At 57.2% G+C, this 137662-nt stretch overlaps 4 protein-coding genes across 7 annotated transcripts; 2 read left to right on the forward strand and 2 right to left on the reverse strand.

Annotated features, from left to right (window-relative positions):
• Window positions 1–16285: 16285 nt before the first annotated feature.
• Window positions 16286–67731, forward strand: LAMA5 (laminin subunit alpha 5). The gene is made up of 80 exons (XM_027976973.3): window positions 16286–16609; window positions 21030–21182; window positions 29743–29860; window positions 30649–30767; window positions 30853–31023; window positions 31190–31287; window positions 35594–35709; window positions 36034–36152; window positions 36260–36350; window positions 36569–36703; window positions 36886–36948; window positions 42880–43020; window positions 43102–43239; window positions 43325–43459; window positions 43543–43677; window positions 43769–43906; window positions 44338–44390; window positions 44590–44695; window positions 44838–44890; window positions 44980–45085; window positions 45495–45594; window positions 45716–45872; window positions 46000–46138; window positions 46326–46468; window positions 46543–46649; window positions 46744–46897; window positions 47420–47580; window positions 47652–47760; window positions 49502–49599; window positions 49680–49881; window positions 49962–50088; window positions 50657–50796; window positions 51273–51388; window positions 51472–51683; window positions 51991–52195; window positions 52421–52565; window positions 52766–52906; window positions 52990–53148; window positions 53360–53461; window positions 53565–53648; window positions 54140–54370; window positions 54910–55023; window positions 55227–55354; window positions 55594–55674; window positions 55778–55992; window positions 56413–56513; window positions 56737–56917; window positions 57013–57162; window positions 57525–57676; window positions 57779–57889; window positions 58111–58222; window positions 58819–58989; window positions 59144–59340; window positions 59452–59568; window positions 59684–59838; window positions 60113–60254; window positions 60367–60469; window positions 61075–61185; window positions 61931–62110; window positions 62205–62353; window positions 62431–62601; window positions 62698–62834; window positions 62918–63071; window positions 63190–63323; window positions 63398–63560; window positions 63699–63824; window positions 63917–64065; window positions 64153–64285; window positions 64366–64512; window positions 64611–64741; window positions 64853–65017; window positions 65123–65261; window positions 65352–65497; window positions 65587–65779; window positions 65867–66031; window positions 66135–66297; window positions 66416–66549; window positions 66624–66717; window positions 66931–67050; window positions 67192–67731. Exons 1-80 carry the CDS (start codon window positions 16331–16333, stop codon window positions 67317–67319), a joined length of 11061 nt encoding a protein of 3686 aa, XP_027832774.1. The 5' UTR covers window positions 16286–16330; the 3' UTR covers window positions 67320–67731.
• Window positions 67732–67888: 157 nt separating this feature from the next.
• ADRM1 (ADRM1 26S proteasome ubiquitin receptor) lies at window positions 67889–73550 on the reverse strand. The gene is made up of 10 exons (XM_015099788.3): window positions 73478–73550; window positions 72547–72760; window positions 71783–71899; window positions 70409–70532; window positions 69983–70069; window positions 69341–69422; window positions 68881–69113; window positions 68573–68730; window positions 68324–68426; window positions 67889–68120 (listed from the first exon to the last, which is right to left on the reverse strand). Exons 2-10 carry the CDS (start codon window positions 72757–72759, stop codon window positions 68014–68016), a joined length of 1224 nt encoding a protein of 407 aa, XP_014955274.2. The 5' UTR covers window position 72760; window positions 73478–73550; the 3' UTR covers window positions 67889–68013.
• A 7799-nt stretch (window positions 73551–81349) lies between these two features.
• On the reverse strand, window positions 81350–117266 carry OSBPL2 (oxysterol binding protein like 2). 4 transcript variants are annotated; one of them, XM_027976975.3, is made up of 14 exons: window positions 117188–117266; window positions 98942–99112; window positions 95600–95744; window positions 93538–93613; window positions 93265–93399; window positions 92620–92717; window positions 90149–90331; window positions 88538–88645; window positions 87687–87776; window positions 86202–86325; window positions 84814–84942; window positions 83467–83590; window positions 82816–82906; window positions 81350–82576 (listed from the first exon to the last, which is right to left on the reverse strand). In XM_027976975.3, exons 2-14 carry the CDS (start codon window positions 98976–98978, stop codon window positions 82474–82476), a joined length of 1443 nt encoding a protein of 480 aa, XP_027832776.1. In that variant the 5' UTR covers window positions 98979–99112; window positions 117188–117266; the 3' UTR covers window positions 81350–82473. The 4 variants fall into 4 exon arrangements, with proteins under 4 accessions (XP_027832776.1, XP_060252923.1, XP_027832775.1 ...); XM_060396940.1 differs by lacking the exon at window positions 117188–117266 and adding an exon at window positions 100279–100376; XM_027976974.3 differs by lacking the exons at window positions 81350–82576; window positions 82816–82906 and having other exon boundaries at window positions 83262–83590.
• Window positions 117267–133110: 15844 nt separating this feature from the next.
• Window positions 133111–137631, forward strand: HRH3 (histamine receptor H3). The gene is made up of 3 exons (XM_027976436.1): window positions 133111–133366; window positions 134417–134583; window positions 135583–137631. Exons 1-3 carry the CDS (start codon window positions 133111–133113, stop codon window positions 136510–136512), a joined length of 1353 nt encoding a protein of 450 aa, XP_027832237.1. The 3' UTR covers window positions 136513–137631.
• Window positions 137632–137662: the final 31 nt, after the last annotated feature.

Consider the following 137662-nt stretch of genomic DNA (forward strand, 5'->3'; position numbering starts at 1 on the left):
GTGGGAGGGCGGGAGCGCTGGCACGAGCCGGGTTGTCAGCACGTGGGAGCTACAGACCGCTCCGGGGGTCTTAGACCAGAGCCAAGCACCTCGAAGATGGACACAGAACGGGCGCCGCTGGTTATAAGAGCAAGAGCGAGCCCTGCGGTCCTGAGGGAGGAGTGGCAGGGCTGCGGTGACGGGCTCCTCCCAAAAGTGGAACTTAACTGCCCCAGAAACCGGGGCCTGAGCTAGAAAGGAGCTCGGCCACGCCTCGTGGCTGAGCCAGGTCAAACCCGCACGGCGGGTGCTCAGCACTATCGGCCCTGCTCAAGACCCTTCCGCCACATGAGTCCCGCTCCATCCTCCCCAGAGCAGTCTATGCCAGGCCCGCCCCTGGTGCGAGGGTCTGTTAATGAAGAAAAAAGAAAAACTCCAGGCTGCAGAGATAATTCCAGAGCCCTCCGTCCCGCAATCCTGTGATTGTGCCCCGCCGTCTCAGTTGAAACACCCCCTTGGGACTTCATCTTTCAGATGAGAGAGAGGGCCCCTCGGGGGTCGACTCCCAGAGCTTATACACCCCGCCGCCCCTGCTGGCCAGGGCCGAGCCCAGCAGTGGAGCCTCCGAAATCCCGATACCTCTTACTCGGCAAACCCTCCCGGTCCTCCAAGATAGGGTCCCACCTCACTTCCCCAACTCAAGTCTCTGTGAGGTCGCACAGGTGAGGGCTCTTCCAAGGCTGTGTCTGCTCACCTTGTGGCGACTGCGAATGATCCTGGTCGGCCTGTCCTCACGGCGCCCCATTTGAGTCACAGCCAACTTCTGTACAGGTCCGGGAGAATTTAATGTCTGGGCCTGGTCACAGCTGAGGCTACTCATACCTGAAAACCAGTGTTCGAGTGGGCAGTGTGTTTGCTGTTGCTTCCACTGGGCTCTGGCAGCTGGGCCTCAGGTCACTGAGGCCAGTGCCCTGTAGGAAGGTCATCATTCCCTGTTGGTGCCAGCTGGAGAGATGTGTGCCCTTTCCAGGACCCCCAGCACGTGCAGGGACACGTGCAGCACGTGTTTATGTCTGTGGTTGTATTATGGACCAGGGTTCTTGTCCTCCCTGCATGCATGTGTACTAAATTGCTTCAGACTCTGCGACCACATGGACTGTAGGCCTCCAGGCTCCTCTATCCATGGAATTCTCCAGGCAAGAATACTGGAATGGGCTGCCATGCCCTCCAGGGAATCTTCCCAACTCAGGGGTCAAACCTGGATCTCCTGCACTGGCAGGTGGATTCTTTACCACTAGTACCACCTGGGAAGCCTTTCTTGTCCTCCCTATTCAATAGAAATTGATATGAGATGAGATAAGAAATTCAGGCAAGGCTTTATCAGGGTTCCTGCTGCAGTAGGAAGGAGTGAAAACAAGTAATAGGTTCCCTTGTTCGCTCCATTGTATGGTGTGAAGGTAGGAGTGGGTCCAGGGATTGGGCTGGAGGGGAGCTTAGGTGGTTTGCCCATCTCTTTGGTAGTGTTAAGTGCAAGGGGCATGCGCTGGTACCGTGCTTTTGCTCCCAGCTGTTTAGAAGGGGCGGTTGGATTTTTAATCTGTGCCTTGTCCATAGTTTGCTTCACTTGCACGTGTAACAAAATCCACTCACACCCATTAGAATGACTACAGTGACTTTGAAAGTGGTGTCTTGAAGAGATCTGTACAGCCACATTCACAGCAGCATTATTCACAGTAGTCTATGATGGAAGCAACCCACGTGTTTGGGTGGGTGAAGGGATAAGCGGGATATCGTCTATGCACACAGTGGAATGTTGTTCATCTTTAAAAAGGAGGGGAATTGTGACAAGCATATGGATGAAACTTGAGAAATTGTGCTAAGTAAAACAAGCCAGTCACAAACAAGTACAGTGTAATTCCAGATACACAAGGTGCCTAGAGGAGTCGAATAACAGCGGCTGTGGCTGGGGTGGGGGTTAGTGTCTAATGGGCATAGAGCTCCTCTCTACAAGGTGAGGAAGTTGTAGAGATGGATGGTGGTGATATCTGCACAACATTATGAATGTATTTAATACCACTGAACTGCACACTTAATGGTCAAGGTGTTAAGTTTTGTTTATATGTATATTATCACACACACACACAAAAACATTTTAAATACTATAGGACACGCATGGACACACAGAAGACAACACATTCTCTCCCCAGTGGGGCCAGAGTTCCTCAGGCCAAGTTCTTCAAAAGGAAGCTCTGTGACCCCACCCTCTGGCAGTGAAATCTGTATGAATGAGCCCCTCTTTAAGAAACTACTTTGTCTGTTTAAATAAATTAAAAAAATAAGAAACCCTGCTGTCCCAGGTCCCACAGACAGAGGAGCAAGCAGTCCCTGAAGGGAGCCAGCTGGGCCTTCCATCAGCAGTTCCCCTCTCATCAAGTTGGGCGTGGGGTGGGGGGCAGCTGCTCAGGCTGCAGGCTGTGGGGGTTCAGAACTGAGGAGAGGTGTCCCTGCCTGTACTCTGCCCAGCAGCCACTATGGGGCCCCCAAGAGCTGTGCCTGGCCCTGCAGGCACCCGTGGGCGGGGCTCAAGGACAGAGGCTCATCAGTCGCTTTCCTGCTGGTTGTAGGGGGCTGGCCACCTCCCTCAGGCCTCTGGCCCCCAGCCAAGGGATGACTTGTTTACTGAGCTTCTTATGGGGTCTCCAGGTTGGGAAAGGGCCAGAGGCTGGGCGGGATGAAGGGGTTGGGGGCGGGAAGATATTGTCCTTCTGAGGCAGCCCCCAGGGGGCTCAGAGCAGCGGCTGTTGAGCAGGGTGGTCCCCATCAGGATGCTTGAGCACCTCCAGGCCTGCAGAACTTACACCTCTTCCTGCCCCCTGCACCCCCAAGATCACCCCACCTTGCCTCTTAGCTGTGTGGCCAGTCCCTTAGCTGTATGGCCAGTCCCTTAGCTGTCTCTCCTCCCGGCTGTAAAGTGGGGACAGTGGTAAGAGCACCACCCCGGAGGGTTAACACATCTGGGGAGCTCAGAGTGGATGTGGCAGTCAGGGTCCTCAGCACCCCACTGTCACCACCAGCATCACTGTTACCCTCATCACCACTGCCACCGTCATTTGGGTGGTTATGCTGTGACCCCAGGTCTACACAGCTGTAGAGCGGACTCCTGGGTTGACTTGAAGCCGCACTTGATGCCCACCCGCATATCACACAGGACCCCATTCAGGCTGCCCAGGAGGGTGCCGGTGGCCAGAGGTGTTGGCCGGCGTCTGCGTCCAGCATCCACTGCCCATTCACCTGCACTCTGCTGGGGCCTAGCCCATGGCAGGTAAGCAGGGCTCAGATGCATGGGACACAGCCTTCCTGGGCAGGGGGCTGAGGGGCACCTCCTGGCTCCTCCCAGAGCAGCTGTCTGGGCTGGGTGGGGCCTGGGCAGCCTGACACGCATTGTGTGTGGAGGGGAACCAGCCCCGAAACCAGGAAACCCTCCTTCCGGGCCTGGGCGGGGGCCCAGGGTGAGCCACGGGTCAGGGCCAAGGGACAGGATTCTCCCCATGCAAACCTAGCCAGGAGCTGCAGCTACCACCCCATCCTGCCTGCTCTGGTTCCCTGGGAGAAGGTCCAGCTCTGGACACAGACCTGCCTCAGAGGGACTCCAGCAGGCCCTGGTGCCACCTCCCCCAGCCACAACTCCAAACCGTCCTCCGGCCTCAAGGGGACAGGCAGTTCCATCTGACTCAGTCTCCTTGGTCTCTGTGAGTTTAAGGGAGGCCCCAGCAGGTGTGCAGCCCCAGCATGTAGGTCTGACCTCAGTGACCTGGGGTGTGGGGCCTTGGGCACCGGTGCTCACAGGCCGTCAGGGCCAGGAGCCTGACAGCATCCAGCCGGTCACCCTTTCTGCTCTATTTTATTTTGTCATTCTATTTTATTTGTTGTTGTTCAGTCGCTTAGTCCTGTCTGACTCTGCGAGTCCATGGACCATAGCATGCCAGGCTTCCCTGTCTTTTACTGTCTTCCAGTGTGTGTGTGTGGAGAAGGCAATGGCACCCCACTCCAGTACTCTTGCCTGGAAAATCCCATGGATGGAGGAGCCGGGTGGGCTGCAGTCCATGGGGTCGCTAAGAGTTGCACACAACTGAGCAACTTCACTTTACTTTTCACTTTCATGCACTGGAGAAGGAAATGGCAACCCACTCCAGTGTTCTTGCCTGGAGAATCCCAGGGACAGGGGAGCCTGGTGGGCTGCTGTCTATGGGGTGACACATAGTCGGACGTGACTGCAGTGACTTAGCAGTAGCAGCAGTGTGTGTGTGTGTGTGAGCCGCTCAGAGCGTCTGACTCTTTGCAACCCCAGGAACTGTAGCCCACCAGTCTCTAGGCAAGAATACTGGAGTGAGTTGCCATTTCTTTCTCCAGGGGATCTTCCCAACCCGGGGATCAAACCTGGGTCTCCTGCATTGCAGATGGATTCTTTATCCTCTGAGCCACCAGGGAAGCCCAGAGTTTGCTCAAACTATTCTACTGTGTTAGACTTTTTCACTGAGATATAACCCACACATGGTGATTAGGAACACAGACCTTAAGTGCCCCCCACCCCCCTGGTTTTGACATCTGCGTCCACCCACACAGGCAGAGTGTGCTGCACACTGTGCTGGCATTGGGGCAGCATCTGGATGGGCCTCTCCCCTCCCCACCTGGCTCCCAGGAGGCCTTCATGGACCTCTTTCTCAGTTGCATGTACAGACATTCTGGAGGTGGGGTGGGGGCCTAAGCTGGGCACCTGGAGCCCCACTGACACCCAACAGAGGGCACTATGAGGTCAGAGACACCCAGGAATGTCTAGTCTTCTGGCCCCACCCCTCCCTCCAGGCCAGGCCACAAGGGCTGAGCCAAGGGACAGGAATGGAGGCACTTCCACCCCAGGCATGCACACAGCAGCCAACTGGCTCATCCCAGTGGACATGCCACAGGCTCACCACGCTGGCCAGAGGCCAAGACATTCCAGCCAAACTGGGTGGAGTTTCAGGTTCAAAGCAAGAAGGCTGCATGGCCGATCTTTCTCCCGGGCCAGGCCCGCCAGGGAGACACCAGGTTCTATCCCCAAGCTGACCTCTGACCCCACCCAGGTGGCCCCATGGCCACCCTGAGAGGATGTGCAATTATGAGCCCACTGTACAGAGCAGGAAACTGAGGCCAAGGGAGAGGAAGTGGCTTCCCCAGAGTTACAGAGCCAGGGCACAGGGCAGGGCTTGACCCAGCCTAGAGCTCTGGAGGTGGGGGGATGGGATGTAGTGCAGCCAGAACAGGGCCTTGGACAGGAAGAGAGGAACCCCCCAACACTGCCCCACGCCCTAGCCCAAAGCTGAGCCCTAAGAAGGGTTAACTCCGAAGCAAGGGTGTGGGGGTCCCTCATCTGCCCACTGGGAACACCCAGCTGGGAACCTGGAATGGACTAGAGAGGAAGGCCCTCCCTTGGGCCCCTGGTGGTGATAATCTGCCCGCAGGGCCCAGCCTCTGAGCACCAGGCAGTGAGTGTGTCAGCAGCTGCTGGAACATGCCCAGAGGCAGAGGTTTGCTGGGCCTGGAGAGCGCAGGTGGAGGGTGAGGGGACCCAAATTCCTGCCCTGGTGAGGAGCCTAGCCCAGACTTGTCTCGCTCTGCCCGTCCCCAGCTCTCCCCTCCCTGCCCAGCTCCGCAAGTCCTCTGAGGCCCCAGGATGTCCAGCAGGGCCCAGCCAGGAGGTGCCTCTGTCCCCCACCCACTATGACTTCATGCAGGTGACTGAGGGCAGGTGGCTGTCCTGTGGCCCCAGGCGAGTCCTGGGCCCTGCAGCGTTCAGGACAGGTGACCCCCGTCCCCAGGGAGCTCCTGTCCCTGTTGTCGTTCAGTCACTAAGTCGTGTTTGACCCTTTGCCACCCCAGGGACTGCAGCACTCCAGCTTCCCGGTCCTTCACTATCTCCCAGAGCTTGCTCAAACTCATGTCCATTGAGTCAGTGATGCCATCCAACCATCTCATCCTCTGTCATCCCCTTCTCCTCCTGCCTTCAATCTTTCCCAGCATGAGGGTCTTTTCCAGTGAGTCGTCTCTTCACGTCATTGCATCAAATGACCAAAGTACTGGAGCTTCAGCTTCAGCATCTGTCCTTCGTGAATATTCGCGGGTGATTTCCTTTAGGACTGACTGGTTTGATCTTGCTGTTCAGGGGATTCTCAAGGGTCTTCTCCAGCACCACAGTTTGAAATCATCAGTTCTCCTGGAGAAGATGACAGTAAGCATCTCATCTCAGGAAAGTCTGGGCCAGTGGGTCTCATCTGGGGATGTTCCTTCCTGACCCTGCCCAGGATACACAGCAGTATGCTGTCCTGACTGGGGGAGGGGAGGTTGCTGTGGCCACAATTGGGTGGAGACCAGGGATGCTGCTCGAAACCCCACAGCGCTCAGGATGGCCCACAGGGAGGCGTCCAGCCCAGAATGCCAGTGGGGCCTGGTCTAGGGCTTTGAAGGGCAATGGCCTCTCCAAAGGGGCCATAGGTTGGGTGGTCAGGGAAGGCCTCTCTGAGGAGGGGACATTGTAAGGGAAGGACCAGCCATGGAAGGTGCCACCCCTTCCCACTGGTCACCCTAGTGCCCAGCAGCCTGTGGAGAGGAGAGCCAGGGGCTCATTCGGTGGTGGGGGTGGGGAGAAGCAGGCCAGGATCTGGTGCCAGGCCTGGGGAATTCCAGAAGGCGGAGGGAAGCCTCTTACCACCCCTCCTCCCGGGCTCCTGGCTCCCAGTAGCCCAGGCTACATTCCTCCCCCAGGGTGGGCAGGTAATGGAAGCTCCGAGCGAGCATTCCAGTGGAGATGCTGGAGGCCTGAAGGCTGCTGGCACCCGCCTCCCGTGGGGCCCAGGTAACTTCTTGAGGCTCTGCCCCACTCGGCTTCCTGGGGCTGGGGCCAGAGGGCCTCACTGAGGACGCTTGGGGTCAGGCGTCCCAGAGAAATGTGGACACAGGTCCAGCCAGGAGCAAGCCTGCAGGATAGGGACTGAGCACCTTGCAGATAAGGGCAGGATTTACCAGCCCGGCAGCCTCCTGACTCCTGAACAAAAGGCCGGTTTGCACAGAGCCTTAGAATCATGGTGCTAGCAACAGACAGAGTCCACAGAACCCTTTGATGCCCTGTCTCCTGTCTGTAAGACAGACTTTTGTGACCATCAGACCATGGCATCAGCACACGGCACAGAAAGGGCTGCTCCCTAAAGCCCCACTAGGTGAGTGGTGCTGAGGGGCTGGGGCCAAAGATGAGGCGAGAAAACAGAATCAGTCCCATTGGTTCGGTGGGCCCAGAGAGGTCATGCCTCTGACCTGAGGTCACACAGCAAGCCTCAGATGGAGCATGGAGACCACAGGAGACCAGGCTCCAAAGGAAGGATAACTCTCAATTCCCACCCACTGAGGAGGCCAGGAACGGACTCCCAGGACCACCCTCTACCCCGAGATGAAGACCAGCTCCCAGGAGACCCACCAGCACCGTGCCCGCACAAGCCTTCCAAGTCTCGAATGTTTACATTCCTGTAGGAAATACCTCCCCAGAAGAGCTCAGGACGAATGTTCTGTAAATGTTGAAACTTGAGGCAAACAGAGGCCTGAGCTGAGCCCACCCACCACCCTACCTCTCCATGCAGCAGAGGCCCCGCGGGGGTCCTGGAGGGGGCCTCCTGAGCTGCCGGCGGGACAGAGCCCTGGGCGGGCAGATGGGGGTCCAACTGCGGGTTCCCCTACGCCCCCCACCCCTTCCATGGTCTCAAGCCCTCCTTTTATGAAGTTGGGGTGATAGGAGATGGGCTTGGTTGGGGGGTCACTTGCACTTGAAGCTCTGGTGGCCCTGAGGGAGCCCCAGTACTTGGAGGGTTTTGCAGTCAGGCCCTGAGGCGCAAGCCCACAGGCTGACCTGCGTGTGCTCGAGGAAGACAGGGTGAGTCAGTCAGGGTGAGTCAGTCTGCTGTTTAGGGTTGAGTGTCTTGGTTCCCCACAGGCCTAAACACAAACCTGTGCCTCTCCCATGCTCACGGGACGCACGGGACCAGCTGGCGAGCATGGGGGCTGTGTGGCTGTGGGTGGTCCAGCACCTGGAAGTGACTCAACCTCCGCCATCTCTACCTTTCAACATACACTAAGCCACGCTTCCCTGTCCACACCTGGGAGAGGCCAGTGGCCCAGGTGCGCCCCAGCTGCCAGCCCCTGGTTCCAGCAGCTTCTTCAAAGAGCCTGCCTCCCAGGCTCGGTGTGGTGGCAGGTGTGAAGGTGCCCCGACCACCTCCCTCCTGCTCACCCACTGATGGCATCTAGGCTGGTTCCCCCTTTCAACTGTTACAGAAAGTGCTGCCACAAACATTCGTGGAGGGGATTCACATGCACCCATCCCCAGGAGTGGAGGTATGGTTTCACCTTTCAGGAAGCACAAGACCGTTCCACACCCGCACCATCTGCATCCCCACCAGCAGTGTGGGTGCCCCGACTCCCCAAATCTTTGCCCACACTTGTTGCTGTCGGTGTTTTTACTATGCACTGTGGCCGCTGCACGAGAGGAACAGGGGCCTGGGCGCCAAGCCCTCTCCCCTCTGACCTGCCAGTCCCTATCCCAGGCCTCCAGGCCAACGTGAAGGCAATGGGGCACAGGTGTCCCAGCATCCAGCCGTGACTGCCCAGCACTTGCTCAGCACAGGACTCAGGACACTAAATAACAAACTGAGGTGAAAAGTAATAAATCAAAATACTACATGGTTGTTGGAGGAAGAAAGGGGGCATGTACTCTGGAGCTGGGGTCTGTAGGGTGGGCCGAGAGCTGGGTGGGAGATTTCTGGTGGAAGGTGTGGTTTGTGCAAAGGTCCTGTGGTGCAAGGGAGCACTTAGCATTTGTATGGAGGCCAGTGAGGCTGGAGCGCTGCAGGCTCTGAGTGGGTGAGGGGCTGCTCAAGGACCTTGGAGGCTGGGGTGGGGGCGGGGGAGGGGGGTCTGAAGACAGGAACGACAGGGCAACCTGCCTCTTAAAAGCCACCTGAGGTTACAGACAGAGGAGGGACCCCTAGTTACAGTCACAGCCGGGGGCCTCAGGGTCAGTGGGTTGCAGCCCCTGGGCAGCAACCAAGTCAGGGCTCCCAACGGCTGTGCCCAGCCCCTCCTGGGAGGAGATGTCATGGGTTTCTGCCAGGCCAGGGCACGTGCCCATTTGGACTGCAGAGGATGGACTGGCTAAGTGCTGCCCCAGGCCTCCTCCCCTTCCTTGGCCTGGGAAGCCAGGCAGCCCTTGTCCAGAGCGTATCCTGGACGGACAGACAGCTGTCGACCTCTCAACGTGTTGTCTCGGGCCCCCTTCCTGGGTCACAGCACTGCCTGAGACTTAGCTTTCCCCAAGAGCCTGCAGGCAAGATGCAGGCCCGTGGCAGGGGCTGGCCCCCACACCATCCTCTTTCTTTTGTATCGGGAGACACAGGGGGTGATCTGGGCCAGCCCTGCCCCCTCTGCTCACCTGGTCAGCAGGGTGACAAGAGTCCCTGCCTCCCCCACTGGCCCAGGAATGGCTGCGCTGAGCACAGTGTGGGCCCTGTCACCACTTGTCCCTCCCTGCCCGTGGTCTGGGGCCTCTCCTGGCCGCAGCCCCGACATGCAGGCAGTGGACTCTGGTGCCCCCTGGAAAGGTGGACTCCACCTCTACTTGCTGTGTCCCAGGGCCATGTGACAGCTCAGGGGCCCAGGGGAGCTGCGTCCTCTTCAGCTGGCCCACGCCCCAGCCTTGCTGGCAAGGGCCACCAGGTCCCCAGGGCCAGAGCTTCCAGGTGGCAGACAGGCCAGTGGAAAGGAGGAGCCTGTCACTGCTGCTGCTGCCGATCTTTGGAGGAGCAGCTAGGGCTGCCCAAAGTAGTGGAGCTCAGCAGATGGAGGGCAGCAGGTGGGAGGAAGAGGGACACCAAGAGACAGAGCAAAGGAGAGACAGACAGAGGCAGGGAGGCAGAGGCAGAGAGAGAGGGTAGCCAGAGTGAGAAACCCAGAGAAGGAGAGAGTCGGGAGAGAGAGAGGTGGGGGTGATGGAGGGAGGGATGATGGGCTGGGAGGGAGGTGGAGAGGTTGGGCGGGGGGGGGGTTGAATCCCAGCAGGTGTCCAGATGTGGTGTGGGGACCCCAGTGCCACTCTGAGGAGGGCACTGATGCCAGGCTGGGCCTGCCCGGGGAAGGAGGCAACTTGCTGAGGGCCAGTGACCTAGCCAGTCAAGGCCAGAGCCAGGCTACAGGCCCCAGACCCTCGCAGGCTGTACCTGGTATGGTTTGGGTGGTACTGTGGGGGTGCGGCGGCTGGCCTTGAATCTTGTAGCTCTTGCCAGGATGGCAGACCCCCAGGATTCGTCATAGGGCCCCCAACCAGACGTCCCAAAGTTGGCAAGGGGGTCGGGCTTATCTGGCTGCTTTTAGGGGGCTGTGGGCCAGAAGACTAGCGCCATTCAAACCACTCCCCTTGGCCCGGCCTAGGGCTCAGCCCCACATCCCTGCCCTTCCCATGGGATCAGATTCCTCCTGGGCAGCAAGGCCTTCTGGCCATATAAGGCCGCCTGTGGGCACCTCCTGGAGGAGCTGCAGAGCCCTCATCCTGCAGGAAGCGGAGCTTGGCCAGGCCCCCAGGGACCTGGGGGGAAGGGCCTGCTGCAGGTCAGTCCTGAGAGGGAGGGGGGGCAGGGACAACCCGGGTCCCTAGGTGCCACCCCCTCCTTCTGTGCTGGGGACCCTCTGCCCCTCACCTGCTTCCCGGAGGGCTGCCCAGTCCACAGTACAGAGCAGGGAGGTGGTGAGCATGGGCGTGGGGGAGTCCTAGGAGCCAAAGGTCAAATGGGGTAAATAATAACACTGCAGACAGGTTGGCCCCACAGGTGTCCGATGTGGATGCTGCCATCCTGTGTGGGGGATACAGGGATTGATGTAAGCCTTCTGGGGTCAGCCCCTGCTCCCCACAGATCTGGGAGCAGGAGTCCTGGACCCCCAACTTTACACCCCAGGAAGGTGCTGGGAGGTGCCCCATTGAGGACGGTACCTGGGCCTGGGATCCGCAGAGCAAACTCACTTCTGAACCAGCCCCTCCCTTTGCCCTCTGGATATGATTGGCTCTCCATGGAGGTCTGGGCCCTCTCCTAGGGCCGCCCCCAACTCAGCCCACCGCTCCCCTAGGGCTGGAGTGGGAGATTTGTGGCTGAGGGTTGCTCCTCAAGCCCAGGGCTGGGTCAGGGGGGTATCTGGTGAGCCATGGTGGGAGAGATACGATGCAAGGATGTCAACACGGGGGCTATCTCAGACAGCAGCTCCTTCCTCTCAGCAGGCCCGCCTCTCCTTCCAGCTCACAGACCCTGGGCTGGAGGGGTCTCTGGAGCACAGCAGTGGGCGTCTTCTGGGGAACCAGAGGCCCAATTCGTAGGGCCTTGCACAGCCTGGAACCACCTGTGACAGGATAAACCCAAGAAGCTGCACTTCATGTGGTGGGTACTCCCTGAGCACCTCCTCTTCACCAGGCCCGGGGACATGGCAAGAAGGACAGGCAAGACACAGGTGTGATTAAACTGAATCTGAGAAAGAAGGGCAGGTGCATACCTGTCTGACCCACTAGGGGCCCAGGAGAGCAGACAAAGGGACGGCGGCTCCACTGTGTCCTGGGTGGAGGGAATAAGGCCAAAGTTCATGAGATAGAGGGGGAGGGAAGGCTGGAGGCTCAGCCTGACTGCCCAGACAGGCAGTGCATAGCTGGGAGGCTCCTTGGGGCCTGGGGGCTGCAGTGAGGGGTCTGGCTTTTATCCTAAGATAAGCAAAAGCCAGTTTGGCTTGGGAGGAGGGAGACAGGATGAGGCGCGGGTGCCAGCCAGGGGCCCAGCCCAGGAGGCAGCCAGCACCTATAGCTATTATCATAAAGGTTCCGGTCCGTAAAGTGACTGGTCCGATTCCTCCAGCTTGTGGCATCCTTCACAAAGCCTGGTGCCCCTATGTCAGCAGGGTGGGGGCTCCCCTACACTGAGACACTGAGGCCGCAGGAGGGGATATACAAGCCAAACCCCAGACTCTGGACTCCTGCCTCATCCAGGCTCTCTGCTCACAGACAGCACACTGTCCAGCCTATGGGGGGGTCACAAAGCCTCACATTTCTGAGCATCCTGGATGTGTGTGCCTTCTAGAGAGACAGGCCTGGCCATCTAGGACACCAGTCCGGAAGGAGGTGAGCCGAGTGGGAGAAAGGAGCTTTGGGGAACTTCTGTGTAGAGCCCTGGACCTGGGGGCTGGCCAGCCCAGCCCATGGCACTGGGCACACGTAAGCGTGTCTGGACCCCCTCCAAGGTACAAACTGCCCACCAGGATGCTCAAGGGTCCGGCCTTCAGTGGGCACCCTGGAGACTGTGGCCTGTAGGCTGGGCACAGAGCAGGCAGAGGTGGACCCTCCAGAGCTCCAGGGACAGAATGCTCCTGGAGGAAGGCCCTTGGCTGGGCAGCACGGGGGTCAAAACCATCTGCTCCTCATTGGGGTCAACCCAAAGCCTGGTAGCCTCAGAGGTTTCCCAGAGCCCACGCCCTGGAGGCCTGGGGGAGCCCAAAGGTGGCCAGGCTGGGGTCACAGGCAGGAGACACCAGTCTGTCAGGGGCATCCAGGAACCTGTCCCCGGACCCTCCTCATCCGGGAATGAGGGGACTCCAGCCTGGCCCCACCCTTCTGGTGCCCTTTCAGGTCATCTGGCCTGTCCTCTGCCCTCCCAATGGACTGTGCCAGCCCACAGCCAGGGGAGGGCTCTGGACTGAGCAATGGCCCAGAGGCCAGGGAGCTCTCTCAGCCCCAGACCTGCTGGCTTTATAACCCTTTACAACCTCCTAATGAGGCCTCCCCTCAGCTGGTCTGGGTCCTACCCCGCAGGCCTGGGCTGGACCAGGGCTGCCAGCAGCAGCCAGCAGCAGCCAGCAGCCACCTTGTCGTCTGCCCCACAGCCAGCCTGGATGGACAGGGTACATGTTTTGGCCAGCTGGGCTCTCCAGAAGGCATCAGGGCAGCCCTGAGGCAGGGAATATTCCAAACCACAGCCTAGCTTCTCCTGAAACCTCTTTCTGCCAAAGGGAGACAAACACTCCCAGCAAGGAGCAGAGAGCTCAGCTTCCTCCTCCCCACGGGACATTGCAGTTTCTCCTCCCCCCCAGAGAAGCGGCGTCGGGGTGAGAGCTGGGATCCAGGACAGCGGTCAAGGTCAGGCACAGTCATCTGTTACCGACTATGATGTGATGATGCGGCTGAGTGTAATGAGGGGTGCCCCTCGCAGCTGCTCCTGGGGAGTTATAGTCATGGTTAGGACTCAGCTTGGGGTACGGCGGGTGTGCCCATGTGGCCTGGACTGTGGGCCCCACAGCTTCCCTGCAGATGGGGCTGAGCAGGGTTCCTGGGCATGACATCAAGGTGGGGGGAGCGCAGTCTTGAGGGTGGGCTCCCCTGGCCCAGGCCCCACTGCAGGGGTCTTATCCCAGGGCTTGGTGTGGGGGGGATCGGCTGGACCCCCTACCTGGGTTCAGAAGCACCTCTTTCCCACTTGTGTCCGACCTCCCACAGGTCCCGGGGCTCCAGTTACTATGGGGCTGGGTGGAGGAACTCTGCGTGTGGGGTCCTCCTGTGGGACATGGTCAGAGCCCAGCAGGACAGAGGGGGTCAGGTTGCCTCCACACCCCTTCCCGTGAGCTGCCTCCACACACCACCCACCTCCCAGGACTTGGTGTCCCTCTCCTGTGAACTTGGGACAGAAGGCTAAAGCAGCCTGTTTGGGGTGGGGGGAACTGCATTACGGACCTGTACCCAAAGGTGCCCAATACATCTGGGAGGAGAAAATGAATGCCAGTCCATCTTCTTCTCTCCCTTGCTAACCACATGCTCCTGACTGACCCCTGGGCCTTGGAAACTGACCCTCAGTTTTCCAATTCCTAAGTAGGAAAGGTGGCTGGGTGGCCCAGGAGTCAGAGCAAGACTGAACACCCTCGCTGGGCCAGCTGAAAATGACTTGCTGGAAATGTGCCTCGGGCATCAGGCATGAAGGTGGGCAGAGACGGGCCTCTCTCCCCTGCCCTGCTCCAGCTGGGACACCTAAGTGGGCACAGGGTGGGGGCCAAGTGGGCACCTCACTCAGCTCCTTCCACCACATTGCCCTCTGCCCACTTCACCAGGCAACGTGCCTCCCCCCTCACCCCCAAGCCCAGGCCACCAGTTGCTCAGGGCAGCTGTCTCCCGGAAGCCGCTAGCCCACGATTAACCCTCCGCATGCTGGCCCGGCTGACTCAGCGCATTCTCAGGCGGCGGCCCCTCCCTCCCGGCTGCTCTGTGCCCTCTGGACAGCGGTGGCCTGGTTGCTGGGAGGTTCAGAGGGCTCCTGCCTCTCACCTCTGTCCCCGGGCCCCTCCATGGGTGTTGAGAAGCTGACATGGGGGGTGGCCTGGCTGGAGGGTTCCCAGCCCCAACCCCCAGGATGCCAGGCCACCAGAGCTAAGGGGGTGCTGGTGCCAGGGCCAGAGCGCACTGCTGTGATGTGTGTTACAGGGGCACCTCTGGGCAGTAGGGAGGGCGGGGCAAGGACAGGTCAAATCCCCCATCTGGAAACCCTGCTACTTCCCAGAGGCAGCGCTTCTCTCAAGGGGTCATAAATTAGCTGGTGAGCTGGCCTGTCAAGGCACTGGGGACTCTGGATTCCTTCCGGTCCACCTGCCCCTCCTCCATCTAGGCCAGGCCCTCTCCAACTCAGAGGGTCTCTGGGGAGGAACCACCTCTTCTCCCCCTCCCCCAGGTGGGGTTATAGAATAGCCTGGGAGCAGAGGGAGATGAGAGAGAAGGGAAAGGAGAGGGAGGGGAGGAGGGAGCCAGCCCACACTGCCTGCCTGTCTCAACTCTGCAGAGAAGCTGCCGTCCAGCCCCTGGGATTCAGGATTTGCAGGAGGCCAGGGACAGCCAGAAAGATGTGACCAGTGGTGTGACCTTCCGGGAACAACTACTGGGGCAGGACCCGCCAGAACCAGCTGGCTGCCACCCCACGCACTTACTCGACTCCCCAGGACTGTCCAAGGGGTCCCACGTGGGACAGACACCCAGCTGGCCTGGCTCATAGACTGGGGACCCTGCCAGCCCAGCAGCTGCGCCAGCCCCATCAGGGCTTCCCTTGAGGCGGATGTGGGCCAGGAGCTGAAGGAGGGGAGGAGACCCACTGGCCGAAGCCACCCGAGCGCAGAAACAGCTGGGACACGATCCTGAGACACAATCCTAAGCTCGGCCTCTCTTCCAGCCCCGTTTCCCCAGTGTCCTTGAGCACCTGCCCTGAGCCTGAAGGTTCCACTAGCAGACAGAGATGGTGGGGTCCACAGTGCCTCGCAGCAAGGAACCCCAGGCACCAGGGTGGGCTCACACTTGGTTCCTCCCTTCACACAGCAGGTGCTCAATGGATGCCCTCCTTTGCAGCCAGTCTTCCCGGCGCCTACGGGGCTCTGAGTATCCTCCCCTCACTGCAGAGGGCCCCACTTCCCCGTTCTAGAGAATTTTTAAACCATAACCTGCGCAGGCAGGAGTCAGATGGGCTTGAATCTGACCTGGCCCCTCGCCAGGGAGCACGGAGTCTCCCTCTGCAGATCGGATTGTCTCCGGGGCCACTGCCCACCGCTCACAGCCCTCAGAGCACCTTCCTGCACACCTGCTGGACGAGTCAGAATGGGGGCCAGCACCGTGCGCAAAACACCGAAAACCCGCCGGCGAGAGGCGGCCAGGATGCGTTGCGCTCCGCGCTTCACATCTCAATCCCAGGGACTCAGCGTTTGGGCTCCCGGGCTGCGGTCACTCGGCTCGCTCTGCCGGTTCTGGGGTCGCGGGTGGGGACGGGCTGGGCCCGGACTGGACCCGAGGCGAGCGGCGCCGAACCCGGGACCCCCGGGGACCCTCGGCCGCCTAGAGGTGCTCGAAGTTAGGGAAACAAAGAGCGGATCCGCTGGACCGAGAGGAGCGGGCCGGCGCGTCCCGGGCCGCGGTGCTGGAGGGCGCAGGGGGCCGCCAGGAACCAGGAGCCACGCCCCGGGGCCGCCTCGGCGTCGCGTTCCCACGGCCAGGCCGAGGTCAGCAGGTGTCTCCCTTCCAGGAGGCCGGCCGGGCCGGGGTCCCAAGGGTTAAGGCGGCCGGCCGCCCCTCCCCCCGGCCTCCCCCGCCCCCTCCCCGGGGCGCGGGGCCGAAGCTCCCGGGCGGGCCGGGGCGGGGCCTGACGTCCGCGGGCGGAGCGAGCCGAGCCCGGCCAGGCGCCGCAGACCCGCCGGGCTCCCGCCTCGCCCGCAGTCCCCGAGCTGGAAGATGGCGAAGCCCGGCGCGCGGCCCCGCGATTCCCGGAGCCCCGCGCCGCTGCTGCTGGCCGGACTGGCGTTGCTGGGCGCGACGCAGGCGCGGGCGCCGGGCGGTGGCTTCAGCCTGCACCCGCCCTACTTCAACCTGGCTGAGGGCGCTCGCATCGCCGCCTCGGCCACCTGCGGCGAGGAGGCCCCTGCGCGCGGTGCCCCGCGCCCCACCGAGGACCTCTACTGCAAGTTGGTGGGGGGCCCCGTGGCCGGCGGGGACCCCAACCAGACCATCCAGGTGAGCGAGGACCTGAGTTCGGGCGGGGGTGGTGGGGACGCCGGCTCGGGGCGAGCACCGGGCTCAGACTCCGAAATTCCAGCCCGACTAGCCGAAGAGCCCAGATACGCACCGTGGCTGCCGCCGCCCGTCCCAACGCCCCAATTCTGCATATCGGGGGATGGAAGGAACCCCAACTCGGCCCTGCGGGTTCAGCCAGAGAAGTGCGCTTCCCGCTGGGAAGGCGGCACGCAACCGTCCCGGGCACGGCCAGCACCGGTCGAGTTCGGCAGCAGTGACGAGCTGGACGGGAGGGGCTGGTGCCTGGTCCCCGGAGGCCCCTAGTCCCGGGATCCCGGCGAGGGCGGGACTTGGCCTCCGTGGCCGGCTGCCTGTGGGGAGTGGGCCGACCGCGCCGCCTTCCTCTGGGACAGGCTGGAACCTGCTGGTGACGGGATGGGCCAGGGATGGGGGCGAGGGGGCCAGACACAAGGAGTGCTAACTCCGGCTGGAGGGTTGAAGCTCTCCCCCCGGGGTTTCTAGGGAGTCGGTAGGACCCTCGAGGTTGGAGGGGGACAGACCGGGGGGTTTTTAACTGGGGATGAGAGCTCGGAGCTGAGATCAGGGGCACCTCTCTGCCTGGGGGCGGGGTAGGGCCAGCTCCGGAGGTTCCCTGACATTCCATGCTGGGCCCTTCCTCCCATCCCTGCCCTACCTTAGGGAGAGTCTGGGGGCCCCAAGGCTGTTGTAACCTGAGCCTCAGCCTCCAGGGACTTGCTGCCACCTTCCTGGTAGGAGAGACTGGGGGAGGGGAGGAGCCGTGATGGGGGTGATGAATGAGGGAGGTATTGCTGGGGCCCCTTTATAGGGCCTGCCTGCCCATTCCCCTTGCCCCCCCAATCCCATGGGGGTGGGTAGAAGTGAGAGGGGGGTCCTGGTGGGGCAGTGTTGTCTGGGACAGAGTGTCATCTCCCTTGGGCTCCTGAACACACCTTTCTGGACTCATGCTCTCCTGAAAGCCCTGCCCAGCTGAGGGTGGGGGGGGGTCTCAAGCCCACGTTTCAGGTGGGGAAACTGAGGCCTGTAAAGCCCCAAAGCAGACCAGGATCTGGCTAGGGTGAGCGGGGCCACCTGGACCCCTACCCTGGGCCCTTAGGGTCTTTGGGTGACATCAGAGGGGCCAGGTCAAGAGGAGGAGCTTGTGGGGGACTCCAAAGCTGCCCAGAGGGCCTGGCTAAGTGCCCGCCCCCAGATGCTCAGCTGGGATTCCACAGCTAATCAGCTCAGGCTCCAGGCCACCTCCCCCTGCCCACCTGTGCTGCCTGCCCAGGCCATTGAGGGAGGGCTGCTTATTACCTCCTCACAGTGTTTAAAGGAGCAGCCCAGGAGCTGGTAGCCTATGGCCCAAGGCCCTTTCCTTAGCTGTGTGGCTTCCCCCTATCCCAGTCTTAGGCTTCTCATCTATAAAATGGGTACATCACAAGGGCTGCCTCACCTGAAGCTATGAGCTTGGCCTGCCTGAGGGGCCTGGGAGGCGGTCTGTCACACAGTGACCGCTTGGCAAGTGGCTATGGCCGTGGCGTTGCAGGCAAGGGCCCTGAGCAAAACTTGAGTCCTGCGCTCCCAGTCTAGCAGGTTGGGGCTGAAGCCTCACTTTAAAAGTCTGCAGCGCTCAGCCATGGCAGCCCTGTTTGGAGGCTGCCAGCAAGGCCGGAAACACCAGTGAGCAGCCTCGGTCGAGTCACCGGACCTGCTTCCCCGTCCTCTTAGGGGACGAGGTCTGCTCACCACCCTGGCCTCTTGCTGGGTTGGTGAAGGGCCTTGTCTCCAAGCACCTTCTGGAGCTGAGTGATCAGGCCCACCTCTCCATCCCAAGAGCCCAGTTTTGTGGGTGGGTCAGGAGGGTTGTGTGGTCCACAGCTGCAAGCCAGCAGTTCCTCGGGTCCCCTGGGGGGAATGGGGCAGAAGCTGGCTGGGGGCATGCCACCCAGGGCACAGGATGAGCCCTGCTGTACATCGGGGCGAGGCAGTCCCTGTGGGCAGCTGGGGCAGGCAGAGGGTAACTTGGGGATCTGGCCCTGTGACTTCAGGTGGGCACGTGAGAAATTCTGGGCTGGCCCCAGCACTGCAGGGGAAGTCGGGGGCTCAGCTGCCAGCATGGTGACTCACTGGGAGGGGAAGTCCTTATCACTGCTCCTTGCTTCCTCGTTCCGTTCCCAGCAGGACCCTCTGCAGCGGAGGGGCGGAGGGAATCTTGTTTCCCCACCCCTCCACCCCCGGCTCCATCCACTGTGCGCCCACGTCAGGCAGCCCTGCTGTGGCCTCAACTCTCTGGGTGGACCTGAGCAGACATTTCCATTGTCTCCCTTGACCAAGGCAGTCTTCTTTGGAAGGCCCACCACCCCAGCCAGACGGCCCTACCCACCTCCTCTGAGAGCCCCACCAGGCCCCAGACAGCTTGCACACATGTGCTCGGTGTTTCCCATGATCCTCTCTGAGCCCACCCTCTGGGAGCTCTCACAGTCTGGGACCCGGAGCCTGGGTTCCTCCATCTGAGCTGGTGGTACAGCTTGTACAGATGGTGCCCCTCTTTTGGGGGCACCATTGCTCCTGCCCCTCTGTGTGGCAGCTCTGGGTCATGACCTCGGGGATGCAGTTAAGAGCAAGGCAGGGAGACTTTCCTCATGGTCCAGTGGCTAAAACTTTGTGCTCCCAATGTAGGGAGCTTGGGTTCAATCCCTGATCAGGGAACTGGATCCCACATGCTGCAACAAAAAGATCCAGTGTGCCACAAGTAAGACCTGGTGCAGCCAGATAAATAAATAAAATAAATAGAAAAACAAGGCAGGTGCACCCCACCCCCTCGCCCCCTCTGCCCAGGGAGGCAGTAAATGAAGAATCGCCAACAGCCTCATGCAACAGAATAAATAAAGCAGAGTGGTGGGGGGTGGCAGGTGTCAGGTCAGCTTCTTGGGTGGTCCTACACAATGGGGCCCTGCTAAGGAGTGACAGCTGATCTGGAGATCAGGGTTCCAGGGCCATAGGGAGAGGGTAGAGGGGGTCTCCCCAAGCACCCAACACAGGGGGTCCTGCTGCTTGGCGGCTTGGCGCCTGGGCTGCCGCCTCTTGGTCTCACTGTCCTGGGTACACGGTGGAAGCTGTGAACCTGTGTGTCCAGGGGCGGCAGGGGCGCACCTTGCGTGGGTGGAGGCTGGGAGCTCTCAGGCTGCCAGGCCTGGGAGTGGGGACAGGGCATCTCCCACGCTCCCAACTCCTAGGAGGAGGTCTGGCCCCCTGGGAGGCTGGGAGGGGTGGAGTGGCCACATTTCCCAGACGCGGCCTCTCTGGGCCTCAATCAGTGCCAAGTCTCCGAGGGCCGCCTTTGTGTGCGAAGGGAGAGCAGGTCTGGTTTCCTCTGGGCTGGGGGGTTGGGCCTCCGCTGGGCCAGCAGCCAGGGCCCAGCGCTGCCCCCTACCCTAGCCTGGGCTTCCAGCACCTGCTCCTACCCCATGGGGACAGCAGGCCGGGATGGCGCTGGGAGCCCCTGTGTCCCCCGCCAGAGGACAGGGCCCCGGCAGGTGGCTGGACCGTGACAGAAGCAGCTGCCAGGGCCCGCGTGGGATCCATTAATCCTGCAGTGGCTGCAGCAGGTGCCAGCATTACGCCCACTCTTCAGACAGGGCAGTGAGGCTCAGCCGCTGCTAGGATCTGGCCGGGTCCCAGAGCTCGGAAATGGCAGAGCCAGCAGGTCCTGGCCTCGTCTGCCGGCTGCCCACGTGCCTGCCCTCTGGGGCCTCCCCACAGGCTGCCTCCCTGGAGACCCTGCTCCATGGCTTTGGGTGAGAGCCTGGCAGGGAGGTTTGAGGCATGGGCTGGTAGAGGTGGGGAGGGGCACACACTGGGCCTGGGCCTTCTGACTGTAGCCCCACCTTCCTCCCTCTTTAGGTTTCCACTGGGCCCCATCCTGTGCCAGCCCTTCTAAAGCCCCCTGCAGTGGCCAGTTTTGTGGGGGGGAATGACATGTGACTTGCCCCTTAGCCAGCCCTTTGCCCTTCAGCTCGAGTTACACTGGCCTTCTTGCTGTTTGCTCCTAGTTTGCTCTTCCTGCCCCAGGGCCTTTGCACAGCCAGCCCTTCTGCCTGGAGCATACCCTCTCCTATGGTGTAGGACTTGGATGCCACCTCCTCAGGGAGGCCTACCATGATTTCCCCACCTGCACTGGGTGCCCCTCCCCGACCTGCTCTCCTGTTTCCTCTATGGCAGGTGTGATCGTCTCTCACATGAGCTGTGTTGGCACCCAGTGTGTGTTTGCCAAGTGAAAGAGTGAAAGGCAGACAAGGCTCTGCAGGCTTGGGGTGGGCCCCATGGGCAGGGGTGGGAGTGACCAGAGAGGCAAAAGGTCACAGCACTCCTTGGCCATCTGACCACCTCTCCCCCACAGGGCCAGTACTGCGACATCTGCACGGCTGCCAGCAGCAACAGGGCTCACCCCGTGAGCAATGCCATTGATGGCACGGAGCGCTGGTGGCAGAGCCCACCATTGTCCCGGGGCCTGGAGTACAACGAGGTCAACGTCACCCTGGACCTGGGCCAGGTACAGTCCCTGTTGCATCTGCCGCAGCCCCACCCTGTGTCTCTGGCCGAAGGGCTCCCCTTGGGGCATGGACTGGAAGGCGGGGCCTCCACCTAGAGTGGGCTGGGAGGCTGAGCTGGACTGGGCACGGATGGACTGCTTGTAGCAAGCTCAGCACGGACACAGGCGTGGCAGTGGGCACCTTCTGTTGTTCTCTCAGCATCCTCATGGTTCACAGCAAGGCAGGAGGCCAGATGGGGGGGCTTCCCAGAGGTCACATGGAGAATTAGGGTGAGGGGCACTGGGGGGCTGACACGGAGGTGGGGCTGAAGGCTGTGGGCCCTGTATCCCTGGCCAAGCGCCCTGGTGTTTACTCAGAGGAATTCCTCCACAGGGAGCCAGGCCTGCTGGGGAGTGGGAGGGGCTGCAGGAATGCACAGGCCAGCGGAAGTGGACATTCCTAGGATACCTGTGCTTCGGGGGCCACCCAAGGGTTAGGTCTCCCCCACTCCCAGCCAGGCGGGCAGGAGGGTATCAGGCATTTCCCCCTTTGGTGGATCTGGGCTGGTTCAGGCTCACAGGCTGTGTCCCGCTCTCCACATGACATTGTTAGGTGTCTGGCCTTGGAATCCTGGCTTGGGAAATGGGCCAGCAGTCCCATTGCCTCCTTGGGTGGAGTGGGGCAGGGGTGGCAGGTCGATGAGGCTGAGCCCAGAAACAGCCAGCTCTGGGCCTGCCTGGGCATCAGGCTCAGGGTTGATCCTGCTTGACCCCACGCTCACCCCTTCCCTGGTCACAGGGACTGGGGAAGGAGCACTGGACCATGAGGCCAGGGGCCTGAGTCCAGGCCGGCTTAGCCAGCATCCTGGTGCGTGACCTGGTGGGTCTCTGCTCCTCACTGGGGCTCCTTCCTGCTGTCACCTTGAGGGCATCCCAGGAGAGGCGGGGACACATCTCCTGGAAGCCTGTCTGGGTGGGAGGCAGGCCCTGCAGGCGGGTTTAGTGGGCAGTGTTGGTTGCCTCCTGCCCTCACCTGGAGGCCTGGTGGGCAGGGGGTAGTGAGGGGAATGGGTTTGAGTCCCAGGAAGTGGCTTGGGAGTTCCAGGGGAATGGAGGGGTGGGGTTAGCTGTTAGGCCCTGGAAGGGGCTCCCTTCCCAGGCCCTGCAGGAGGCCCCTGGGCTGCCAGTGCTGTCTGGCCCAGGTCTGGGGGGCGCCAGGCACACTGCTTTTCAGCTCACTGGGCCTTCACACCTGTGCTCTCATCCCTTCCGCCGGGAGCATGAGAGGGACCTCAGCGACCCTGTGTGCCCCAGGGTGCCCCTGTCTCTGGCACTGCCCTAGAGGGGGTGCCAGGGAGGGAGAGGGGTACATGGACTCTGCCCCTGCCCCGGGGTCAGCAGGGGAGCTTGTGCTGAGCCGCTGGGTCCTTCTTGCCCCTCCTCCTCTGTGGACAAGCCTGGCCAGGCTGGGGCAGGGCAGGGGTGCTCTCTGGGCACACAGTGATCTGGCCTCCCGAAGCAGGTGGGCACAGTGCCCTCCCGAGGTGTGGTGGGTGGGGGCAAGGGGGAGCTCGGACAGTGCTCACACCACCCAACCCCCGCCCCGTCTTTGTGGCCCCCTGAGCCTCAGTGTCTATCTATGTGAGACAGGGATGCAGAGGCAGGCGGGACATTTGCCCTGCAGACTGGGCCTGCGCTGGGCCAGGGTTTCATTCTGTGTGTGTCTTGCCCACCAAGACTCGGTTTCCCCAAATGTTAAAATGACACAAATGGAAAAGTGACCGTTTCCAGCCCTGCTTGGGGGGAGATCGACTCTCCCACCCGCCCACTGCTCTTCCCCTCTCTCTCCCCTATTCCCTCTTTTTGCCACTCTCCCACCCATCCATCTACCCACCCACCCACCAGCCCATCCACCTAACATCCATCTACCCGCCAACCCTTTGCTCTTCTCATGTCCCCACTCCTCCCTTCTTCCTTCTCCTTTTTATGACTTATGGAAGCCCCCATCTTGGTTAAGGGGATGCCAGCCTTGGTTGGGGCGGGGGCAGGGGAGCCTAGGACGTGCCCAGTTGTGTGCTTTGGAGTTGGGTGGAGTGGAAGCACCCAGTGTCCAGCTCCGTGACGAGAGAAAACCCTTTCCTGGGCATGTTCCTGAGCCACGGTGGAGTTCCAGAGATGACTGCCGCATTCACCATCTTCCCTTTAGGAAAAGGAGCTTGTTGCCTCTTCCTCCCCAATTCATTGCGTGATGACTGGGTCCCTTCGGCATGCCCTGCTCGTGGGGGTTGGGGACAGAGACCAGGCTCCTCATGGGCAGAGGTGCCCACGGGGGTAGGAAATGGGGGCTCTGGAGGATGGAGGGGGCACAGGCTGGAGTGCTGGGGGAAGGCGTTTTGGAGGCGCCCTCACAGCGACCCTGGGATCTACCTCCCCAAGTGCCCCCAGTGTGGTCACGGGAGCAGCTGGCCTGCAGCCAGACTGAGGGTGTCTCGGGCAGGACCCTCCAAGCATACTGGCTGTGCAGGGGGAGAGAGGCCAGTGGGAGGGGCCTGGGGGTTCCCTGGCTTGGGGACTGGGCCTTCCTTTGGGGCGCAGGTCCCCCTGGGGTGGGGCTGGGTCTTCTGTCGGAAGGCAGTGAATGGGCAGTGAGGTTGGGCCCTCCCCCTGTGGCGGCTGCCAGGGGCCTTTGTTCTGGGATGTGAAGCGGATGCCCCAGGAAAGCAGGTGGGGGCAGGGCAGCTGGCCCTGGGCATCAGGAGGACTTCCTGCCCTGGGAGGCCAGGGAGGACCGCTGGCAGCTCCTCTTCCTCCTCACCCCGGGGGTGGGGCTGCGGCTGGTGAGGCCTGGTCCCTGTAGCGTCCGTCTGTCCTGGGGCCTCGAGGAGTCTTCTCCCTGTCCCCTCATCGCCTCTGACCTTCCCCAGGATGGGGCAGGGGTTACTGCACTCTATTCCCCCCATTTTGCAGATGGAGAAAAGGCCCCAGGAGTGAGGGCCTGGCCAAGAAGGGCGTGGAGAGGTCCAGGCCTCCACTCCTGCCCTGCTGACCTTGGCCAGGACCCCAGATCTGAGAGGACAGTCTGTGGGGCTGAGCCTGTGAGATGCAAGCCTGAGAGGGTCTCTGTGGCTGGAGACCGAGGGGCCACTGTCCTGAGTCCCAGTAGTGGCCTGCCTGGGGGTCCTCCAGGGGCCAACGGGTTCTTGCTGTCTCCTTTCTCCCCCTCTTGCCTGCCTCAGGCTCCCTGTTCTGAGCCTCACCTCTGTGTTCCCAGGGGGTCTTAGGGAGCTGGGCAGGGTGAGTAAGGGCTGGTTCTGGGGGGAGTCCCCTCCCTCTCCAGACGCCCCCTGGTGGCCCAGCCGTTGGGGAGGGCCTCTCCCCAGCAACCCCCACCTGTGGGCTCAGCCCTCACTCCTCAGATGCAGAGGCAGGCGAGGAATAGAGGTCCCCTTCCAGCTGTGGGCTCTGTTCTCTGCTTGCGCCCTGGGTGGGATGGCCCTTTGTCCCAGCCCTGAAAGGCCAGGCCTGGAGGGGAGGAGACTGGAGACCAGGTGGACGGGTATAATGGAGGGAGGTCTGGGCTGGCAGTTGGGTGTAGGCTGGGGGGTTGGGTGGGAGGCCAAAAGTGTTGGTTGGGGGACTGACTGTTGGTGAGGGGTCTGCCCTCCCTGAGGAACAGTGGGGAGGCAAGGAGGGCACCAGCTGCCCCCCTACCCCTACCACAGCGGGGTTGGAGCACCAGTGTGGAGGAAAGGCTGGGCCGACTGCCTCGGGCCCTCCTCTGGACGTGGGCTGTGAGCACGTGCCTGGGCCTTGCTGCTCATGAGGGCCCCAGACGTGCTGGCTGCTTTGTGGTCAGGACACCCCATGCAGCTCTACCCTGCCCACCCTGGTCCCGGGCTGTACCCCTCTGAGCTGGTCAGTCCAGGGCTCCCTAGGCAGGCAGCCTGGCCTGCTGGGTTATGAGGTCATGGTCACTGGCCTGGCTGGCCAAGCCCAGCTGGGCTCTCAGCCATGTGGGCAGCGCCCCAGGAGGGTCAGCGGGGTTGCTCAAGGGAAGTGACCGGACGTGTGGCTGAGACCGGCCAGCCTCTGGTTACAGGTGCGGGGGGGTCTGGATCAGACATAGCCCCTTGGGATGGGCTCCCTGGGCGGGGTGAGAGCGTGGGGGTCTGGGACAGCCTCCCCACGGTGAGTCGTCAGGCCAGCAGGGGTCCCTTCTCTCCTTGTGGGAACTGGGAGACCCTGCTCAGCTTGTCCCTTGGCTTGAAGGACGCAGGGCCAGAGGGGCTGCCAGGGGCTGGGACTGGGGGCCATTTGTCCTCCGCCCCTGCTGCCAGTCTCCCCAGCCATCATGGCACGCAGCAACACTCCGGCCTCCTCATACTGAGCTCCCTAGGCTCTTTTCTTCTGTCTGTTTTTAAACAAACGCTGTGGCATTGGCGTTCAGCAACACAGCTCACACTGAAGTCTATAAACTGTTTGGGTGTTGGGGTCCTCTTGGGATAAACTCCACTTCCTATGGCCTGAGGCTGGCCATCTGGCCTGACCTGGGCCAGGCTGCGGGGGGGTGTGGGACAGAGACAGGAGCTCTGGTGGGGGTGGGGTGGGCCTGAAACCCCTCCCTTCAAGGCAGGGGTCCCAAGATAGCATATGGGTTGGGGGGTGGTGTCTGAACTCCCTCCCAAGCCCAGCTGCATTGAGGTGTTTGCCCTTCATCTGGCTGGTGAGCTCCTATAGAGCTGTCAGATTGCCCAATTGCTGAAAATCCCCCTACTTGCTCCACTCTACACACCGGTGTGTTGGGTACCTGGCCCCACAGAGTCAGGGCTCCTGGGGCCTCTGCCTGCCCACTCTATATTTCCAGGTTTTATTTTTCTTTCCAGCACTGGCTTTTCCACTTCTGGAGTGGCAGCCATGTGTGGCCTGTTTTCAGCTCCCCATTGTGTGTTGTGTGGATGGCCATTCTTATTTACCCAGCTGGGGGCCTGAGTTGACATTCCCACTAGGCTACCCCACTCCCCACCTCCCGCTGTGGCGTTTATGTTTATCAAGGTTTCCAGATGGGGTCTCCGGGGAGAGGGCAAACCCGGGGTGCTAGCTCAACTAGATTCAGCACACAGGGCCCTGAGGCCAGTCCAACAGTCTGGGGTGGTGGTCCAGGAGGTCTGGGTGCCCCTGGGAACAAAGTGGGGGCTGGTCCGGACGCCTGGTCTAGGAGGGGCTTCCTGCCCCACCCGGCCCGGCTGGGACCCTGGCCCATCCCTGGGAATCAGCATGGGGCCCTGCTTCCTGTGGGGTCAGGCTGAGTCACAGGCTGCCTGGTGATTCATGCTGGTGGCCCAGCGGGTGGGGGCAGGGTGCTCCCTACCCAGGACAGGGGCACAGGGCCTGGCTTGGGGCAAAGGTGGAGTATGCTGGCCCTGATGACCTTGTGCTTCCAGAGGCTCCAGCATCAGCCCTGTCCTTGGTACATGGGTGCCTGAGCCCAGGAGGCTTCCTGCCTGCTGTCCCCTCCTGCACCCCTGTCCCTCCTGGGGGTCTGCAGCAGCAGCTTCCTCTCTAGCCCTCCCTGTGTCTTCTGACTCCAGCCCATCCCTTGTTTGCCCTCCCCACCCCCCAATCTCTGCCTCTGGTGTGGCTCTGGGTGACCTCTGCTTGCCTGCAGGAACAGGTGGCCTCTTCTCTTTGGAGACTCTCCGAGCCTTCACAACCTTTCTTCAGGTCTTGCACCCTGACCCCTGGCCTCTGACCTCTGCTGTGTTTGTCCCACTACTCCCTGCCCACCCTGGACCATCTAGCCACTGAGGCTTGGGATGCACCCAGGCTCTCCAGGCTCCGCCACCCTCTCTAGGCAGCAGTCACAGGGCAGACCCCCTCCTGGCAAGCCTGGCCCTCCGAGGTCAGGCTGGGTGGGGGGGGCTGTGGCCAAGAGGCGGGTCCGGCTGCTGTCCTGGAGACGTGCCTGCCCCAGAATAGCCAGATTTTTAAAAATAACTCAGGAGGCTTTTGTTTGGCTTTTGCTTTAAAAGACTTTTTTCCTTTTGCGCAGAGCTCTGTAGCAGCAGGAAAGGTCAGGGGAGCTGGCAACTGAGCAGAGTGGAGCGGGTGGGGACAGCATGGGGAGGGCTGTGTCCAGGGAGGCCAGGGGTCTACACTCGCTCCAGGTCATGCCTGGGGCGGCTGTGCGGCTCCCCGAACCAGACTGGGGACAGATGGGCAAGCTGAACATATGCCGTCCCGTCCCTCCAGCCTGCTGTGACAGTGAGACAACCAGGTGGACAGATGGACAGAAGGCAGGGGTCTTCCTTGGAGCGCACCCAGAGGGCTGGGCCTTGCACGGGGTCGGGGGGGTGGTTAGTTTTCATGCTGCCCCTGTCCTGCCTGATTAGCATCTTCGAGTCAATATTTGTGCAAGTGCTCTCAGCTGGGAAAAATGTGTGCAGCCCGCCGACCTGGGGGAGGGACCAAGCTGGCCACGGAGGGTGCAGCCTGGTGGCCTCGCTCAGGGAAAGGCGGGGGTGGGCCCCACGGGGCTCGGAGCAAGGCTTTAATCTCTCTGGGGGCTTTCTGTGGCAGCCATGCTGCCGCCCCCAAAACAGCCTATGTCCAAGTCCAGTGCACACTGAGACCCCCACTCTTGCCGTGTCCCCCTTCCTCACGAAGATCCCTCCTGGCACAGGGGCCGTTTGCGGTCCCCAGGGCTTCCTGGAATGCCTGAGGGGTTGGCCAAGGTGCCTGCCAAGTGTAGGGTCTGTACCCCTAGAGGCTTGAGCCCTTCCCCTGACTGGGCAGGCCCAAGTGGAAGATGACCTCAAGGCCTGGCAATGGGTGAATAGGCCCTCACCCCCCTACACAAGCCCGGGGAAAGGCCTCTCCCTGCAAAAGCCAGGCCTTCCCGGAAGGGCAGGGTTAGGAATGGGCGTGTCTCAGGGTCCTGGGACCTCACAACCCAGGTCCCCTGCCCCACCCCCCACGCCTGGATTCTAGGTGCCTGGTCTCCTGTGGGCTGGGCCCTGAGGGGTCCGTGGTCCCCTCACTGTCCAAGGGGTTACCACAGCAGCTTCAGGCTGATCAGGGGAGGGGGTGACTGTGGGCATTGGGCAGCCCTGGAGGGGACCCCTGCTCTGTCCCTAGGTTTGGGGCCTGGCTGACTGACAGACCAGCTGGTTCCAGAGCAGTGGACACAGGAAGGGGCCTGTTCCCCTGGGCTGGGCAGGGCCTCACTGAGGGGACAGTGAGTGGCCTGAGGTGCGATGTTGCCCTTGAGGCTGGTGAGCAGTTCAGAGCCCACCTGTGAGCAGGTCTGGCATGGGGGTGTGACGGAGGGCCCCGAGGGGTGGGGAGGGCATCGTCCATGGGTGGGGTGCTCACTAGCTGTGTCTCTGCCCTTCATCTAGGGCCTCAGCTCTCCTCGTGTACAGACTGGGCACCGGGCTCTCCACTGGCCCTACCCAGGTCTCCTTGGAGCCCAGACTTTGCCCATAGAGAGCAGCTCAGAAAATGGCGCCTCATCTTTGGCTTTGGGGCAGAGGTGGGGGAGGAGGAGGGGTCATTGGCCCTCTAAGCTGAGGTCTGGGGCATGGGACTGGAGGATATCCAGGCATGCTGACCTCTGGCCCAGAGGAGAGAGAGAGAGGAGTGAGATCAGATCGAGACCCAGGGACGGAACAGTAGAGGTCAGCCTGGGTCACCTGGCGGGACCTTGGGGGGTTCTGGGTGCCTCTGGATGAACAGCCTCCCCTGTCCCCCTGGCCAGGTGCTGCCCTAACAGCTTGGCCCAGCAGAGCTCCAACTGCTGACTCCTGGGTTGGCAGGGTCTCCCTGGCCCAGCTTTGGGAGGGCCTGTTTGTCTGTCTCTCCTCTGAGGCTGCACACAAGCCTGTGCCAGTGGCCTTGTGTCAGTGACAGGCAGAGGCTGGGCCCTGGTGGATCCTCGCTGCCTGCCCCTGTGGCCGGTCAGTGGGTGAGATGGGCAGGTCCTGAGTTGGCTCTGAGGATGATGGGGTCACCAGGATGACTGTGACAGGGGCCCCCATCCTGGGGAGGGGTTCATCGGCCTGTTGTACAAGGAGGCCAGGCTCCTGGGAGCTTGGGACATCACCTGGCCACCTTCCCAGGCCAGCCACCAGAGCTCTGGGGACAGTGGGATGAGCTTCTGCCATCACTTTGCCCAGCCCCACTGCCTGGGCCCTGTAGACAGGCTGCCTGCATGTGGGCCCTGTCTGACTTCAGCCCCCATCAGGCTTGTGTGCAGCCTCAGCTGGGGTGGGACTGGGGAGGGGGTGCGTCTGAGCCCTAAGTCACCCTCAGGCCCAAGAGGGGAGCCCTCCAGAAATGCTGGGTTCTGCTGGTCATCTCTATGTCCCTGGTGCAGGTCTCAGTGGCTCTGGGCTGGCCTGTAAGCCGAGGGGCTGCTCCCTGAGCCAGCGGGCCCTCTTACCTGGGTGTGTCTGGCCCCTGAGGGCAAGCCCACAGATATCCCTGGAACCTCACCTCACAGGGTGGGGGCGGCCCTCCAGGTGTTTGGGGGCCCCACATGGCATGGAAGGGGTCTCAGGGGTGTTCACCCACCATCCGGCAGGTTTTCCATGTGGCCTACGTGCTCATCAAGTTTGCCAATTCCCCTCGGCCAGACCTCTGGGTGCTGGAGCGGTCCACAGACTTTGGCCACACCTACCAGCCCTGGCAGTACTTTGCATGTGAGTCTCCCGGAATGAGGGGCGGCAAGGGGGGATACCCTGGGTGAGTGGGCTGCCAGTATTGTGCTCTTAAGGCCTCTGGATACCAGGCCTGCCCTCACGCCCGGCTTCTAGGTGGGCCAGGCTGTGGGGTGCATATTCCTAAAGGCAGGTGGGGGTTCAGTGCCTTGCGTCCCTGACATGGCACTGCTGGGTCCATCTCCTAGTTCGCTGTGGACTGGCCTTATGCTCCAGCAACTCCGGAGGTGGCAAAGGCCACCAACTTAGCAGCCCCATCAGGAGAGCACGGGAGCCCTGCGCCCCTGCTCACTGGTTGGCCCTGCCGCTTGCCACCCTGACCAGTCATGTCCATGCAGCTCCAATTGGGTGGTCCTGGAACTTGTGTCCCTTTCAAGCTCCAAAGCCCAAGAGTGAGTGCAGGGCAGCCCTGGGAGGGACAGTCAGGATGGGTGCCCCAAGGGTGGGATTGGGGAGGGACACACAAGGGGACACTCTGCAGAGAGAAAGGCAAAGGCCTGGACGGTCAGCTCCTCAAGGTTGGGCAAGTTCAGAGCCTCCGGGCAGGGGCACCCTGGGTCCTGACGCGCCCTCTGGAGGAAGCTGCGATGTGCTCCACGCTCTGTTCAACGAAACCCCGAGGGTGGGCCGCCATCCTGCATTCCGGTTGATGCTTCCTCCTGGCTGAGGCCATGGGGCTCCGGGAAGACAGGGCGCTCAGGGCAGCAGGGCACTGCCTTCTCCCAGGACTTCCCCAGGGCACCGAGCGCTCACTCTAGGCATTCCCGCAGCCTCCAAGAGGGACTGCCTGGAACGGTTCGGGCCAAGGACGCTGGAGCGCATCACGCAGGACGACGATGTCATCTGCAGCACGGAGTACTCGCGGATCGTGCCTCTGGAGAACGGCGAGGTGGGCCGAGCGAGACGGCGCGGGGCATGCGGCCTGGTGGTCAGTGCCGGCACCATGCCCCCGCCTGATCTGCGTCCATCTTCAGATCGTGGTGTCCCTGGTGAACGGCCGCCCAGGTGCTATGAACTTCTCCTACTCACCGCTGCTGCGTGACTTCACCAAAGCCACCAACATCCGCCTGCGCTTCCTGCGCACCAACACGCTGCTGGGCCACCTCATGGGCAAGGCGCTGCGGGACCCCACGGTCACCCGCCGGGTGAGCGGTTGGGCAGGCGGGGCTGCGGGGTTAGGTGTGGGCGGGGCCCCGTGGGGCTGGGGCTGCTGTGGGCGGGGCCACGGGGGCTGGGGCTGCTGTGGGCGGGGCCACGGGGGCTCGGGGCAGGAGTGGGAAGCCTCGCGCTTACGTTGCGGGCCCTGCACAGTACTATTACAGTATCAAGGACATCAGCATCGGCGGCCGCTGTGTCTGCCACGGGCATGCGGATGTCTGTGATGCCAAAGATCCCACAGACCCCTTCAGGTGAGACCTGCAGCTCCCTGCTCATCCCCCCATCTTGTGCTCAACCTGAGGGAGAGGAGGCCTGGTTTCATCGCCCCTACACTGGCCCCTCGCCCCGCCTTTCCCCATGGCCTCAGTTTCCCTATGTGCACAGTGAGGTAGAAGGGCAGGGCTTAGTGTCTGGCTTGGGCCTCTCTGCCCTGCTGCCCACAGAGGTGGAGCCTTACCTGGACCTGTGACCCAGCTGCCCCTCTGGTAGAAACCCCAGGGGAGTCTGAGGGAGGTAATTGCCTGAGGCTGCATGTTCCTGCCCTCTGGGGTGGGAGGAGCTCTCCCACCTTCCTTGAGGACACAGATTATACACTCCCTGCCGCCCCACCCTGACCTCCATCCTCGACACATGCAGGGGCAGAGGCAAAGCCCAGAGACCCCACTCTGACACGCTCAGCAGAGGCTCTGAGCTCAGCCAGTAAGGCAGGGCTCAGGAACCTGCGTCTTTAACAAGCTGCCACTGGTGCTGTGTGCCTAAGTGGCTCCAGCGCCGTGAATTCATCAGTGAGCGCTCAGCTAAATTATCAGCTGGAGCCTGGCACTAGGCCAGCTCTCCTCCGGGCTCGGCAGTGGATTCATCCGTGTGTTCACGCCTCCCTCCCTCCTTTTCCCTTCTCTCTTACCTCCCACCCTCCCTCTCTCCCATCCATCAGCAGCTGTGTGTGGAGTTAACACATGCTAGGCTGTGTTCCTGCTCCAGAGGCACAGGTGGGCTTCCCGCCCCACCCCAGCAGCCCCAGTTCTGGGCAGGCAGGAAATGGGAGGCCTGTGCCCAGCACAGGGGTCCTGGCAGGGCTGAGGGCTCTGGGATGTAAAGCAGGTCCAGGGCTGGACAGGCGGTGCTGGAAGAGGCAGCAGAGCCTGCCAAGGGAGCCTGAGGCCAGGCTCCTGCAGCCCCCACCCCCTGCCAGCCACCTCCTCCTGCTGCTTCCCTTGCCTTGACATCGTGCAGCCCCCTCAGTTCTGGGGTTTATCACTGTGTCCACATCCTAGTTGATAGGGAAGTGGATGAAGCCCAGACAGTGCAAAAGCTCACCCCTGTTCTCATAGTCAAAAAACACCAAGAGGTGAACCCTAGACCTCCTCAGGCATGGCTGATGGGTCTGCAGGGGGAGGGGTACAATCAGACTGGTGCAGGCCCCCAGGACCTGTGTGGCCCATGCAGCCTCAGTGTGGCCCTGGGCGAGGATTCCTGCCCACAGCTTCAGGTGCTGAACCCAGACGCAGTTGGTTGCTTTGGGAAATTAAGTGCCAAGTGGGACTCGTGATGGCTGGTTAGGGCGCCAGCTGGGCGGCCAGATCAGCCCCGGAGGAGGCAGGCCTGCCCATGCCTGCCGGGAGGGCGTTGGCATCCGCCCTGACTCACCTGCACCTGGGCATAAACAGAGCTCTGCTCACCCTGCAGAGCGTGTGGGGTGTCTCTCCCAGAACCGCAAGTGCCAACACCCCTTGCTCACCCATGCCCCGCAGCGTCAGCCTGTTGTGTCCTTCCTGCGTTGTGTCTGCTGCCTCTTCCACGAGGGCTCTGCCCTACCAGCTGCTTGTCTCTGCCCCTCAGCCTCTACCACCATCACCTCCACCCCCACCTGCTTCCTCTCTGCCCTCTCTACCACCATCATTCTGAGTGCCGACTACCTGCCCAGTCTGTGCCCAGCCCTCAGTCACTCTTCTCCACCCCTCGGTTTGGAAGTCACGTGTTTTGTTTCTGTTGTGTCTTAGTCTATTCAGGCTGACAGAATGCCAGAGGCTGGGTGGCTTATAAACCATGGAGACTTATTCCTTACAGTTCTGGAGGGAGCTGAGGCCCCCTCCCTAGTTCATAGGTAACTGTCTTCCGGCTGTGTCCTTGTAATGTGGGAGGAGCAAGGGAGCTCTCTGGGGTCCTTTTATTTTTATTATTTTTTTAAGATTCCTTTTTGTTTTAAAGCATTTTATTTTTGGCCGCGCTGGGTCTTTGTAGTTTCTTGGGAGCTCTCTCTAGTTGCAGAAAGCGGGGTCTGTTCTTACTTGTGCTACTTGGGCTTCTCATTGTGGTGGCTTCTCTTGTTCCAGACCACAGGCTCTACGGCACACGGGCGCAGCAGTTGCTGTGCTGGCTGAGTTGCCCCACAGCATGTGTCCTTCCGGAACAGGGATTGAACCCGTGTCCCCTGCTTTGGCAGGCGGGCTGCCAACCATTGGCTCTCCAGGGAGGCGATAGTCATAGTTTAGCTGGCTGTAGAATTCCTGGTTGATGGCTATCTCTTTCAACACTTGAGAAATGTCATTTCACTGTCTTCTGGGTTATAATCTTTAAACACTCTCTTTTTATGGTTTCAACCTGATTGCTCCATGAAGTGAAGTTCCTGGGTTACAGCCCTGCTGTTGGTTGTATTGACTGACCCCACTGGGTTGTTGCTGTGCAGGTTTTCAATAGGGCTTCACCCGTGTGGTGACCATGTGCCCTAGATTGGGAAGAATCCCTCCAGCGTGGTTTTCCAAGGGCTTTTGACAGATGCCCTAATCTTTGTGTTAATTTCCTGGTTAAGGGGTACACTGACAGTGTTCAGTTCAGTTCAGTTGCTCAGTCATGTCCAGCTCTTTGCAACCCCATGAACCGCAGCATGCTAGGCCTCCCTGTCCATCACCAACTCCTGGAGTCCACCCAAAACCATGTCCATTGAGTCAGTGATGCCATCCAACCATCTCATCCTCTGTTGTCCCCTTCTCCTCCTGCCCTCAATCTTTCCCAGCATCAGGGTCTTTTCAAATGAGTTAGCTCTTCACATGAGGTGGCCAAAGTATTGGAGTTTCAGCTTTAACATTAGTCCTTCCAATGAACACCCAGGACTGATCTCCTTTAGGATGGACTGGTTGGATCTCCTTGTAGTCCAAGGGACTCTCAAGAGTCTTCTCCAACACCACAGTTCAAAAGCATCAATTCTTCAGCACTCAGCTTTCTTTATAGTCCAACTCTCACATCCATACATAACTACTGGAAAAACCATAGCCTTAACTAGACGGACCTTTGTTGACAAAGTAATGTCTCTGCTTTTTAATATGCTGCCTAGGTTGGTCATAACTTTTCTTCCAAGGAGTAAGCGTCTTTTAATTTCATGGCTCCAGTCACCATCTGCAGTGATTTTGGAGCCCAGAAAAATAAAGTCAGCCACTGTTTCCACTGTTTCCCCATCTATTTGCCATGAAGTGATGGGACTGGATGCCATGATCTTAGTTTTCTGAATGTTGAGCTTTAAGCCAACTTTTTCACTCTCCTCTTTCACTTTCATCAAGAGGCTCTTTAGTTCTTCACTTTCTGCCATAGGGTGGTATCATCTGCATATCTGAGATTATTGATATTTCTCCTGGCAATCTTGATTACAGCTTGTGTTTCTTCCAGTCCAGCGTTTCTGATGATGTGCTCTGCATGTAAGTTAAATAAGCAGGGTGACCATATACAGCCTTGACGTACTCCTTTTCCTCTTTGGAACCAGTCTGTTGTTCCATGTCCAGTTCTAACTGTTGCTTCCTGACCTGCGTATAGGTTTCTCAAGTGTAGATTCTTGAAAAATCAAACACCAGCCACAGGGCCTTGGTTGCGGATCCTCAGTGCTGCCTCTCCAGGCTCTGTGTGCAGCCCCTGTGCAGGAAGGGAGGGGCTCAAGTGGATTTGGAGCTCTCAGTCTCTTCTTCTTGCACTGGCTCCTGCGGCTGGCTCAGGACTTGCAAGCACTGTGGTACTGGGCTAGGACTGAGGAGCACGCGGCCCTGGAGTGGGGCTGTGCTTCCCCTTTGACTGAGTTGTGGAGGTGTGTGCTGAGGGGAAGGGTGGTTCTGTGCTCAGTCCTCAGCTGCAGCCAGCTGTCCCCCTGCCCACTGAACCAGCAGGAGCTGCTCTCCAGGACAGTAGGCTGGATTCCAGCCCTCTGACTGGAGTCCACCCTCAGCTGGAAGAGGAAGCAGTTCTTGGCCACTTGCCCCTGGGGAGGAGCCCTGGGTAATAGGGGTGTCTGGCTGAGCCCAGGGCTGCCTGCTGAGCAAGACCCAGACCTCAGAGTTGGCCCAGGAAAGCTGCAGACTTGGCCTGGGTCCTGGCTATGATAGGGAGGGTGTAGCTGGAACCTGAGGGGCCCAGGACTCAGGCTCACCTGTGGTCAGGGGCCACACGCACTGACCATGCCATGCTCTGCCCCAGCTTCCATCCTCCATGAAGTCCCAACACAGCCACTGCCTTTCTCCGGTCCCTCTGGGTCCCTGGTGAGTCTGAGCCCTTCCTGTGCCCATGTGTCCCCTACAGGCTTCAGTGCGCCTGTCAACACAACACATGTGGGGGCTCCTGTGACCGCTGCTGCCCCGGCTTCAACCAGCAGCCATGGAGGCCAGCAACCACAGACAGTGCCAACGAATGCCAGTGTGAGTGCCCCTCCACACGCCCGCACAGTGCTCACACGTGCTCAGATGTACTCAGATCCACACAGTGTACTCTTGTACTCACATCACATTCTTAATACTCATGTACACACATGTTTGCACACGTGCTCACACAGTGCATACAGCATTCATACATGTTCACACATGCTTATACACGCTCAGAAGAGTGCTGTTGGCACATTCAGGCAACATGGCACACTCCATCAGCTGAGTCTGGGATCACCTGCGGTTTATGGGATGTGCCTGGGGGTCCCAGTCAGGTGGGGTCACAGAGGCCTGCCCACAGCTGAGCCCCTTGTTCTCCAGCCTGCAACTGCTATGGCCACGCCCACGACTGCTACTATGACCCGGAGGTGGATAGGCGCAACGCCAGCCAGAATCAGGACCAGGTCTACCAGGGCGGGGGCGTGTGCATCGATTGCCAGGTGGGTGGGGCTGTCGCCAGGTCTGTGGTGCGGGTCTCGGGTGGGCAGGGTCCGCACAAGGCTGGGGGCAGTGGGTTCCTGGACTCAGCGGCCCTGTCCTGTCACAGCATCACACCACGGGCATCAACTGTGAGCAGTGTCTGCCTGGCTTCTACCGTTCCCCAGACCACCCACTCGACTCACCCCATGCCTGCCGCCGTAAGTGGGGGTGACCAGGTATGGTCAGGGCGGGGGTGTCCCAAGGGTGTCCAGGAGCGGGGTGTGCCCAGATGGGAGCTCCTGGGGCCTTTGCAGCTATCTGGAAGGCTGTGGCTCTCATCCCACATCCCAGGTCTGAGGGGAGGGCAGATGCTGACCCTCCTTGGAGGCCTGAGAGCTTTGAGCTTGGGGTCCCCTGACTTGCCACGCCCATTTAGGCTGCAACTGTGAGTCAGACTTCACAGACGGGACGTGTGAGGACCTGACCGGCCGCTGCTACTGCCGACCAAACTTCACGGGGGCGCGATGCGACGCGTGTGCTGAAGGCTTCACTGACTTCCCACACTGCTACCGTGAGGGCGTAGCTGGGGTGGGGGGAGTGGGCAGGCACCTGAGTATCCCCCCGATACTGGGCTGGAGCCAGTGGGGAGGGGTGGGAACCCTTTCATCCTGCCTGTACCACTGGTGATGTGGGGAGACCCTGGCAGCCAGGTGCTTACCCCACCTCGCTGATACATGCTGTGTCCTCTCACAGCGGTGCCTTCCTCCTCCCACAATGACACCGGGGAGCAGGTGTTGCCTGCCGGACATATCGTGAGTAAGTGTCCCTCAAGATCCCCATCTTGCCTGGGTGGGCCACACCCAGGCCCGCAGAGACGGGGGTGCAAAAGTAATTGTGGTTTTGCACTGTTGACCTTTGCTGTTTGATATTGGAATACATTTTTAAATGTAGTTATGCAGTGCGTCTTTTAATGCACATTTCTTACTTCATATTCTTTTTGCTAATGACTTATTGAAAGTTGAAAGTGTTAGTCGCTCAGTCACGTCTGACTCTTTGTGACCCCCATGGACTGTAGCCCACCATGTTTCTCTGTCCATGGGATTTTTCCAGGCAAGAATACTGGAGTGGGCTGCCATTTCCTTCTCCAGGGAATCCTCTTGACCCAGGGATTGAATTTGGGTCTCCTGCATTGCAGGCGGTTTCTTTACTGTCCCCAGGGAAGCCCTAATGAGTTATTACTTGCTGTTTGTGAAAGTGAACATTGCTAAGTCATGTCCGACTCTTTGCAACCCCAGTTTATTTTATATTTATTTTCGATTAGGGAAATGATATTAGGCAAAAATCAAATTTCAGCGATTTTCTTATTCGAGTTCAAAATGGGTTGTAAAGCAGTGGAGACAACCTGCAACATCAATACCACATTGGCCCAGGAGCTGCTAATGAACATACAGTGTGGTGGTGGTTCAAGAGGTTTTGCAAAGGAGACAAGAGCCTTGAAGATGAGTACAGTGACCAGCCATCGGAGGTTAACAACAACCAAGAGAATCATCGAAGCTGATCCTCTTACAACTACATGAGAAGTTGCCAGCTAACTCAGTGCTGACCATTCTACAACTGTTCAGCATTTGAAGCAAATTGGAAATGTGAAAAAGCTCAGTAAGACAGTGCCTAATGAGCTGACTACAAATAAAAAAAAATCTTTAAGTATTGTCTTCTCTTGGTCTGTGCAACAACAGCAAACCATTTCTTCATCGGAATGTGATGTAAGACCAAATGTGGATTGTATATGACAGCCAGTGACAGCTAGTTCAGTGGTTGGACCCAGAAGAAGCTCCAGAGCCAAACTTGCACCCAAAAAGGTCATGGTCGCTGTCTGGTGGTCTTCTGCCAATCTGATCCACTCTAGTTTTCTTTGAATCCCAGCAGAACCATTACATCTGAGAAGTTTGCTCAACAAATCGATGAGATGCACCGAAAACTGCAATGCCTGCAGCCGGCATTGGTCAACAGAGAGGGTCCAATTCCTCTCCACGTCACACAACCAACACTTCAGAAATTGAATGAATTGGACTGAAGAGTTTTGTCTCACCTGCCATATTCACCTGATTTCTTGCTAATCAACTACCACTTTTTCAAGCATCTTGACAACTTTTTTCAGGGAAAAACGCTTCCAACAACCAGCAGGAGGCAAAAAATGCTTTTCAAGTGTTCATCAAATCCTGAAGCACAGATCTTTATGCTATCAGTTCAGTTCAGTTGCTCAGTCGTGTCCAACTCTTTGCAACCCAATGAATCGCAGCACGCCGGGCCTCCCTGTCCATCACCAACTCCCGGAGTTCACTCAGACTCACGTCCGTCGAATCAGTGATGCCATCCAGCCATCTCATCCTCGGTCGTCCCCTTCTCCTCCTGCCCCCAATCCCTCCCACCATCAGAGTCTTTTCCAATGAGTCAAGTCTTCGCATGAGGTGGCCAAAGTACTGGAGTTTCAGCTTTAACATCATTCCTTCCAAAGAAATCCCAGGGCTGATCTCCTTCAGAATGGACTGGTTGAGTCTCCTTGCTATAGGAATAAGCAAACTTACTTGTATTGATTGTAACGGTTCCTGTTTTCGTTAATAAAGATGTGTTTGAGCCTGGTTATAATGATTTAAAATTCACGGTCCCAAACCGCAGTTACATTGTCACCAACCTGATATTTCCATTTTGTTCACTTTTTCTTTGGTTCTTTTAATTTTGTGCAAATAATAGATATGCATTCTAGGAAACCTAAAATAATATAGGAAAGCAGAAGGTTAAAGAGAGTTATCCAGAGTTGCAACTCCTGCAAACACTGCCTCCTCCCTCTGCGTGTGTACTGTGTTCTTATAAACATCCACGTGCACTGTCTGCACTTTTGTGTAATTGCGCTTTCCACCCACAGCATCCTGTAAACACGTCATTTCACACTCTACGTTATGTACACAGATGTAGTTCTTGTTTGACCAACTCTCAATTCTTGGTAATTTAGGTTCTTTCCAGAGTTTTTAAAAATAACACCATAGTACACATCCTTGCAGCTAAAGCTTTCCATGAATTATTAACTATTTCTGCAGGACAGTTTCCTAGAAGAAGGTTTTGAAACATTTTTGGCTGCACGTTGCCAAACTGCTCTCCTGGCAAAATCGTCTGCCTGGGTGGAGTGGCATCATTTGTGTCACTCGTGTCAGAACGCTGCTGTCTCTGCACGGCAACATTCATTATTACAGAAATCTTAAGTTTTCCTGGAGTTGGGGTGTACCTTCTGGTTGGGGGCTTAGCAATGTTGAATTGGCCAGTATTTTCCTTTCACAGCAGCTCAAGATAGTGGTGTGTCCTGTAACTGGCTCTTAGACCTGATGGCATTTGGTGTTTCCTTGGTCTTAGCCGTATTTCTTTGCCTCGTTTGAGTCTGAATCTTCTCTCGTGTTTCTGGGCTCTTCCTGTTCTTTTCACTTGTGAGTTTCCCTTTTGAGGTTGTGGCTCAGTGTTCCTTTCATCCGTTTGCTGCTATAAGCTCTTTCCACGTGGACTGTAGTATCTCTGCCTCACGAGTCGCATGCTTTTCTCCCAGTATGGTAATTTGCCCTTGTTGTTATTTTCTTCATGGGAATCTCATTAGACCATGGACATCTTAGGTGATGGTTTTAATTTCTTTTATTCTGCAAGTTCATTTTCTACCTCATCTTAAGTCAGTTTTGGTTACTTATGTTTTCTTAGTAAATTTTATTTATATCATTTGGATTTTAAAAGGTGTTGGCATAAAGTTATACACAGTATTCTGTACGCGATTTTCAAATTTCCTTCCGTTCCTTTTGTCTGTTTCTCTTTTCTTTCCTGCCTTCATGAGACAGAAGTTTGCTGAGTTTTTTAGTGTTTTTGAAGTGCAGCTTAAGGTTCATATTGATAAGATCTGCTGGAGTTTTTCTCTGGTTTGGGAGAGAGGTTTTACTTCCTAATATAGAAAAATTTGAGCTAAAATCTATCTTTCTCTCTTCTCTCTTTTGTTGAACTAAATCAGTATGTTAATTTCAGGTATGTAACGCAAAGGTTAGGTATTTCTAGACATTGTGAAATGATCACCACAGAAGGTCTAGTTAACACCTGTCACCACACAGAATTATAATTTTTTTCTCATGATGAGAACTTTTAAAAAAAATTTGGCCAAGAACTTTTAATATCTACTCTCTTAGCTACTTTCAATTATGCAGTACGTTATTATTAACTATTGTTGCCATGCTGTGGGTCATATCCCCATGACTTATTTACATTTTATTTGGAAGTTTGCATCTTTTGACTCCCTTCACCCATTTTGCCCAACTCCCAATCCCCACCTCTGGCAATTATCAATCTTTTTTTTATATCCACAAGCTCAGGGTATTTTTAAAGAGTCAGTGTGTGTGTATTTTTTAAGATTCTACATATAAGAGAGATCATACAATATTTGTCTTTTTCTGCTTTCTTTTGACTTACTACCATTTTCATGGTTTTTTGAATTATTATTACTTTTAGTTTCTCTTAATTTTCCACAAAACGTTTAAAGCATATTTTTCCTCAAGCAAGGCTGATTTTATTCTGCAGGAAAATGTCTGGAGACATCTTTGGTTATTATGACTGGGGGAATGCCACGGTCATCTAGTGGGTAGGGGCCAGGGATGATGCTTAATGTCCTGCAGAGCACAGGACGGACCCACCCCCACAATAGTCATCCAGCACAGAGTGGTACTGGTGCCAAGGCTGAGAAACCCAGGGGTAAAGCTATGAATTTGTTTCAGAATGTAGCTGTGGCTGGGTGTAGCCCATAGAGTTGATGTGCTGTGTCCTCACTGCTGATCCTTTCAAACTGTGTATCATTTCAGTTTTCGTTTCCCTTTTCACCCGAGTTGGTCAGAGCTGTGTCTGTCACTCCCGGTGGTTAGATTTCCGTTCTGTCCCTTCTTTTGATGGTTCTGTTCTGCTTTACCGCACCGTGGCTGGATTTGGTAGCCTGGAAATTTCTACTTTTTATCTTTGGGTTTTGAGGTTTTCTTTCTCACCTGGAATGTGACCCCTTTTAGACTGTCCAAGAATGTTTGACAGGAACTTGTGTTCTCTGTGGGAATAGATTTGTACACCTACGTTTATTAAAGGACATGTTAATTATGCTATTTAAACCCACTCTGTTCTTAGTTTTTGTCACGTTCTGGGAACAGTGTATTCAGTCTTTCTCTCTTTGACACTGGTTTGGCCACATTTCCCTCCCAATTTCAATAGTTAGTTTTCAGTACCTCTGGGCCGTGTTTATCCTCCTCTTAGAGCTTTGGGTTTTCAGCATCTCTTGGGGGGCAAGTCCATTTCTTCCACACACAACATCCTTCCTTGTCTCCATTAGTGCTCATGCCTGGGCTCACCACACTACACGCTGTCCCTTCTGGAATCTCTTTATTTCTTATCCAAGTCCTTGGTTCAAGGTGCATTCTTTCAAAAGTGTGTGACCAGATTCTCCTTCAAGAGTCAAACCGATGCCTTTGGGTTTGTCTCATGAGAGGAGATGAGGTCTGGCAGAGGGACCGTGGCTGCTATTAGTTCGGGCTTGCCCCTGCCCCAACTGTATCATTTCTTTCATTCTGCTTAAATTTTTCCTTTCTTGACTTTTGCTGGATTGACCAGCAAAGCATGTTTTGGTTGGTTTGTGTTTTCTTCTCTGAGGGTTTGCAAGTTCTGTTTCTATCTTCTGGTCTGGGCCAAGATTACCTTTATGTTTTGACAAATAATGAACCATTATTTTGTACTGCAGTCACAGAATTAAAAGACAGTTGCTCCTTGGAAGAAAAGCTATGACAACCCTAGACAGCATTTGCTGACCAAAGTCCATATAGTCAAAACTCTGGTTTTTCTCGTAGTCATGTACGGGTGTGAGAGTTGGATCATTATCAAGACTGAGCACTGAAGAACTGATGCTTTTGAATTGTGGTGCTGGAGAAGACTCTTGGGAGTCCTTTGGACAGCAAGATCAAAGTAGTCAGTCCTAAAGGACATCAACCCTGAATATTCATTGGAAGGACTGAAGCTGAAGCTGAAGCTTTAGTACTTTGGCCGTCTGATGTAAATTGCTGACTCACTGGGAAAGACCCTGGTGCCGGGAAAGATTGAGGGCAAGAGGAGAATGGGGCAACAGAGGATGAGACGGTTGAATGGCATCACCAACTCAATGGACATGAGTTTGGGCAAACTCCAAGAGACAGAGAAGGACAGGGAAACCTGGCATGCTGCAGTTCATGGGGTTGCAAAGAGTCGGACACAACTTAGCGACTGAACAACCAACCATTATTTATTTTATGTCAGTAACAAAAATAGCTTTAGTCCCTTTTTGTGCATCAGTTAAGACATCTAGCACATTTTTTCTTCCTTCTTCCTAATCTCCAGAATTATTTATAAAGAGTAGAATTTTCTCTCCGCTTTGTTAAGATTTTGTTTTTGCTTTTTCTCTGGTTATGTCAACACCTGCAGTTGACTTTGTGTCCATATTATAAATAACTAATTATGTGTATGTAAAATGCTCCTGATTTCATTGCATGCCACTGTTTTCCTAAAACATCCCCTTTCCCGTGTTGGCCTTTTTAAAGTCTTTTTCACTGTGCATGAGTGCAGTGTCAAAAGGCAAGGAAAGGAGTCTGTAGAGAAGGGAGGTTTTGAGCGGGGCAGCTGCAGGGCCTCTGAGACCCCCATCCCACCCCTGTCCCCCTCCAGACTGTGACTGTAGTGCCGCCGGGACCCAGGGCAATGCCTGCCGGAAGGACCCGCAGGTGGGACACTGCGTGTGCAAACCCAACTTCCAGGGCACCCACTGTGAGCTCTGCGCCCCTGGCTTCTACGGCCCAGGCTGCCAGCGTGAGTCCAGCCCTGGCCCTGGCAGCATCCCCTCGCAGGGCCCAGGAACCCGGCCCCTCTGTGACCTCCTCCTCCCTGCAGCCTGCCAGTGCTCCAGCCCCGGCGTGGTGGACGGAACCTGTGACCGTGACTCGGGCCAGTGCATGTGCCGGACAGGCTTCGAGGGGGCCGCGTGTGACCGCTGTGCCCCCGGCTACTTCCACTTCCCCCTCTGCCAGTGTGAGTACGGCACCCCCAGTGGGCAGGCGGGAGTGGGGTTGGGTCTGGGCTGCCGGCTCAGGGCCCCTGCACTCTCCGTCTGCAGTGTGTGGCTGCAGCCCCGTGGGGACCCTCCCCGAGGGTTGTGACGCCACTGGCCGCTGCCTGTGCCGGCCAGAGTTCAACGGCGCCCACTGTGACCGCTGCCGCCTGGGCTACCATGGCTATCCCGAGTGCCACGGTGAGTGGGTGGCTTTGGTGGGGCTCTGGGCAGGGGGGAGGGCCACCGCAGGCGCCCAGAGCATGACCCCAAGTCCTCTGCAGCCTGCGCCTGTGACCCCCGGGGATCCGTGGACCAGCTATGTGGGGCAGGCGGGCTATGCCGCTGCCGTCCTGGCTATGCGGGAGCCACCTGCCAGGAGTGCAGCCCCGGCTTCCACGGCTTCCCCGACTGTGCTCGTGAGTGCCCTGGTGGGGGCAGGGGGTGGGGGCAGGGAGGGGAGGACACATGCTCTCCACGTGCTGACACCCCGTCCTCCCCCTCCTCTAGCCTGCCACTGCTCCCCCGAAGGTTCCCTGCATGCAGCCTGCGATCCCCGCAGCGGGCAGTGCAGCTGCCGACCGCGAGTGACGGGACTGCGGTGCGACATGTGTGTGCCCGGAGCATACGACTTCCCCTATTGCGAAGGTGGGGCTGGCCCCGTGTGTGTGTGTGTGTGTGTGTGTGTGTGTGTGTGTGTGTGTGTGTGTGTGATGTGCTGCGTGTTCCCACGACTGTTGCAGTGCACTGTGTGCTCTCTGTTCACGCGCTGCATTCACGTGAGTGTCCATGTGTTGCGCATGTGGTCACGTGCTGTCCATTTATTCATGCTTGTTTATGTGCTTTGTGCGAGTGAGTGCTCATTGTGTGTTCACAGCTGTGTGATGGGGGAGAGCACATGCCTTCACAGCTATGGGGACTAGGGCATGAAGGCACGCGTGGTTTCTTGCCTGTTCATACACGTGGAAGGCATGTGTGCCGGCTCCCATGGGCCTCAGGTCCTGGCCAGGCCTGGGGAAGCCCTCGGCCATCAGGGTCAGTGGCTGAGTAATGACTGTGGCTTGGGCCTCTCTCCACAGCTGGCTCCTGCCATCCTGCTGGCCTGGCCCCAGCTGACCGTGTCCCTCCCGAGGTGAGCTCAGGGCAGCCCTCTGGTGCTGAGGCCTTCACTTCTAGAAACCATCACTCACCTGCTCGGTTGCCATGGCAACCTCAGAGCCCATTTGGTGCCCTGGTTGGGTGATGCCAGAGATGGGGCCAGGCTCCAGGGCTGAGGGTTTGTGCTAGGAGGGCAAGGACCTGCTCTGACCCTCAGTCTCATCCTCTCCCAGGCACAGGCCCCCTGTACGTGCCGGGCTCACGTGGAGGGGCCAAGCTGCGACCGCTGTAAACCTGGATTCTGGGGGCTGAGTCCTAGCAACCCTGAGGGCTGTACCCGTGAGTCTGCCTGGAGTGGTGTTAGGGTACTAGGGGAGACCCTGCGGAGGGGAGGGCTGGCTCCACAGTGGCCAGGGTGGAGATGGAGTCCAGCCCTCCTGCCCCTCGTCCCACTCTCAGCCCTGCTCTGCCTCTCCCCCAGGCTGCAACTGTGATCCCAGGGGCACGCTGGGTGGGGCTGCCCAGTGCCAGTCGGTAAGTCTGAGGGCAGAGGTGCTGGGGCCATGGGAACAGAGTGTAGGGACCCTCCCAGGCCTGGTCCCAGCTTCTCCCTCGGCCTCCAGGGCAACGGCCAGTGCTTCTGCAAGCCCCACGTGTGTGGCCAGACCTGCGCGGCCTGCAAGGACGGCTTCTTCGGGCTGGACCAGGCTGACTACTTCGGCTGCCGTAGTAAGGCCCACTGCTTGGCCCTTGGACCACGTGCCGGGGAGGCAGAGGCCCAAGGAGGGACACATGGGACAAGGGCCAGCCAAGGTCTGGGTGTCACATGGCACTCACTGAGCCACTTTGGGTGCCTGACCAGACCTGTGCTGGTGTGGAGGGGCTGCAGATTTCACCCCATCCTTCTCCCCGTCCCATACCCTGGCAGGCGTCACTCACCAATCCCAGAGCTCTTGCCCTAAATCCTGACCCTCTGCTGTCCAGAGCCCCGGGCAGGTCCTGGTGGCAGTAACACTCGTCTTCTCAGCCTGGGTCACCCTTGACGGAGGGTGGACAGAGAGGAGTCCTGAGCCAGGGGCTGCGGGAGGAGCATGGAGGCCATGGGGCTGGGCCTCACTCACTCGCTCCCCCATTGCAGGCTGTCGGTGTGATGTTGGCGGAGCGCTGGGGCAGAGCTGTGAGCTGAGGACGGGTGCCTGCATGTGCCGCCCCAACACCCAGGGCTCCACCTGCAGCGAGTGGGTACCATGCCCCAGCTGGGCTGGGGCAGCAGTTTGTCCACTGGCTTCTCCCTGGGGACACTGGTGTGCGGTGCAGGGCCAGTACCTGTCCCGCCCTGACCGCCCCTGCTGTGGCCAGGCCTGCTCAGGACCACTATCTCCCTGACTTACACCACCTGCGCCTGGAGCTAGAGGAGGCGGCCACGCCTGAGGGCCACGCTGTGCGCTTCGGCTTCAACCCCCTGGAGTTCGAGAACTTCAGCTGGAGGGGCTATGCACAGATGACACCCATCCAGGTGCGGGTTCAGTGTTCCTGGCATGATGGCTGGCAGAGGGTGGGTGCGCCTCTGAGCTCATGGATGTGGACTGAGCATGACCAGGAGGGGCCACCCTGACTTTCTGTGCCCTCCAACCCCACTGCAGCCCAGGATCGTGGCGAAGCTGAACCTGACCTCCCCTGACCTCTTCCGGCTCGTCTTCCGTTACGTCAACCGTGGGCCCACTAGTGTGAGCGGGCGGGTTTCCATGCGAGACGAGGGCAAATTCACCACATGTCCCAATTGTGAGTGCTGGGGCTGCCCCCTCCCCACCCAGCCCCTGCCACATCCCCCCTCCCCACCCAGCTCCCACCACATCCCCATGCGTGGGTGGGGAGGCCAGGCCTCTCCTGACCCTGGGGGGTTGGTGACCGTGGCCTGCAGTGGCCGTCTTACCCCTGCGTCCAGAAAGCCCACTGTCCCCACCCCCAGGCACAGAGCAGAGCCAGCCCGTGGCCTTCCCACCTAGCACCGAGCCTGCCTTTGTCACTGTGCCCCAGAGGGGCCTGGGGGAGCCCTTCGTGCTGAACCCTGGCGCCTGGACCCTGCTCGTGGAGGCCGAGGGGGTGCTCCTGGTGAGGCAGGGCTGAGAGGGCTGGGGTGGGGCCCGGCAGGGGCCACAACACCTAACCTCCCCCCTCCCCCCAAGGACTATGTGGTTCTGCTGCCTAGTGCCTACTATGAGGCGGCCCTGCTGCAGCTGAGAGTGACCGAGCCCTGCACGTTCCAGCCAAACGCCCAGCGCTCTGCAGACAAGTGAGGGCCAGTCTGGCGGGGCTGGGGTAGACCTGTCCCTCCCGGTGCCCAGGCCACCTGCCCTGTGCTGACCAGACTGTGTGTCCCCAACCAGCTGCCTGCTCTACACCCACCTACCCCTGAACGGCTTCCCCTCCGCCGCTGGGCCCGATGCCCTGTGTCGCCATGACAACAGCCTACCCCGGCCCTGCCCCATGGAGCAGCTCAGCCCTGCACACCCGCCGCTTGTTGTCTGCTGGGGCACTGATGTGCGTGTCCCTGGGGCCCCTTGGGGACAAGTAGGATCAAGCCCTGGGGAGGCGTGCCCTTGGCCTGGAGGATGAGGGTCCGTGTTGCAGAAGGGACATGGGTACAGGGCAAAAGAGACGCAGGCATGGCACAGATAGTGGCTCAGGCAGTGCTTGCTGCCTTCTGGATTTTGACCTTGAGAGTCAGTGCCTGGGACCTCAGCTGTAAATGGGGTGAGGGTGGCCCAGTGCTCCAGCTTATCATGAGGGGGTGGCAGGTCCTTGGTTCACTTCAGGCACCAGACACTCTACAGTGATGAGGCTGCTGGGCCACGATGGGCAGGGGAGACTCAGGGTGAGCATAGGCTGGAAGGTCGAGTGGCCACAAGAGGAGTGCCTCCAGCAGCAGGAGTGGTGGGCACGCAGGCCCTGAGATGGGAGGACGAGGCTCTGGGCACAGAGCGTGGGAAGGGCCGTGTTTGGGAGCACCCTGTTCTCTTGGAGGGGCCTGGGATGGGGCCTCACATTGCCCTATCCCCCCAGGTGGACGTCCAGCTTCAGGTGGCAGTGCCTCAGCCAGGCCCCTATGCCCTGGTGATGGAGTATGCCAACAAGGACGCCCGCCAGGAGGTGGATGTGGCAGTGCACACCCCCCAGAGGGCCCCCCAGCAGGGGGTGCTCACCCTCCACCCCTGCCCATACAGGTGTGTAGGGAGCGGGTAGAGGGTGCGCGCTGAGCTGCCCTACCCACTAATCACCTCTGCCTGCCCCCCAGCACCCTGTGCCGAGGCACCGCCCTGGATGCCCAGCGCCACCTGGCCATCTTCCACCTGGACACGGAGGCCAGCATCCGGGTCACAGCCGAGCAGGCACGGTTCTTCCTGGTAAGGCCCTGACCCCTCACCTGCATGGGCTCCGGGACCCCACTGCAGAGCTCCATCTTTCCAAAGATTTAAACATGCACAGAAGTAGAGTGTGGTGAGTCTGGATGCCCATTGCAGGCACCGCCCTCAGCTTGTGCTGAGTCCAGGCTCTTCCAGAACCCCTCCCCTGCAGGTTTTTTCCTGTGGGTGTGAAACGTGTATTTATTTATAAAGAATGCCTGTAGTCAGTTAAGGGGAACTATGATGAGTTGGAGCCAGGGTAGAAAGAAATACCTTTGTAAATTTTTAATTTATTTTCGGCTGTGCGGGCTTTCTCTAGTTGCCGCGAGCGGGGGCGACTCTTTGTTGCCAGGCGTGGACTTCTCCCTGCAGTGGCGTCTCTTGTTGCAGAGCACGGGCTCTAGGGTGTGTGGGCTTCGCTTCAGCAATTGCGGAGTGTGGTCTCCGTAGTTGTGTCCACGGGCTTAGTTGCCCCGCAGCATGTGGGATCTTTCCAAATCAGGGTGGCAAGCAGCTTCGTTACCACTGAGCCACTAGGGAAGCCCAGAAAGAACAATCTTAATGAAAGGCCACTTTTTGGTGTAATTTACAAAAATGCCACACCGTGTGAGCGTCTTAGGTCCTGACGCTTGGGACTCACTAGCATCGAAGTAACTTGCTTCTGTGTCCTCCTCAGAGTTGGAAACTAAATCCCAAGGTTAACTTGGGTTTGCAGGCCTGTTCTGCATCACTAAACTCTGTGCAGTGTTAACCCTTAGTTTGATGCCCAGAACCAAGCATACGTGTTTGTTCAGTAAGTGACGAAATAGATGACAATTTTTCTCATCAGAGTATTACACAGTTTCATCATTATGTTTCCCTAGGCTTTAACAGTTTTATCAGAGTAATATGTGCAGATTTTATAAAAGCTTCAAATATTGAAAAGACCTGCAACGAAAACCACAGTCCCACACCCCATCTGCCGTGTCTCATTCCTCCTTCCAGAGTCTGTGTGTCTCTTCCACGTTGCTGAGTGACTCATGTCACATAGCTTCCTCCTAAGTTTTTGATGCTGGAACCCCTGTGATTCCTTCCTCACACACACACAGCCCTGCAGTCCTGGGCTGGGTCGCTGTAAACTTCCCATGGAGCTATACCCACGGCCCAAGCACGATTTTCCCGCAGCACCCAGGCCAGGAGGCAAGACAGCCCCACCCCAGATGCCCCTCGGCCCCCCGCCGTGGGCGCCCTGGACACTGGTTGCGCGCCTAGTGTGCCTCTTCTGGAACCTGCCATACGGGAGTCTCACGGGTGTGCTGTCTTCTCTGCTGGCGCCGTGTCGGGGTGGACTGAGCTGTCGTTGTAGTCTCAGTCTTCTCTCCGCTGTTTAGGGTTTTTCTAGACACACTGTGAGGTCGTGTTTTACCATACTTGTCACATGTGTTTCTACACCTTGGGGACAGCACAGGGCGGAGACGCCTGCTCACGAGCCCTGGCTTGCAGAACACCTGCCTGTGCTGGGTCCTGCCCTGTGACCACGGACGGTGGGGAGGGCGCAGGAAGAGGAGGTGTGGCCTGGGGTTGGGTGGGGCTGGAAGGCACTCCAGGGCCCAGAAACCTCGGTCGAGGGCTGGGGTCTGTGTGGCCAGAGGAGAGGCAGGCTGAGTGGGGATCAGGGGCTCAGTGCCAAGAGCCGGGCCAGCCTGGGCAGGTGTAGCTGGGTTTCACCTGCCTTCACACCCACACCATCTGCTGCCCACAGCACAGCGTCACCCTGGTACCCATGGACACCTTCAGCTCAGAGTTCGTGGAGCCCCGAGTCCACTGCATCAGCAGTCATGGTGCCTTTAGCCCCAGCAGGTAGTGGGGCTGGGGGCCTGGCGGGGGTGGCAGGGTGGTTTCGGGGACACGGGAGCTCACCGGTGTATCCCCTGCCCCAGTGCCGCCTGCCTGCCCTCCCGCTTCCCGAAGCCACCCCAGCCCGTGCTCCTCAGAGACTGCCAGGTGCTGCCGCTGCCGCCCGGCCTCCCGCTGACCCGCTCACAGGAGCTGACACCGGGCGCACCCCCACCTGGGCCCCAGCCCCGCCCCCCCACTGCTGCGGACCCCGATGCGGAGCCCACGCTGCTGCGCCACCCCCAGGTGAGGGCCCGGCCAGGACTCGCAGCCTTGTGGGCACACCGCCCCTCCTGGTGTGGGCTCACCGGAGCCTCTCCCCGCAGGGCACTGTGGTCTTCACCACCCATGTGCCCGCCCTGGGCCGCTACGCCTTCCTGCTGCACTGCTACCAGCCCGCTCACCCGACCTTTGCTGTGGAGGTCCTCATCAACGGGGGCCGCGTCTGGCAGGGTGAGCCGAGAAGGTGGACCCCTGGGTGAGAGGGCTGTCAGGGGTCCACACGGCCTATACAGGACGTGGATGGGGTGCAGCTGGGTCCACAGCTCACGTGGCCACAAAGCGGGGCCCATCCCTAGCTGTGAGTGACAGGGCCACACACCTTGTCCTGCCCTCGGTTTTCAAACGGGGTGCCCCAGCCCATATCACGTGCAGCCCCTGCCCCTCACGTCTGTGTGGTAACTCAGAACTCCCCCACCACGTGCCAGGGTGACTGAAGGCTCCCTGGGGACACATGTCCATGTGTATTTGTTCCCTTCTGCTCTGTGGGGCCCAGAGACCTGCATCTCACCGGCCCTTGCACGTGACCACTGCCAATTCATGTTGCACGAGTGTGCCCGGCCTTTGGGCCTCTGGGCGGGTCACACATCCGTGTCTTGTTCACAGATACACAGTCCACAGTGGCACGTGCTGCCCGTGGGTGCCCCCTCCTCCGTGGTGACTGCAGGGGTCCCTGGACAAGGCCGTGGGGCAGGGGCGGTCTGCATGTGGTGGGTGTTGACCTACTGTTTCTCGCCTCCAGGCCACGCCAATGCCAGCTTCTGCCCGCATGGCTATGGCTGCCGCATGCTGGTGGTGTGTGAGGGCCGGGCCATCCTGGACGTGACTGACAGTGAACTCACTGTGACCGTGCGTGTGCCTGAGGGCCGGTGGCTCTGGCTGGTGAGTCGGAGGCTGGTGTCTGTCCTCCACCCGTCATACCATTAGAGGTTACCCTGCCAGGGCGTGTTCCCTGCTCCTTACAGGCGACTCTGAGCCCAGTGCCAGGGCAGGAGCATCTGGGGACCTCCAGGCCCATCTTGAGAGGCCCTGGAGGTCCATGAGCCAAGATGACACCCACCAGCTCCTGGGGGCCCTGCTGGTCAGAGTGGCCTTCTTGGAGGAGGAGGCCTGGAAGGAGACGGGGGTGTCTGGCAGAAAGGGATGGGGGCACCAGGAGCCCAATTACCTTTTCATGACCTGTTCCTGAGCTTCTGTTTGGCAAAGGCCGGCCTCCCCTCTGAGTGACCAAGGGAGGGACCCATAACCTGGCAGCCTCGCTAGGGCCCAGGACAGGGTATGACGTTATCCGGCCGGATGCTGGCCTACGGGAGAGAAGCGCTGGGCCCATGGGAGGTGACTGGGCCTTGATGCTCTAGGAGTACGTACTGGTGGTCCCCGAGGAAGCCTATAGCTCCAGCTACCTGCGGGAGGAGCCCCTGGACAAGTCCTACGACTTCATCAGCCAGTGCGCCACCCACGGTTACCAGATCAGGTGGGCAGGGCTCGGGGCTGGGGGTGGCGGTGTGCAGAGGTGTGGCTGGCTGGCAGCTGGCCTCACCTCCTCCTTTCCCCCAGCCCCTCCAGCTCATCTGCCTTCTGCCGCAGCGCCGCCACCTCCCTCTCACTCTTCTACAACAATGGGGCTCGGCCGTGCGGCTGCCACGAGGTGGGCGCCATGAGCCCCACATGTGAGCCTTTTGGGGGCCAGTGTCCCTGCCACGCCCACGTCATTGGCCGCGACTGCTCCCGCTGTGCCACCGGCTACTGGGGCTTCCCCAATTGCAGGCGTGAGTACCCCAGTCCCGGGAGTGCCCAGGGGTGCCCGCCAGGCAACAGTGGTCAGGAGAATGTTCCGAAGCTGGTGGACTAGCGCTGCCTCCTCCTGTCTGCGAGAGTTGGGCCTTGTGCTGTTGTCTGGGAGGTCCTGGGGACCGGACAGCAGTTTTGAGCACCTGACTTCACATCAGAGGAGCTGCCTGGGACTTGGGGCCTGGAGTGGGTGGATCCAGGCTGGGGTAGGGTGGCCTCGCTCCCCACCCCACGTTCAGGGCCACCATCGGGCCTGCTGACTGGGGGCTGTGCCCGCACCCACAGCCTGTGACTGCAGCGGCCGCCTCTGTGACGAGCTCACAGGCCAGTGCATCTGCCCGCCGCGCACCATCCCGCCAGACTGCCTTGTCTGCCAGCCCCAGACCTTTGGCTGCCATCCCCTGGTGGGCTGTGAGGAGTGTAACTGCTCGGGGCCCGGTGTCCAGGAGCTCATGGACCCCACCTGCGATGTGGACAGTGGCCAGTGCAAGTGAGTACCTGCGCTGGGGGTCTCTGTGGCCTTGGAGCAGTCCCGGATCCCCTGCCAGCAGGCCCTGACTCCATCTCTGCCTGGCAGGGTCTCCTGGGGCTCAGCAGCGCCCTCCCCTCTGGCTCTTGAGGGTTCATCACCATGGTGGGGGGACACCTCTGGTCCCGTCTCAATATGAAGGGCAGGTGGAGGGAGGCCCAGCCAGCTCCTGACCTCTCATGGCAGGTGCAGACCCAACGTGGCCGGACGCCGCTGTGACACCTGTGCTCCCGGGTTCCACGGCTTCCCCAGCTGCCGCCCCTGTGACTGCCACGAGGCAGGCTCTGCGCCCGGCATGTGTGACCCCCTCACAGGCCAGTGCTACTGCAAGGTGAGGGGTCCACTGGCCCAGCCTGCTCCTCACCCCATCCCTCATCTTGTTTTGTCAGCTGAAGTTCGTCCTTTCTGGGAGGCTGGGGCCTCCTGGAATACTTTGGGACAGCCAGCTCAGTTGCAGGGTGACAGGCAACACTGGCTGGACCCCCTGCACATGGCTGACTATCCTGCCCTGCCGTGCCCTCCCACCCTCAGGAGAACGTTCAGGGCCCGAGGTGTGACCAGTGCCGCCTGGGGACATTCTCACTGGATGCTGCCAGCCCCAAAGGCTGCACCCGCTGCTTCTGCTTCGGGGCCACTGACCGCTGCCGGAGCTCAACCTATGCCCGTCGTGAGGTGTGTAGGCAGGCAGGCAGGGACATGTCAGCCTGCGTGGATGTTGAACATGAGCCTGTGTGACCCATCTGTGTGCCCCACAGTTCGTGGACATGGAGGGCTGGACACTGCTGAGTGGTGACCGGCAGGTGGTACCCCACGAGCGGCAGGAGCCGCTGATGCTTCGCGCAGACCTGCAGCGTGTGCCCGAGGCCATCCCTGAGCTGTACTGGCAGGCCCCACCCTCCTACCTGGGGGACCGGGTGAGCAGCCAAGTGTCCCCTGGGAGGGCACCTCGAGAGGATCCAGGGCCTCCTGGAGGCTGAGGGCAAGCAGGGAGGGAGGAGGCTCTGTGAGGGTGCCCGGCCCCACCCGTACCCCCAGCCCCAGGGTGCCCAGAACCACTGCTGTCAATCGACTCCGGGGCCCCTGGCCTGAGTCTGGCCAAGTCGCATCTCTCTGTCTGGCCTCCAGGTGTCGTCCTATGGTGGGACCCTCCGCTATGAACTGCACTCGGAGACCCAGCGCGGGGACGTGTTCAACCCCATGGAAAGCAGGCCAGATGTGGTGCTACAGGTGGCCAACCAGGGGATCTTGGGGGGGTGGGCAGTGGGCACAGCCAAGCTGAGACTGTAGTCAGCCAGCTTCCTGGCCCTCATCCACCCACCTGCCTCTCCAGGGCAACCAGATGAGCATCACGTTCCTGGAGCCGGTGTACCCAGCGCCTGGTGATGCTCACCATGGGGAGCTGCAGCTGGTGGAGGTGAGCGGTCGTCCCTGGTCCCCAGGGCCGCAGGGCCTGCTCCCTGTGATATAGAACAGCGTCAAGGAGCAGGATGGGTCAGCTCCTCCAATGCGCTGCCCTTGTGGTTCCCTCTGCACACTGCCCACTCCTGTCTTTTTCACCTGTTTCTTTTCTGGTGGGGTTGTGTCATTCCTGAAGCTCAGCCTGTGTCCTGACTTCAGAGCTGTGCTGTCTGCTCTCCGTCTGTAGCCTGTGCATCTTTTTCTCAGATCCCTTCAGGATCTTAGAAGTCTTATCCTCAGTAGCTCCAATCAATGCTTTTGTGTTTGCAGTCATTGTTTTTGTGAGTTGTCTTTGTCTCTCAGGTCAGGAGTTGCTCACCTGTACCACATGTCCCCCCACCTCGCCTCATGTGCTCTGAGTGCCCCCGCCCCCATGGGAGGGTCTGTCCTGGGCTCCTGCTGTGCCCTCTTGTGGCCACCACAGTGATCCCTGTCATGGTTACGCAGGGGAACTTCCGACACATGGAGACCCACAGCGCCGTGTCCCGCGAGGAGCTCATGATGGTGCTAGCTGGCCTGGAGCAGCTGCATATCCGTGCCCTCTTCTCGCAGGCCTCCTCGGCCGTCTCCCTGCGCAGGGTGGCGCTGGAGGTGGCCAGTGAGATGGGTGGGGGGCCTCCAGCCAGCAATGTGGAGCTATGCATGTGCCCTGCCAACTACCGTGGGGACTCATGCCAGGTGAGGCAGTGGAGGTGGGCACCAGGGCCAAGTGGTCCCCCTCCCCGGCCCGCATGTCCCCGAGCATCCACACTTGGCCTCTGTCTCCATCTCACCCCACTACTCCTCTTATACCTCCTGGGCACCACCCTGCTAGCAGCCAGCCTTCCCGCCTCAGGCTGAGCCGGCTGCTTTTTCGACCATCTGCTCATCCACTGTCAGCTGCTTCCTGCCCGGCCCCTGTGTGCCCTAGCTGGTCTTCACTCATTTAGGGCCCAGTTCATCTTACATCCACAGTTCACCCAGGCAGCATCCACTTCACCTCCTTCCCATCTCACCTGTGGGGCATCCCTCCACTCACTTGGAAGTGTCTAGAGGAGAATGGGGGTTGGGGGTGCCCTGAGCCAGGGCGTCTGTGTGGCTTTGTGGGCTCTGACTTCGTGCCTTCAGCCCGTCAGGGTCAGGACCCCTAGGGCTGACCTGTGAGCACGGTCCCTGCTCTGCCCCGCGTCAGGCTGGCCCTGCCTCCTTCCCTGACCGCCAGTGCCCACCCACTCCAGGAGTGTGCCCCTGGCTATTACCGGGACATCAAAGGTCTCTTCCTGGGTCGCTGCATCCCCTGTCAGTGCCACGGCCACTCAGACCGCTGCCTCCCTGGCTCAGGCGTCTGTGTAGTAAGTGGGGCCCTGTGGCGGGCGGGAAGCAGGCACCAAAGGCACAGAGGAGGGAAGGCCAGGGCACCTTTGGGTCCCTGGTTGTGGGTATGCTGAGGTCTAGGCAGGGGTGGATGCCCTGGGCACAGACCCTGCAGGGCTGGGGGTGGAGCTGGTGGGAGTGAGGCCTCCACTGTGGGTGCTGAACTGTTCCCTCTGCCCAGGGCTGCCAGCACAACACTGAGGGTGACCACTGTGAGCGCTGCCAGGCCGGCTTCGTGCGCACTGGGTCCGAGGACCCTGCAGCCCCCTGCATCAGCTGCCCCTGCCCCCTGGCCGTGCCTTCCAACAAGTAAGCTGGGCCAGCCATCCCGGGTCCCGACTGTTGGTTGGTGGCCCAAAGTCTTTATAGACCCAGAACGGAATACTAGCCCCATACCTGGTTGAATCAACACTGCCCTCTGTAGAGGCCAGTGCAGCCAGATGGGCCCATGAGGTGGGGACCCCAGCACCTGATGCCCGGCCTGGCCTGAGTACACAGGTGCTTACCCAGAGAATGCCAGTGTGTGATGACCACTTCCATCTTTGCAGCTTTGCGACAGGCTGCATCCTGAGAGGGGGCCGCACCCAGTGTCTCTGCAAACCCGGCTACGCTGGGGCCTCTTGTGAGCGGTGAGCTGGGTGGCAGTGCCTGAGTGGGGCAGGGTCTGTTTGAGGGGCCCAGGGCACTGAGTGCCTGAGCCAGCGCCACCCACTGACCACGCCTCCCCCCCAGGTGTGCACCGGGCTTCTTCGGGAACCCCCTGGTGCTGGGCAGCTCGTGCCAGCCCTGTGACTGTAGCGGGAACGGTGACCCCAACATGCTCTTCAGTGACTGCGACCCCCTAACAGGCGCCTGCCGCGGCTGCCTGCGCCACACCACTGGGCCCCGCTGCGAGAGCTGCGCCCCTGGCTTCTATGGCAACGCCCTACTGCCCGGCAACTGCACCCGTAAGCGGGGAGGTCAGGGATGAGGGGTGTCCTCCCCATGTCCTGGGCTGAGGCCAGCATGGATGGTGTAGACCTAACCAGGGTGCCTGAGCTCACGACCAGGCACCCCCATGGCCAGGCCAGAGGTTGTTTGGAGACTCTGGCCTCTCCAGAGGGTGGGGGTTCCCAGGAGGACTCTGGCAGGGCTCCCCAAAGGGCTCCTCTGGGGCTGAGCCTGGGCTGCAGCGAAGTTGGGCACAGTGGGACAGTGAGTAGGCAGCTGTGTGGTCTGGACCTGGATGGAGCAGGGAGGCGGTGAAAAGTAAGTGTCTGGGGGCTTCCTTTGGGGCAGGAAGAAGGTGCATGTGGAGTAGGAGCCTAGTAAGGGCTTCCGAGGGCTAGGAAGAAGCTAGGGTGATTTCCCAGGGTGACTTTCTGCAGGATGTGACTGCTCCCCATGCGGGACAGAGGCCTGTGACCCTCACAGTGGACGCTGCCTCTGCAAGGCCGGTGTGACTGGGCTGCGCTGTGACCGCTGTCAGGTAGCACTGCCTGGGAGGGGCGGGACCTTGATATAGGGGCAGGGCTTGGTAGGAGGGGTGGAGTTTGTGGGTGGGGCTCAGGGTGATAGGGGCAGGGCTTGTTGTGGGTGGGGCCCGGTTGGAGGGGCGGGGCTTTGTGTGGGCGGGGCCTCATGGCTCCAGGGCTGAAGGAAGGTGGATTTTGAGGGCTGGGCAGAGCCGTGACTGCAGTCTGTGCCCCCAGGAAGGACACTTTGGCTTCGAGGCCTGCGAGGGCTGCCACCCATGCGCCTGTGGACCAGCCGCCGAGAGTTCCGAATGCCACCCCCAAAGTGGGCAGTGCCACTGCCGGCCAGGGACGGGGGGACCCCAGTGCCGCGAGTGTGCCCCCGGCCACTGGGGGCTCCCCGAGCAGGGCTGCAGGCGTGAGTGCGAGCAGGCGGGGTACCTTGGGATGGTGAGTACCCCCAGGGTCCTCAGCCAGCTACTCACCCTGCCTCTCCCACCCCTCCTACCCAAGGCTGCCAGTGCCAGGGGGGCCACTGTGACCTGCACACGGGCCGCTGCACGTGCCCTCCTGGGCTCAGTGGGGAACGCTGTGAGACCTGCAGCCACCAGCACCAGGTGCCCGTGCCAGGAGGACCTGGGGGCCACGGCGTGCACTGTGAAGGTGTGTCCCTGCCCTGGCCACCGGAACACACCTTGCTCACCCTGCCCTGGGGCAGTGCAGGTCCCAGCCCCCTGCTGACCTGGTGACCCTGACATTCATCTGGACTTCCAGAGCAGCCCTCTGGCCCTAGCTCTCTCTCTGTTTTCTGAGACCCCATAACTGTCCTCCTGTTGATCCTGAGACCCCCATGCTAACCTCTGACCTCCCACTCACCTCATCACCCTCAGCCTAGCTCAGTACCCCTGTTATATCTCTGTGAGCCCCAGTGACCATCTCTACCATGCTGACGCCCCTGTGACTCCCTGCTGGCCCCTGCCCTCCCTGCCCCCCTCACCCCGCACCCACCTGCCCCCTGCCTACAGTGTGTGACCACTGTGTGGTCCTGCTCCTGGATGACCTGGAGCGGGCCGGCACCCTCCTCCCTGCCATCCGGGAGCAGCTGAGTGGCATCAACGCCAGCTCTGTGGCCTGGGCCAGGCTGCACAGGCTGAACGCCTCCATCACTGACCTGCAGGTACTGCCCTGCCCGACCCCCAGACACCCTCTCCTGGCCCCCAGCCTTCCTGGCCCCCAGCCTACCTGTCCTGGGTCACAGGCTCACCTTCTTCTCCCTTAGAGCCAGCTCCGGAGCCCCCCGGGCCCCCATTATGAGACCACACAGCAGCTGGAGGCACTGGAACGACAGATCTCAAGCCTTGGGCAGGACACTCAGCATCTGGATGGCCAGGCAGGCCCCTGGGGACTCCCGCCCCAGAACCCCTTGGAATAGTCCTCCAGAGATGCCCCCACTCCCTCTCAGCAAAACCCTCCCTGAGAAGTCTCTCTCCTCAGGCCCCAAACCACCCAGAATCACCCCTGACCTCGGCTCAGGCTCAAGGTCCCTCCCCAGGCTCCCAGGCTTTCCTCAGCCAGCAGGGGCTGAGGCCTGATGGGGCACTTTGTTCACAGGCCACCAAAGCCCGAGCCCAGGCCAGCCACCTACTGGACAGCACCAAGGCCACGCTGGGCTGGGCACGGACGCTGCTGGCAGCCGTCCGGGCTGTGGACCTTGCCCTGAATGGTAGGCACTGGCCCAGCTGGGCGGGTGGGGAGAGTTGAGCAGAGTGATGTTCTGAGCTGAGGGCAGAGGTGTGCCTCTGGGGGCTTGGCCTCTAAACACACTTTGGGGTGTTTAGATAGGGAGATGGCGCCCTGGTCACAGAAACAGCAGGTCCGAGTAGGGAGGGGAGAGGGGCAGCCCCCGTGGCCAGAACAAGAGGGCAGGTGGTCCCTGCAAAGTTGTAGAAGTGGTGGGTGAGCCTTAGTTAAAACCTAACACGTGTCACAAGAAGAGATCAGAAGGGACCAGGCCCAGGATAGGGTCTAGAAGATGAAATTGCGACTGAGCGCTGGGCTGGGAGGAGGGCTGGTTAAACCAGGGGACCAAGGAGTGGGCTGAGCAGAGGGAGTGGTGGGGGTGTTGCCGTGGGGGTTGCGGGAGGCGAGGCGACATGGACCGGAGGCCAGGCAGGCCTCAGAGTCAGGGCCTGCCAGCTCATGTGTGGGTTGTCTGAAGAGGCTTGGCCAGGGGCTTCTGGATGGAAGCTAGTGGGTAGAGTTCTGCCTGGCAGCAGGCTAGCCCTGGGCCCTGACAGCCCGTTCCCCAAACCCCCACAGAGCTGGAGTCCCAGACGGACCGCCTGGCACCAGCCAATGCCTCAATCCCATCGGGTGAGCAGCTGCGCCGGGTGCTGGCCGAAGTGGAACGGCTGCTCCAGGAGATGCGGGCACGTGACCTGGGGATTCCACGAGCAGCCGCTGAGGCCGAGCTGGGGGAGGCCCAGCGATGTGAGTGGGGTCCTCCCAGCAGGGCAGAGTGGGAAGGGCCCTGGGGCTGAGGCCAGTCCAGACTGGCGTCCCGTCAGCTTGGTAGGGCGGATGGGGGCTGGCAGGCACCGGGGGGCACCACCCGAGTGACCATTCCTACCCTGGGCCTTGCCAGTGCTGGACCGTGTGCAGGAGCAGCTGACCAGACGCTGGGAGAGAAACCAGGCGCTGGTCACACACACCCGAGACCAGTTGGCCCGGCATGAGGCCGGACTCATGGACCTGCGGGAGGCCCTGAACCGGGCAGTGGGCACCACACGGGAGGCAGAGGAGCTCAACAGCCGCAACCAGGAGCGCCTGGAGGAAGCCCTGGTAGAGAGCTGGCCCTGCCCCCTCGGACTCGTCACCTCGTCACCCCTACCCCTTTACTTTCTCACCTCACCTCTGTTCTGTTACCTCCCATGCTCTCCCCATCATCTCCAGCAACGGAAGCAGGAGCTGTCCCGGGACAATGCCACTCTGGGGGCTACTCTGCAGGCTGCCAGAGACACCCTGGCCCGGGTCTCTGAGCTTCTGCGTGGCATGGACCAGGCCAGGGAGGTGAGCACCCCCCTCCCCAAGGGCTGCATACTCAGTGGGGGCAGGCACACCCAGATCAGGTTTGGGTGAGCAGGGATGGGGACGAGGGTCCCCCCTTACATACCCCTCACCCCAGGAGTATGAGCACCTTGCTGCCAGCCTGGACGGCGCCCGGACACCACTGCTTGAGAAGATGCATGCGTTCTCCCCAGCGAGCAGCAAACTAGAACTGGTAGAGGCTGCTGAGGCCCACGCATGGCAGCTGGACCAGCTGGCGCTCAACCTTTCCAGGTATGGGACCCAAACAGGATGCCGTGGGTGGGGCAGAGCTGGTTTGCAAGGGCTCTTCAGCGGAGCAGCTGTTGTTCCTGTAGGGCTGGGCAGAAGTTGGGGCCCAGGTTGGCAGATAGGAGCAGAAAAGGTACACTGGGCGGTGGAGGGTCATGACCTAGGCCGGGAGTCTGGGGCCAGCAGGCAGGCAGGCCTAGCAGCTGTGATGGGGAGGCCCGTGAGCTGGGCTGAGCCCCCACTCCAGCCTCAGACCTTCCCCGGTCTCCCCTCACAGCATCATCCAAGGAGTCAACCAGGACCGCTTTATCCAGAGGGCCATTGAGGCCGCCAACGCCTACAGCAGCATTCTGCAAGCTGTGCAGGCTGCCGAGGGCGCTGCTGACCAGGCCCGGCAGCAGGCGAGCCACACGTGGGCGGTGAGGCCCGGACCCTCCCACACCCACCCCCACCCGCAACCCTGGCTGCAGCCCCTGTTCCTGGCAGCCCCTCCAGGCAGGGCTAAACCATATCCTATCCCCGCGTCTGCAGATGGTGGTGCAGCGGGGCCTGGCGCCCCGGGCCCGGGAACTGCTGGCTAACAGCAGTGCCCTGGAGGAGGCCATCCTGGGGGAACAGCGAAGACTGGACCTCGGTGAGAGTCATGTCCCGAGGGGCATCCCAGCTCTGTGGGACTCTTGCCCTCCAGCTACGTTGTGTGGGGGTTCGTGGATTGTCACTGTGAGAGTCAGGCTGGCAGCTGCCATGGGTGTGAATTTTCCCCACTGCCCGGGCGAGTCCGCTCCTGGAGCCCTGCAGAGGCCCACCCACCCTGACTTTGTGACCAGGCCCCAGGACGTGGAAGGGCCTGGGTAGAAGACACGAGGACCAGCTGATGGTTCTGCTGTCCTGGCTGAGGGCCGTGTGTGTGCCAGGCCAGGGGGGAGGGCCAGGCGGGGGTGAGCACCTCTGCTGTGAGCACCTCAGGGTGCTGGTTGCCATGCACAGTGGCTTAGCTTTTCTGAGTCTCCATTGTTTCACCTATAAAATGGGGACGGTTGCATTTACTGTGGGCCTAGGAGGCTGCTCTGAGACTTGGGGTGCAGTGCTTTCCCCCAAGCCGATGGCCCTTGTATCCAAGTGTCTCCCTCTGACTGTGTGTGTGTGAGCCTTAGCTCTCCCTGGTCAGGAGAACTGAAGTGGTGGTGCCTGTACTGTGGGGGCGGGGGCTCCTCAGGATTGAAGCTGTCTCCCCCACAGCACGGGCCACCCTCCAGGACACTGGGACCCAGCTCCGCGATGCCCGGGCCAGGAAGGAACAGCTGGCGGCCCGTGTCCGGGAGGTGCAAGCCATGCTGGCTATGGACACAGGTAGGGTGGGGCTCCTCCCTGCACTTCACCCACCTCTTGTCCCCAGAGCTGAAGGGGCACCTGCCCACACGGGCATCACCCCACCAGCCCTGCCTGTCCAGTGGGGTCACCATCCAGGAGGGAGGCCAGAGTGGTTCCAACCCTGGGGACTCTCCCCAATCCTAAGGACTTGCTTCTGGTCGGGAACCAGACACCAAACAAACGTCACCCCCAGCGTCAGCCTGGGTAGCAAGTGAAACCAGGAGGAAGGGGGAGCATTTGGAGAGAGAGGACACGGGGCGGGCGGGGAGGGTACAGGTGTTCAGTGGGCTCAGAGGTGGCAGCAGCAGCAGAGGTCAGTGTGGCTGGAGCTGGACACCCAGGAGACACTTCAAGGGTCCGGGAGCGCTCAGAGCACAGGAAGGATCCCTGCTGACTCGAGAGGGACCCTGCCTACCTGGGGGCCATGGGGACTCTGGAAGGACCTCAGGAGAGATGGAGTGGCAGGGCGGGGGACCCACCAGGGGGAGATGAGGCGGAGCTGACTCAAGCAGGCCTCAGGGGACTCAACTCAGGCGTGTGGCTGGCACAGGAGGGCTGTCTATCTGGGAGAGGGTGGCAGGTGAGTCTCCACCACCCTGAGGTTCTCACAAGGCAGGGGGGTGGGGGTTAATTCCCTGTTGCTGGTTCTGTCAGGGGGTCTTAGTGGTCTCCCCAGATGGGGATGAGGGCCCCCCTCACTGAGCCTGCACACGGTCCACTGCAGATGAGACAAGCAAGAAGATAGCCCATGCCAAGGCTGTGGCCGCTGAGGCCCAGGACACAGCTGCCCGTGTGCAGGCCCGGCTTCAGGACATGCACCGGAATGTGGAGCAGTGGCAGGGCCAGTACAAGGGCCTGCAGAGCCAGGACCTGGGCCGTGTGGTGCTTGATGCTGGCCGCTCAGGTGCGTCCTGGGGCACAGTGCCCCGACAGTGGGTGGGCCAGGGTGGGCAGGCCAGTCACGCAGGACCTCCTTCCCCTCTGTTCCCTGCCTGCAGTGTCCACCCTGGAAAAGACGCTGCCACAGCTGCTGGCCAAGCTGAACCTCCTGCAGGACCGCGGGGTACACAACGCCAGCCTGGCTCTGTCAGCCAGTATCAGCCGTGTGCGGGAACTCATTGCCCAGGCCCGTGGTGCAGCCAGCAAGGTGGGTGCGAGTGCCAGGGCCAGGTGAGCATCTGGGAGACCAGGAGGCGGACACTGACAGGCCGTGTGTCGCCACAGGTCAAGGTGCCCATGAAGTTCAACGGGAGCTCAGGGGTGCAGCTGCGCACCCCTCGGGACCTCACCAACCTCGCCTCCTACACTGCCCTCAAGTTCTACCTGCAGAGCCCAGAGCCCACAGCTGGCCAGGTCACGGGGGACCAGTTTGTGCTGTACATGGGCGGCCGCCAGGTAGCAGGCAGGCCCTGCGGGCTGGGTGGAGCTGGGCCCCAGGCTGGCGCAGGTGGGGTGCCTGAGGCCCTGCCCCACTGGTCTCCTGTCCCCCAGGCCGCTGGAGACTACCTGGGTGTGGCTTTGCGGGGCCAGAGGGTACACTGGGTGTACCGCCTTGGTGGGGCAGGGCCTGCGACCCTCAGCATCGACGAGGACATTGGGGAGCAGTTCGCAGCCATCAGCATTGACAGGTAGGACGCCCAGTCCCCACAGCACTCCGCCACCTCCGAGTGTGGCCACGTGTCCACACCTCACCTCCCACCTCTGTCCTCAGGATCCTCCAGTTCGGCCGCATGTCTGTCACGGTGGAGAATCGGATGGTCCAAGAGACCAAGGGCGACACGGTGGCCCCTGGGGCTGAGGGGCTGCTCAATGTCCAGCCGGACGATTTCGTCTTCTACGTGGGGGGCTACCCCAGCAACTTCACGGTGAGCCTGGCCGGCCTGGGTGCGCAAGCCACCCTGCCCACCTGTCCCATGAAGTCCTACTTAATGTCTGGCCCGAGCTCCCCCTGGGGTCTGCCCTGACCGCGTGCTGTGCCCACAGCCCCCCGAACCCCTACGCTTCCCCGGCTACCGGGGCTGCATTGAACTGGACACACTCAACGAGGAGGTGGTCAGTCTCTACAACTTCGAGAAAACCTTCCAGCTGGACACAGCTGTGGACAAGCCTTGTGCCCGGTACGTGTGGTCTGAGCCGACCCTCACTTTGACTCTGCCCACCCTCAGCTGACCCTCCCACTTCTGACCGGCAGCTCCAAGTCGACCGGGGACCCGTGGCTCACAGATGGCTCCTATCTGGACGGCTCTGGTTTTGCCCGCATCAGCATGGAGAGCCAGCTCAGCAACACCAAGCGCTTCGACCAGGAGCTACGGCTCGTGTCCTACAGCGGCATCATCTTCTTCCTGCAGTATCAGGCATGTCTGCTGTCCATGCCCCTATCCTACCCCCACCATCCACGCCCCCCGCCTGCCAGCTGTCCATGCCCCTGCCTGCCTGCTGCCTGCGACGCCTCCCCTGCCCACCTGGCTGTGCTGACCCTCCCCTTTCCCCAGGACCAGTTCCTGTGCCTGGCTGTGCAAGAAGGCAAACTAGCGCTCCTCTATGATTTTGGCGCGGGCCTGAAGGAGGCCGACCCGCTGCAGCGACCTCCGCCACAGCTGACTGCAACCAGCAAGGCGGTAAGGCCAGGTCCAGAGGAGGCCCTGGGTGGGGAGGGACAGTGGGGGTCACAGCTCCTCTGAAGGTGCCCACCTATGCTGGCGCCTCCCAGATCCAGCTGTTCCTGCTGGGGGGCAACCGGAAGCGCGTGCTGGTGCGCGTGGAGAGGACCACGGTGTTCAGCGTGGAGCAGGAGAATGTGTTGGAGCTGGCCGACGCCTACTACCTGGGAGGCGTGCCGCCCAGCCAACTGCCTGCCAGGTGAGCACTGGCCTGGGGTGGGGGTGGGGCGGTAGGGCCTGGGGAGGCCACCACTGCGGCTCATCCCATGGACACTGGTGCCTGCAGCCTGCGGCAGCTCTTCCCCTCTGGAGGCTCCGTGCGAGGCTGCATCAAGGGCATCAAGGCCCTGGGCAAGTACGTGGATCTCAAGAGGCTGAACACCACGGGCATCAGCGCCGGCTGCACCACTGACCTGCTGGTGAGCCCCCTCCCGCCCCCGGCCGCGTGCATGCCCTTTCTGGCTGCCACCGCAGGCCCTCACGGTCGCCCTGCCCACAGGTGGGACGGGCCATGACTTTCCACGGCCACGGCTTCCTGCGCCTGGCACTCCCCAGCGATGCTGTGCCCCTCACGGGTGACGTCTACTCTGGCTTTGGCTTCCGCAGCAGCCAGGACAGCGCTCTGCTCTTCCAACGAGAGTCCCCGGTGCGTCTGCCCCACCTCCAGGGCACCAGGGTGGGGGCGTGTGGCCAGAGGGAGTCTGGGCCCCCAGCCTGGCTCACTGACCCAGCCGTGCTCCGTAGGGTGGGCCATGCGAGGTGACCCTGCAGCAGGGTCATGTGACCCTTCGGCTGGCCAGGACTGAGCTGAAGACACAAGAACGTTTTGATGATGGGGCCCCCCACTACGTCACTTTCTACAGCAACAGCACAGGGTGAGCCTGGCTTACCTGGCCTCTTTAGGGAGGGGGTGCAGAACTGAGGTTTTAGGGACAATACTCTGCGGGTTGGGCGGCAGGGCGGGGAAATACCACTCTCCCCACCAGGGTCTGGCTCTACGTGGACGACCAGCTTCAGGAGATGAAGCCCTACCGGGGGCCACGGCCCCAGCCTCAGCCCGAGGGACCCCCTCAGCTCCTCCTCGGGGGCTCGCCCAAGTCCAGTGACATTCGTAACTTCAGTGGCTGCATCAGCAATGTTTTTGTGCTGCGGTGAGTGGAGTGGGCATGGGGCTGGGGGGGGGAGGGGCAGTGTTTGCTGGCAAGAACCTGCTGACTTGGCCCCAGCCACTGACCTGCACCCCTCACCCTCTGCAGGCTCCTGGGGCCTCAGCGCGTGTTTGACCTGCAGGAGAACCTGGGCAGCTTCAACGTGAGCTCAGGCTGCGCCCCAGCCCCTCACACCCAGCTCCTGGAGCAGGTCCCGCAAGGGCTGCGGGCCGCCGTGTCTCGGAAGGTAGGGTACAGGAGGGGTGTGGGCGGCAGGGCTGGGGTAGGCAGAAAGCCACCTCCTCATGTTCCTGCACCGCCATCCGACTCCCCCTAGGCTGCCCGCCGAAGCCGGCAGCCTGCCCAGGACTCTGCCTGCTTGCCACCTGGGTCCCTCAGGACCATCCGAGACGCCTACCAGTTTGGGGGTCCCCTGACCAGTTACTTGGAGTTTGCACATGTTCCAGCCTCCCCCAGTGACTGGTAAGCCTGGGTGGGGACCAGGGTTGGGGGTGCCATGGTGCGGTGGAGGTAGGTAGGGCACAAGGCTGATGCCCGTGCTTGGCTTCCAGGTCACAGCTCTCCATGCTCGTCCGCCCACATGCCCCCCGAGGGCTCCTGCTCCTTGCTGTCCCCCAGGCAGCCAGCAGCCCCTCCCTAGTTCTCTTCCTGAACCACAGACGTTTTGTAGCTCAGACCGAAGGCCCTGGGCCCCAGCTCCGAGTCCAGAGCCGCCAGCGTTCACGCACTGGCCAGTGGCATACGGTGAGGGACTGGGAGAGGGGACACGGGGCGGGAGGTAGGGGGGGCATCTGGGAACTCCCACCCTGATGTGCCTCTCTCCACCCCCAGGTGTCCGTGCGCTGGGAGAAAAGTCGGATCCAGCTGGTGACAGACAGGGTCTGGGCCCAGAGCCAGGAGGGGCCAGGCTGGCAGCACCAGGGACAGCAGGGCCCCCAGCCACACACGCTCTTTGTGGGGGGCCTTCCTGCTGGCAGCCACAGCCCCAGGCTCCCAGTGAGCACCACCTCGCCCAGCCTCCCACCCCTCCCCAGCCAGATGCTATCCATCTTCCTAGCACCCCAAGGGCCTGACCCCAGCTCACTCTCTGTTCCCACAGGTGGCCATCAGCAGCCCTGGGTTCAGGGGTTGTGTGAAGAGGCTGAGGCTGGATGGGCGGCTCCTGGGGTCCCCCACGCGGATGGTGGGGGTCACACCCTGCTTCTCAGGGCCCCTGGAGAAGGGCCTGTTCTTCACAGGCAGCGGGGGAGCCGTCACTCTAGGTCTGTCCCTGATTGGTGCCCTCTCAGTCCTCTTGGGGTGGCCAGGGGGCAGAATAGTGACACCAGAAAGGGTGGGGCCTGGGACCGAAGCTCTCCCCCTCACGGCCCCTCCTTGCAGACACCCTGGGGGCCACACTGCCCGACGTGGCCCTGGAGCTGGAGGTACGGCCCCAGACAGCCACCGGCCTAGTTTTCCACTTGGGCCAGGGCCAGACGCCCCCATACCTAGAGCTGCAGGTGCTGGGGAAGCAGGTAAGACAGGTGTGAGCCGCAGCCTCAGGGTGGGATCGGGGCTGGCAGGGCCCTCCTGACTTCTCCCACCCTAGGTCCTGCTGTGGGCAAACGACGGTGCTGGTGAGTTCTCCACGCTGGTAACACGCCCCGCAGCACTGTGTGATGGGCGCTGGCACCGACTGGCAGGTGAGCCGGGGCCTCTCCCAGTGGGAGGTTGGAGACACTCCTGACCCCCACCTGCTGCAGAGTCAAGCCTGGAGGGACTCAGCAGGGGTCAGCTGCAGGCCCCCAGCGGGGAGGGTGGCAGGGATTTAAAGCCAAAGAAATAGGGTGAATAGCCCCTGGCCCTGTGGCTGGCGAGATCCTCCTGGCCTGGTCACAAGAAAGCTGTGCTTGCAGTGACCAAAGGCGGGAACGTGCTCCGGCTGGAGGTGGACCAGCAGAGCAACCACACCCTGGGCCCGGCGCCGGCCACCTGGGCCAACACCCTGGTGCCACTACATCTTGGGGGCCTGCCGGGTGAGTGCGGCCTCGGCCTGGGGGCAGGGAATGGGGAAGGCTGCCCTGGGCACCAGGCGCTGAGGTTGAGAGCGGGGAGCCCAGGCCTGATGAGACACGAGCCTCTGCTCCAACCAGGCCCTGTTCCCCCCCCCCCCCCAGAACCCTGGAAACGGCCTCCCTACAACGGCTGCGTGCGGAATCTGGTGCTGAACCAGGTGTCAGTCACCTGGCCTCGAACTGCGGGCGTGCAGGGGGCAGTGGGGGCCAGCGGCTGCCCAGCCACGTAGCACAGCCACCCCCGGAACCCCAGCTGACAGCTCCAGCAGCCGCACGAGGGGGTCTTCTGGAGTCAACAGGCGGTCTGCCTCATCAGGCAGGGTCTTGCCCCCCAGAACCCTCAGCCCCTCCACCCAGCGTGCAGACACCACCACCCTCAGCTGGCTTCTTAGATGAAGTCTGTGTGTATTTATCTAGACTCCAGATTCTATGGGTAATAAAGTCTTATTTCTGGGAGTGGTTTTAAGTTATGTCTGACTTCCTAAAGGAAAGGGTAAATAACACTGTAAAATAGGGGTTTGTATTTTTTACCTTTCAATTTAATTATGAAATTTCCCTTCCACCAATATTCAATAATAGGAAAGCTATAAATCACTGGCCCCCCTGCTTCTTGAAACAAAAATTAAAAAGTAACTTGTGTAACTGAGTGTCGACTTTAAATGTAGAAAAAGAAAAGCAGCCCAGCGGGTCTGGAGGCCCGAGCCCAGCACGACTGTCCCTCTGAGTCGGAACGCAGGCCCAGAGGAGCTTCTTGCACCCAACTCCCGTCAGCCCACCCTGGCACGCAGACAATCCAGAGTTGGCAGATAAAAGAAAAGACTTTTACTGATTAGCACGTTGGGGCAGAGGTGAGAGGGTGTGATCACAAACGCCACTACTGAGGCCAAATGACCTGGGGGTTGAGCCCTCGTGGCTGCAGGCAGCCTAATCCAGGCTCATGTCCTCTTCTTCGTCCTTCTTGTCCTTCCCATCGCCCTCCTGCTGCTCGGGGCTGGCGCTATTCTGCATGGCTTTGGCAAATGCTTCCACGTCTAAAACGCATTAAAAAGCCTGACGTGACCTTTCCAGCCCCGGGCCCAGCACTGCTGACCGGGGGACGGGAGGTGAAAGCTAGAGAGAGGCCAGGGTCATCGGACTAGGCATCCTCTGCACATGGGGGAAGCCTTTCTTTTCAACTACAAGAAGACAATCTCTGCCTCACCTGTGGCTGAGGGGTGGGGGCGCAGGTACTTACCACCCTTGTTGGCGGCCTCCACAGCCTCCGCGGGCAGCCCAAACTGGCACATGAGGGGGCCCAGCTGCCCTGAGGCCAAGGCCGCACTGAACATGCCGAGGGCCTGTGGGAAGAGCCAGGCACCTGAGTCCATGAGAGCGCTGAAGGGGACCTCAGGAACCAAGATGCTTGATGCCAGGGGCTGTGCTGCAGGCAGGCCAGTGTCCCCTACACCAAGCTTCCCGCAGGACACCTGGGCCATGTGTCTACCTGCTGGAACTGGGGTGAGGTCAGCGTGTTCTGGATCTCCTCCGCAGTCTGCGGCAGGGACTCCCCTGATGGCAGGTAGGGCAGCAGGCGCTCCTGGACATCCGCGTTGGCAAGGATGGGGGCCATGATCTCAGGTGTCAGCACACTGGCCAGGTCAACTAGGGCACAAGCAGTGGCCGTCAGCGGCTGGAGGCCAGCCAGGATGCCCATGAGGGAGGCCAGTGACACTCAGATGTGGAACTTCCAGGCGTGGTGTGGTGAGGTGAGGTGAGGCGAGGCGAGAGGCAGGGGCGGAGGCTCAGTGTTACCTTGTTGGCCGCCTCCTGGCCCAGCCGGCACACTCATGGTGGCCAGGATGCTCTGCAGGTCGCTGAGCTGGATGGGCTGGGCGGGGCTGGCTGCTGTGCTGGCTCCGTCACCTGAGCTGGGTGCAGGGCTCGGGCTGGTCGCTGAGGCAGCTGCTGGAGCGGAAGGGGCTGGGGTGGCGCGAGTGGAGGAGGTGGTGGAGGACGGGGTAACCGCTGCTGACTGGCTCCGGGAGCTGGGGAGAGCGAGGGAACACTGGAGGGCGACATGCCCACAAACGCACCACAACACATCCATCCTGCCCCAGACCTCCTTGCACTGCCAGGTCTCTGGGAGAAGTCTGAACCATGAAAAGGACAGAGCCTCCCCAGGTGCCTACTCTGTCCTTCAGCATCTCCTACGTCCAGCCTCTGTGAAGGAGGCAACACCTGGTGAAACCAGAGAGCCAGGGGTGAGGCTCACCTGGATGAAGAGCTGCTTGCCGGAGGCCCTCCGCTCCCCAGTAAGCTGGCCAGGCCCGGCCCGGTCAGGGCCCCCAGGCCACCTGCAAGGAGCAAGGACACACAGTTCAACACTCACGCCTGGCTGGAGGCCCCCTCCCCCACCACAGAGCAGACCCACCCAGCACTACAGCCCAGGGACAAGCAGGGGAAGGAGCAGAGAGAGCCTGTCTGCGGGGGCCCAGGGCCGGACTCCTCAGGCGTGTTCTGGCAGCTTAACCCACTAAATCTATCACTTCTCCATCCCATGACACTACCAATGCACACTCCCTGGTTCAAGGACAGAGTCCAAATTCAGTACAAAGTAACAAACATTTCCCCAACAGACAAGCCAACCTGGGAGACCAGGGGGCCCAGGCAGGATCCCTGTAGCACATTCTTAGGCCCTGCTCCTCAGCCAGCTGTGCTCCCCTGAAGTATGGAATTGTGTCCTCCCTGGGGGCCCTGGAAGGCCTTGCCTGCCTGGTGCCAGGTCAATCCCTAAGGCAAACCAGGTCCCTGCCCAGGGAAGCCAGCACACAGACATGGCTCAGACAGAGCTGACTAGAAGCTGCAAGCTGCCCGACTCTGTTACTAAGAGGCTCCCAAGCCCGCGGCGTGTTACCCAGTCCTCCGAGGCCGGCGGGTCCGATGAGCTGCATGAGCTGGCTGTGGCTCATATTCCCCAGCAGGCTCTGCAGGCCACCCTCCCCTGCAGGACAGAAAGTGCTCAGATCGGGGCTGCGGTGGCCAGGGGCCTCCAGCTGGGTCTGCCCCCACCCCTCTGCCGCCACCAGGGTTCTGGGGGTGGCCCCCATCTCAGCTGCCCCTGAGCTGTGCGCTGAGTGTCTCCTGCCAGGAGCCAGCACAATAGGGTTCACAGATGGGTCACCAACTGAAGACAGGAGCAAGGACCAACTCCTGAACCGCCCCAGGGGGCTCCTAACCTGGATCCTCCACCTCTACTTAGCCACCGGCCCACACCACCCAGGGTCCACGTCAGCGGAAACCGACTCCAACCTCACAGCACATCCGGGAAGGTGACCATTACCGCCCAGCGCAGACAGCTCGTGGCCTCCGCTCCCACTCGCCCCCAGGGCTCCGGGCATCGGCGGGTTGTTCAGATACTCGTTGACTTTCCGGCAGTGCTCCTCATCCTGGTCCGTCTTGGGCTCCTGCAGGGAGGACACAGCAACAGGCACAACTGAGCAGCTCACCCATCTTACAGGGAGGAGACTGACGCTCTAGGAGCACTTGGCACACAAGTAACCCTATCTTCCAGGATGAGGCTCTTAGTGTGACCGTCTGAAACCACAAATCCCGGATGTCCCTGGTGGTCCAGTGGTTAGGACTTCACCTTCCACTGCAGGGAGTGAGGGCTCAAGCCCTAGTCAGGGACCTAAGATCCCACATGCCTCAGGGCCAAAAAAACAAAATATAAAACAGGAAGCAATATTGTAACAAATTCAATAAAGACTTTTAAAATGGTTGTCAAACTTTTTTTTTAATTAATTTATTTTTTACTGAAGGATAATTGCTTTACAGAGTTTTGCTGTTTTCTATCAAACCCCAAGTCAAAGTTTGTTTGTTTTTTTAAATAAAACCTCAAATCCTTCAATGCATGTAATGCTGTAAAATAACCGTTATCACACCACTGTCACCAACCAGCCCTGGCCTGCAGCCCTCCAGAGTTAGCTGGGTGCTGACGATGAGCACTTGGACATGCAGGGGGTCATCAGGCAGCATTCCCCTGAGGGCACCCCCAGAACTTCGAGACGGGTGCACTGCCACCCAGAGAAGCTTCCAGCCTGGGCTTATGACCCTGGAGGGGGCACTGGGAGACCAGCAAACCACAGGCAGAGATGGGGCCCAGCCCAGAAATCACTCCTGTAAGTGACCCTGGGATTTGCAGCCTCGAAAAGGCCCCCAAAGCCAAGCTACACACTCTGTACTCTGGCAGAGCCCACTACAACAACCCCCACCCCACACATGGTGACACTCTTGAATCTTTTGGTTCCATGGCAAGCAGGGTCAGCACCAGCTGGTAAGTGAAAGCAAATTCTACCATTAGAACAGCTAATTCTGATAAGCTGGCACTTTTCAAAAATTGTGTTTGAAAATAAAGTAACATAGGTCAATCAAACAACAGTATTTTCTGGGTACCTACTATATGCTAAGCATTGAACCTGGGTCTCCTGCATTGCAGGCAGATTCTTTAGCGCCTGTGCTACCAGGCAAATCCTTTATTTTATACACTGAATAGAATTAGAAAACAGACCTAATTACTGCCTTCGTGGAATACGACTTGTATATGAAGGGGTTTTGGGGAAAAAAACCCCACAGAAACCCAAAGGCCCCATGAGCAAATTTCTAACCTAATTTTATGACAAGATTTTAAGAGAAAAAGTAAACAAAACCTGCATACCTGCATCCAGAAGAAGAGTCGTTTGGACCCTGCCTTAAACTTGAGCACGTAGACCCTCCCGCTGGGGCACTGTGGCACGCGCTTGAACTCACAGTCATCGGGGAAGATGATCAGATCCTAAAGAGAGGCACTGCTGGGCCCAGGACGTCCAGAAACACAGGCCAGGCCAGGGCCTGGGGCTGTGTGGCGGGCTGGGCAGAGGCCCCGGGACACAGAGACCAAGCCTCTCACCAGCAGGGTCTGTGCAGGGCAGACAAACGAGGGTCACAGGCACCCCAGGAAGGTCGTGAGGGCCAGGAGAGGGGCCCGGTACTGAACAGGGAAGGGGGGTTTCCGGCTCCTGGAGGATTTTTGATAGAGATGTTTTGGGAGCAACATTCCAAGATGAGCTAAAAAGTCAGCCCTGACCTGCTCCTGAACTTAACAAAAGAAGATACTGTCTGAATAAAATGACCGCTAAAGAAAGCTTTCTAGAGGGCTGTGATCAAGGTCAGGATTTTTACACGATTTCTCCAATTTTAGGCACCTGATCATCAGAGCTTTACACATACACCCGGTGACAGACGAGATGGACATAATCGTTAAGACCAGAAAGCCCATAAACAGATCTACATACCCCACCAACACACTCCAAGTTGTCAACCAGTGGTTTCAAGCCCAGAGTGCAGTGTCCTACTGTGAAGACCACGCTGCCCTGACCGTTGGGGGGCGGCGGGGGGGCGGGGTAGGTGTCCTCAAGACAAGGTTCACTCCCAGACACTTACATCTTCCACGTTCCCCGATGTCCTGTCTTTCCAGCAAAAGTGAATGAGGGAGTCATCCGTCTGCTGAATGTACACAAGCCCTTTCCGTTTATCTGGGGTGACGGTAGTTCCTTTTAATGACATTTTTCCGGCCCGAAACTCCACCAAATACTTGTTGGAGGACCCACGGGAGCCTGGCACCAGGCTTGGAAACAGAGCTCCTGAAGTCGTCATCCTAAAAGAAGCACCACCGCGCAGGCCCGGTCACGACCGCGGACACCCTAACGTCCTCCTCCAATGCTGCGCTCGAAGAGCAGAAGGAAAGCGCTTCTCGCAGCCGGGCCAGGCCTCAGACGCCCGACACCTGCAGCCAACTCATTCCGGGGTGGGCCGGCCCACGGGGCCAGGTTCTCAGCTTCTGCTCCCGTTTCTCAAACCCCGAAATTTACCTGTGTATCTAAAGCGCATGGCAGCTGGGGACCCTCGTCAACACCACGTTCCGTACATTTTAAATAATCTATTAACCTGCGGCTCCGAAAGATTTAAAACCTCGAGCTGGGCAGACAGGCCGCTAACACGCTGGATGGCAAGCCAGAACTAGGCCTAACCCTCGCTGCTACCGGACACACGGCCGGTAAACTGCAGCGCGGCAGGTTCGCTTCCCTCGGAGAGAAAACCCGAGCGAGCACCTGGGGAAACGCGAGCCCGGCGGCCGGCGAGGACTTTGCGCGGGTGAACACCCGCTCCCACCCGCAGGCCCCACCGCCCGGCACTCTCGGCTGCGGGCGCCGCGGGCCCGGGGCGGCGGCCGGGGTGCCCGAGAGCCCCAGTCCGCGCTTGCCCCCGGCCTCTGCAGCCCCAGCCGACCCGGCGCCAGCCCGGGGACCGCCGACGTCGCAGGCCCCGCCCCCGACCACCCCCATAACCGTCCCCGCCCCCGACGACCCCGCACCTGGCCCGCGCCGAGACTCCGCCGAGAGGCGCCGTCCGGGTTCGCTCTTCCTCCTCAGCGCCTGCCGGGCCCCGCCGGAAGACCCTGCTCGCCCCGCCCCGCCCGCCGCTCTCGCCGCTGATTGGGCTCCGTCAGGAGCGGGGCGGGCGCTAGTCTGCGGGCGATTGGCGAGGGCCGCCGCCCGTCTCGCCACCAGGCCCGCCCCCGCGCCGGCGGCTCTCTTCCGGAGGAAGCGCGGGCCGGGGACCCGCGGGCCAGAGCGGCCCCTATTGTTGCTGTGTCATAGGGGAGCGGCGGCGGCCCCTGGCGGCGACGCCGGGAACGGCGAAGCGGTCGCAGGCAGAGCGGCTGGCGTTGGATCTGGGACCGCGAACGGGGCGGGGGCACCTGCGGGGCGCGGGGCAAGGTGTCTCAGGTGTGCTGACCGTGCGGGACGCCAGGTTCCTAGACCTGGGGAAGTAGTTGCCGGCTAAGGGGAGGGGATGTCATAGGACGGCGGGGCCGTGCGGTGTCTTCGCGTCCCTGGGGGAAGGTGACTGCAGCCCTGGACTCAGGTGCGTGGTCCCAGCGTCCTCCCGACGAGCGATGGTCTCCTGGGAGCCCGTGCGACTCACAACGCCGCTGCTCTGCGCCCCCAGACCCTCTTGAGAACTACCTTCCACCCTCCCTGTGCCCTGGGGGTCCCCCAGCCCCCGCAACAGTGACGGCGTGACTGTGTCACCATCCTCCCCGACCCCCTATAATCTGCCGACAAGGCTGCTCCTTCATTCCTTGTCTGGTGTGTAATGTGTAAAGTCTGAACCGAATGAAATCAGCTGTCCTGCACACACTGGAGGAGGGGAACGGAAGCGCTGCCCTCCCATTGCCTTTACTCCCCTTCACTTACACTTTGTAGTTTCTGCAGAGCAGCACACACCTGGAGCCCATGCTACAGATGATGTGTGACTCCCCAGGTTACAGTCAATGGGGTTGCAAGAGCAGGACACGACTTAGCTGGCCCCTACCACCAGCACCGCAGAGGAACCTGGTGGGCTACAGTGGTCCATGGGGTCTCACAAGAGCTTGCCACCACTTAGCAACTAAACCACCACCATCATCAATATGTAAAATCCATTTTAAAGCTTTTTTTTTTAAAGGTATAAAAGTGAAAACTATTCTTTTATTCAACACTGTTTTAAGATGTATCCATGTTGACACATGCAGCTCTAACCTAGTCTATCTTACCTCCTGTGTAACATTCTGATGGATAAAACACCACATGTTCTGTACCCACTGCTTTGTGATCTAAAGAGTCTCTCTCTTTTTTTTTTTTTTTGTTTGGAAAAATAGAGCTGGTTTTCATTTTAAAATATTTATGTTGATAAGAAATGTGTTTTTTAAATTAATATTTTAAAATTTCTAATATGGTAAATATCCATAGATAAAACCCATGTATGCAAAAGCTCTATGGGGATCCTTGATAGTTTTTGAGAGTCTAAAGAGTTCCAGAGACCAAAGTGATGGGAACAGAGACCCGTGAAGAAATTCAGTGGCCTGTGACTGGGGTCATGACATCCGCAGCAGTACCATCCCGCGCGCTCTGTGAAACCAGGAAGAAGACAGTAAGAAAACCACCTGGCTTCCCTGAGAAGGGACTGGCAGGCAGGGGTCAGTGTCCAAAGTCTTGGGAAGTGCAAAAGCTGCCAGCAGAGGCCACAGGGAAAGCAACTTTCTAGAACCTGAAGACACTTCTGGGAAGTGACTACAGTGGGGCCTCCAATGAGTACTTCCTTATACCAAACCAAGGGAGCTTGTGTCCTGGGAGGCTCAAAAGAGAAAGCTTTATACACTTTCACTGGTTTCTGTGAAAAACCAGTGAGGAGACAAGCTACCGGCAGATGGCCATCGTGGAGGCCAGTCCACGTGCCCCCACCCCCCACCCCTGCCCCAGTATGGACTCTGTGAACTGGGCCCTGCAGCAGAAAAGCAAACCAGTCCCTCTCCCTGAGCCTCGGCACCCTCCCCCAGGTGAAAGGCAAGGGGTGCAGCGACTGTGGGCACAGGGAGGGTCGACAAGGAAGCTGGCAAAGAAGTGCCCGGACATCTCCTAAGGAGGGTGTACAGATGGCCTGATGTGCAGGAAAGGATGGTGGACAGCATTATTCATAAGGGAAATGCAAATTAAAACACATGAATTCGGTTCAGTTCAGTTCAGTCACTCAGCTGTGTCCGACTCTTTGCGACCCCATGAATCACAGCATGTCAGGCCTCCCTGTCCATCACCAACTCCTGGAGTTCACTCAGACTTACGTCCATCGAGTCAGTGATGCCATCCAGCCATCTCATCCTCGGTCGTCCCCTTCTCCTCCTGCCCCCAGTCCCTCCCAGCATCAGAGTCTTTTCCAATGAGTCAACTCTTTGCATGAGGTGGCCAAAGTACTGGAGTTTCAGCTTCATTCCCTCCAAAGAGATCCCAGGGCTGATCTCCTTGCAGTCCAAGGGACTCTCAAGAGTCTTCTCCAATGCCACAGTTCAAAAGCATCAATTCTTCGACGCTCCACTTTCTTTACAGTCCAACTCTAACATCCATACATGACCACAGGAAAAACCATAGTCTTGACTAGATGGACCTTTGTCGGCAAAGTAATGTAGCTTTTCAATATGCTATCTAGGTTGGTCATAACTTTTCTTCCAAGGAGTAAGCGTCTTTTAATTTCATGGCTGCAGTCACCATCTGCAGTGATTTTGGAGCCCCCCCAAAATAAAGTCTGACACTGTTTCCCCATCTATTTCCCATGAAGTGATGGGAGCAGATGCCATGATCTTAATTTTCTGAATGTTGAGCTTTAAGCTAACTTTTTCACTCTCCACTTTCACTTTCATCAAGAGGCTTTTTAGTTCCTCTTCACTTTCTGCCATAAGGGTGGTGTCATCTGCATATCTGAGGTTATTGATATTTCTCCCGGCAATCTTGATTCCTTCTTGTGCTTCTTCCAGCCCAGCGTTTCTCATGATGTACTCTGCATATACGTTAAATAAGCTGAGTGACAATATACAGCCTTGACGTACTCCTTTTCCTGTTTGGACCCAGTCTGTTGTTCCATGTCCAGTTCTAACTATTGCTTCCTGACCTGCATATAGGTTTCTCAAGAGGCAGGTCAGGTGGTCTGGTATTCCCATCTCTTTCAGAATTTGTACAGTACTTGTCTTTTTTGTGACTGACTTTTGTCACTCAGCATAATGTCCTCGAGTTTCATCCATGTTGCAGCACGTGTCGGAATCCCCTTCCTAAGGCTGAGTAATCTTCCGCTGTAAGTATGTCTGCATCACGTTTTGCTTATGCGTTCATCAGGGCAGGAATGCTTGGGTTGTTTCCACGCCTCAGCTACTGCGAATAATGCTGTTGCGAACGTGACTTCCCAGGTGGAGCCTGTGGTAAAGATCCTGCCTCCCAATGCAGGAGACATAAGAGACCCTGGTTTCATCCCTGGGTAAGGACAATCCCCTGGAGAAGGGAATGGCAACCCATTCCCGCACTCTTGCCTGGGAAATCCCACAGACAGGCTGCAGGCTGCAGTCCATGGGGTCGCAAAGTGCTGGACACGACTAAAGTGATTAAGCACACACGAACATGACTGAACAAACATCCCTTCAAGGCCCTGCTTTCAGTTCTTTGGGGGTAAATACTCAGAATGGAATTGCTGGATCATATGGTAATTCTATCTTTAATTTTTTGAGGAACTGCCATACTGTTTGCCACAGTGGCTGCACCGTTTCATTCCTACTAACAGTGCACAAATCTTCCTGTTTCTCCACATCCCTGCCCAAACTCGTTTTCTGTTTGTTTGTTTTTTTAATACTGGCCATCCTAATGGGTGTGGTATCTCATTGTAGCTTTGTTTTTCATTTCTCCAGTGATTAGTGATGTTGAGCATGTTTTCATGTGCTTATTGGCCATCTGTTTATCTTCTTTGGAAAAATGTTTATTCAAGTCCTTGCCTATTTTTAAATCAGCTTTTTTTTGTTGTTATTGAGTTTTAGGAGGTCTCTGTATAGTCTAGATATTAATCTGTTATCAGATGTTTGATTTGCAAATATTTTCTCCCACTCTTTGGGTTGCCTTTTTACTCTGATGTTAGTGTCTGAGGCACAGAATATGTTTAAATATGTTTCATGAAGCACAACTTGCTTATTTTTCTTCTCTTGTTGCCCGTGCCTTTGGTTTTATAGCCAAGAAATAACTGCCACATCCAAAGTTGTGAGCTTAGTGTTCTATCTTTTCTTCTAAGAATTTATTGGTTAGGTCTCACATTTAGACCTTTGATACATTCTAACTTTTGTAAATGGTGTGAGGTCAGGGTCAACTCCATTCTTTTGCATATGACTATCCAGTTTTTCCAGCACCATGTGTTGAAAAGACAGTCCCTCCTCTCTTGAACCTTGCTATTAAACTGTGTATGTTGATAGTGCTGATGGTTACAAGATGGAATGTCAACTGTACACAAGGGTATCACTGTGTGTCAAGGTTTGAATTCCACTTCTTCCACTCACCTGCTGTGAAGCCTCAGGCAAGCCCATCTCCCTGCACCCCCTCTTCCTCCTCAGTGGGTGGGACTGGATGGTAATTTGGGGGCTAGGCACCCAGGACAGGAGGCTCAGGCTATGGCAGGCCTGGGTGCTCTGTGGTCCCCATCGTCAGACATGTTGGCCATGGTCGAGGCCCCACCTCTATGTACGTGGGCATTCCCAGGGCAGGCCCGGAACTCTTGTGGATGCTGGATAGCTCACCCTTCTGGAAAGCACACAGCCACTGGGCACCTAGAGCAGTGGTCGGGCACAGGGACCACCAAGTCAAGCTGGCTGACACTGTGTTCTGGGTATTTCATTGCTTCTGGCAATGGGCTCCAGCCCCCGGAGAACCCAGACCCCTTCCTCCATCTTACGTGCCCCTTAGCCCCCTCTTCACTGTAACAAGTGTTTTCTGAAACAATGTTTGCTGGGTCAGTCCTACAGGACTACAGTCCAAACGTTTGTCGCCTGGTCTCCAGGACACGTCCACAGCCAATTTAGAGTCCTTTCCAGAGAGGCCAGAGCAGCAGACAGTGAAGAAGTCTTCAGTCCAAAACAAATGTCAGCTGCCACCCTTTGCAACGAATCTCTATTCAAAACCAGGGTTTAACATCTATCTCCACTGACCTGTCCAGTCCTCCCCCTAAATCTGCGAATGACTGATTCCGTTTACATGGATGAACACTGACAGTTACTACATATTATAAAATTATGACAATAAAGCTACTTCATTACATGTTTCTTGCCTGACCTTTTCCTGCTGCATGGATAGGATGAACTGTACCTGCAGCGATGGAGGGAGGACCCTGTGTGTTGTCGCCCTCTGCAGAGACCAGGGAGCCCTTTGCCAAGCCTCTGGTCCAGGACAGCCAGTTCAGACAGGGAGAGGAACAGGGCCTCCAGGCAAAGGCTGACTGTCCAGGAAGCTTGTACCAGGAGATTTTGAAATGGTGTCTTCACTTTGTGAAACCCTTATGCTGAGAACACACAGGATAGTGAAGCCCAAAGATGACGAAGATTGAGGGAAAGGCCCCCTAATGTCCTGCAGCAGGTTATAGGCCCTGCTGTCAAGGGACCTGATCTTCATGCCCACTTTGGACACAGGAAGGTCCTTCAGAACATGAAACCAGGTTCAGCAGGAACTTTCTGTTGACTGGACTCTCCTGTGGGGCCAACAGCTCCCCTCCGGCCACAAGGCTTCACTGAGCCGGCCCTCCCCTCCTGGCACAAGGGTCGACAGGATGCGGGAGCTATCCTCGCTTCTGATTTTTGAAAGCTTGTTAGCATTGTAAATGGCAACCCACTCCAGAATTCTTGTCTGAAGAACCCCATGGACAGAGGAGCCTCGCAGACTCCTGCGTCCGTAGGGTCACAGTGTCAGACAGGACTGAAGTGACTTAACATTAGGATTGCAAATGATGTCTTCCTGGTGGATGCTCGAGGCGCACTTGTTTTCCTCCTGAAAGAAAGCCACCTGCTGCGGCAACCTGAGGGGCTGGGTGGCTGGAAGATTCTGGGCCTTTCTCTCATTCTGTTCTGATTTCCTGGCCTTGGAGCCTGAGAAGGATGGCGACACCTCTGACTGGACACCTCCACACTCACTGCAACAGGTGGTGAGCAGCATCAGCAAGGGCTGTCCAGACACCCAGAGGCCATCAGCGCTGGGCTAGGTGCTTCTCCCCGAGTGTCGAGCAGGAGGATCCTTTCAGAAGCCCCAGCATCATCTCTGGGGACAAGGTCTGAAAGGGAGATGCTGCTGAGAACACAGTCAGAGCTGATCCTCGGGGCCCTGCTGGTGCCATTGCCAGCTCCGTTTGCCTGGGGAGGCTGTGATGACACCTGGTCATGTGTGGCCAATGCCCTGTACAGACCTGTGAGCCTATGAAGGAGCAGAGGTCAGCCTGGCACCTTCGTTTTCCCCTCACAAAGCCACCACACCGTGGAGTGGAGGGGCCTTGCCTTCACAGAAGCCTGCAGTGGCCAAACATAAGCACTGCCTATGAGGGCTGGGCCCGCTTCTCTGATGCCTTCTTGTGACTGGGGGCCATGCCCAGTGAGAAGCCTGCCAGTGCTGGGGCGGCCCTGAACCTTGACCCCACCAGGGGGAGTAGCACCCCACCTGGAAGGGACCAGCCTGTGTGGCTCAGGGACCCAGACACTGCATTGGCCCCAGCCCTGGATGGCCTGTGAAGTCTGGTCAGCTCCAGTGTGCATGCCGCAGGTCCATCAGCCACCGTGTCGTCTGAGTGGCCAGCTCCCCAGTGGCTCTCAGAACCGTTCAGTGAATCAACAGACACAGAACTGAACCTTCAGAGGGAGCAGAATCAAAGCCTGAAGGTCTTTGGATGAACTGGGCCCTACTTTTCATCCCACAAGGACATTCCAAGGTATAAGGTTGCTCTGAAAACCACCCAGGCCCTCCATCCAAGCCACGATCACACACTGGGGGCCCACTACAAGGCCATGCCTTCCACACACTGGTCATGGGGGGTCGTCTCTAAAAAGCAAATCTCACGGAAACACTCTTTTATTAGAGAGACCCCTGACGTCCCAGTGCATCACAGTGGCCAAGCTGAGAGGCAGCTCTGGTGCGTGTTGAAAACTCGTGCCGCCCGCGCTTTAGGGTCCCAGGCCATCCTGCCCTTTCTCCTTCCACTTGAATCAAGCTTGAAGGAAGTGGTGGTGGGGACTACGTAGTGGGATCTGACCTCGGGGAGGACCCAGGGATGCAGATGAAAGTGTTGGTCGCTTAGTCATGTCCAAATCTGTGCGACCCCACAGACTGTGTAGCCTGCCAGGCTCCTCTGTCCATGGGATTCTCCAGGCAAAAATACAGAAGGGGGTCGCCATTCTCTTCTCCAGAGGATCCTCCTGACCCAGAGACTGAACCTGGGTCTCCTACACTGCAGGCAGATTCTTTACCATCTGGGCCTGCAGGGAAGTCCTCAGAGATGCAAACCTTGCAGCAAATTACCGGAGTGGTGAGAAACAGGACAATCCATGAAAGCTGTCAAACTGCCCTCAACACCACCACTCTAAACGTGCCCCGGGTCCCCCAACCTTACACTCCCCAGAGGAGCAGTCTGTTTCAGTTGCCGGCCCCCACCAGGGGCACAGGGCTCCTAATGCTAATGACCAGGTGTGCCAGCACCTCCTCTCTGCAGAACCTGACACCACACGTACCTGGGGCCTCTGTGTGGTCTGGGGGCCTCTGCACGCTCCAGGGACCCAGCTTGGGTCCCGCCAGGCAGATGCCCTGGAACTCGACCGTGGCATCATGCCTCCAGAGTCCAAAGCTACAGAATCAAGCCTTCAGAACAAGGGTTCACTTTTAAAAGTGTTTTAATTACAAATGTGGTTTTGAAGCCAGGACACACAATGCCGACACCCTCTTGCTGAGAACCCACACTGTGTACAGCTGCGTGTGTGTGCACGCATGTGCTCGTGCATGCGTGCACACGGCAGATTGTCTTCGATTCAAAGAGCTCTGCCACGGCCAGTGGTGTTGGCATCTCTACAGAAAGTAAACAGTCACAGGGTGTAGATGTGTGCGGAGGCGGACACGCACAGCGGCGAGGACACCCCCGAGGCGGGCCACACATGCATGACAGGAACACGAGTGCTGCAGGGACAGGTCGACTGCCGTGCGTGCGGGACTCACTCTGTGTGAGGGCGTGGCCTGCAGCGAGGGGGAGCCCCAGGGACCAGAGGGCTAGGAGCCATCTGGGAACTACTGGTCAGAGTTTCTTGCCACCCTCGTTGTCATGGTAATGCTTCATTTTGGACAGTGTAAAGTGGTGATTAATGCCTATCTTGCTCTTCAGCGAAGTATTATTCAAGTAGTTTGAACTTAAATATTTTCAAAGTAATCTTTACATTATTGAAAATTGATAAAAAATACAAACTCTGACAACTTTTCATTTCATTCAATCGACTGCTTTGAAAACCTCCACTTCTGTGTTACTGTGATCTAGAAAGCGATTCCTGGCCTGTATAATGCTCCTGGTGGCACTTTTCTCAAGATCCATCTTTTCCTGTTACTGGTTCAGATTTAAAATACTTTCAGAAACCCTTTGCCACTGCATCACGAAGAGGAATATGGACCCTTCCCATTACTTCCTTTATTTGTAACTTTTTGTAATGAAGAGGGTGCTGTACTCTACACCAGCCCAGCTCGTCCTGTCACATAAAGGGAACTGTAAAGACGGTTCCTTCCCAAACCTTAATGGAAACATGATGATCCCAAGGGAAGTTTTATGAAGAGGCTGCAACAGTAGTAAAATGTTTGGCAATCAAAAGTTAATTAGAATTAAATCCTCAACCAGGGACGGTGCGATCTCCATGAACAGTCATGAGAAAAGCTGGTTTCTGTCGTGGCGGAAGCTCAGAGCAGCCGCTTGACGGAGTCCAGCCTCCAGGTCTCCGGGTCTGGGGGCCGGTCCGGCCTCTCAGTAGATGTCGGGGCAGCCTGAGAAATCCCGCTCGAAGTAGCCCCCCGCGTACAGCCAGTCGGGGGTCCCAGTGTAGGGGTTACTGCCTCGGTGAAACCACCTGTGACACAGAGCAGGCGGTCAGGAGGCCGGTTCTCCACTTGGGATCATGGCCCCTCCAGTTAGCATCGCCACCGTGCATGTCATCTCACGTGCAGCCCAGGCTGCAAGCCGCCGTCTCACGGGACACGGGGTAGCTTCCGCTCAGCCCCAGGAGGGCCTGCAGCCCCTCCTCACTGCCCCCAGGTGGGTGGGTCTGTGTCTCCCCCGCCCCATCCCCGTGGCCGCTGGGTGCCTCACCGCGTCTGCCACTCAGCCTCCTCCCGGGCCCGCTCCCTCCGGGCCTCCCTCTGCTTCTCCTCCAGCCGCTCCTTCTCCTGGCTTGCCAGATCTAGGTGCAAGCACGGGGCAGGTCAGGGACCAGGGCGACAGGCAGAGGTGAGGCTGAGAAAGTGGGTGAAGGACACCCCACACACCCCCCACCCAACCCCAGGGGGGAAGTCACACACAGGGAACCATAGGCAGTAAGTGTGTGGGAAGCCAGACCCAAGCCCATGGCCAGGCCCAGACCCCAGGGCAGCCAGCAGCCCACAGAGGGGCTGTGGGGTAGGACAGGCACTGGGGGGGACCCTCCACACCAGAGACTTCCAAATAACAACTTTTGAAATGTAACCTTACTGTCTGTTGAACCTAGTAAGAAAAGTGGGGACTTGTATAATATTTTGTATATATTGTCTTTCATTTCATTTTTCTAGTAACTTAATCTTATTTTATTTATAAAAGAAGTGGCCTGCAGCAAACTAGAAGCTTTACAACTCTTCCCCACAGACGGTTTGAGACGCACGCCGAGAAGATGTGACGTGTGTTCAGTTAACAAGGATATGTTCCTTCCCCGTACCACCCGCGTGGCCAGGGCTGGGCGCCCAGTCAGCCCCCGATGCGAACACGCACCCATGTTGCCGTTCTCCATGCCACGGATGTCGGGGCGTAGCCGGCAGTCGGTGGGGGCCAGGATCTTCTCCATGCCCGTCTCCAGTTCATTGAGACTCACTGTGAAGCTAGTGAAGTTGTACATCTGCGGGGCAGGCACAGAGGTGTTACTATAAATGATACTTTTTTCCACACTTGCCTGGGTCTCCTCGGGGGCTCATCCTCTCCACCCCTACAGGAGGCACCCAGATTCTCACTGTGACATCTGACCTGCACGTCTGTCTCCTCATGCCCCAGGGGTCCGAGAGGAATCTCTACCTCAACCCCCCTGTGGTGGGGTCTGCTGCCTCCTGATACCCAGACCTGGGGACTTGCCTCCCTCCAGCCACTTCTGCTCTGGCCGTGAAGCCTATGTCCACAAGTGGCTGGAGGGGCCCCTGGTCCTTCAAATGACCCCACAGGTCCCCATGTCATGCACAGTAAGAGAGGAGATTGGACCCTGGCTGCTCCCTGGCCCAAATGCGGCCCTACGGCCAATGGCCCTAGCTCCCTAGTCCTTGCTCCATGTACCCGTGTCCCCAGGAGGCCCACATCCAGCGCATCAGACCAGTCACTCTGCTGTGTGGGGCTGGGGTCCTTGCCCATCTGTCCTCAGGCTCTACTCCCAGGGACCTGGACCCACCTACTCCAATCCAGTAAATGTTCACTGAACCAAAGAAAAGAGTGTGATTTCTAGTTTTTACTGTGTGTGTGTGTGTATATGATTTTTTAAACAGAAGCTTTTTCTCTATTATCTTATAATTTGTATTCCACTGAAACTGCAGCAGTGGCTGTGCTGAGATAATCTATTTATCGCTGAATGTTTGTTTATTTTGCACAGGCTGTGGCTTTGCTTAAAGGATGTGACAAAAAATTTTTAAAAATCTATGGTACACTGTATATATATTTTATATATAAATGATACAGAATTTATAATATACTAAAATGAAATTTACTATGTATTTATATTTTATATAAACATTACTATATGTAATATAATAATTTTACCACAGGTAACAAAATTATAAGCACAATTTTCAATTTTATCATAGGTAACAAAATTATAAGTGCAGTTTTCCAAAACAAATATCAAAATGCATTTAAGGACTGAAATTGACAAGTCAGAAAAATTCTCTCAAAACCGGTTTGGAAACCCTTTCGGTCAGACACAGCTGGTGTAGACACAGGGTTCTCAGTGTAACCAGGTCCTGAGGTATGTGTGGATGCCTGAGCTGAGTGCTGATGGGTGGGGGTCATAGGGGTCAGAGGGCAGGGTGCCCCGAGGGTGACAGGATGACTGGGAGCCTGGCTAGGGCCGGAGGCACAGACCTGAGCGGAGTTGGGGGGCCGGGTATTGACTCTCCAGAGTAGCTTGCTGCCTGGAATGACCTGCACCGTTTCCTGAGACTCGGGCACAGTGTCCGCCACATCGCCATCAGCCTTCTCGGGGCCGTCGTCCTGAAAGACACAGCACCCACTGCCCCCGGAGCCCTGGCAGACCCTCCCAAGCCCCCGAGAGGGCAGCAGGCACCATGCTCCTGGTAGGAGGGCCTGTGTGGCCTCCTGAGCATGACTGGATGGGACAGCACCTTCTCAGGCAGACAAGGGCGCCCCCAAGTGGTCCTCTCCCCCCACGCTGCCCTTCTGCGCACGTGGTGACTTCAGGGTGTCTCAGCGTCTCTAAACTAAGCCCTCGCATGGGGTCACTTCTCAATAGAAAAGTACAACTGCTACTTCCTTTTCAAAAGCAGTGGGACCTGGAGAAGAAGAGTGGCTTTCAGTTAGCTGTGAGGGAGATACTTAATTACAACAAGCACAGCCTGGCAGTCTTCCCTGCCTGCGGGTTATGCGGTGTGGCGCCAGAAGCTAAGTGAAGACACAGGGCAGCGGTCTGCACCCCCATGAAATGCTCCCTCCTTGGGATGCCACCCCGAGGGGCAACACAGGCAAGCAAACGTATTAAACATGTCAGCAAACAGATTTAACATCTGCTCTATGGTCTTCAAATGGAACTTTACTTTTTTTTTTTTTCAGTTTAAAGGAGTATTTTTAGAAAAGATGTCTAATAGCACCTGTGAAATATTACAATATAAAAACCAACAGGGAAGTCCCAGGCAGTCCAGTGGCTAAGACTCTAAGCTTCCCCTATAGGGGGCACAGGTGTGACCCCTGGTCAGGGAACTGAGTTCCCAGATGCCACATGCCTCGTGGCTTGGTCAAAAACAAAACAAGAAATAATAACAATCTCAGCAGAAGTTGAATATTCTATGAAACAGATATTGAACACCTCAGGTCTGGTACATTCTAATTCATCATCTAGAAAAACATGACACTTCTTTTGAACTATTGCCGCTAGTTTTAGGCTCAAGAAGAACTAGTCTTAAGATGATCATTCTTGGGTTTTATCACCTGGAACTCAGAACCAGAAATGCAGAAAGGACATCCACTTGCTCGTCTACTGGGTCTCAGCTAACAAGGTGCAGGGACAGGAGAGGTATCAAGAAATATCCAGAAGGAAATGGAGGCACCCTCTGATTCTGCCAGGTAGGGGGGTGGGTAGAGGTACCCCAGCGCCCGGCCATCCAGAATCAGGCGGACAAGCACCCTCGCTCTGAGAGACAGATTCTGTAATCCATCCCCTCCAGCTGGACCATAAAGGCACTGCCCAGCCAGGCCCCCTCACCCTTGCTGGGGACTTCCCCACGGCAGCCCCGTACCGGTTTCGTCTTCCGCAGGGAGTCCCCTCTTCTCTCCTGCTTCCTGAAGGACTCGTACGCGACAGGGTCTATGCCCCACAAGCACTCCGTCCACTTGCCATAGATCATGAAGAGCTTCTTTTTGCTGGAGGGAAAGGGAATTTTTAAAAGCAAGTAACGTGATCATTAACCATTCATCCAAACATGCAGCACCCTAACTTGACCCAGAATCAATCCTCATCGTCAGTCTTCTTGTAAACCCTAGGATACTGCTGGTGCAAACATGCAGACAGAAAGTTCCATTTCAGTATAGCCACTCACAGCTTTCAGACTAACTCTTCACACTCCTTTGCCAAAGCAGGACAGAGAAAACAAGGGTACAAGAACCTGAAGGGCTGCGGGAGGCAGATGGGGTGAGAACAAGTGTGTAACGTAATACCCTGTGAGCCTGATTGTCATTTTTAAAATACACTACATCTTTAAGTACCGCGTGTCCTGCAGCCCCTTCTCTATATGTCCTATAAACAACCCTCTGCACATACAGCTGCCGCTGCCTCTTCAGCTCCATAACCTGGAGTCAGACCCCCATCGCTGTCCGCCCACAGCCTCCAGAGAGGGCGCTCTGCATGATTCCCAAGGAACAACGCATGCTGTGCCTTGTTCTCCTTTCCTGCATCTTCCTGGGTGAGCAGGGAGTTGCCCATGTGCTCCTGGAAGGCTGTGCTGGCAGCCGAGGGCCATGCTGGGAGGGCACCTGTGCCTCAGAGGTTGGGCCTGGAGGGTGGCAGGTGGGGACACATGGCCGGTCCTGTGTGTCCGATTTGGGATGGAAAACCAGAAACTCGGAGCTGGGCTGGTGCAGGTGGGTGTCCACTGCTGCAGCCCATGTCTGTGAGCCAGCTGACTGTGGTCTATCTCTGGGCTGACTCCGCAGGGCTGGTCAATGCCAATCCCCCTAACAGGACTGCTGTCCTGTGAAGCCACATGCCAAGTCCCAAAAGATTTCAAGGGGAGAAGTGGTCAGAGTCCTAAGTCTAAGGGATTTGAACAGGTGAACATCTGCCACCCAACAGAGTGGGACAGAGCAAAAGCACCCACTGCTTTACACTAGGATTATTTCTACAGGAAAATGTACATATTTTAGGAGCTGAAAGGAATCTTATGGCTGTTATGTGGTCCAAGTTACTTGATGGAAAAAAAGAGAGAAACTGAGACCCAACACATAGTGTAACTAACCCAAAGCGGAGAAGAATCCCCCAAACTTGTTAAAATACTACTGGTCATTTCTCTGCTCACAGAAACTTGAACAAGTCCCACATTTCCCGACAGGAACAATAAAATCATGTGGAAAAGGATGCCCGTAAATGAGTGTTTGGGTTTTGCCTGACAACCATACTGAGCCCAGCAGAGAGAGTGAAACATGAGGTCAGATTCTAAAACCATGATTTCTGCAGAAGATGCATGCACGAACTGGGCACCTGTGACCTGACCTGCGCGGGGATCTACCTTTTGTCCTGAATGTACCCCTCCACTTTGTGAAGTTCTTTCCCAAACAGTCCACACGGTTTAAAGTGAAGCACACACTTATCTCCAGTCCTGCAGGGAAGACAAACACAGGCTTCTGTTGTGGATGGGAAATGTCCAAAAAAGGCGAATCGAGGGGGTAGGGAAAGAGAGAAGGAGAGAGAGATGGAGGGGGAGAAAGAGAGGGAGAGACAGAGTGAGGGGAAGATGGGGAGATAGCAGGGGAGAGAAGGGAGCAAGCAAGAGCTCGTACAAGGGGCTCCCCAGGGGGAGGCAGCATCAGGACCGCATGGATGGCCCAGGGACCTTTCCAGGGGACAGAAAGCTTCGAGTACTGCCTGGTGCTGATGGTTACACAATTCGGTAGGTTTACTAAAAGTCATTTACATGTCTACTTTAAATGGGTGGATTTTATGACATGTAAATTATATCTTAACAAAGCTGTTAAAAAACAAAGCAAACCAGCCATGAACTTCTAGGAATAAGGCCTGACAGACTGGACAGTGGCCACTGCTTTCACCGGAAAATCACACCATTCTTGAGTGTAGTTTAGAACTCCAAACCAAATCAACCATTGCGACTAAAAACACAAAAATAACAACACGGAGCACTGACGATGACTTTGACCAGTGCTGGCCAGAATCAGACCCAACTGCACCACGGGTGGTGTCTCACGGTCAGCATGGCCCGTCCGGAAGCCGAGCGCACTGGGGACCAGGGAGGGCATTAGGGAGCTGAGGGCGGCATGAATACACAGCTGAACGCCAGTGGCCAGTGCCCTGGGTGCCCCATCGCCACCCTGACTCGCAGCATCTCAGCATTGGGCCCGTTACCTGTGGTTTAAAATCTCCACTGTCCCATACTGCTCTATCCAGAGCTTGCCGATAATCACGTTGTGGACACAGCACGTAGGGTTGGTCCAGGTGTATGCCTCCTTATGTCTGAAATACGCCAGAGAACAGAGATACCGCGTGACCCTAGAAGCCAAGCCCCAGACAGAATCACACCATAATAGACTGAAAGCTGCAGAAGGGCACAGCACAGCTTTGAACTCCTGAGCGGTGGCTACGTCTTTAGCATTCATTTGAAATGTCCTTTGTAGACAAGTTAATCAGCAATAAAAGGCTCCAACAAAGGCAAGAAGTTTCCTGTGAAGTTGTCAACAGAACAGCCCCCCTACCCATCCCCGCCCTGCCCTGTGGGAACCACGAGGTCCCTAGCGAGCCTGGGCCTGGCCTTCTGGGGCCGATATGAGGCGGGGTGGGTGCTGGGGTGCAAATGCCTTTCCCATCAGTCAGGCCTCTTGCTCCCTAGGTGGGCTTCCTCAAGGAGAAAAGAAACCTCACAAACGGGCGGGGAGCGGAGGGCCAGACCCATGTCTCAAGGGAGGCTGTGTCAGAGCCACAGTTGAGGGCAAAAGCCGGCCCAGGGCACAAGCATTTCGCGAGGAACACTGGGAACTTCTTGAATGTCCTGGGAACCCAAAGCGTTCACGGACAAGGCTTGCGACTCTGCAGGTCCCGGTGCCCTGCCACTAAAAGTCAAGAGCGGGTGACCAGGAGGCGCTGCCCTGGTCTGCCCCGAGATGCAGGGGTCTGGGATGGAGACTGGGGAGCCCATACTCCTCTGGCCAAGTGGGGCTCACAGGAAACACAAATGCCATACAAAGCTCCCACAGAGCTGCAGGCAGCGAGGCTCGTGCTTCAGGGAGCCGGCTGTGCCCCTTGGCCTGGACCGTCCACAACGGGTTTGCAGTGCCAGGAGGCTGCTAGAGACTCGGTTTCTGCCTGGAGGGTCTTTGATCAACGTCAGATTGGGCATGTCTGGATTTAAATAGATTTAAAGGTATGCACACATCCTTGAAGATGGCCCCTCCATTCTCCTCCCCTCCTGGAATTCAGACCCTCAACCAGCACATAGGCTGTGGTCACTTCTGAGGTCAGGTGATGAAGGACACGTCTATCCTGGGGCACCCCTCCTTGGTCCCTAGCTCTGGGGGGTGCCCATGTCCGGCTGTACAGCTGTGCAGAACAGGGGGGCGGCAAGCAACCCAGGCCTCCGCCAGTGGCCAGGGAAGGGAGTGCGGGAGCAGAGGCTCTACCTGGTTGTCTTCAGGGGTTCGTCCAGCCCGCACCCCAGCTGCACCAGCACAGAACCCCAACAGAGCCCCCACATCACCCCCAACACCACGCAAGGACAGGACTATTTCAGGCTCTGATCTGGGCTGTCTCACAGCAGGGGATGACGACCACGACCAGGGATTGAACCGCAGAGACCAGGGGAGAAAAAACAGGACCCACCCAACCCTATAAGGAGCACACCCTCTGCCCCAGGAACCACCGCCCCAGCGAGGCCTCCAGGCTCCCTGGAGGAGGGTCCTGCGCTGCAAGGCTGCCTGCCTGGCAGAACACCACGAACCCTGCACCGCACAGCTCCCCACTCACTTGAGCAGCTCCAGCGTGATGGTGCCGCGGGGCTCTGCTTCCACGCTCTTCCCCCAGAACTTAAGCTTCGGATAGATGGAGCCATGAAATAGGAAGTCTTGGTGGAGGCCCTCCGAGTAGAAAGCACTGATCGGGGGGTGGTGGCTGACCTGCTCGGATATGAATCTGAACCCTAAGTCTTCCCTGGAAGCAAAAATGAGGAAAAGAAAGGAAGGGGAGGGAGAGACAGCCAAAGGACCTTGTGAGTGACAGCAAAGCCCATAAAGTCAGTCCCACACCTCCCTCCCCAGGGAAACCCACAGCTCAGCACCTGCATGTGGGGTGGAGGACCCACAGAGTCCCTGACCCCCACATCTGGGAGGGGTGCTGGGCTTGGCCTAATGCTGACCACACACACACACACATACACACACACACACACACACACGCACACGCTGTGCCCCTGGGGCCATCATCAACACACAAAACAAGCAACTGTGCGGAGAGGCCTCCTGCCCTGACGCCCTGCCCACCCCTGTGCTCTTAGGACCAGCGACTCAGAGGCCTGACAGTAAACTGTCACCTGAGTTCTCGAGGGACACCCATTGCCCAGTAAACCCAGAGGAGGACTGTCAAGCCTCTTTTCAAGGCTCCCAGGATGTTTGTGATGAAATGTCTTATGCCCCAAGATATTCCTGGCCAGGAAATAGGATTTTTAGTACACTCTCTTTTTCAATAAAAATGTCAGTTTTTAATTGTTCCAGAACTCTGAATACACCTACAGCTATAGTCATTAAAAATTATAAAAGCTCAACCACATAATTACTAACTTAACTGGAATCAGAATTTCCAATCATTACAGAGGAAGGAAAGTTGAAAAATTAGATTTTAAAAGGTTGCCTACCAAGGTATGTAATTTACAAAATGAATACTTGTCTAAGAACAGAAAGTGTTATTTTTAGTTATCCTTGAGCAAGCTCTAGGGACAAAACGATACTGGTGAGTGGCCAGTTTAGTTACATTGCCCAAACAGGAAGATGGCTGTCTCACACGCGTGGCATGCGGCAGACACTGGAAGCGTGACTGGGAAGTTGCAGCCTGACACAAGTGTAGAGAGTGTGTCAGTGTTCCCTACGAGTCTGTGAGGCTAGTTCAGCCCTGAACTATGCTCTGAAAGAGACGGACACTGGGCTGTTGCTACGTTCAGCGCCTTGGAGGGCTTGCATGCTTTTAATCCCCCTGCTTACTTTCCGTTGTCTGGACTCTTAATCTACTATCCTTTGATTTCTCTTTTCTGGTATTTCAATGATGCTTTTAATATGCACAAATGCCAAAAACTCTCTAATAGCTACATAAGGGCAGAATCTCGAATACTGGACCAGAGTATGCTGACCAGAGGGAGGAAGCTCTTGCTCGAGAGGAATATCTAAGGAACATCTACACGAATTCCAGATACAAGTGCCCCCCTGAGACTGACCCTCAGGCCAGCCTTCCCCTGCCTGGGCTTCAGCTTCCCTGTTTCTCAAAGGAGAGGGCTGTGCCTTATGGTTCCTCTTGCTGTGACTTGCCGCAGCCCCAGACCACCTGCTGCACTCCTGTCGTTTACAAGGTCCCTGGCAGCACACAGCATGCTTTCTCCCAACTCATCTGGCTTTCTCGAAGAAAATGAGATGTGGAGAAGGGGTCCTCCAGCACCCAGTGCCAGCCAGCCTCTAAAGCACACTAAAACCCAGGAGGACCCCCACACAGGCCCTGTGCGCGGAGGGGCCGCTGCTGAGCCATCCAGGACGAGCCAGAAAAGGTGGAATCTGAAACTGGCATGAATGCTGCCTCCCCACCTGGGAAGAGATGTACGTGCAGGCTGCCTGCATCACTAAGATGACAACTCCTCCCCGGATGGTCTGAAAGCAGTGCTGACAGGCACACCTCCGCACACACTGTAAACTCTGACACGTCTGAAGGGCCCGTTCTCAGCCGCCTAGCACCCCCACACCCCAGCATCATCTACTCACCACTGGAAAGACTCAACCATTAACAACACATGCACAGAAGGACCCAAGAACTACAGCCAGAAGTCTGTGGTTCTTTGAATCCAAGATTAGTCACACAATACACCACTGTTTTATAAAGATGCTGCAAATTACAGTAGGCCACGCCCACACACACAAGCACCCAGCAGCTCTACACCCCACCATCCCCTCTGTCCCTGAACCTAAGCTAAACGACATGTAGGTTAGATCCTGAGCCTAAGCCACACATTCTGGCCATCCCCTCTCCATTCCTGAGCCTAACGCAGTCTTCGGTTTTCAACTCGGTTTCTCACGAGAGTTCTGTTATGCCATTAACACAACACCTCTCTAAAGTGAACAATTTTTCCACCCACAGGAGCCCCTCAATTCAGCCAACTGGAGACATCCATGCTGCACAAGGACCCTCCTCATCCGTCACCAGAGTCCTGTGCCCAAGACACCGCAAGGGTCCCATCCACTTACCTGATGAGCTCATACGTCTCCCCCAGAAGCGGGTTGAAGGGCTTGCCGGTCCTCTCCCACTGGGAAGCCACAGCCGAAACCGCAAAGGCCGCCACAGACTGGAAGCAACCACAGGCCAGTGAGGGGGTGGCACCCAGACACGCGCTTGGGGTGACTTCTCAGTCTCCCGCTGGTAACGCATGCGAAACCACAGAACTTCCGGGGAAATGCTGTTTATCACCCACCACTTCCTCAAAGCCACAGAAAGCAGGAACTCTGCCATCTCCCATCCCAGTTGGGGCCTGCCCTGCAGGCCGTCTATCACACATGTGTGCACACACTCACATGGGACAGTGGTGCTAAAAGGACCCAAGAGGGGCCAACTGCCAGCCCCACACCCCCTGCAGCCCTACAGGCCCAACCGACAGGAGGCCAAGACGACACCCGTGGAGAATGTGCCTGTGGCAAACGCCTAGGACACTGGGCAGGACAGCTCCCCAAAGTCAGTATGAGCTGCTCTGGCCCTGCTCCCAGATGTCCCACTGCTGAGGGCCCGGGTCCCTGTCCCCATGTGGCCAGTTAGATTAAGCCACATTCTTAACTGTTATGGTCTGCATGCAACCAAGCACGGTGCCAGGTGCCCCCCGACATGAGCTTGCCACCCACCTGCATCCTTTCCAGGGACTGGGGCTGGCGGGAGGCTCTGTGAATTAGGTACACATGTTCCATGTACTCTGTGATCCGCTGCAGGAAACTCAGGGGCTCATTGAAGGCTATGGGCATCGTGATCTTGGACAGCTCCTAGGAGGGGCCGGAGAGGACCCGCTCCATCAGCAGCAGGCTCTCCCCACACCCGCCCCTCCTCCGAGCACCGCTTCTTGGAGTCACAGCCATCTGCGCCGGACAAGATGGTGGAGGCCTCTGGCTCTCTGAACTTACCAAGCCGATGCACTTCTTCAATATGCTCCACACGCTGAAGTCGCTTCTGGTAAACATTGGGGCAGGCAGAGATGTCCTGCGGAGGAGCAACCAGGGCAACACGTGTGTTTCAACAATGTGAGAGTCACTTACAATGGATAGCTCTGCTCAGTGGCCCCTGTCCATCACCTTTCCGACTCTTTGCAACCCCATGGACTGTAGCCCACCAGGCTTCTCCGTCCATGGGATTTTCCAGGCAAGAATATTGGAGTGGGTTGCCATTTCCTTCTCCAGGCGATCTTCCCGACCCAGGGATTGAACCCGGGTCTCCCACATTGTAGGCAGACACTTGACTGTCTGAGCCACCAGGGAAGTCCTCACTTTTTCCAAGCATTAGTGTTTCTCTATGCTGGCTCACTAGTGGAGGAAAAAAGGACCAGACTGCTGTGGAAGTCCCAGAGAAAGCTTTCTGTGCCGAATATTGGAGGCCCTCCTGGGAAATGATCACAGCCACACAGACGACCTTCCCCCATGGAGCTCGGGAGTCAGGTCGCCGCACACCCACCCCAGGGCAGCCGGGCGCCAGCAGCCAGGAGCAGCTGCAGGACCATGGACAGAGGTCAGACAGGAAGGAGTCCCACTCAGAAAACATCTCAGAAGGGGGGGTTCATGTTTGGGAACGCATGTACACCAGTGGTGGATTCATGTCAATGTATGGCAAAACCAATACAGTATTGTAAAGTAAAATAAAGTAAAAATAACTAACTAAATAAATAAATAAAAAGAAAAAAGAAACCAGCTCTTAAACTGCTCTGAAGCCTGTGCTTGTCTTTCCTGAGGTCCTGCGTGGCCATGACATGACAGGCCCTGGCTGTGAAGGGCCACGAGGAGGGTGGGCAAAGCCCAAGGATGGCCTTGCATACAGACAGGAGTGACGGCAGGAGCCAACGAGATGGGGGAGAATAAGGCCCGGGCCTGGGGCACGGAGCAGACGGAGCCCTAACAAGGGAGAAGCCGGGGCGCCAAGGGCCCCACGAGGCTGGGAACTCTGACCATGGGCGGGGCCGCCCCCAGAGGGAGGCACAGGGGTCACCCTTAGAGGAGACCTTTACGGTTCATGGCCCAAACTAACACACTGGAGAGAGGAAGGGCTGCTGCACCCTCACTCAGGGCTGTGTCACCACCGCCTGGGAGCTCTAAGAAGGGGGAGGCACAGGATGGGACCTGTCCAGAAACAGTGAAATCTGGGCAAGGAGCAGGCAGAGGAGGTGCCCACAGGAGGCCCAGTGTAGGAGGACAGGCCGGAACACAGGAGCTGGCAAAGCTGAAGGCATCCAAGACACGTCTCCAGAGGCCAGCAAGTCAGGCTGGGGGATGGATATGGGAGGAAGGGGGGATGCGGCACTAGGGCCAGATTCCGGGGGATGGGGGATGGGGGGAGCTGATGGCTGAGCTCAGGCCGTGAGAGCAGGCAGGAGGTGCTCTGGCAGCTCAGGGTCCCGCTGGGTCCAGTACAGGGCAGAGGCTGGGGTGAAGGTGGGCTCCCTGGGTGGACAGAGGCCACTGCCACCATCCCAGGGGCTCACCTGCTTCCTGTCTGTCCCACCTGAGTCCTCCCTTCTGTTGGTGAACTCAGGTCAGTGTCACTGGAGTCTGCTCCCATCAGAACCCAGTGGTGGTGGAGAGAGAACAGAATGTGGTCTTGCTGCACCAAACAACCCTCAGAAACTCTCAGGGTCAGAGGTCAGTGTGTGGAAAGAGAATGCAGGCAGATCTGCATGAAGCCAGAAGGACGTTCTGGTAACAGTGAGAGCAGGCTGTGTGCAAACACCAGGGCCCCCTGGAGCTCAGTCCCGCAACCCGGAGCAGGCACAGCTGCCCCGTCAGCTTATGGACAGGAGTCAAGTTGATCACCATCACTGATCTGTAGGGCCCACCCAGAGGCTGGCTGAACAGGCCCTCGATCTGCCCAGTGATGCTGGACAGGATGTTCTCAGCTCACAACTTGCACCCGCAGCATTTCTGGGGCAAGTGAGTACCAGTGTGCTGGGAGACACTAAGATGTACCCATGGGACAACCTACCTGTGCTTCTGAATCCCATTCTCCTGAGGAGGCCCGTCCCCAACTTTTCCGATCCCATTACTTTTGCTGCTGTCCACATGAATCACGCCAGTGAGTCTCTGATTCGCCTCTGAAAATTCCCCGGAAGAGTTATCAGAGTCAAAGCCTGTGTGAGACAAGCAGAGGATGATGTGGCAGGACTTCACCTCTACGGATTCTCATTGAAAGCAGAAAACCTGAAGCTCTAAAGTGTTTGTAATGGACACAGAGTAATTAATTCCACTTGCCAAGGGCTGCAGACGGAGGTGGAGAAAGAGGACTGCTCCCGGGGGCTCCCCAAGGAGGACCCCACCCTGCCACCGACACTGTACGCTCCATGGTCCTTTCCACGTGGGGCGGCCACAGGGCATGAGAAGTTTTCTCCCGTGGTCATCAATGACTCATGTCCTCCAGGGTGGTCACACCTAACTCAGGCCACAACATCCTTCTCCTCTGTCCAAGTTTGAGGTCAAACTCTGCATCATGTTCTGAAACATATCGGCTGTAGTATTTCTAAGCCCAAGCATCGTGCCACCGCATCAGCAGAACCTAGCCAACCTATGAACAATAACCCAAACTGTGGATGATGGATGTGAACCCAGAGAATACACAGTACACGGAAAACTTGGGGAAAATGACCCATGAGGACTAATGCGAAACACAGGCAGCTGTCTCCTGGCCCGTCCAGTCCCTGAGGAAGGTCACAACCCTGGGCAGACTCCTGGGTCTTCTCCACCGGGAAGACTTTCTCCGAGTGGCCAGTGACCAGGGACAAGGGAAGTGTGTTTCCTTTTGCTCCAGGACAAGCCTGGAGGGAGCTGTGGCTGCCAGGTGAGCCATTCCAGCTGGAGCAGGGGCTCCTGACTGCTGACCCCCAGCAATGAGCCCACGAGGAGCACAGGGTGGGCTCCCGTAACAGCCCCTCATTTCTGAGTGGAAAGTGGGGCCCAGTGTGAAAGACCTGGGTGGCTGCTGCTACACACAAAACATAAACCACCTTGCCACTGATAAGCTTCCTTGAGAAAATGCAAAAATACCTTCTTTCACATTCTTCTCTATTGACAGATCCCCAGCATGTAGTAGCACTGAAACCGATGACACAATGAATTTGAAAGGATATAATTTAAAATAATCAATACCTTCTGAAATAGCCTGTCACCTCTAGTTTTTGCTAACCATCCCCAAAGTGACACCTGTTGATCCCCAGCATAAATGTGGGTCTAAACAGAGCCTGAAACAGTCCCAGCTTAGGGTTGCTGAGTGCACAGGTATCCCTGTATCCCTCAGGGCCAAGAATCTAGGCCACCATTAAGTAGAAAGTTCGTTTAGATCACAGCCCTGGGGTGGGCCCCAAAAAACAAGGCAGCTTCTCCCTCACAAGTGCCTGAAGTCTCGTCTCTAGTGAAGCTGATGCTCCGTAACAGCTTAATCATCTTAATACTTAATACACAACGTTTCTTGTTATTACACGAAGAGAAAATACAGCCAAGGTGCAAGCTTAAAGCATCTATAATCTGATCACTTAGAGATACCCATCTTCGACAGGTCGGTCTGACTTTTTACAGCCCTTCATCTGTACATATTCTCAAGTGCTTTATTTAAAAGCCTTTCAAATTGAAAGGTACTGATTCTTAGAGGGAATAATTGCCCACTGAAGTCATCCATTCAGCAACTGCTGGGTTTAAATATGTTTTAATAGAGTCACAAAGTAAGACAGGGAAGAACTTGCTGGGCATTTCCTTGCATTGGGAGACCTCAGACTTTTCATCTTCCTGTTGCTTGTTTGGGAATCAAAGGACAGTTTGGTTCAGTGAACCAAACTGCCTCCATCTCAGGGACTTGTGGAAGGTCCCACCGTGCAGAGAGGCGGCGATGGAGTCACACACACATGGCACCCCCAGAGCTCAGGGCCTCTCCAGGGAAAGCCCTTCAGGAGAGCCAGTCACACTGGTCCCAGTAAGAGGGCACCTCCAGGAGGCTCCTGGGTGAGAAGGCCTCACTGAGGTTGGGCTCTTTTGGTTGCAGACATGGTCCCTCTGCCGGGGCCAGGCAGACTAAGGGCGTGATTCCCCGACAACCAGCCGCTAGGTGGAATTCAGCTGCTAACAGTCACTGATGAGCGGGTGGTTGAGTAGACAACACACTTCCCAGGAAAACATGTCTACTGGGAACATAGCAGCTATGAAATCTCGGGAGATGACTCAGTGGTTCAGCCTTTGAGAACAGCGAAGGGGAGCACAATGCCAGTTCCTCCTGGGGCTTCGGACAAGAGCAAGTCGATCACCTGAGGCTGCTGGCCCTCAACTGCTCCAGCCCTTCCCTCGGAGAAGTATGCAATGAACGCAGGCAGCGTGCGGCAGGGCTCCAGGGCTCCAGGTGTCCCAGCAGGGGCAGCACAGGTGTCTGGGGACAGCGACCACCACCAGGCAAGAGCCTCCTATCACGCTGGGCACCACACTCTCTTGGCACCAACCATGGCAGGGCCCCTCTGACAGCACTGGGGAGATTATCACTGAAGAACCTGGTGGCAGTAACATTTCAGAGCCGCTGTTTCTATGTCCCCACATCCAAGAGCAGGCCGTGGACTGGAAGAGTCCCCTGAAGTCCGTCTCCACCAATAAGAACCCTCAGCAAGAAAAGCAAAGTGATGCTCCCAGTGCTGACAAGTGGGTGGAGGGCAGGGGGGACATCTTGAACTTGAGTTTGGGGGCCCCTCAGGAGGTGACAGGAGGAGGAGCGGGTGCTCTAAGCAACTGTGGCCTGACCCAGCTTGGCCTCTCCTGCCCCCCACCCCCTGCCACCCCAGTCACTCACACATACACAGAACACCCACCCCACTAGCCTGGGTACCAGTGTTCACAATGGTGTTTGAAAAGCGAAACAGAACTGAACTTTCTTTTTTTTTAGAACTGAACTTTTAACACAGCAAGAGTTGCTGTGGAAGCAAATAATCTACTATTCCCTGGTAGACTTTAAGTGGTGCAAAACAAGATATAAGACAGGACAGTAAGGTTTTGATCATTATAAACAATATAAGGATGCTGACCATCTCATTCAGGAGCCAAATAAAAATATTTACACCTGAGGGCAACCCTTTCAAAGACTGAAACACACAGTTGCCCTTTCATGTTATCTCCTGCGGTCCGAAGTGGATGTTTTCCTCCAAATCTGGGCCAGGACAAGTGCTTTTCCTGGGAACACATCACCCTTCCCTCTACATGGCTCTCCCAGGCCACCCTCATGTCCCCAGGCTATGTCTGAGGCTGGGGTCTGAGGGCTTCGTGCTCACCATCTGGCCTCTGCACTGGCACCCTCTCCGCTCACCTGTGACGGCATCGAAGAACTCCTCCTCTCCGTTCATCCTTCAGCAGCCAGGCGCCCACCGCCTGATCCAGAGGGTCCTCTACTCAATCATTGTACTGAATCTACATCGACAGTGTAAGAAATTTCAAGCTGCGAACTTTTTAAGGTAAAAATCCAATAGGCACTGGAGACCTACAGGGGAAAAAAATTTTTTTTAGTGCATTTAGCTTTCGGAAGTTGTATTGTTTAGAAACATTTAAAAATACCCATTCACTATCCTTGAGTTCATCTTGATTACATCTGAGCAAAGAAGTAAAAGGAATGACCTCACACAAGAGGAAACAGTCACATCTCTGTCCATCAGTGGGCACCACTATCTGAAGTTACTTTAAAAGCCACTGTCCACTGAAATGACTAATCTGGGGTCACGTGAACAGTTCAAAAGGCCAATTAGTGAAAGTGAGGCGTCCACACATCAAGGCCCCAACACACCTTTGCCACTGCGTATTTTCACCAGAAGCTGGAACAAGTGGTTATAAATAATGCAAAGTTCTGTTAAAACATTCATTCCACAACAACCTGAAACCAATTTTCAATTCTGGAAAATTAAGACTGCTGTGTAAGTTCACTGTCCTCAGCATAAACTGTAATCAACTTACATTTTTTCAAAATTATTTTAGCTCAATATTTTAGAACTCATGCATATTAACTTCTCCCTTATGAAGCACAGTGTTTCATTAATGGCAAGAGACTGTCCCCACAGGTTTGATGTTCTAGGAAAATCAGCAGAGACCCACGGTTCATTCACTGTGTGAGGCAGGCACAGGACTGAGCGCTCCCCTCCAGTTCTGAGAGCAGTTCCAAAGGAACAGGTGGTCCCCCAGTCCTTGGAGCCGTCACATGGCACCTGGTGTCACCTCCAAAGCGTTCATCTCGGGCTCCATCCTGAGCACAGGTGAGCGTCTATGTCATACAACCAACTGGGGTTGGGTTTTCCATCCTTCCTTCCCCCCCAGGAAGCTCTTTCAGAGTTTCCTTTCCTTCCCCACCTTCCTAACCCGCAGGCATAACCACACCCGGGCAGCTTCAGGAAACAGCCATTCAAAGCCTCACTCAGTCATCCATGCTGGTTCTGATTTCCTTTTGGCAAATAAGAGAAGTTACTGCTCACTTCTGACTCTTCTCTGATGTGACAGGCCCCATCTACAATATCCAGCATCACACTTGGGCTCCAGAAGCCACAAAGCGGAACCAGGGTTCCCTGGAGGAGAAATGGCTGAGCCCAGAACTGGGGTCCCTCTAGAGGCAGCAGGAAGCTGGCAAGACTACTTGAGTCAGGTCAAAAGGCTCAGACGAACCTGCAGAGGCTCCACTGTGACCGCAGGTTCCTGTGAGCCCTGAGAACACCCAGAGTAGTCACCTCACACATTTAAGTCCCTGGGTTCACCGAGATGCTGAAAAAGAAATTGAATGGTCACCACTGGATGGAGGACGCCAACACATTCTTCTGAAAACTAGGACATGCAGGAAAGCATCAAGCCTTTGAGTTGCCTTCCTGTGCAGGCTCTCTGTCCCACTTTTTAGAGGCGTTCCTGCTGATGCATGAAGGACCGGGCTATGTCGATTCTGTGTGCAACCCTGACGAATTCCCATGTCTGAGTACTGGCCACCCACGGCCATGCCATCACAGACCCACTTAGGCTACCTGCCTCCTCCTCGGGGGTCCTGCTAAGACAATGGACCCTCCTCCAACCTTAACTACCAACCTAAGGAACACAGAGAAGACAGGAACATGCCAAACTCCACCAAACGGACATGGTGGGCAACATCCAGACCCTGGGCAAGCACACAGGATGAAGCCCAGCTTCTCCAACCAATAAATCACACACACACACAGTGGCAGGTAAAGGGACACTGCCCTATCTCGAGTGAGATGACAGTTTCAAGGGTACAGACAGATGTCAGAACCCATTGGGCGCTTTCAATATGTGCAATTTAGGGAACTCCTAGTGGTCCAGTGGTTACGACTCCATGCTTACACGGCTGAGGGTGCAGGTTTGATCCCTGCTGGAGGAACTAAGATTCTGCAAACTGTGCAGCGTGGCCCAAAATAAAACTAAATAAATACCTGCAATTTACTGTATGTTAATTACACCCCCTAGTTCAGTTCAGTTCAATTTAGTCGCTCAGTTATGTCCAACTCTTTGCGACCCCACGGACTGCAGCACACCAGGCCTTCCTGTCCATCACCAACTCCCGGAGTCTACCCAAACCCATGTCCATTGAGTCAGTGATGCCATCCAACCATCTTATCCTCTGTCGTCCCCTTGTCCGCCTGCCCTCAATCTTTCCCCGAATCTGGGTCTTTTCCAATGAGTTAGCTCTTCACATCAGGTGGCCAAAGTACTGGCGTTTCAGCTTCAACATCAGTCCTTCCAATGAACACCCAGGACTAATCTCCTTGAGGATGGACTGGTTGGATCTCCTTGCAGTCCAAGGGACTCTCAAGAGTCTTCTCCAACACCACAGTTCAAAAGCATCAATTCTTCGACGCTCCACTTTCTTTACAGTCCAACTCTCACATCCATACATGACTACTGGAAAAACAATAGCCTTGACTAGACGGACCTTTGTTGGCAAAGTAATGTCTCTGCTTTTCAATATGCTATCTAGGTTGGTCATAACTTTCCTTTCAAGGAGTAAGCATCTTTTAATTTCACGGCTGCAGTCACCATCTGCAGTGATTTTGGAGTTCCCAAAAATAAAGTCTGACACTGTTTCCACTATTTCCCTATCTATTTGCCATAAAGTGATGGGACCGGATGCCATGATCTTTGTTTTCTGAATGTTGAGCTTTAAGCCAACTTTTTCACTCTCCTCTTCCACTTTCATCAAGAGGCTCTTTAGTTCTTCTTCACTTTCTGCCATAAGGGTAGTGTCATCTGCATATCTGAGGTTATTGATATTTCTCCCAGCAATCTTGATTCCAGCTTGTGCTTCTTCCAGCCCAGCATTTCTCATGATGTACTCTGCATAGAAGTTAAATAAGCAGGGTGACAATATACAGCCTTGACATACTCCTTTTCCTATTTGGAACCAGTCTGTTGTTACATGTCCAGTTCTAACTGTTGCTTCTTGACCTGCATACAGATTTCTCAAGAGGCAGGTCAGGTGGTCTGGTATTCCCATTTCTTTCAGAATTTTCCACAGTCTATTGTGATCCACACAGTCAAAGGCTTTGGCATAGTCAATAAAGCAGAAATAGATGTTTTTCTGGAACTCTTTTGCTTTTTCCATGATCCAGCGGATGTTGGCAATTTGATCTCTAGTTCCTCTGTCTTTTTTGAAACCAGTCTGAACATCTGGAAGTTCACGGTTCACGTATTGCTGAAGCCTGGGTTGGAGAATTTTGAGCATTACTTTGCTAGAATGTGAGATGAGTGCAGTTGTGCAGAAGTTTGAACATTCTTTGGCATTGCCTTTCTTTGGGATTGGAATGAAAACTGACCTTTTCCAGTCCTGTGGCCACTGCTGAGTTTTCCAAATTTGCTGGCATATCGAGTGCAGCACTTTCACAGCATCTTTTAGGGTTTGAAATAGTTCAACTGGAATCCCATCACCTCCACCAGCTTTGTTTGTAGTGATGCTTTATAAAGCCCACTTGACTTCACATTCCAGGATGTCTGGCTCTAGGTGAGTGATCACACCATCGTGATTATCTGGGTTGTTAAGATCTTTTTGTACAGTTCTTCTGTGTATTCTTGCCACCTCTTCTTAATATCTTCTGCTTGTTAGGTCCATACCATTTCTGTCCTTTATTGAGCCCATTTTTGCATGAAATGTTCCCTTAGTATCTCTAATTTTCTTGAAGAGATCTCTAGTCTTTCCCATTCTATTATTTTCCTCTATTTCTTTGCACTGATTGCCAAGGAAGGCTTTCTTATCTCTCCTTGCTATTCTTTGGAATGCTGCATTCAAATGGGTATATCTTTCCTTTTCTCCTTTGCTTTATGCTTCTCTTTTTTCACAGCTATTTGTAAGGCCTTCTCAGACAGCCATTTTACTTTTTGCATTTCTTTTTCTTGGGGATGGTCTAGCTCCCTGTCTCCTGTACAATGTCACGAATCTCTGTCCATAGTTCATCAGGCACTCTGTCTATCAGATCTAGTCCCTTAAATCTATTTCTCACTTCCACTGTAATCATAAGGGACTTGGTTTAGGTCATACCTGAATGGTCTAGTGGTTTTCCCCACTTTCTTCAATTTAAGTCTGAATTTGGCAATAAAGAGTTCATGACCTGAGCCACAGTCAGCTCCTAGTCTTGTTTTCGCTGACTGTATAGAGCTTCTCCATCTTTGGCTGCAAAGAATATAATCAATCTGATTTCGGTGTTGGCCATCTGGTGATGTCCATGTGTAGAGTCTTCTCTTGTGTTGTTGGAAGAGGGTGTTTGCTATGACCAGTGCGTTCTCTTGGCAAAACTCTATTAGCCTTTGCCCTGCTTCATTCTGTACTCCAAGGCCAAATTTGCCTGTTATTCCAGGTGTTCCCTGACTTCTTACTTTTGTATTCGAGTCCCCTATAATGAAAAGGACATCTTTTTTGGGTGTCAGTTCTAAAAGGTCTTGTAGGTCTTCACAGAACCGTTCAACCTTAGCTTCTTCACACCCCCAAAAGATACTTAAAGGCACAGATATCATAACTGCATCTTTTAAACTGCTCTTATTTTTTAGAGCTATGCGCTGAAACACATCGGATAGAACGACAGCATGTCTGGGAGTTTCTTCAAAATGACTTGGGGAGAGGGCGGGGTGGTTAAGGGGATGAGATGCGCCAGGAGCTGGTGAACTGCTGGGTGTGGAGACAGGCTCATAGGGGACCATGGCGCTGTGCTGCCTTCTTCTCTGTACCTTTAATATCTCCCATAATAGAAGGCATGTTCAAAGCCGTGGTATTTTCTTTTTATATGCTCCCTTGCCCATAACAAAAGTCCCAATGTTAAAAGTAAATCAATCAAAACGCATGGAAAGTCTTTAAAATGAAGGTCAGGCTTAAAGTAAGATGTCAGGCTGGACAAACACTGAAGACAGGAGCTGAGCAAATAGCTGGGACCATGACGTGGCTGCAGCCCTGTGACCCTGCCATGCAGATCTGTGGTCCAACTACCACCAGGTACCCGAGCCCCATATATGAGGCGCCACGCGTCAAGGCCAGAAGCCTCGCAGCCACCTCAGACCTGCACATACCCGCAGGTGCACAGTTAATCCCACCCAGCATCCAGGCCGTGCCTGGGGGTGTCGTCCTAAAAGCCACACACCTTGTACGGTCTTCACTGTGCCAGGAGAAACCAGCCACCACTATGGGATCAACCCAAGACAGCAGTGATCTACCTCCTTCAGGACAGAGGACATGCCTGGGAGGGACAGCCCCCGAGGAAGGCCTCTCCTGAGTTTGGGGGGGACCAGGGGCAGGGAGAGTGGGGCCCCAGGGGCATGGGGGCATGGCATCCTTGGTCCCACCTCAGTCTGGCTGCCCACCTGACCTCTTCTCAGAAGTCTTACGGCTGTGGGACCCTCCATACTCAGTCCCCTGCTGAGTGGCCTCTGACCCCAAGGTGGTCCTTGCCCCCGACCCAGCCCACACTCATGGAGGGACCCTAAGGTGGGCAGAGAGCAGAAAGCCTCCACTCCACTGTATCTGTTGGGCCTCAGAGAAGACAGGGTTTCAGGAAAGGACTTTCTTTTTCCAAATCAGCTGCTTCCTTTTCTAAGTCCAGGGAAAAACGCAGAAAGTAAGCTTCTGCTGGACGTCTCTGTGGGCCTCCAGGGACTCTCCCTCCGCAGCCCCTCCTCAAGCCCCGCAGTGAGCATTCCCTCCAGGTCCCGCCAAGGGACAGCCAGGGCACCCTACTGCTTTTAGGTCCCCACAAGGCGCCTGCCCCTCCACAGAGCCCCTCACCTCTCTTCAAGGTGCCCGCCCCCAGAGTGCTGCCCCGTGCCCCCAGGACCCGGCTCCAAATGCGGACTGTCCACCACCACATACGCGAATACCCGCACTCGAGCCTTACAAACCCATCTTTACATTTTCTTAGAAAAACAGACCTAGTCACTGAGGAATAAGTGGCTGGCTTAGGGACCTGGTGGTTAATCTCCAAGGTCGACTCACTAAAGAGTCAAACTGTGTGTTACTTCTCTGCTCAAAAATGAGCAAGGCAACCTAGATGCAATCTTCACAAAGAAAGAAAAGCTCACCAATAATTTGAAAATTTTAAAGCTACTTTTGCAGTTAAATGTCAATTCTGAATTTAAATTGTCCAAAATAATATAAATTTTATTTAGTAATTTAAAAATACATTAGCAAGCATCAACCAGATGGAAGATAAGAAACAGACGACTTGAACAACACCATCAACCAATTAGATCTAACAGATGTATCCAGAACACTCCACCCAACAACAGGACACACCTTCTCAAGTGCATGTGGGACGTTCTCCAGGACAGACCATATGCTAGGCTGCAGACTATGTCTCAGTAGATTTTAAATGATCTGTATCACACAAAGCATCTTCTCTGACTATAAAATAATGAATTAGAAATCACTAACAGAAGGAAAACTAGAAAATTCACAACGTTCGGAAATTAAGTAACAGTCCTCTTAGGAATTCTCCGGTGGCCCAGTGGTTAGGACTCAGCTTTCACTCTCAATGGCCTGAGTTCAATCTGCCTGAGTTCAATCTCTGGCCAGGGAACTAAGATCCCACAAGCTGCCTGGCACTGCCAAAACAAAATGAAAAACTATCTTAAACAACCAACAGATCAGAGAAAAAAAACTACAGGGGAAAAGTAGGAAATCCTTATAAACAAATGAAAATGAAAACACAACACACCAAAGTTTATGGAACGCAGCGACAGTAGAGCTAAATGGAAACTATATAGCTACCAACACTTACACTAAAAAAATAAGATACCAGATCAATAACCTAACCTCACAACTTAAGGAAGGAGAAGAACAACAAACAAATGCCAAAGCTAGCCGAAGGAAGGAAATAATAAGAATAGGAAAACAGAGGAAATCAGTGAAACCAGAAGTCAGTTCTTTGAAAAGATCAACAAAATCGATCAATCTTCAGTTAGATGGACCAATAAAAAAGAACAGTTAAAAAACTAAAATCATAAATTGAAATGGGGACATTACTCATTCCACAGAAACAAAAGGATTATAAGAAAGGGCTATGAACCCTGCAAAACTGGATAACCTAGATGAAACGACAAATTCCTAGAAACACATAAAGTACTAAGCCTAAATCAAACAGAAAATCTGAGCAGGCCAATCAGTAATCAAAAATCTCCCAACAAAGAAAAAACCTGGATCTGACAACTTCAAAATTCTACCAAACATTTAAAAAAGAACTAACATGAATTCTTCTCAAACTTTCTCCCAAATTAAGAATAGACACTTCCTAACCCCATCTATGTGATAAGGTAAAGACCCTACCAAAAAAAAAAACTATAAACCAATATCCCTTACAAACACAGATGCAAAAGTCCTCAACATACTAATAGATAGAACACACTGACACACATTTAGCAACATATTAAAGAGGATTACGTGTCATAACCAAATGGGATTTACTCGTGGAACAAAAGGATGATTCAATACGTGAAACTCAATTGATGTAATATATCACATTAATAGAATGAAGGGGGAAAAACCACATGATCATCCCAACTGATGCAAAATTCAACACCTTTTCATGATAGAAATACTTGACAAACTGCAATGGAAGGAGAACATAATAAGGGCCAGATAGGAAAAAACAACAGTAAATATCATACTCAGTGCTGAAAGCTTTTCCTCTAAGATCAGGAAACCACTGATGCCCACTTTCACCAGTTCTAGTCACCACAGTACTGAAAGTTCTAGGCCGAATAATTAGGCAAGAAAAAGAAAGAAAAGCCATCCAAATTGGAAAAGAAGAAGTGAAATTATGTTTGCAGATGATGTGATCTTATATAGAGAAAACACTAAAGATTCCACAAACACATACAAAAAAACTATTAGGATAAATTAATTCAGCAAGGTAGCAGGATACAAACTCGACGTAGAAGAATCAGTTGTATTTCTACACACTTACAGTGAACAGTCTGAAAAGGGAATCCCCAAAACAATCCTTTTTACAATGTCATCTAAAAGGATAAAGTTCTTAGGAATTAACCAAGGAGGCTAAAGACCATACAATGAAAACTATAAAACACTGCCAAAAGAAATGAAAAACATAAGCAAATGGAAACATATCCCACGTTCATGGATTGGACGACTGAATATTAAGATGTTGATACAATTCAAATCCATCTATAGATTCAATACAATGCCTATCAAGCAACAGGATGTTTTCTACAGAGATAGAAGAATCCATTCTAAAACTCATATGGAATGTCAAGTGACCTTTAATAGCCAAAACAAACTGAAGAAAGGAGAACAAAGCCAGAAGACCACACTTCCTGATTTCACAACTTACTACAAAACCACAGTAATTAAAACAGTGCGGTACAAGCCCAGAGACCAATGGAAAAGAAGAGAGTCCAGGAATAAACCCTCACATATACAGTCAATTGACTTCTGACAAGCAAGTGTGCCAAGACCATTCAAGAAGGAAAAGACTATCTTTTCAACAAACGGTGCTGGGAAACTGGATATCCACAGGCAAATAAATGAAGTTGGACCCTATCTTATATCATACACAAAAATTAACTCAAAGTGGATCAAGGACCTAAATGTAAGATCTAAAACTAAAAAACTCTTAAGAGGAAGATATAGGGCAAAACCTCCATAACTTTGGATTTGGCAATGGTTTATTGGATAAGACACCAAGGTGAAAGTGAAAGCGGCTCAGTCACGTCCGACTCTGCGATCCCATGTACGATACAGTTCATGGAATTCTCCAGGCCAGAATATACTGGAGTGGGTAGCCTTTCCCTTCTCCAGGAGACCTTCCCAACCCAGGGACTGAACCCAGGTGTCCTGCAACTGCACCAAAGGCAGAGACAAAGAGAAATTAGACAAACTGACTTCATGAAAAAATTTTTAAATTTGTGCATTAGATACTATCAGAGTATAGAGGCAAGCCCCAGGATGGGAGAAAATATTTGCAAATCATACATCTGATAACAGATTAATATCATGACTATATAGAGAACTCCTAAAACATAATAACAAAAAACAAACAACCTGATTCAAAAATGGGCAAGAGTTGACCAGACATCTCACCAGAGAACACATCAGTTCAGTTCAGTTGCTCAGTCGTGTCTGACTCTTTGCGACCCCATGAACCACAGCACGCCAGGCCTCCCTGTTCATCACCAACTCCCAGAGTCCACCCAAACCCATGTCCATCGAGTTGGTGATGCCGTCCAACCATCTCATCCTCTGTTGTCCCCTTCTCGTCCTGCCCTCAATCTTTCCCAGCATCAGGGTCTTTTCAAATGAGTCAGTTCTTCGCATCAGGTGGCCATACCAATGGCCAATAAGCATATGAAAAGATGCTCAGCTCACTAATCATCAGGGCAATGCAATCAAAGCTATAGTGAGACACAACCTCACACCCTTTAGGATGGCTACCATCAGAAACAACAGAAACTGACAAGTCTCGGTGAGGGTGTGGAGAAAGAGGAACCCTTGCGCATGTTGCCAAGAATGTAAAATGGTACCGCCGCTGTGGCAAATAGTAGAGCAGGTCCTCAAAAAATTAAAAATAGAATTACCACATGATCCAGCAATTCCACTTCTAGGTATGTACCCAAAAGCACTGAAAGCAATTCTTTCAATTTTTTGCACGCCTATGTTCACAGCAGCTAAAATGTGGAAGCAACCCAAGTGTCCATCCACAGACAAAAGGAAAAGCAAAATGGGGTCCAGACACATGACAGAATATTATTCAGCCTTAGAAAGGAAGGAAGCCCTGCCACATGCTACAGCACTGAGGAACCTTGAGGACATTATGACCAGTGAAATACACCAGACACGAAAAGACAATTACTGTGTGATCCCACTTACACGGGGACCGTAGAGGAGTCAAATTCATAGAGACGGGAAGAAGGTGGATGTCAGAGGCTGGCAGAGGGGAAATGGGGAGCTGGTGCTTAATGGGTCTTTACCATTTCACAGGATGAAAAGAGCTTTGGGGTGGTTGGTGGTGATGGCTGTATATACGACCACTGAACCGCACACTTAAAAATGGTCAGGATGGTAATTTTTATGCTATGTGTATTTTACTGCAACTTTCTAAACTGGAAAAAAAATACATTCGTAAGTAGGACAAACAAGAAATGAACAATTGTGCACAGAGCTCCACGCGCTGGGTGCCAGGCTCTGAAGCACTGCCCGGGAAAGGGAGAATTCCCCTGGGAACTGAGAGATTCTCATGCGAGACTCCCTCTGAGAAGGGTCCCAAACCCATCCACACTCCAGCCTCAGGGGGTGCTGCTCCTTGTAACAGCTCACACGAACGCAGCCAAAGCCTTCCATCCCCGTTCCCGCTGGGAGAGGCAAGGAGCCAAGGGAGGCCAGGGGGCTAAAGCACCGGAGCCGGGGTGGGGAGCGGATTTGGGGATTGAAGAAGGGTACACAAGAACTGCCCAGAAGGCCTGGTCCCACCCCCCACTCCCACCTCCTGCTCCCCAGAGCTCACACCCCGAGGGTGGTCACGGAGCAGATGACCCCAAAGGAATTGCCGGTGAGACCCAGCCAGGGCCTCAGCCAGGGGGCACGCTTCCCTGATAGGACATGTGCTCAACCCATCAGATGCAAAAAACAGGATTTCCGTCAAGAATGAGTCAGAGACAGAAGCAAGGGAGCGGTAGCCGGCAAGAGCCCAGTCTGTCCGTAAGTCTCTCACCATCCCACAGCTATCAAGGTCAAGGTCAAACTTTTCCCGTGCACAGTGCAGAGGGCCACAGTCAGTCTCAGGCCAGTGATGGAACAGACCAGAGAGAGGTCCCAGTACTGCCCCAGGGCCTCCCCTTCCCGCGGGCCATCTGGCTGCGACCAACCTGGCCACACCCCTGAGGCTGTGCTGTCAGACCCCAGAGAGATGCTACAGAGACACTTCCACGTTACCAGAGCGCACAGGCTGGGACGACCACCAAGAGTGTGGAAGCCCCATCTCTCCTGAGTGTGAAAACCAGAGTTTAGCACATAATGGATTCCATCAGTATCTGGAGGAATTGAAGAGGTGAAGGATGGGGATGGGAAAATTAAATCTGGAAAAGGGGAACCGAGACTGCTGGGAGATGTCAACTCATTCTGGGGTGGCGCAAGCGTGCCCACAGGCTCTCCTGATCCGGCCACCCTCTGAGGAAGGAACAACGCCCAGGGACACCACCAGTCCCAGGGCCTCCCGAGGTGTCATCCCCTCCATTGTGGCAGTGTCACTGTGGGTGAACAGTGACCTTTGTGGTCACTGACTGTTTCAGTTTTGAGATGTCCACTTTGTCAAGGAAGCCCACCTGTCTCCTGGATGCCTAACGGCTCCTACCTATCCTCCTCCTGCCACCACGCCACAGCGCCCAGTTTCTTTCTTCTGTAAAAGAACAAGACTTAATGGATACAAGCACTCAGTTTGCACCAGTGCCGTGCTAGAAGTACTCTCTCTAACCTGCTCTGTCCGGAGCAGTGGCCACAGGGCCACAGGTGACTCTGAGCTCATGCAGAGAGGAAGCCAATGCTTACTTCTCTGTGACGCTACCCAGCTGAATCCCTTCCACTCCAGTGGCCAATGTGGCGGGTGGTGTCCATCCCAGAGAGAGCGCTGCAGGGCCTCACTGGGTTGGGACAACATGGGGACCCAGGAAGCTCCGGTGGCCCCACTTGGCCTTTGCACACAAGTCAGGTGGTAGCAGCAGAGCTGGCCTGGTCCATGCAGGCTTCCCAACCAGCCACAGATGGAGCGCAGAGAAGAGTATCAGGCCAAACCTGCCCTTTATTCTTATTTCCAAAGCTGTCCTGGTTTTCACCTCTTGAACTCACTGAAATGTGCACTTGGCTACCTGCTGAAGAATGATCAGGTTGTCACGCTCCTGAGGCTGGAAACGCTTGGTGGTGGAATAAGGTAAACACCCTACTCTGCTCCCAGCAAGGCCTCTCAAAAGGCTGGCTGTCATCTGCAGAGCACCTGTCCACATGCACCTCGGGGACCACAGGGAAGAACCGAGAGTGGCCTTTCGGACACTGGTTCCTTACACTCGATGGAATCTGATTGAGTCTAATTGTGCCTGAGGCTCTATCAGGGTGCTCTTTTAGGGCAAAATGAGTACGTGTGTATTTTCTGTCTGTGGACTTTCCACAACCCTGGCCTTCTGCAGGGTGGCGTGATCTTCAGCAAAAGATGAAGATGCTGCAGGGACCTCAAAATGTCTTTGTTGAGGGGTGGGAGTCAGGGCAAGGGGCCAGAGCAGCCTAGCCCCAGAGGCTCCCATCTTGTCCATGCCAGCGAGCAGTTTACAGTCAGCACACAACTAGCCGAGGTTGTTAGGGGTTCAGGCAAGAAACTGAAAGTTTCCAGACTCAGGAAGGTAAGCAAACCTCTCTGCTGTGTAAACAGCTGCATTAATCACCCACTGTTTACCATTCTCCACCCCACGGGGCAAACCAGTCCGGTCCCAGGAGCCACACTTCCTGCTGGGCCTCAGCAGCAGCTGAGACCCCCGTCCACGTACTTGTCCACGACAGACTCAGTCTAGTCCCATGCGCCCCCCACCCCCACCCCTGGGATCCAACTGCTCCCTGTGCAGTGGTGAGCACCAGGACAGTACGTCTTGGTAGGCACTTGGAGGACACACTGATGACCCAGCGCACAGCACTGCAGACGAGGACTGCACAGGATGAATGGATGCTCTTCTGTGCAAATGCGTTTGTTTGAATCAACACAGAGTGAAACAGAGTGGTGTGAACGCAGCCTGGCGGTGTGGGTGAGAGAGCTCTGGACAGGGAGCTCGTTCACAGCCTCCGGGGCTGTGTTCACACAAAACCACAAGAGCCGCAGCCACCGTGGAGGCAGCACACTGAGGGCCGGGAGAAATCAGGCCATGGCAGTGCCCCTCCTGCAGGGGGTCCATCTCTCATGAGCAGGACCACAGCCTGGACACATTGTGGGGGAATGCTCCAGATGCCATATCCATCATGGGGCAGGGACCAGTCTGATAGCCTCGCCCTTTCGCCTCCTCCCTCTCCCACTCCAGGTCCTTCCCCATTAGCTCCCGCCCAAGTAGGACACACTTGCTCGCTCCCCTGACCGGTTTCACCTGCTAAGAAATTCATCATCCAAGTCACGCCTACCCCAGGCACTTCCTGAGCACTAACCAAGGTCAGGAAACTCCACAAATTTCTAACCACCCCACCCCTAGGAAAAAAAAGAGAGAAATGAAAAGGGAAAAACTGCAAAGTTCTGTTTGAGTTCATTCTTTTCCCCAGGAACCTGATTCAGACTCTTCATTCAGTTCTCAAAGCAGGGGCAGCAGGGGTGGGGAGTGGAGGTGGTCCCTGATCCTGATCCAAAATGCGTTAGGACCCTGTAGTTAGACCCTAACCCCTGGCAAGTACACCAGCCCCGCTGGAGTCACAGAAGTAGGGCACACACACGACCCGGGCCTCCCGCCTAGGAGCCCGAGGAGGTGAGGTCTGGGCCTGGAACCTCCAGTTTTTACACAGTTGCACAAGTTCTTCTGGTAAGAAGCCCTGCCATTGAACCCATAGCACCCTACCTCTAAGACGGACTTCAGGGCAGCCCTGGGCCCTCCAGCCCCTCCCTCACGTGCTGGAACATGCCCCGTGGTTAACAGAACACAGGCACTGGTGCCCAACTGGTACCAAGCTGGGCACAAGATGCACTGGCCCTCCCTGGTCACGGCCCCAGTTCACACCTGTCACTGCTGGAGCTCTCTCTGAGGTGCTCCTTTTCACCCACAAAGCTTCCCGCTTTGGCCGTCAGAGCACACACTTCCCTGGTTTAAGGCGACAGTGGAACTCACCTTTCAGCCAAGCATGGTGGCACAGGCGCTAGGTCACAGCTGATCTTTTCCCACAACCAGCATTTCATTTGTTCAGTAAAACACACACCCACCCCTGCCCCCCATGGCTGCCGTCGTCTTTTCTAGAACCTGGGTTCAGGAAGACTTCGCACAAGACCATTTCTCATGCCAGGCTCTCCCCCAAGAACCTGTGTACCAGCGTGGAACCATGCTTCCCAGGCACCTGTCAAGGCCGGTGGGCCCACCGCTCAGATAAAGGTATGAGCTCAAGGTCAGACAGGTCTGCCTCACCCAGAGCCACACAGACCATTCCTCCTGCCATGACCCCAGAGCCCAGGGGTGAGCAGACTTCCTCCCCCCTAGGCCCCCAGGCTACAGGCCGGGCTGGTGCAGGGCTAACCGGGCCAGCATTGACTCAGGGTTTGCATATCAAAAGAAATCCTGCAAGAACTCCACCGATGAAATGAGAAAGCAAAGAAAGAGACACACAAACATCAGGCAGAGAGGTCTCCACACCTCCACGTCTCTAAACACAGTCCTTTCTGAAGGCTGACCTCCACTGCCCAGCTCTTCGCACAGGTTACCAGTTGAAAGATGGTGATGCTTTGAAACGCTGCCCAATGACCCCAAGTGCTTTTCTGAATTTGGAAAAAAGAGGAAATAAGAGCCACAAAGCTCCTGGATGGGTTACAGTGACCATTTCATTACATGTTTGTTAAGGGGAGCTACCAGTCTGAGTATTCCACACACGATTCCAGCCAGAGGGCAATATGGCTGCAATGCCAATGCCTGGGATTTATCAGCAAAAATGCTTTGACAAGTACACACTGCAGCAGAGACACAAATTAATCACTGTGCACAGAAACTGCATTGAAAGTCCCAAACTAAGACCTAAAATACTAATGATTCTTGGAATTTAAGTATTTGTAAATAATCAATTATGTTCAAATGCTAACTTCCTCCCAGTATCCATATCAATTCAATCTTAAAGTGCACTAAAGTTTCTGTCTGTGGGTATGAGCCCCAGGAGAGATACTGCTTGGGTCCAGGGGTTTTCCAAACAACTCCACCTGAATAGTCATATCTTAAAAGTGTTACTGTAGCTCATTTCAATAGAACTGCAGATCTACCTACCAACAATTTCCCTGGCTTCCCTTCACTGATAAGTTGCATTTGTCTGTCTGTGTCAGTGTCGGGAGAGGTCAATTTCAGTGCTCTCAGGTCTACGACAGAAAGTCTACTGAGAATCTACTACAGTGCCAGGTCCGCTCAGTTACACTTTCACATATAACCTACGCAATAGCCCACTTCACAGGCCAGCACCCTTGAGGCAAGAGCAGATGAGTAACTTTCCTCCCATCAAAGAGAGCCAGGGGGCCAGAACCCGAGAGCCTCCGGCCATGTCAGGGAAGATTCCTAACCTCTCAGACAGAACACTTTAGCCACCTGAGGACCAGCAACACAGCCCTTGCTCAAAGATGCAAGCCTTGCATGCCTTATACCCCACACAGCCAAACTCCTAGGAAAAGATGGGTGTTGGCTTTTCACAGGAATACTAAAGAAATCATTTGAAGACAGTATAAGAATAAATAAAATGTTTCCAACATTTCATAATTAGCTGAAGATTTTACCAAGATTTGTACCAAGATCTTTAAAATCAGGCTGGTTTTAAGTATTTATCCAAGACTCGTTTGCCAGCATTTCCTGGAGGGCCTAGATAAGATGCAGTGGGACAAAGGTCAAGTGGCACTTTTTAAACACTGAAATGACACTGCTTCTGAAAATGGTAGGCCAGAGCCTGACCCCTCTGAATACACCTGGGATGAAAAAGGAAAGCCCTCAGTGCACGGTTTACAGTCTTAAGTTCACCGCATCAAGCTCGCACAGAAATGAATTCAAAACCAAGGCTTGGGCCCAACAGCATATCCATCCATGTCACCCCCGTCCCCTCAACTTGCCCTCTCACAGAGTGAACGTTAGCGGCTTCCCCACTGACTGCAGAACTGGGCAGCAGGCAAGGTACTTGAGCAAAATCCTGGATAGCCAGTGGAGAATTTCTACTTTATTTCAGAAGAAATTAAATGGTTTCATAAACATTCACGCTCACCCCAAATGAAAATCTATCAGTTATGTGTGCTGCAAGAAACAAAGTTCTGACACACAGTAATGAGGCAATTAAACATTCCAAAGAAAAACGCTGAAGGGACCTTGAAAAAGAAAATGTTGGTTTTTAAAAGGCACTACAGAGAGGTATTTAAGAATGTGGACCCTGGAGCCAGACTTCCTCGGTTCAAATCCCTGCTCTATAACTTACTCCTATGTGATTCAGAGTAACTTACTTAGCCTCTCTGCTTCCCTGGTGGCTCACACGGTAAAGAATCCACCTGCAACGCGAGAGACGTGGGTTCAATCTTTGGGTTGGGAAGATTCCCTGGAGGAGGGCCTGGCAACTCACTCCAGTATTCCTGCCTGGAGAATCCCCACGGACAGAGGAGCCAGTCCATGGGGTTTCAAAGAGTCAGACACGACTGAGCCGACTAAGTACACACACTTCACCTCTCTGTTCTTCAGCTTTCTCATGACTAGACACAGGAAAATGGAACTAAGGAAGAGTCTTGGAGGCTACTGTGAAAACCACATGAATCAAGTGAATATAATGTGCTTACAGCAGTCCTGGACAACACTTGTCAGGTATTACTGTCATCTTAGGTAAGAGCTTATTAACAGAAGGACAGGTGAAGCAAACAGACAAAGGAAGCTCTAAGGAGATTTCGGTTGTCCACGGACTGAACGACAGCACCCTGCCAGGCGCTGCGCAGGACAAGAAGCAAGTGCAGTCCATAAGGTTCCTGTCCCCAACCAAGGGGCAGAGAGTTAACAACCGTGCACCTGCCACATGTCAGAACTGCTGCAGACAAGCGTTTCTTCTGCTGTCTTATCAGCCCTGCCAGGAACATGGTTATGTGTCACAGAGGAAGGAACTGAGGCCAGGAGTGATGGGCAAACACTGCCCAGGGCACAGTCAGCAAGGGCCTTCGCTCTGCCACCAGGACAAGGAGCCACAATGCCAGGGTCCCAGGACACTGCTGCTCCCCAGCCCCACTGGATGGACAGCACCTGCAGCTCACAGCCAGGCATGCAGCGGGCACCCCAGAGACGTCTGCTGAACTGCACTGAGTGAGACCACGTCTCCTAATGTGCGAAGGCCACCCCAGCAAAGGGACTAAGGCACAGGCTGCTGCTGCTGGGAGGTCCAAAACTTGTCCTAGACTGACCCCAAGGACAGGAACCCAGCTTCCTGGGAGGTGATCCTCACACTCAAGAGTGCCAGGAACATCCTAACACTACCCGGCTGCTTCTCCCAGAAAAACCTGGGAAGACTGATTACTGATTACCCAATAGTCTTGCTCTGGGCTTATTAAGTCTCAAGATTTATTCTGCTGATTACTGAAATGTAACTGCAGAGAGAAGGAAGCTTTTAAAATCAGATTACATATCTAATTTATCTAACATATGTGTTAGGTGGAGAGCTCTCTGCAGTAAATACAGTCTGCTAAGTTGACAAATTAAAAACAAAAGGAAGAGCAGGGGAGGGGGTGGACATGGGCACAAAACCTCGCAGGGCCCAGACAAACCCACAGGTGGTCGCGAGGCAGGGGAGAGGAGGGCAGGAGAGGGAGGGCAGGAGAGGGAGGGCTGCACCATGAGCGGGGACACTGGCTCTTCATCCCGTGCCCTTCCAGACTGGTTGACCACAGACGCCGGCTACCTTAGACACAAGGGAAAGTCGGGGGTCCCGCCACCCCTGCCCAACGCGCCCCCCGACTCATCTCTGCCGCTGAGAGGGGCTGGAGGGCGCCCGAGCCCGCTCTCCAGTCCACTTCCGGGTGCGGCGGCCGGCTGTCCAGCACCGAGGCCGCAGTTGCCCGGAGACGCGGGGTCTGAGGGGCCGCCCGGGACCCAGGCCCGCCGCCCCCGCCCGCGGACCGTCCCAGCCGCCGGCCGCCAACTTTCCTCCCAAGTTTCCTCGGACCCAGGACGCGGCCGGCGGGCTGGCTGGCGGTGGGAAGCCGGGCGGGCCGGGGCTGGGGTCGAGGCCTGGCCAAGAGGCGGGGGGCGCGAGGCTCTGGCTCCCCCCTAGCCGGGCCCGGCCTCCCTGTCGCCCGAGGCCCAGGCCCGCCCGCCCGACGCCGGGCGCGGTTCCCGGGAGACACAGGGTCGGGGTCCCGACCAGGTCACTCACCTAGACTGCTGTCCCTCCGGCGCCCGCGGAGTCCCGCTGCCTGCCCCGCCCCCGCCCCGCAGGCCCGCGACCCACTGACACCGAGGCGGAAGTGCGGCCGGCCACCCCGCCGATTGACAGCCCGCGTTCGCCACTCGCTGCGCCCGGCGCCGTCGCGTCGGCCCCCGCCGGCCCAATCAACGCTCGACCCGAGGCGGCTCTGGGAGGCGGGAATATGCTAATTACGTCGCCAGAGAGGCCCCGCCTTCCGCCCCTCAGGAGTCCGGCCCTTGCGGAGGAGTGACGATGCAGAAGACCAATCAAAGAAGGGAAAGGCGGGATTATGCAGATATAGACGCGAAAAGGGTGGGCGAGAGGAAGGAAGGGGCGTGGCTGGGTGAGCTGAGTTTACAAACAGCGAGTCAGGTGGCCGGGTCGCTGCTGCTGCGCGCGCTCGGGCCTCTGCACCTGCCCCTCCCAACCCCCCGAGGACTGGCGGAACCGGGAGTCACCCTTCAAAAAACTGCCTTCCTCAGCAGCCATGCAGGGCTTCTCACCGTCCACCCTCCGTGCCATACCTTTCACCACTCACCAAAACCCGGCGCCAGTTTACCCTCCTGACTGTTCCCTCCTTTGTTTAAAACCTTTGGGGGCTCTTACTGACTGCTGTGGCTCCACGGTTAAGCCCAGAAGCTCTGGAGTCAGATCCGAGCTTGCATCCTTACCAGCTGTGTGGCTGTGGGCAAGTAAACTAACGTGTCTGAGCCTATGAGTACCAAGATTTCCTTTGCAAACCAGGTTTCTCCTACCGAATCCCATCTAAGTCTTAGGTCTGATTTGGGGTGAGTGGAGTAACATGAATCAGGCTGACTGCTGAGAGTTACAGCAAGTGGTTCAGGGGTGAGCAGGTTACCCTGTCCTGGCCAGTGAGGGTCAGTACTGGGACTTTCACTGAGGGTCAGATAGCTCAGGCCAGAGAGAAAGCTGAGGTCAAATGACTCTCCCATCTACCCACAGACCTCCACAGAACTAGGCTAGGTGAGAGAAAGATGTAAGTCTGGGGCTACTGATGGGCATCTTGTCACCGTGTGGGGAGGGGCCACCTGGGGATGAGACTAACCCAGAGGAAAGCAAGAGCAAACACCCCTGGCTCGCCTGGAACCAGCTGCCACCTTGGCAAGCTCTGTCTAGACTTTTCAGGCATGTGCGTGCTAAGTTGCTTCAGTTGTGTCTGACTTTTTGCCACGCTGTGGACAGTAGCCCACCAGGCTCCTCTGTCCATGGGAATCTCTAGGCAAGAATTCAGACGTGTGAGTCACCACGTTTTCCTTTCTGCTTAAGCCAGTTTGAGGTGGGACCCTGGAGCCACAAGAGTGCTGACAGACCTCCCCAGTCGTGTGCTGGGCTCCTGCTCCTCACCGACTCCTCCACAGCACCAGCCCCCCTGGGCCTTTGCACTCCCTCCTCAAAACACTTCCCCACTTCCAGCTGGGGTGCCATGAGGACAAGCCTCGGCTGCCTCTGCAGCCCCATGCATATGAAGGTGCCGCCTGTAAATAGTGGGGCACAAGCAAGTGCAGCACGACCAGGGCCTGAACTGCATTTCTGGGCCCAGAAAGCCGGTTGTCCCCATGCCAGGGTCTGGCGCTGGCTCACCGGTGGGCCCACTGTCAGTGGGTGCTGGAGACGTGCGGGGACTGAAAAGGAGCTCTCCCAGCCTCTGCTGAAGAGAAAAGCTGGGAGGGAGGCGGGGCTCAGCCTGGGAAACAAAGGCATTGCCATGGTTACCTCTGAAGAAACCGACTCCAGCCGAAGAGGGAAGGGTGCAGTGTGCAGGCTCCCAAGCCAGGACAAGGACAAGGCCGGTTGCCACGGAGATGCTCCACAGTTTCCCTCGTGGGCCTGGCCTGAGTCCAGCGCAAGGTCTGTTACTCTGACAAGCCTCTAAGACTCTGACCCCCAGGCAAAGGACATGCTCTTGAGGGGTTCGACCAACCAGCCCACTCCTCAGCCATGAACTCCAGGGGTGAGTGCACAAGGGAGTGCTCAGGCCAGGAGACAGGCAGGGGTTAAATGAGCCTCCTGTCTTCCCGTGGACCACACTAAGCATGGCCATCTCCGCCCTGGCCTTAGGAGTATGGGTGGGCTCCAATCCCAGGTGGGTCCCGTGGCTGGGGTATAGGTTCATCCCCTTCAAACAAATGCAGCAAACTGGGTTCTGAGTGTCAGCTGTCGCTTCCTCTTTCCTGTGCCTATGGGTTGGACAGGAATCCCCCCCTAGCTAGAAGCTGCAAGGAGAGTGTCTTGGGACCAGTCAGGAACATTTTTCATGACCATCACTAGGTCAGGAGGCCAATTGCAGAGGCAAAATTCTCCAGGAATGGGCTGAAAACTAGGAGCAGGAAAGCAGACAAAGAGGGTGTGGGGCCAGACAGTGATGATGAAAGCTGACACTAGTTTCAGTTTGCAACAGCCAATCCAATAGATACTGTGGGTCATCATTCCCACTTCACAGATGAGCAAACTGAGCCTCAAGCAGGGAAGTGACTCACCCAGACCTGCAATGAGGAAGTGGCCCGACCCGGGGTGTTCCTGCTTGGCCCAGCCCCAGAGCTTGCCAGAAAGACAGAGCCCTGCCCAGACCTCCTGGACGAGGATCTACATCTGAAATAGGTGCCCAGGTGTTCCTGGAGCTTGAGGGGCATGGCTCGTGGCCAGGACATCAGCTGATTCCTCTCCCATGGTTGCAGGGGTTATCGTAGTGTCCCCCTTGATCCTGAGCACTCAGGCCTAGCTTGGCCCCAGTCTCTTCAGGACCCCAGGGTCCATCCTGTGTGTGCTCTCAGAGTTTGAGAAGTGCTGGGTGTCTGGTCCCACTGCAATTGCTCTCAGATTAGACCAAAATCAGACCAGCCCTGCAGTCATATCTGCCTGTGACCTTCCTCTGACCCCAAGTTAACATGGCTGGAGCCTCCCTGTCCCAGCTCCTTCTGAATCAGGATCAGATGATATTGTGGCCCACAACTCCTCTCCCCTCAGTCGCCAACTGAACTTGTGGGCGCAAAGCCCTGCATCCTGGGCCCCAGAGGCCCCAGTGTGGGGGAGCACATGCCCTCACTTTGCCCTCAGGAGGCACATTCAAGTGCATCATCCTCCTTCCTTCCATCACTTCAGGAGGCAGAACAGAGATCATCGCTCCCCCTTCAGAGGTGAAACTGAGGCTCAGAGGCCATGAGCCATGCCCTCCAGGCTCCAGGAACACCTGGGCACCTATTTCAGATGCAGATCTGAAGGTCCAGGAGATCTGGGTCAGTGGTCACGCTGCCGAGTGGGCCAATGGAGCCCACTGCTCTGTCCCCAGCTTCATACTTTCCTTTCCAGCAGGTTTCTGAGCCTGGGTGAATCTTTTTATCTCTATCTGTGGCCAGAGCAGCAACAGAGCTAGGCATCCAAGCATGCCAGGTGCCTGGGGTTGCCGACCTGGCCTTTGCCCTTGGGAAGGCCCCCTTGAGGTCACTCCTCTCCCTGCCCACTCTCCTGCTCCACGGAGTGGAAGTTTCCTCTCCCCTTCTGTGGAATGCTAGGAAATCTGTCTGGATGCATCCTGGGTGAGCAGAGGGCGACTGGCCACTGCGGCGGGGCCCCAGCGCTCACGTGGCCCACGCAGAACCTTCCGCACACAGCTTTCAACTCTCCTTTGCAACGTGACAGCGCTCGGCTTCCCCACCGTCGGAGAAGAGTATTTTTAGTTTTGAACCCACCACGTGGAGAGAGACAAGTTATCAATAGCAGCGGCAAAGGGCTTTTTCTTTTTTTTCCCCATGGCTTTGGGACCTGAGCAATCTGCACCCATTAAATTCTGCCAAAACAGGAAAAAAAATGTATCCCTCTTATAAACTTTTTACCCCGTGCCTTCCTCGCTGCTGCAGCTTTGCAAACCAACTCTTCCCTAGGTGGATCCCACCCAATTCCACAGTGCTCTGCCCCCATCCCCTGGGGCTCTGCAGCCCCACGTTGCCCCACAGAAACAGGAGAAAGGGCAGAGCAGAGGAGCTGGCCTGGAGCAGGCAGTAATGAGGGGCCGGGTGGGGTTGGGGTGAATTCCGTGCTGAGAGTTGACATGGGCCCCACTTCCAGCTTCAGTAGGAGCCCTAGCACTTACTGAGTGTATACTGTGTACCCAACTGGGGGCCAAGTACCTTTGAGTGCGCTCTCAGTTAAATGCGCTGTTCCCCTTCTGAAGGGTTTCCCAAATGAGGTGCCATGGAATCCCAATTCTGGCTGCTATTAGGTGATTCGGGAGGAAAGTGTTCCTCCATCAGGCAGGTTTGGGAATGGTATTTAAACAAAGCCAACAAGTGTCCCTCTTCTCAGGGCCCTTCCCACTCTGTTGGGTGTAGATCCCCCAGGACTCAGGAGAGCCTACAACAGACCCAGGATTTACTTGAACTGAACTTTTTTTTCCCTATGGAATGCTTTGTATGACTCTGAAGTGGCCTTCTACCTTGTTGGGGGGACATTTGATTAGTTAGAGCTGCATATATGAGAAAACCCAGAATAATGGAGGTGCTAACAAAACAGAAATGTACTTCTTTTTCACATGACGCAAGCCTGGGCTGTCCAGGTTTGGCAGGTACTCAGTTCCTACCTTACTGTGTGCTGTGTGCTATGCTAAGATGCTTCAGTCGTGTTTGACTCTTCTGCAACGCCACGGACTCCTCCAGGGACTCCATGCAACTCCCACCAGGCTCCTCTGTCAATGGGATTTCCCAGGCGAGAACGCTGGAGTGGGTGCGGGATCAAACCTGCATCTCTTACATCTCCTGCATTGGCAGGTGTGTTCTTTACCACTAGCACCACCTGGGAAAGCGCTTATTGTATCGCTCTTCTAATACCGGCTTCCAGCCTCAGTGTCACCTTACAACACAAAATGGCTGCTGGTGCTCCAGCCATCACATGCATATTTGACCAGGAGGAAGAAGTGAGGAAAAGAACTACGGCCCCACCAGGTGCATCGGCTCCCTTTGAGAACCTGTTCCTGAAGATAACACTAGGTACTTCTGTTCACATCTCACTAGCCAGAAATTTATCCCATGCCACTTGGTGGAACAGTAACATTCTAGCTAAGTGCATTTCCAGTCTGAATAAAACAAAGGGGCTGGGGAAGAATATTATATGTGGTCACTTGTCAGAGGACCTGTCTACTGGCCTTTCCTGACAGAGACCCCTGAGAACACCCAGAGGATCATGTGTGGCCAGGCCTGACTGTGGCCTGTAGGTCTCCTCCAACATCCTCTGCAGGCTCAGAAATGCAGGCAGATACCTGGCATGGTGTGGGCTCCCAATAGCTGCCCGGAAAGAAGGGGAAGTGCCAGCTGCAAAGAGGCACTCTCAGCTCACACCCTGTGTGCCTGCTGCATGCCCAGCCTGGTGCCAGGCAGGAGCCTCAGTGTTGTCCCTGGGCTGAGCCCTGGTTTCTGTCTTCCTGGCTGTGCCCTGACTGCTGAGCACTGCCTGCCCTGCTGGCCCTGCGCTGGGTGCTGGGTGCCATCATGAGCAGGCATGGGCCCAGGGACTATGGGGGACCTGCAGGCATGCAGGGTTGCTCGGGTCCTACTCTCCCCACCCTTCCCAGGGGCTCACGTGGAGTGGGAGAGGTGGAGGCGCATCTGTGTGCAGGGGACCAGTGTAGCGGGTGGAAGCGGGAGGAAGACAGCTTGGGCTGGGTTAAATTTAACTTGTCGGAGTAGCTGGCCCGGCCAGGGGAGCTCCAGGCACCGAGGTGGGAGGGGGCAAAGTGTAAACCTGCCCAGGAACAGGAATGGGGGTGAATCATTCTTCTGCCTGGGAGCAGCCAAGGCCAGTGGGGAGGGGGCAGGTGGCAGCTGCCCTGGCTCCCTTCCTGGCAGCCAGCGGTCGGTGGGGATGGATGGAGGCCTTGCATAAGGGCATTTGGGGACTTTTGGAGGTTTAGCGGTGCTGCCCCCATTCTATCCCTGGAGAGGAAGGCAGGGAAGGGGAGAGGAAGAGGCAGCTAGCAGTCTGTGCCAGGTGGTCACAGCGAGGGGGGAGCCTGCCCCTGAGGGTCGCAGCTGGAGGTGGGGGGAGAGGTGGCCACTGTGGTGGGGGCTCCGTCTCAGTTCCCTGCTAGCTTCTAAGGAGGGGACCACATTTTAGTCTTGCACTGGGACCCACACCTTCTGTAGCCATTCTGGGGAGGATTCGGGGCAGGAATTGGGGCCCATGGGGTGCTAGCTTTTCACTTCCGGGGCCACGGGACTTACAGGCAGCCAGCCTGGTGGCTCTGTGCCCTCCAGGCAAGGGGGCTGGCTGGGCAAGCAGGCCAGGTTTGTTCTGGGAAAGGGGCTGATAATAGGCCTCATGCTGGGCAATTGTCCAGCCCTGCCCCAGCCACTGGAAGGAGGTCTAGCCAAGAGTCCCACGGTCGGGGGGGCTTGGGCTTTCAGGACTGGGGCCCCCCTGAGGCCCCCCTGAAGACCGAGTTACCCTGGCACCTTCCGCCATTCATGGGCCTCGGGAACCCACGCTGCCTCCTGGGCTCCTAGCTGAGCTACACATAGCAGGTTCTCCACAGATAATCTGGAGGCCAGCAGGCAGTTGTGGGAGTGAGTTGGGCAACAGCAGTGGGCTGGGGTTGGGGAGGAACCTGCAGCCCCCAAGTCCAAGCTCAGCCACTTACTCACACAAGACCTCTCCAAGCAGCCTGTTTCCCCAGTGGTGAGGCCCTTGTAGGATCTGAAGGCATGGGCGTGGACCCCTGTGATGAGCATCCAATGCTCCCAACCCTGTATTCTAGCAAAGGCCCCAGAACCTCCCACAGGTTGATCCCACCTCTGGCCCCATCAATGGCAGGATACTGGAACTGGAGACCTCACTACCTCATTTTGAGATAAGTAGTCAGGCCATGGCCTTGGGCAAGAGGCCCCCGCATCTGCTGCCAGGGCTGTGAGTGATGGGATTTCAGCCTGGAGGGGCCACACCAAGGGGAGAGCTGGGCTGGGAGACACAGGCTCATGAGAGTCGTTGTGCTCCTGGATCCAGCCAGGCCTGAAGGAGGACCACCACCAGAGAACCATCAGATGCATGCCCTACTGAGCCAAGATTTCCCCGCCCGCTTCTCCATGCGTGTCAGGGAGACCTCTGTCCATCTGGGTCTGTCCATTTGGGCTTCCCAGTGAAGAGCCTTACAGTGAACTTAGCTACTTGTTACATGAGCATTTCCAGCTCTGCATGAATCAGCTGGTCAAATTTAGAAAATGTGAGAGGATTATGCAATGCCAGGAAAAAGTGGACCCAAACTGAGGTCTGCCAGGGGCGTGGGAGAGGGGGCAGGGGTGTGAGGGAGTGGGGAGGAGTGTGAAGGAGTGGGCAGAGGTGGGAAGGTGGGCAGGAACTGGGACAATGGGCAGGGGTCCCACTGGGGTAACCAGCACCCAGGGCTGCGGGGAGGGTGCAGGTGGTCCCACTGTGCCCCTACAGACAGCAAGGCTCTGGTCGGGGGCTAGGACTTTGTGGTTCTGAGTCACAGCCCAACGTGGCCACTTTCTATTCGTGGCCCAAGTCAGGCCAGCCTCCCAGCGCAGCCACCAGCCAGCCGGGCCTAAGAAAAGCCAATGGCTTCTGAGCAAAGGCCCCCAGCTCCCAGGGCAAGACCCACAAGGTGCTGCTCCCGGGACCCCAGCCTGTGACCCTCCGGCCCCTCTGTCTGCTGAGCTCACTCCCCACCCCCACTCCCACCCTGGTAGAGGCTATCCACTTGTTTCTGTGTTGCAATCTCTAGCTGTGGGTGAGTGTGTGCAGAAGTGTGTGTGTGTGTGTGTGTGTGTGTGTGTGTGTGTGTGTGTGTGTGTAGCCAATGAGTGACTGAGACTTGTGCCCAGGCTAGGGGAGGGGGCTGATTCTGGAGCAATCTCTTGACCCCATGACCCCTACCCTGATCGAGAACCTGGTCCCACAGTCAGGACCACTGTGGAGAGAAGAGGACATTTCTCTGGCCTGTCCCTACAGGGTGGGATGGAGGAACCCCACCCCCGCTGGAGTCAGAAACACACCCACAGACACACACCTATGCACGTGTGCGCTCAGACACATACACTGACTCGTAGACACACAGCCAGGTCCCTATGCACACACATACACTGAAAAGCACCCAGACACATGTGTACAGAGACACATACACACATATAGTCACAGACACACATAGGCGTACACAAATGTACTTACACACACATACAGACACGTGTGTACACACCTCCTTGAGGACTCAGGGGACATCTTCATTAACTGCACCCCCCAGCACTGAGCCACTTGGTCAGTTATTTTCCTGACAGGCACAGGCTCCCCAAAGGGCTGCCAGAGCACCTGGGACTCAGGGAGTAAACAGAAGCGCCGCTCTGGGACTGGGCTTGTCTCCTGCAGGAAGAAGCTCCCAAAGTGGGTCTCGTCTTCTGAATCCACTGAAGGCTGCCTCGTGAGGAAGAGAGACCCAGGGCTTCCTGTCCCCCCGTACCCTGTAGGGTCAGGGCACTGTGCTTGTGCCTGGGGCTCACACCACTCTTGCATGACATACCCACACACGCATGCACACACATACACTCATGCTCTCTGGACCCCAGTACACAGCAGTCGGGCCAGATGGGGAGACCTAGAGTAACCCTGGGGGTTTCTGGGAGGGGAAAGTGGCGTGGCGGGCAGGGATGCCTGTGCTGGGAAGAGAAAGAGGTGGCCTGTGGTTCCAGGGCAGGACCCAGGGGCCCCTGATGGGTTCTGGGGAGGGGGCTGTCGGCCTCTCGGCCTCAACCCCAGAGCAGAGTAGGGCAGTAGCCAGGCAGGTGGTGCCTGCATGGGAGTCAGACCCCTATGATCCCAGAATGCCCAGCCCAGCAGTCACCCAGCCCCCTGCCCCAGACCAACTACCCTACCTGCACTGTGACCATCCCTGGGGAGGGCTTCGCTGGCCCATGAACGGGCGTGCTGCCCCAGCCCAGCACACCCAGCCTCAACCCCAGGCATGGGGCTGCAGAACGGACTGGGGTCACCTGGCCCAGGTCATCTCATCAGCATTGTTACCAGGGCCACCCCATCTGGTCACCCCAGGAGAGGCCCAGACTGGGGCAGGAACCCAGCAGGGCAGGCAAGCCAGAGTAAGGTCAGTCAGGATGATGCCTTTGGGCTCTGGGCTGCTGTGACAGTGGCGCTGCTGGGCACAGGGTGCAGCGCGGGGACATGCTCTGTGGGGGCAGGGCCTCTGGGGGCAGGCAGATGGCAGCCAGCCAAACGTCCAGACAAAGCTGTGGCTCAGAACCCACCCCCAGCCCTTGCCTCACACTCAGACTGCAGGGCTGAGACCACAGCAGGAAACTTTGGGGTTGGGGTGCAGCTGTAGTGTGGGAGAGGATCTGGGGGTCAGGCTGGGCAGAGCTGGGCATCCCCTACTGCTTACACATGTGGGCCCACACTCACCCACTGCCACAGCCCCTCATCAGAGCAGCCTGTCCCCCCTGGCCTGGCTCAGTGATCCCAGGGGTTTTGACACTTACTGTCCAAGTCTGATCAGGATCTGGTCTGCAGGCCCTGGAGAGTCTTGGCGGGATGCACGGCCTATGCTTGGCTCAGGCCCCCAGTCCCAGTGACACATGATGCTGCTGACTGGGGGCACGGGCGGCCCCATCAAACACTCCCGGGGCTGCAGGGGAAGATCCCAGGCTGGGACCAGCCCCCACAGCTGGATCTGGGGGCCTCCTGAAGCCACACGCCAGCCCACACCCAGCCCCACCCGGGGCTCTGGAGAAGGCACCCCAGAGAAAGGTCCCCCTTTGCCCTTCTTTCCTGTTTTCTCCTTGGTTTATGCATTTTTAGTGCATTGAGAGAACCTGCAGAGATGCAGCTGGTTTCATCCACTCCCTCAGCAAAGACTGGACGGCCAACCCTGGACAGGGGGAACGTCCAGAGCCACAGGCCTGGTCCCAGAGGGACTTCCAGAGGCACAGCACCTTGTCCTCGGAGAAGAGCGTCACTACCTCTTTGCCTCCCCCTGCACCTCCCCTGGGAGCTGTTCACATGCCCATAGATCACACCTCCTCCAGGGAGCCTTCCTGAGGTCCCTGCTCTTGTGCTAACATCTCTACGGGCGGGCACTGTCTGTAGGAGGAAAGGGCAGTGGGTGAGAAAATTCAGACTCAGGATCCGGTCCCCGCTCTGATCAGCTCCCCGGGCTTTCCATGCTCCCTCCAGCCTGAGCCATCTCCCCTCCCACCACGTGGAAATCAAGGCCCAAAAGCTCTGTTTTCTGGAGCCATTGATGGTAGACCTTGCCTCTGAGCTGGCAGCGCTGGCTACAGGAGGGCTGGGCACAGACTGGGTGCAGAGAGCTGTCAGCCTCCTTCCTGCAACCACTGCTGGGGAGGAGCCCAGCCCCTTCCTGCCCAGGCCCTGCAGTCCTGTGCAAGGAGCTGCCCCTCCTCCCTCAGTCCCTTGCCTCACTCCCCTCACCCTCTCACCTCACTCTTGCCCAGGACTCTACACTCACAGCAACCAGGCACAAGAAGACACAGATGCCCAGGGAGAGCCATCGCTGCATTCCCTGGCCCAGCTACCCCATTCATGAACTTCATCTCAGGGGTCTCCCACTGGGCCCTCAGTGTCCAGGTCCACTGTTCCCCCAGGACCAGGCATGGGCTCCCTGGGCACTGCCAACAAAGGCGCTGTCTGGGGAAGTGGCGGAGGCACATGGGACCCCCAGGGGATGACCCCCGGGGGTGTGGTTCTAGTGACATTGACTATGTTGCTGTAAACACAAACAATGCTGCCGCAGCTGGCCACCAACACTATCCATGCCAAGCCAATGGGGCTAATTCTGGGGCTCTGTTGTCACCCCAGAGTAGACGAGAGCACAGGATAGCAGCCTGGAGTTGCAGGGAAGAGTTCTCAGGGGAATGCTCACTCCTGGGAATGAGCTGAACACAGGGGAAAGACAGAAGTCGGTATTTGAGCTCCTAGATGCAACTCTGTTTGAAGCCCAGTTCCTGGACTTTTCAGCCTTGGCCAACAATAAATACTCCTTTTCCTTAGGCTTTTTTGAGTTGATTTGTGTCATTTGCAGCCAAACCACAACTATATCCTCGTTCTCCTGTCCTCTCCTCCTTCCTGCCACCAGGGCCCTGGGCCCAGTTCAGTCTTGTCCCCAGAGACAGAACACTCAGCTTTTCTTTCAAAGTGGTGGCCTCAGGAGCCATCCTGATCACACCCGGGTCCTGAGCTCATCAGGACACAGCCGGAGCTGGCTCAGAATGTCACCAGGAGAGAGAGGGGAAAAAAAAGGAAGATAAGGAGCAAAAAAAGAAAAATCTGCATTCCCATATTCAGATGAGCTTCTGCAGAATGAGTAAAAGCGAAGAGGAGTCACAGCACTCGGCCCCAGAGTGCTGACAAGCACCCTGGCAAATGTGCCCTGGCTGGAGAGCAGGACAGTTGCCCGCAGCAGGTCGCTGGCGGCTCCACTGTCCTCATTATTTCTCATTAGCGGTCTGTGTCACCACGCAGCAGGGAAGGGCTCTGTGGGCACTAGCCCAGGGCAGGCGGTCCCCTGGAGAAAGGTCTTCCAGTGGGGCAGCTGGAAGCAGAGCCGCTGCCCGGGGACAGCGTGGGGCGGCCAGTGCAGTGAGACCCAGAGCAGAGACCGCACACACAGAAGTCTGCACCACGGCCACTGGGGAGATGCCTGAGAAGAGGCTGGTCTCGGTGGGGGCATCACCTGCCCTCTTCTCAGCAACATCCCTGTGGAGGGGCCTCTGAGCAGCTCACCTCTGTGCAGTGGTGGTGAGGCAGACAGCCCTGTGCCGCGGCTGGTCTCCGGGCCTCAGCTGATGCTCAGCCCCTCCAACCTCCACTCTCCAGCCCACAACCTCCTCGCTGTCACCTCTGCAGTTCTCAGAGGGCTTCCTGTGAGAGTTACCACAGTGCCAGGAGGGCCCTGATCCCGCATATCTCCCAGCCACTCTGTGTACCAGCAGCGCCACCTCCCCCTGCCAACTGGGGCCGATTAGCCCTAACAGAACCAAAAGTCCTCCTCCTGACAGTTGCTCCCTGGGTCCAAGGGTCTCAAAATGCCAGGGAGGCAGCGGTGGCCCCCCAGCCCCCTGTCCTGGCACCCTCCATCCCCTGCCTGGGGTCTTTTCTCTCCCTGGAGCTCACGGCTATCTGAGACACTCATCGCTTAGCTCCTCTGTTATGCTTGTCTCCCTGCATCAGAATGCTTGATACTCTGATATTCTGTTGTTGTTTAGTCGCTCAGTCGTGTCTGACTCTTTGCAACCCTATGGACTGTAGCCCACCAGGTTCCTTTAACTATGGGATTTTTCAGGCAAGAATACTGGAGTTGCCATTTCCTTCTCCAGAGGGATCTTCCAACTGAGGGATCAAACCCATATCTCCTGCATCTCCTGCATCAGTAGGTAGGTTCTTTACCACTGAGCCATCAGGGAAGTTCCCTGATATTAGTAAAAGCTCACTAAAGCCTAAGCTTCCCTGGTAGCTCAGCTGGTAAAGAATCCGCCTGCTATGCAGGAGACCTGGGTTCGATTCCTGAGTTGGGAAGATCCCCTGGAGAAGTGAACAGCTACCCACTCCAGTATTTTTGCCTGGAGAATGGGGTCGAAAATAGTCAGACACGACTGCACGACTTTCATGGGGAAGGAAATGGCAACCCACTCCCGTATTCTTGCATGGACAGAGGAACCTGGTGGGCTACAGTCCATGGGATCGCAAAGAGTCAGACACGACTGAGCGACTAACACTTTCACTTTCAATAAAGCCTTGTTGGGTGAATGAATGAATGAATGAGGCAGTCAGTGGATAGGCTGCTCCTCTGTGAGGCCTTGCAGGGGGTCTGTTTCTCTGATCTAGGGCTTACATGGTCAGGACATTGCTTCCTTGTTGGACTGGACATTTTGAATCCCAAATGCTGGCTGTTTTGATAAATGGAGAAAACTCAAGCTGCAGGCCATAATCTCCGAGGATGTCCTGGTGAGCTGAGAAGAGGGGCCTATGTCTCCTACCCTCAGCCAGCCTTTCCCGTCGTCTTGGGGAGGGTTCCTTGCCATTCTGGGGTTTGAATACCCCTCCTTGGGACAGAGACCTCATGGCAGGAGGCTCCGTGGACAGCCACGTGGGGACCTGCCTCATTCATCCCAAATTGCCTTGGCCAAGTTGAACCCAGCACAGAGGACTCTAGGTTCCTGTCCACCCGAAGTCAAGGCCCCCAGAGTTGGTACCTTTGGTGACCTCAGAGGCCTTGATCTCAGGGCTGGGCCAGGAGTGTGGCCATCAAGAGAAGGGCCTCTGTTCTTGTGTGACTTGGGCTGGTGTCTTCCTGGGCTCTGTGCAGGCTGCTCGTCTTATCACCTTGTAGGGAGAATGTGGGGGCTCATGAGGTCATGCGTGTATATGCCCATAGGGGGCGCTCACCGCACACAGCCACGGCCAACCTCAAACCCCTGGGCCAGCTGTGGCCTTCCTGCTTCTGATGGCCTCCTTTCCAGGTCTCCACACTCTGAGTAACTCCCCCAGGGCACACAGCTGGGTCCCCAGTGCCAGGGTCTGAGCTGAGTCCACCTCCCCCCATTACATCGCTGCTCCAGCCGCTGCGGTGTGAGGCCACCAAGGAGAGCTGGAGAACACTGACAACATATGGAGCTTGGCTGAGACTGTAAAGGGGCTGCCCTCTGCTCAGCCCCTCTCCTTACACCCCCTGACTCAGCCCCCACCCAGGACAGCAGCTGAGGCTGGGGAACAGGCTCCCAGCTAGTGAGGAGATGGCCACAGCCCCTCTCCAAACCCCCATCCAACTCCATCTCCAGAGACCTGGGGAGGGGATGGGAGTGTGCCCACTACTAGCTAGAGCCAGCCCTGGGATGCCCATGGCTGAGCACAGGGACGCGAGGCCCTCACCCAGCACCAGTGATGAGGGAAGGCTTGGACGGTGGGAGCGCCTGGCTGCCCACTCTATGAGCTCTCTGCCTTGGCTTGTCTACCCACCAGCTGGTGCTTGCTTCTGGTACAGCCTGGTCCACTGTGAAAGTCGGGGTGCAGTCAGGAGGAGCTGAGGGAGCCTGTAAGAGGGGCAAGACTGCTGGTAGTGGGGAGGTACTGAGAGAGGGCTTGGGTGTGGGGTGGTGAGCTGGAGTCTCAACAGCTCTCCCCCAGCACAAGCTGCAAGAAGCCATAGAATCATCATGCATCCTCTGGGGCTGGGATGAGGGGCGAGGGTCTCCTCCCTGCAGTCAGCCCTGGGGAGGGGGGACAGGGAGCCCAGCACCCCTCACTCCCCAAAGTTTCTAAAGCACCTCAGGGCTAGAGGAGGGATATGTCCCAGCTTGATCAGGAAGCTGATGTAAGTGTGGGGGTGCCCGTGTGTGCCAGCACCTGGGGTCCCTCTGCAGCCCCTCCCCCAGCCTCCCGTCCCTACCCCCACGCGCAGACGCGCCTTTCTGTTCTAAGGCTTCCGCGGATGTGCGCTGCTGGCAACTGAGCGGAGTCGCTGCTTCCCTCTCCCTCCGGCTGTGTTCCCTCGCTGTCTGCTGTCTGATGTGTGTGTGTCTAACTGCCGTTCGTGGGTCCCCCAGCCTGACGCTGGGTGGCTGTTTCCCCCGTCTGTGGGTGTCTGTGTGTCTGCCTACGGGCGTGTCTGTCTGTCTCGCTGTGTGTGTCTCGTCCTTGACCCTGTCTATCCGAACGCTTGTGCCTGGGGGAGGGGGCGCTCCCTCCTGCCTCTCTCCCCCCAGCCCCTCCCGCGGGCGCTAACGCAGCGCGCCGCCTTAGCTGCGCCCGGAGCGCAGTGACCTCGTCTGTCCCCGCATCAGCGACCTCACCACCGCGCTGTCCACCGGGGGGGACCCCGAGGCTGGGTGCCAGGCCGACGGTCGCTTTCCCCCAGCCTACGGCCCCCTGAGCTCAGGGTGGGCACGCTCCCTTCGCGGCTGGGTTCGTTGGTTCCCCATCTTCCCTTATGTAACTCCACATCTGTCTGCTCCTTGCAGGTCACCCTGGACCCTACCCTGGGTCCTGCCCAAGGGAGAGTGAGAGCCAACGTCCCACCCATATGGGGGGTGGAGCAAACCCCTGACCAGGGCACCGGCTATCGGAGACCCCTCCCATCCTTTCTCCTCGGGAGATTCCTTTCTCCGAGTCCTGCTTGCTCGAAGGGTGAAACGAGGAGGGGGTCCCATGGGGGCAAGTTCCCCTGAGCGCGGATGCAGAAGTTTCCCCTCACTCCCACTCCGGACCCCCTCAGGCGCCCCAGATCCCGATGAGAGCCAGCCAGGGGTCACCGGGACGGAGGGCACTGGGCAGGTCAAGCGGCCCAGAGACTGGCTCCTGTGTGCGCGGGCGGTTGACCGCAGGCGAGCCCCCAGCTCGGGCGACCGCCGTGCCAGGCTCTTCGCCAGCCGGCGTGCGCACTCGGGCTGGGGCTCCGGCGGCCCGGCGGGCACGCGGCGCTGTCCGTGGTGCTGCCGGCGCCGGGCGGGGCGGGGGCGGGGCGAGGGCGGCAGCCAATGGCGGGGGCGCTGCGCGGGGCGCGGGGGGCCGCCGGCTGGCCTCGGGGCTCACTCAGCTGCGCGCGGCACTCCGGGCGCACGGACGCTCAGGCAGCGGCTCCGGCTCCAGCTCCGCCCCGGGTCCGCTCGGGCTGCAGTGCTCCTGCCGCTGGCCCGGTTCGGCTCAGATTCCGGGCCGGGCCCCCTGGGCGCGGCCCGCCCCGGCCCCCGTCTCGGCGCCCGCGGACCATGCGCCGGGCACCCAACGGGGAACCCGGCCGGGCCGAGAGCCCGCAAAGACCAGGCTCCCGGACCGGGGCCACTCCTGGCCGCCCGGCTGGCGGTCCGCACCCTGCCCCGCGCCCCCGCGCCCCGTGAGCCGGCGGGGCCATGGAGCGCTCATCGCCCGACGGGCCGCTGAACGCGTCGGGGGCGCTGGCTGGCGAGGCGGCGGCGGCGGCGGCGGGCGGGGCGCGCGGCTTCTCCGCCGCCTGGACCGCGGTGCTGGCGGCGCTCATGGCGCTGCTCATCGTGGCCACGGTGCTGGGCAACGCGCTGGTCATGCTCGCCTTCGTGGCGGATTCGAGCCTCCGCACCCAAAACAACTTCTTTCTGCTCAACCTCGCCATCTCCGACTTCCTCGTGGGTAAAGCCCCCAGCCCCCTCCAGAGTCAGGGGCGCCCAGCCGGGTCGGGTCAGCAGGGATTGGAACGTGGACCTAGGGTGCTTTTCCTCGGGGACACACCCCGCTAGGAAGCCAGGCCTGGGTAGGGGGTGTCCAGGACTTTGGGGAGGTGGGCACAGGCGAAGTTCCTTGCCTCCCGGGCCCCGGGACTGGGGCTGGGGAAGGACGTCCCCGGGGAAGGGGTCCGAGCGAGCGGACGCTCAGCAAGGCGCAAGGCTCTGCGGCCACTGTGCAGCGCGGGCTCCTGCGCCGTAGCCAAACAAAGGCTGCAGCGGACTCAGGACACGGGGAGGGTGCTGGGGGGAGGGTGCTGGGGGGAGGCTGGGGGGAGGGGACGTGGAAGGGAGATTTTTAGAGCCGTGTTGGGGGAGGAGGCCGCGGGGAAGGCGGGGTTGGGGAGATGCTCTGAAGCGCGCGCTCTCACGTGTCCGTGCGCTGCTGCCGGCTGTGACCGGGGGGGGGGGGGGGGGGGGGGGGGGGGGCGCAAGGAGGGGGCCGGAGCGCCAGACACCTGTTGGGGCTGAGAGGAGCGTCTGCCAGCTGCTCAGAGCGGGGCTTGGCGTTGGGAGCCGCCCGCATGGTAGCAGTCAAGTGCCCTTTGAGTCCGGAGAAATGTTTTCTCGGCTTCCGAGCTGATGATGAGGAGCTGCCCAAAGGCCAGGATAGGAGCTGGGGTGCAGCGGGGCGGAGAGGAAGGAAATTCTTCCTTCCTTCAGGCACTGAGAGGACTAGCAAAAGGCCAGGAATGACGCTTTGGGTCTCCTTGTGCCCAGTGGGCCCTACCGCTGGAGCTTTTTCCTGCTCCCAAGTCCAGGAACACAGTGGGGCTGGGGGTGGGGCAAGGGTTGGAGGCCAGGTGCAGGGCTCAGAGCATGCCTAGGAAGGAGGTGGAGGGGGGATTGCTGGTCCCAGAAAGGGGCCCATTATGTGACCCCAGGTCCTGCTTATCTCCCAGCTGTGGGGGGGTCTGACCCCAGGCCCCTGCCCAGCCATGGCCCTCCTTTCCCACAGGGGCGTTCTGCATCCCACTCTATGTGCCCTACGTGCTGACTGGTCGCTGGCCCTTTGGCCGGGGCCTCTGCAAGCTGTGGTTGGTGGTGGACTACCTGCTCTGCACCTCCTCTGTCTTCAATATCGTTCTCATCAGCTATGACCGCTTCCTGTCGGTCACCCGAGCCGTGAGTCTGGGATGTGGGTGCCCATGTTCACTCTCAGGGGGCAGGGTGGCCAGAGGCGGCCAGGAGACGCACCAGGCAGGGGGTACGGCCACTTCTGAATGGGCGGTGCTGGGTGGGCTTGGGGTCTGCTCACCTCAGGCACTCTGTAGCCACCTGCCTGCTCAGTAGCCATCTGCTGCCAGTAGGACGGGTCCTGGTTTGGGCAGAAGGGGCTGTCTGGACCTGAAGGAGGGGGTCACTCCAGCCTCCACCCTGGAGCAGGTCCAAAGTCCCTGGAACTAAGGGACTATCTGGGGCCAAGGGCCCTTGGTAGGACCTCCCCACGGGTGTGTGTGCCTCAGAAAGACAGGCTCCATGAGCTGCCCTGGGTGTGGGTGGCCACACTTAGGGACCCTGGACTGCCCACACTTCCCATGTCAGAGTCACGCAGGCACAGGGCTGGCGGCAGCACTGCCCCAGAGGTCAGTCTGGTGCCATCTCCTCTGACGGCTCTGCCAGGCTCCCTCTGCCAAGGCTGTGTGTGTCCTAGTCTAGGGAGGCAGTGGGTCAGGGTGCAGAGAGCATGGGTTTGGAGTCAGCCCTGCCCGTGGAGCCCCTCCACCTGTGGTCTTTCCTGCCTGACCTGAACCATCAAGAATGTGGGGACCAGGGTGGAGCAGCTGTGAAGATTAAATGAGATGATATCAAAGATACCGAGCACAGAGCAGGGCACACAATGGGTCCTCAAAGGACTGGACAGTGACGTGACTCCTAGGGAGCACACAGCTGGCAGGGGGATGGCTTGCAGGCAGCCTGGCACAATATTAGGATTCTGAGAGGCGGTTCCGAGCCCATGGGAGAGTCACAGGCCTCAGCCTACTGGGGGTTCGTGGAGGATAAGGGAAAGCGTCTTTGCTGAGGAGGGCCCTGCACAGAGGCCTGGAGGCTGCCCGGAGCTCTGGGCAGCACTGTGCCCTGGCTCAGTCCCCTTGCCTCCTGACCCAGCGTGTCCCGCCACAGGTCTCTTACCGGGCCCAGCAGGGTGACACGCGGCGGGCGGTGCAGAAGATGGTGCTGGTGTGGGTGCTGGCCTTCCTGCTCTATGGACCCGCCATCCTCAGCTGGGAGCACCTGTCTGGCGGCAGCTCCATTCCTGAGGGCCACTGCTACGCCGAGTTCTTCTACAACTGGTACTTCCTCATCACGGCCTCCACCCTTGAGTTCTTCACCCCTTTCCTCAGTGTCACCTTCTTCAACCTCAGCATCTACCTGAACATCCAGAGGCGCACCCGTGTCCGGCTGGATGGAGTGCGCGAGGCGGCCACCACCGAGCTTCCACCCGAGGCCCAGCCCTCTCCACCACCCACTGCACCCAGCTGCTGGGGATGCTGGCAGAAAGGGTGCGGGGAGGCCGTGCCACTGCACAGGTACGGGGTGGGGGTCAGCGAGGTGACCCCGGGCCCTGAGGCCGGGGAGGTGGCCCTCGGGGGTGGTAGTGGTGGGGGTGCCGCGGCCTCGCCCACCTCCAGCTCCGGCAGCTCCTCAAGGGGCACCGAGAGGCCTCGATCACTCAAGCGCGGCTCCAAGCCATCCGCGTCCTCGGCGTCCCTCGAGAAGCGCATGAAGATGGTGTCCCAGAGCATCACCCAGCGCTTCCGGCTCTCACGGGATAAGAAGGTAGCCAAGTCGCTGGCCGTCATCGTGAGCATCTTCGGGCTCTGCTGGGCCCCCTACACGCTCCTGATGATCATTCGGGCCGCCTGCCACGGCCACTGCATCCCCGACTACTGGTACGAGACGTCCTTCTGGCTGCTGTGGGCCAACTCGGCTGTCAACCCTGTCCTCTACCCGCTGTGCCACTATAGCTTCCGCCGGGCTTTCACCAAGCTACTCTGCCCCCAGAAGCTCAAGATCCAGCCCCACAGCTCCCTGGAGCACTGCTGGAAGTGAGCTGGCCTTCCATGGCACCCAGGATGCTTGAGGCCACTGCCATCCCCTCGAGGCCCTGGGTTCCTGGGCAGCTGGGCCTTCATGTACACCTGGCCGCCCTGCAGGCGTGTGCTCTGCCTTGTTTCTGGCCCACCCTAAATGCCATGGCAGCCTCTCAGACCATCCGCTGGCAGTGGAGGCAGGCTGGTGGGCAGCTGGAAGGGCCCCTGCTGCGTGAGCCAGAATGATGCCACCCAAGTCCTGCTGTAGCCCAGGAGGGACAATCCAGGGCTCCCAGCCACTCTGTCCACCCCCACGGACAGTGTGATGGCTGGTCATGTCCTTGTTTCTCACAATTACTGCTCAGTGTTCTTCCCAAAGCAAGTGCTTGGCGTGTGCTCCAGGCCTCTGGGGCCAGCGCTCGGCCCCTGCACGCACACACACCTGCACACGCCTGCACACCTGCCCTGTCCCAGACAAGCCCTGGCTGCTGGCTTTGCTGCTGTCCGTCCCCTGCTTGAGGCCGGACCCGGTCCTTCATCCTGCCTCCCTCCAACTTTATCTGCTCCCAAAGTGCCGGGCGCTCCCCAGGAACCTTGCTCGCTGCAGGTCTCTGCGTCTCCATTCTGGGTGTTTCAGGAAGACGGAGAAGAAGAAAACACGTCCGTGAACTCGGTGTTCCTTAGATGTTTAATCAAAAGAGACAAAACTGCTGAGGAGCTTGGGGCTGGATTGGCAGGTGTGGGCTCCCACGTCCTCCTTCCTTGTGTGCCACTTCTGGCTGAGCCGAGCCAGCTGCTCTGCCCGCCGTGCCCCCAGCTCGGGTACTGGGCCCCGACTGGAGGCTCTGAGGGTGGCCGGAGCCCCAGACGCTCGATTGTCCAGAAGGCTGCCCCTCCCACTCCATCTGCTCAACCAGAGTATCCCAGTTTGGGAGAGGGAAAGAGCCGAGCCCTGAGAGTCCTCTCAGGGCAGTCGGAGGAGCCCAGGGGCCAGGTGCCAAGCCCAGCAGAGTGGCTGCTTTGCCGCATCCCGTGCACTGGCTGGCGCTCTGCATGCTCTGCTCCCCGCACCCCTGCCGTGCTGCCCCTGCAGACCCTGCAGTCCACACAGTAAAGTGTATTTTTTTATTGGTGCTGATTCCTGAGGACTTCATGGGGGTGGCCAAGCA

This window comes from Ovis aries, chromosome 13, assembly GCF_016772045.2.
Source record: "Ovis aries strain OAR_USU_Benz2616 breed Rambouillet chromosome 13, ARS-UI_Ramb_v3.0, whole genome shotgun sequence".
NCBI classification, from domain to species: Eukaryota; Metazoa; Chordata; class Mammalia; order Artiodactyla; family Bovidae; genus Ovis; species Ovis aries.

Excerpts from the sequence above, each read along its gene's own strand:
- LAMA5 (XM_027976973.3), top strand. The coding sequence starts at position 16,331 with ATGGCGAAGCCCGGCGCGCGGCCCCGCGATTCCCGGAGCCCCGCGCCG. Across the intron at positions 57,890-58,110 it reads CTCAGCATCTGGATGGCCAG|GCCACCAAAGCCCGAGCCCA; the intron begins GCAGGCCCCTGG and ends CTTTGTTCACAG. Across the intron at positions 62,835-62,917 it reads GCAGCCATCAGCATTGACAG|GATCCTCCAGTTCGGCCGCA; the intron begins GTAGGACGCCCA and ends CTCTGTCCTCAG.
- ADRM1 (XM_015099788.3), bottom strand. The coding sequence starts at position 72,759 with ATGACGACTTCAGGAGCTCTGTTTCCAAGCCTGGTGCCAGGCTCCCGT. Across the intron at positions 70,070-70,408 it reads CGAGCTGTCTGCGCTGGGCG|GGGAGGGTGGCCTGCAGAGC; the intron begins GTAATGGTCACC and ends TCTGTCCTGCAG. Across the intron at positions 69,114-69,340 it reads GCAAGCAGCTCTTCATCCAG|CTCCCGGAGCCAGTCAGCAG; the intron begins GTGAGCCTCACC and ends CGCTCTCCCCAG.
- OSBPL2 (XM_027976974.3), bottom strand. The coding sequence starts at position 98,978 with ATGAACGGAGAGGAGGAGTTCTTCGATGCCGTCACAG. Across the intron at positions 95,745-98,941 it reads GTTCTTCGATGCCGTCACAG|GCTTTGACTCTGATAACTCT; the intron begins GTGAGCGGAGAG and ends TGTCTCACACAG. Across the intron at positions 83,591-84,813 it reads GGCCCCCCAACTCCGCTCAG|ATGTACAACTTCACTAGCTT; the intron begins GTCTGTGCCTCC and ends CCTGCCCCGCAG.
- HRH3 (XM_027976436.1), top strand. The coding sequence starts at position 133,111 with ATGGAGCGCTCATCGCCCGACGGGCCGCTGAACGCGTCGGGGGCGCTG. Across the intron at positions 133,367-134,416 it reads CATCTCCGACTTCCTCGTGG|GGGCGTTCTGCATCCCACTC; the intron begins GTAAAGCCCCCA and ends CCTTTCCCACAG. Across the intron at positions 134,584-135,582 it reads TCCTGTCGGTCACCCGAGCC|GTCTCTTACCGGGCCCAGCA; the intron begins GTGAGTCTGGGA and ends GTCCCGCCACAG.